Source organism: Notechis scutatus, chromosome 10 (genome assembly GCF_049901735.1).
Source record: "Notechis scutatus isolate UNSWTSFEM ecotype Mainland chromosome 10, rNotScu1.2, whole genome shotgun sequence".
Lineage (NCBI taxonomy): Eukaryota > Metazoa > Chordata > Lepidosauria > Squamata > Elapidae > Notechis > Notechis scutatus.
Window position 1 is genome coordinate 7072179 of NC_142018.1, and position 143580 is coordinate 7215758.

Here is a 143580-nt window from a genome sequence, read left to right on the forward strand (position 1 = left end):
CATGGTGTCCACTTGACCCTGTGAATAACACCGTCCGTGAGCTGCAGTTGACAACATGATGATGTGCTTTTACGCCTTTGAACTGTGTGATTTCTATCAGGATTTCATCCCATCTTTAACAGGTTTAATTTGAGGCTTCTATTTTTATCATATCCAAATCCTGGATGTGATTATATTTTAGCTGATTTTAGACAGTAAGCAGTTTTGCTTTTATTCTGTCAAGCAGTGGTTTCCGAACCTCAGCTGTCCCTAGCTGTGTATCAGCTGTAAATATTAGCTTTGAAATTGGAAGTAATCTCTAGTATGTAGTTCTCTGGGTGATGTTTAAATAATATTGCTTAGTTACCAGACCTTTAATTAGACAAGGTGAAAGTTGTCTGTTATCTCCTGACCAGCCACTGTGTCCCAAAATTGGTCCCTCCCAATAAACTGGCATAAGAGAGGAGAGTGATAAAATTGGCATCAGGGCACCAGGGCCTGGGTGGTAGTACTTACGACTGCACTGAAGAGCTGACTCTGCAGGACAGGAATTGTGTTTATAGAACAGTTTCTGCATAGAAAAATTGGAATCTTCCTGTCTTCCTGATGGTGGGTGCAGCATTACGATTTCTTGCTGCAAGATTGCAAGATCTTTTTTTAAAAAAAAAAACAGACCTGAGTAAGTGGTCTATGTTAATTTTATTGCAAGTGTTTTTGCACCTGCCGCAGTTGGAATTTTCTGTCTTCATGCCAGAAATTACCATTGTACAGGCAACTGTACCATTTTCAACTTCCAGTTGGCTAAAGGTTGTTTACAGTGATTTTAGTGTTGTTATAGTTAAATGGTCTTGACACGTTGGACAGTAAGTGTATATGTTGTGCATACTTAAAACAGTCCCCTCTCCCCGATTTTATATATTTATTTATAGATCAAGGTGAACTTCCCAGAATGTTATCAATCAACTGTATCCCAGCTAAATCCAGGAACACTCCAGTCTGAGACTTCAGCACATGAACTGTAACACACCTGATTTCATATGCCTTAGGTTATCATTAGGGCTGTACAGGCCTTCAGGAATAAATCCCAGTAGGTGCTTCGGTGCACAAATGCAACCCCTGGCTGCAACTCGGTAGAGCACTTGAGTTTGCAGGATTGTGTGGTGGCTCTTGCTCAGGCCTCAGGAAAAGACGCCGCTGCTTTAAAGAGGGACCAGGAAGTTCCATCTTTGTGTTCCTGTGTGCTCCACAGTAATGAAGTATATAAAAATAATAATAAATTTAAGGAGAAAAATCATGTTCAAAATTGGCATTTGCCTATCCAGTATTTGAACACGTACTTGTAAATATACTGGTGATTCTAAAGAACAGTAATGTAATGAATGTAATATTTCACCCATTAACATTTTTACTGCAAATGTTTCTACTTCTCAAATGTTTGCTATAAGAGAGGATGCTTCCCATTACAATGTTCTTTTTAGATCAGTGATGAATTTAAAGTTTCTATTTAAAGAAAAAAGAAAAACCAACCCAAATTAAGATGAACGTGCCTGTTTTCTGCCACCTATTATTATTTACTGGGAAATCAGCCCAGTTAAGTCCAGCAGGACTTGTTTGCAAGTAATCTCAATCTGAAATTGGGACGTCCTGGGTTTAGCTGTCAATACTGCTTTTATGATTTGCCAAAATTAAGATAGCAGAACAAAACGAACTGCAGATATTCAGAGATGATGTTTATCAAAAGAAAAGGAGGTCTGTGTATTGCACACACACACATTAATAAGGTTTTGTATGTCAACGTCATTTCTTGTTTCCCCCTTACAATACTAACAAAACATTTGGGTTTTGATTTTTTCCAAGAGAAGCAGGATGGATCTGAAGATGGCCAGATGCTTGTTTGGAACCTTTCCACAGCCGCAGCTCCATGTTAAGCTGTTAGGCAGAGCTGGGGACAGTTGGGCTGCTGCCTGGCTTTTAGGAAGTTGAGTGAGATTCTAGAAAATGCTGCTGAGCACCCTAGTGTGTACCATGCACAGTGGCAACACCTCTCATAGGATGGTGGGCATGTATATGGTCTTATAGTCAACCTTAAAATGGCATCCAGAAATGAAGTGGCCTTCCCTCCCGTCTCCCTGGGCCATCTTCTAAATACCTTTGCCCACTTCCCCAACAGTTGTTCTTTGATGCTAGAAATCAACTTGGTGTAGAGAAACATCCTTGCAGCTGGTTTCAATACTGACATTTGCCCAGTACTAACATTTTGGAGCAAAGCCCTGTCTGTGTCTCCTGATTGGCCTATGGCATGTTGGCATCCCAGTCAGACTGTCCTTCTCATCCCATTGCTGGCCCTAAATGGGAAAGCTGGATTTTGTCATACTTGAAAAAGTCTGTTCCGAATTGAAGGTTCCTCTTTCTAAATAATACATTTTACAAAGAACAATAAATATTTTTAGTCCTCTGTATATAGTAAGGATAAGTACCATTTTTTAAGGCAAGACTATTTGAGGGTGTGTGTGTTGAAATATTATCTTTAAAATTGAATACAGGGTGTACAGAATCTGATTTTGTTTTGCTTTTTTGGTTTGTTTTGCTCTTTTTTTCAGGTGTGGTTTGAGAATTTGTTGGGATATCAGCTTTTAAGTAGAACGCACTGTGGATCAGTGCTTTTATTTGTAATGAAAGGGAATCCTTTTTTCCTCAAGTAGTCTACATTTTGTGGATAATGCTGAAATGCTTTGTGTACTGCTTGCTTATTTCCATTCTAAAGATTATATTTTTGAGTTAGAGAAACTACATGTTTTCACTGCAGTTTCTAGAAAATGTTTAGAAATAGAAAGGTTGCATCTGATTCTGGTGTACTCTGACTTCTTGATGGTCAGGTACAGATTGAAAAATGTATTGTGTCATTCAATTTTCTCTAAGGGTGTCTGACACTCATTTTAAATTTGTAATAACTGGTGCAGCCTCTCTTCTCCCTTTGTCCCAGCCTTTCACAGATGTTTCTGTAGTATTCTCCAAAACTGATAAATCTTTGGATGTATTTGTGTATCCAATGGTTGTAGGGTTTAGAGCAGGGGTGGGCAACTATGGCCCCTTTATGACCTGTGGACTTCAACTCCCAGAATTCCTGATCCAGTGCAGCAATTTTGTCACTCTGATCCCCCCCCCCCCCCCCCCGCCACAAGTGTTTCTTCCAGTTTAGCTAAGCTTTAAAGCAGATTTTAGGCCACGTGTAGAATTGGACTCAGATTATAGTAATGACATTTGAATCCTGCAGAGAAAGATGGCAGTGTGATTCCCATTCAAACAGGTAAGAGTGCAATGAAAGTAGTTTAGTCTTGATCTAACTCACCAGGCTGAATTAGTGGAGCACATGCCCATCGGCAAGCTTGCAGTGAGGAGCTTTTGAATAGTCTTCCAAGATGATGCTACTTCCCAGCATCCTTTACTGCTACTCATACAGAGCTGGGGGCTGCTGTTGAGCACTATGTTCACATGGGAAGGCAGGGACAGGTTTGGGGTTTGGCGTGTGTCTGGCAGTGGACTAATGTTTGAGCCTCTCTATCTAGAATAAATGTTTCTCAACCACTAGTAACTTGTGTGGACTTCAGCTCCCAGAATTTTCCAGTCAGACAACTGCCTGGGGAGTTCTGGGGGTTGCAGTCTATAGACATCTTAAAGTTTGCCATGGTTGAGAAACACTGGTCCAGATGGTTAATTAGCAGAGTTGGAAGGGCAAAGGGAAATAATCAAGGACACATTTCCTACTTTCATTTTTAAACAGTTGTCAGGTAGAACAGGGTGTGGATCAAAATACTGATATGCAGTGAGGAGGGTAAGACATGCCCCACAGAAAACCTTCTCAAAAGGGGGGAAAAATCTGTGCCAAAAGATGAAGACCCCTTGAGTCATTCTTAGCTCCTGAAGATTAAGTGGACATTTTGTGATAGCTTTGTGGAAGTGTTTTGTGGCTGCCTAATTTGGATGTGTTGTATGTGTAACTTCCTATCTACAGCCTGGCTGATTTTAATTCTAATTTCTAGTTAGTACATCCAAATACTGATCCTAAGGTTTTTTGTTTTTTTAGTTCAGCTAAGATTGGCTAGGTACTGATTCTGTTGTGAAACCTCCAAGTTTGCCAAAAGCATCAGAGTTCCCTGTATAAATAGCAGTATTTAGGAAAGGGTTGCAGCTCTGCCCCTAAACACCCCCTCCCCCCCCCTTTTTAAGAAGCACATAAAATGCAACTCATATTTCTCATGGTGTCTATAGTTTGTAGGGCCTTTTTTGTTAAAGAGCCAGGAAAAGTGAGCTAAATCAATCTCACAACTACAGCTGGTGGAAAACCCCTTCTGTGCTTGTCTCGGTGCCAGACAAACTCCCTGCAAAAGTAGATTGGCACAGCCAAGGAGAGAACGTTGCCTGTCATTTCTGTCCGTGAACTTGGTGAGCCAATGACACACATCCAATATTGGTGGAAGCAGGGTAAATTGTGGCAAATTGTCCATCTTGTAATTCTAGCTAACCTGTGAGCCATTGTTTTACAAAGTATGTATCTGTACCACCAATACAATTACTTTGGTTGTGACAAACCTGGAAATACAGGTAAAGATACTTTGTAAGTAAAGCCTGCAATTTGAGGTCTCCTTGCTACCCTACAGCTCTTTCCTATAGGAAGCCAACGATATTCAGAAAAAATACCCAACTGTTGAGTATAAAGGCAGTAAGTGGAAAACCTTACATAAGATTTTTGTTTTGGTTCTCCAAAATGCATATTTTTTAGAATTCAAAGGCCAGCAGTAGTTGCAATATTACTTGGGTAACGGATGATAAAGTTATTGTATGTTGTCTGAGTATCTCTAGCCAAATAACAAAATATTCAACTAGAATATAATAGAAATGTACGGTTATTCACACCAATTTCTTTCATTCATTAACTGAAATTATGAACTTCATACAGTAGTTCTAGTGAAAGCAACTTGAACCATTTAGTTGTAAATTGCTATTTACCAGGATCGATACTTGTATGTAGATCTTATTTGAAGTAATTGTAAGCCTAAAATCCAAGTACAATTAAAATTCCAAGATGTTTTTTTGTGTCAGTAAGGCACTATTGAAGGAATGTAACCTTTATTTTGAAAATGCTTAATGAATTTCTGCAAAAGTGTTTGTATTTTTTCATATTTGAAATGTTATTCTAAGTTGACATTTTTGTTCAACATTTGAAATATAATTAAGTATATTGTGATTTTCTGTTTGTACTTCTCAAAGTATTTATTTTGTCCAGCTCATGTTAGATTGCAAAAGTGTTGGAGGACACATCTAGCCATCACAAACTTTCAGTTTAAGCACCACACCACCCCCAAATATTTTTCTGAAATATTTTGTTTGCCATGTTAACACTTCAAAGATTCTGGCGCTAACTGGCTTGACAGCATATAAAACAAAGAAGTGGTTGAGACTATTGTATAGACTCCATTTTGTTAAAGAAACAGGTTTTGGAAAATAAACTTTGGCACAAAGTATTTTGGCTCTGTTTTGTATTCAATTTGATAATTTTTAATTTTGCACAACTGAAACATTAGCTAGTCAGTTGCCGAGTCCCTACAGTGCTGTTGAAGAGGAAAGCTTTTTCAAAAAATAAAAAAATGCCTTTCCTTAGATGATTCAATCATGTTAATCTAATATATTGTAAATCTTTAGCGGAAGAGATTGTGCCTAATAATCCTTCAAAGGTGTCAGGAAAGAAGAACTAATGGGCTTGAACTAATTTTCAGAAAGTAATCTTTGAGCAATTCTAGCATCAGTCTTTGCTAAATTAGATGGCCTGCAGTTTGTCTCATATTTCATCTTATATGTGATGGGAGTTGTAGTCCAACCATTCTAGATGATGCCTCATTAAGATTACTTCAAAGGGCCTGGAAAGCAAAGCAGATTCTGCTTCCCATCACTGCTGCATTGGTATCCGCGTCCTTTAATTCTAAAATTGATCTGTTTATCAAGTCATTTTCAAGTCCTAGCAATTTTCTCCACAATGATCTGTCCCTAATCTGAATACAGAATAGAGTTGGAAGGGACCTTGGAGGTCTTCTAACCCACCCCTCTGCTCAAGCGGGAGAACCTATACCATTTTAGACAAATGATTGTCCAGTCCCTTCTTAAAAGCCTCCAATGTGGAAGAACCATATATGAAATATTTCACAAGAAGAGTTCTCCACTCCTCTACCCGTTGTATGCCACCAGACTTGAAATTCTAGAACTAGAAAACCTTTAATTACACCATCTTCGGTCTGATTTAAGCATGGTATATAAAATCATACATTGCAATGTCCTACCTGTCAATGAATACTTCAGCTTCAACCATAACAACACAAGAGCACACAATAGATACAAACTCAAAGTTAACCGCACCAAACTTGATTGCAGGAAATACGACTTCAGCAAGAGTGGTCAATGTCTGGAATACTCTACCCGACTCTGTAGTTTCTTCCCCAAACCCCAAAAACTTTAACCTTAGACTGTCTACTATTGACCTCACCCCTTTCCTAAGAGGTCTGTAGGGGGCGTGCATAAGCGCACCAACGTGCCTACCGTCCTTGTCCTATTGTTTCTCTTATTCTTTTATTTTTCTTATATGTACCCATTTCATGTATTCACAACTATGTATACACTTATACTTATTATCTTGTAAACAATTGGCAAATCAAATAAATAAATAAATTAAATAAATAAATTCTTGGAGGCAAGCCGTTCCACTGGCTGATCGTTCTCACTATCAGAAGTTTCCCCTTGGTTTTGGGTTGCTTCTCTCTGTTCAGTTTCCATGCATGACTTCTTGCTCTGCGTTCAGGTGCTTTAGAAAATAGGTCGACCCTTCCAAGTCAGTCAGTCCCTTCCCTCAATGCTGCAGCCGAGTCCCTCCACCTTGTTGCTGTCATCATCTTTTCTTCCTCCTTTCCCAGCATTAGAAGCCTTTTCCAAAGAGCCGGGTCTTCAAAATTAGAGAATGGGGAAACAGTCTCATAAATATACAAGGAGAATAGGGGAAGCAAGGGTTCCAAAAGAAGCAAACGAGGTCTTTTTTAAAAAAAATATCCCTTTGGCCTAGGGTGTGCGTGTGTGTGTTTAAAAAGGCACATTTAGTGATTTGGGAACCAACACTGGGTTGACATGGGATGGTGCAAACTGAGGTCATATGCCTTTGGGCAGCAGAACGAATTTTTTTCCTTGTAAGTTTTTTTGGGGGGAGGGTGCAAGGGTTAATATGTTTGGGATTCCCTGTGTTTTTCTGCCCCTCACCACAAAGTGTTTGCAATTTGTTTTTGCAAAATTTTGAGCCCTGTGCTTGTTTGGACTACGAAAGTCCCTGGATTGCAGCAGGCATAAATGAATGAAGGGCTGCCTACAAACTCGGGCTCTGCAGGGAAGTGGAGTTCATAGCTTCTTCGCACCTTTCTTAGTGCCATTGGCGTTTTTAAAACGTCCAAAAATTCTTATGGATAGATGCCCTTTCGTGTCCAGAGAAAAAAACGACTCACACCCCACACCGAGCAAACGCATATTTGAAGGGCAGTGCATAGGAGGATGCAATGAGGATGTCAGGTCACCCCGCATCGCCCCAACACAAGAAAGAATGTGGAAAACGCTAAAAGGTCCATTTTTGCAGTTACGTATCTGGAAGAGAGGAGGAGAGAGTATTCTTTTATTGGCCAAGCGAGACTGGACGTGCAAGGAATTCTGTCTCCGGTGCAGCAGCTCAGCGTTTGCATTTGAACTGAGATTGCAACGAAGGGATGGATGGATGCATTGCAACCTGCTCTTGTCCCTCCGATGCATTTCAGCCTTAGCCCAGCTCTGCAACGACTTTTCCCATTAACCGGTCCATTCCGGCTTGTTCCAAGGAGCCACCGCTCCAGCGAAGGAGCCTAATCCCAGTCGGGGATGCCCCCTCCGGCCAGCGACCACTCCCCGAGCAAATCCCCGGGCGCCGGGCAAGCGCGCGCCTCCTTCAGCCAATAGGAGCGTCAGGGGACCCGCCTCGATTGTGACACCTGGTAACGCCCCCCCCCCTCCCCTTGCACGCCTTTGCCTCCAACCGCGCATGCGGGCGCGGGCGTGACGGCGCGCGCCAGCCGCGGTCGCCTTCCCTCCCCAAGATGGCGGCGGCCACCGGCGGCGAGGCGGTTTGTGGCGACGGCCCGGCGAGCGGCACCGGCGACGTCGGCAAGAGGGGTCACCTGGGCATCCCCGAGGCCGTTTTCGTCGTAAGAAAGGGAGCGGGGGAAAGGTTTGGCGAAGCGGGCGGGGACGCGGGGAAAGGCAACGGGCGACGTTCCAACCGCCCGCTTTCTCCTGCGCATGCGCGCTCCGTTTCTGTCAGGGGCGGTTAGGGCCCGCGCGGCCGGGCGTTGGAGGTAGACTGCCTGTCTCCATGGAGGCTCCTCTCCGGCCGGGATCGGCGAGGCTACTCGGTGCTTGTCCTTGGATGGAAAGGCCCCGTTTCTTGGGAAAGAAGTGATTGGGGGTGGGGGGTGGGGGAGGCGTCGGCTGCCTAATTTACCGGTATACTGCTCTTGAAGGTAGAGGCTCATTCTGTTCAAAGACCTTCATGGACCAATCCGTCTCTCTCTTTCAGCCCAGCCCCACCTCACAGGGTTGTTGTTGTGGGGTAAATAAGAGGAGAAAGGCGTCTTAGATATGCGCGACACTTTATTGGCTTGTTCAATTTATTTGCCCCCCTATCTTGCTCTGGGTCTGCTCTAGGCAGCTTGAATTATTTGTAAAAAAAATAAATAAAAAATAAAGGCAGGATCTAAACGAAATAAATAAAGCAGTTTCGTATAAAGGAGCTAGTCCGGTTTTGCTTCGATAGATCCAGGATGTCCAGCTGCAGCAAATGTCTGACTGGTGTCGCTTTGGGGGAGCATCCCCAGCAGGTAAATGCTGGAAATGAATCTTCTAGGCCAGGGGTGTCCAACCTTGGCCACTTTAAGCCTGGAGGACTTCAACTCCCAGAATTCCCCAGCCAGCAAAGCTGGGGAATTCTGGGAGTTGAAGTCCTCCAGGCTTAAAGTGGCCAAGGTTGGACACCCCTGTTCTAGGCTGTGGGGAGCTTAGTTTTCCTGCGTGGCTTTGGTGCCCTGCAGTGTAAGGGTGGGACTGAAAGTGGTTTTAAAAGGAGATTGTGGAAGATGAGTGGGAAGATGAGCGGGTCAAGAGCTAGCTTGGCTCAGGAGTCAGAGAAAGCAGGCTGGAAACCGGGAGCCTATGAGTTCTAGTCTTGCCTTAGGCGTGAAAGCCAGCTGAGTGTCCTTGGGCCAATCACCAGGAGACAGTGAGTTCTAGTCCTGCCTTAAGCACAAAAGCTATAGCTGGTACCTCTTGGCCCAATCGGGAAACGGAGTTCTAGTCCTGTCTTAGGCATGAAAGCCAGCTGGGTGGCTTTGGGCCAATCACCAGGAGACGGTGAGTTCTAGTCCTGCCTTAGGCACAAAAGCTATAGCTGGTACCTCTTGGCCCAATCGGGAAACTCAGTTCTAGTCCTGTCTTAGGCATGAAAGCCAGCTGGGTGGCTTTGGGCCAATCACCAGGAGATGGTGAGTTCTAGCCTTGCCTGCTGGGTGATTCTGGGCCGCTCATTCTCCCTCGTCTCCAAGGAGTCAGCATTGGCCAAGCAGTTCCAAAAAACTTTTGTTCTGAAAAGAGCCCCCGCAGGGACTTGTCTAGGCAATTGCTCAGAGTCAAGACTTGACTTAAAGGCAAAGACAGAGCATTTTGGCATTGGGATTGAAGGCACCAGACTTGGGATTGAAGGCACCAGACTAGGAATCCAGTCTTGAGTTCCAGTCCTGCCTATGAAATGAAGATAATTGGAAGATCTGGGGACACTCCCTCTCTCATAGCCTTATGAAGAAAGCAGTGTGACAAGCAAGCACAAACCACTTTCAATAAAGAGCCATTTAGGGATTGTGGCTTCGGTACAAGGCTAGGCCCCAGACACAAAGCTATACAACCTTAGACACAACCTTAGACACAAAGCTATACAACCTTAGACACAACCTTAGACACAAAGCTAGCCAGTTAACTGTGGTCCCAGTCAGTCTCAACCCAGGAAGAAGGCAAGGCAAAACAGACTGCAGGAATCATCCAGAAAGCTACCAGAGGAAAGCTACTAAAGGCACAAAAAAACAAAACAAATCCCCCCCCCCCCCAAAAAAAGCAGGATTCTTGTCAATATTTGTCTTCAGATGCTGAAGGAGCCAGATTGGTTCCTGGTTTTAAGCTCCTGTATCACAAACCTGAATGGCAGGTTTAATACAGAAAATACTTTCTTGGTTGTAACATAACTCATTTTCCATCTTTCCTAGAATGTAGCATCTTTTCTATTGACTGCTGTTCTTTTTTTTAAAAAAAGTCTTTCATGAAATATGCTAAGCAGAGGGATAATAATCAATCCAAGGTTTCCCAACCAATTTGGTAAGCAGAGAGAGAGTTAACTCCATTATGATGTAATGCTTTGGTTTGGACCAGTCTGGGAAGACAGGAAACTTTCTGGAAGAAACATATTGTGTAATTGCCTAGGAAAGAGCATGAATCGGTCTATATTTTCTAGGAGTTCAATTCATTGCTTTGTTTTTCTTGTCCACCAGGGTTTGCTTCCCTCTCAGCTAACCAGAAAGACTAAGTTGAACCAGTAGGTGGAAATGATTTTGAAGAGCAGACCCAAGAGCATTTGGTGGTCCAATTTTCCAATTTTTGCCAATCCTTGCCAGGATGTCAAAAAGTGAAAGGGTTTGAATTATTGGCTCATCAGTTCTGATGTTGTGTTTTTGGAATTAACCATATATGTGTATTATTACTCTAAGGAAGATGTGGATTCCTTCATGAAACAACCAGGAAATGAAACTGCAGATGTAGTTCTCAAGAAGCTGGATGAACAGTATCAAAAATATAAATTTATGGAGCTTAATCTTGCCCAGAAGAAAAGAAGGTGGGTATGTTTACAATATCTTTTACAAGGGCTGTTCTAAAATTTGGATTCTTCTCTGCCAAGCATAATACGGTGTAAATTATTTCATTACACTTTTCAGACATTTCTTTCTTTCCAGTAATATTTGCATGCATGCATACATACATCTTTATAGCAACTGAAATATGTATGTTTTAATAGATAACTTATTCCCTCTACACTACAGGAAGTCTTCCAATCATCATATCCATCTAGGTTATGGTATTTATAACTAACTTCGTGCTTACTAATTTTCAGATATTCATAAGGACACATCTATATGTTGTGTGTCCTGAAACATATTTGAGGTTATCGGCAGAAATTGCATAAAATGCACTAAAATACAGTAAATTATTCTGCCACAAGTAGAGCTTTTGATGCTTATTCCCCATTCAGTAATAGGGAACACTAAAAGTTATTTTAAAAATAAAAAAAGCTGTATCAGCTCAGAGGCAAGTAAACTGACAGTAGGTCCTAGTTCTTACATTTATATCTGAAGAGAATTCTTTTTATGTGTTGTGTGAGGGGTTGTCGTGCATAGTCACAATGGTATGTGCAAGTAACTTATTTGTGACTCAGCTGTTTTCTTCCTAAGAGAAAGTTTAATATCCGCTGTCTCACTAGTTGGACTGTCCAGGAAATCAATTCTATAGAAGGCTTAAAACAAAACTACTTAAGATTGGCTATAATACCACAGTTTTGCAAGTTGGATTGTGCTGTACTTCTATCCCCCCCCTTTTTTTTATTCCAGTGAATCAGGAAAGTGTGCCTGAACCAGTTCTGAATGTTATCTCATCTTTCAGGATTTAAAAAATGCTTTGCCTCTTTTGCCTCGGTAACAGTTACTGTATATTTCTGTCAAGATTCCTGTAGATTTCTGTCAAGGTCATCTTCCTTGCCCTCACTTTCTACATTTTTAGTCTGAATCAGAATGTTGGATGTTTTTTCCCAAATAAAGAACGATAAAAATAATATTTAAAATGTTTTATTTTACAGATTAAAAAGCCAAATTCCTGAAATTAAACAGACATTAGAGATCTTAAAACACATGCAAAAGAAAAAGGTAAGTACAAGCAGTCCTTGATTTACAACCACAATTGGGCCCAGAATTTCGTAGGTAAGCAAGTCATGCCCTATTTTACGGCTAACCCTAACCACTTTTGAACATTTATCTGAGTGAATTCCTTTGGAAATATAGCATCATTATCCGTGTCCAATTGAAAAATAAAATAATTCATTCGCTCTAAGCAGTATTGTTCCTGGACAAATTCAGTGAAATATCCTATCTTGTGCATATCACTACGCCATTAGTTATAACAAACAGGTTAGCTTTCATCATGATATAAAACTAAAAGTACTCTACAGACCATTGCTTTGATTATGTTGATTTACCTTTTCCAAAGGAATCTACAGATCTGATGGAAACCAGATTCTTATTGGCAGATAATGTCTACTGTAAAGCATCAGTTCCTCCTACAGATAAAGTTTGTCTTTGGTTAGGGGTAAGTAATTAGTAGAAAGTGAAGCATCTCTTCCGATGCTGAATGTATTTTAGTTCTAAATATGGTTGTAACATATTGGGAATTTTCTAGTAAAAATTAAATGTAACTTATTTGCTTACATGGTAGGAATCTCTGTCTTTTAAGGCAGCACTAGTTTTGTTTTAAATAATTAGAAAACCTACGCCACTTTCAAAGGGAGCCCTGGGATGTTATTTTAGCAAATTTATTTCAGATGCTGACACCAAACTTTGCTTTGATGTTTGAGACTAAACTTTGAAACTCTTCCTTTTTTTATTATTTTCTGTTTATTATGTCCGATATGGCAAACTATAATGTGTAATTCTCTTCCATGGCTTCATAGTAAAACATAGTTTGGCAGTTTGGAAATAAACAGAAAGTTATACCCTGAAACAATGTATGAGTTGCTGTTCAGTAATGTGATTCTCATCTTCATGGCACAGTTCGAAGATTACCTGCATCCATCATTTTTGCAGTTTTCAAGATTCATTAATCTGTTAGGAGTCAGGTTTCTGGTTCCACAGGTGTTTGCTGATAACTGGTATTAAGTTCAGCAAAACCAATAGAGAGGAATGGGCAAACTCAGAGGTCACTGTCCTTAATCCCAATGACATGCCTCTACTTATGCCTAGAGCATAAGTATAAGGTCAGCATCTTCCAGATGGCAAAAGCTAAGCTTCAACTCTACCTTGACTTTAAGGAATCATAAAAATATGTTTTCATTTTAATGCTGCCCTTAGGCCAATGTTATGCTGGAATATGATATTGATGAAGCCCAGGCACTGCTAGAAAAAAATCTTAGCACAGCTACAAAAAACCTCGAGTCCCTAGAAGAAGATCTGGATTTCCTTAGAGATCAGTTTACAACTACAGAAGTCAGTATCCTTTTTGAGGTTCAAATATTAGGTTGGAATGGTCTTGTGCATACCTCTGCTTGTTCATTGCATTTGCACACAGTATCAGGTGTCAAGGAATTGCAGTTCCAAGACTTGTATTTCTGTTGTGTATTTCAGCCAAAGTGGACTCTCGGAGCCAGGTACCATCAAATCCACTTACAGACAGTGGATGCATAACCAATGAAGGATCTCTGGGGGGAAAAATGATCTGTATTATCTCGATCATTGATAACATAGCTCCTCTGTCTTGCATATCACTTTCATTTTTTTTTTTTTTGGATAATGTGCAGATTCAATCTGGAGTTTAAGCTCTTTCCTCTTACAAGCAGTGGTTTCCAACATTTTCAGCAGGGGTGGGGGGAGCCCTTTCAGGAGAAATTCCAAACAGTCTTTTATAGAATCTTTTCTGAAGCAGGTATAGAAAATACATTGCATTGCTGAGTAGGCTGATTATTCTCTCTGCCTATCTCTATGCTCATTCTTGAATTGTTGCTGTTTTCTCACTGGGCTGCTTGTTAAAAGAATAATTGATTTTCTCTTCTAATGAATTGGAGCCTGGAATAATCATCCCTGTATCATTATAAGCTTCTACTTAAGCAAGATATGGAAAGAATTTCACCCCATGTCTACATTTAGTAGACAGTGAAGCAGTTGATCTTATAAACAAATATCAGCAAATTTTTCAAAACTACACAAATAAACTATCTGGCTGTCAATATTCTATTTTCTCAGTTGAGAGCAATTTTATTCAAGTGAGCATTGCTGCTTCTCCAAACAGGGAGGAGATCCGGGAGGTCCTAAATGGGGAACTTTACAGGGGGTAGTGAAGAAGCCGCCTTGAAATTTGTTACCAGCATTCCTTGGTCTATCTCTGTTGGCTGTGGAGTTAGGGAAGTTTGAAATCCACCTGGAAGGCATTGGCTTTGGAAAATCAGCTTTCCTATTCCCTAAGCACCATTGAGGAGCCCTTTATATTCATAAACAAACCTGCCTTAGTGTCAGCGAAGCAGGAAAATGCAAGGGAATTGTCTCTGCTTTTGAACCGTACCTTCCTTAATCTCTGTCTTCAGATATGGCCAGAGTTTATAACTGGGATGTAAAGCGAAGAAACAAGGATGACCCTCCTAAGAACATGGCATAGTTCTGCTAGTTTTAAATACGGTTTTGTTTTTTTTTCTTATTTTTAAACTACCGTTCGGTTCAGCCTTTGATGGACTGTGTTTAATTTAATCTTTTCGGTTGTTGACATAATGGCGAGCATCTTTTTTTGTTTTTTTTTAAAAAAGGGCAAATCTTATTTGGTCCATGCATGCTTCATGCAATTGCCTTGTTGGAAAAGGAGCCACAACAGTATGTAGTGAAGAAGCCCCTCATCAATCTGGGATTTGAGTCAAGGGAATTAGAAAGGGTCATTTTGTAAGTCACAGATAGTCTTTGATGTTCAAGATTTATTAAGGAGGTCCACAGAATATATCATGGGGAAAAACGTACAGCTGATGTGACAAAGTGAATAATACAGCGTTGTGTTTTTGGCAAATGACCCTTTTAATCTCACCCTCCAGACGTTCTCTGTTTAATTCTGTTCCGGAGAATGGCTCATCTTGGTACTTCAAAAGATCACAATTAGCCTTTGAAGGATTAAATAATAAAACACTGAATCCTGTTTGTGGTCTTAGTTGGTTCTTATATACGTAAACATCAATTCCTTCCGATTTTTCAAACGGGCAGCCAAAATTTTTAATACTTTGCTGCATTTTATTGGCATGCTAGGCATTCCTCCCATTTGGTCCAGATGTCTCAACACCTGCAAGGATACTTGCTGCAACTTCTGGAAAATAAATGGTGTATTGCAGCTCAGCCGTGTTGTCAGGTTGAATGTTATTCCCATGTTACTTATTAAGGAAGCCTTGCAAAAATGTTGCCTTGACATCTTTTCTTTGAAGCACACCTGATGGCCAAATTAGCAGTGTAACTATCGTAACTGCTCAGGTTTCATTTTACCATTCAGTGCAAATGTTAACTGGCTTCTAGTTTCATTTAATAAACAATGTCTGTAAAGTTTTGTACTATTATTTCATTTATATTAAAATAGTGAAACTTAAAATGTGCTAACATTTCCAAAATGTTTCTTGTTAAAATAGTGCAGAAATAGGACAAAACAGTTGCATTAGGCATATACTTGAGAAAAAATAAAGACAGGTTAAGTAAATAACATACAGGTATATTCAAGAATGGCGCCTCAAGATGTTACATCCTCAAGGTTCCAAAGTAATTGTGTTTTACCAAAAAAGAAACCAAAAGAAGGATATTTTGTTTAGTTCAGTTTCAGTAGAAACAAAAGAAGCAATCCTCCTGATTATGAAAAACTCAGACATTAACATACTTATATTGCCAAAAATCTATTTTGTTGCATAAACATGCAACTTTCCAGTTGCTTTGTTAAATAAAAAAATACAAATATTTCTTTGCAGTACTCCCAAAGTGGATATATAATTTGATTAAAATTATCAACACTTCCTTAAAACCAGTGTTTATTATTACTATTAAAAATAACTGTATAATACTTCAAAAATATTTAAAATCAATATTGGCTTCTGCACCATGATGAAATCAGTACCTGTATACTATGAAGTCTTTTGGTCCTTTTTCCCAATAAGAATAGACTCAAGACTGAAATGACCTGGATATAGGCAGCTATTAAAGCAAAATTCTGGGAATTAAGTCTCAATCTATTATTCTACTAGAGCAGTTCTGCATATTTTTCCATCTTTCCTGTCCTGTCCCCCTCAGAAAGGGGCTGTTAATCTGCAATGCATGATACCAATAAGACAATAGCTCAAGGGGTTATCGTGGTAGTCATCCGATTGGAATATGATCCCATTTATGTTGCTTAGAATCTTTTCATCCCGGTTGTGCTTAATGACACGCTTTTAAAATATTTCAAACAAAGGGACAAGTAAAAACAAAAAACCACTGGATTTCATGGCAAACAGTGGGTGTGTTTTATTTTTAACCTAATCTGTGGGGGAAGGGGTTTTTCTCCCCACCACAGTTCATGTATACAGTTATTCAAGGTTTCATGAAAAATGGCGGAAAATAAAAAATCTTTACATGTATTGCATGTCACATGTTCACATTAACTGCTTTGCTAAGCGCGAGCATAATTTTCATTCACACACAGCTGAATACAACATATTGCATCACATTTCATTACAGTCATATAACAGAAAGCTAGCAAAAATGTACAATATAATTCTACATCTGGAGGGTCTGGATTTTTCTTTAAATCCAGCATGCAGACTAAGATTGTGAACTTGAAACTATCAGATAGAAAACGGAGCTTCCTACAGCCTTGTTTAGTCCTTTCTCTTGCACTAGTCAGAAATCTAGTCAAATCGGTTCAGAAAATCAGGTTTACAATGTCAAGTCCCTTTTTTTTTAAAGGACAGGAATACTTTTTTTTCCTGTCACACCCTTGGTACACAATAGTACAGAGGGGTTACAAATGTAAATTATTATAAAAAGACTAACGGGTTTTTATCAGAAGTATTAGACCTTCCATTTCATTTAAATATATTCTGTGTGTCTTTGTCATCCTAATTATACATAATACTACAAATCCTTTTTTTAAAATGGTAGTAAGAAAAATTAATCACATAAATAATCTTAGCACATGGCCCAAAAGGCCATTAGATCTTCCTACATGATCTTCTAGATCCCTCCTTTTTCCTGTTTGATCGTATGATTACTTGGAAAATTTACTGAAAGTGTATAAAAAATGCTTTTGCCCAGTAAATTTGACAGTTCTAGGGAAATTTCTAATCAAGGAAAAACAGTTCCGTCACCTGCCATATCCCTAGGAGAGATGCAGTGTTCCCGAGACAGTAAAAAAAAAAAAACCCCAAGGAGGATCATACTTGAGTCCATTTGGACACAACACTGAGATATATATATGTATAAAGTCAACTATGGATAATGTTAGGTTTGGAATCAAAAACTCCCTGGGGTTGGTGAGAGTTCACAATTTAACTATACATGTAGAAAGACCTCCGTTCACTCCATAACCCATCCAGTAAATGCTGATTGAGACGTTCTTGATGTTGGACTTCAGATTAGACCAACTTGGATTTGCACATGTTCAATTTTGTCTTAACATCAGGTAAGTGCCATTGGCTGGATTCCTATAAAATGCTGAGCCACCAAAAGTACTTAACCAAGTTTAAAGCGACCAAAGGTTAGGGTGCTGTAAGAATACCACCAAACTGGGCCTGAATGCATCCTGAAATCCAGAGGAAATGAGTTGCGTCACTGAAAAAATATATCACAGAATAACAGAGTTGGAAGGGACCTTGGAGGTCTTCTAGTCCAACCCCCTGCTCAAGCAGGAAACCCTATATAATTTTAGACAAATGGTTGTCCAATCTCCTCTTAAAAACTTCCAGTGTTGGAGTATCCACAAATTTTGGAGGCAAGCCTTTGCACTCATTAATTGATCTCACTACCAGGAAATTCCTCCTTAGTTCTAGACTGCTTCTCTTGATCGGTTTCTATTCTTGTCCTGCTTTTGAAGAATAGGTTGACACCCCCTGCCCTTTGTAGCAATCCCTAAAGTATTCAAAATTACACTGCTATGTCACCCCAGTTCTTTTTTTCATTAAACTAAACACACAATTCCTGCAATCATTCTTTGTATGGTTTAGCCTCCCAATTCCCTAACCATCTTTGTTGCTCTTCTCTGTCTTGATCTCCCATTAATGTACATGGTTCCATAATAGCCCAATTTTTAAACTGTAGGTGCGCATACGCACAATGTACATGTATATGAAATATTCTCTAGAGAATTGAACAGCACATGGAAGAGTATACTGTATAAAGTTCATATTTATAAAATCACTTCTGAATTAATTATTTTGCTTTAATGAATCAACTATTGCAAGTCCAGATGAAATCTACAAGCAACTGTAACCTAAGATACTTAAGCATATCTTTCAACACTTGGTAAACAGGCATTTAAAAAGTAGTTTAACTATTGCCTTAATTTGATCACAGAAATTATCTGAAGTCACAGATAATCTGAAGATTATCTAAATCATGCAGAAACAGGAAACTATAGAAGAATCTCAGAATGAAACAAAAGTTCAAACGAATGTACTGACACTCATCAAAAGTATTACATGGATTTATCATCACTTCCTCCCAACCTTTATTCTGCTTTCTGAAAAAGGCTATTTTTTTAAAGGTGCTCTAACATTTTGTCAGCTGGATAGATTGACTCTAAAAAAACAATTTGATTAATTGACATAAACTGATAACCCCTCCCTTCCTGGGGAAATAGACCTTTAAAAAAAAAGCATATTAAATGCAAGCACATACCAGATCATAAGCAGCAATCCTTTATGTGAGAAGCTGGAATTTTTCTACAATAGTAATGTCTGTTTGTCACACCCACACAGATAACTATCTAAAAAGAACCCAACCTCTTTGTTTCATAGAAATGTTCCCCCCTCCCCTGTATGCAGGTTTAAGTAATTGTTCAGCAGATATTCAGATGATTGACTAAAACGTCTTTAACTAGTTAATAGGCAGAAGAGTTTGCCTTTCTATCTTTATTCCTTATATAAAGCTACAATTTGAGCCAGAGCATGCAAAATATAACCAATCCTACAATCTATTTTACTCCTGGGTTCAACACTAGTAACATTCTTGAAATTAGTCTAAATCTGACTTACTGATAAAAAAAATTGTCTTGAGTATATATGGGCTTCCTCCCTTATTCTATTGTAGTACTATAAAAATGTTGCCCAATGGCCTTAACAAATGAGATGTATGTTTACTTGTGTCTTCTGCTGATTATTACATTATTACCATCACCTCCAAAAAAGAAAACACCCTGGGTGTATATAGGTCTTTAAAAACAGTATAGCCCTTTTCTGCCTCAAAGCAAATTATTTTGTTAAAAGAAAGCAAGACTCCAATTAATATTGTTTCTTTTAACATTGGCTTCTTCCTAAATGTTTTTCAGAAATGTTTACAATGCTCTCAAGGAATCCAACCCCCGCTTTCCTTCCATTCTGCAGATTCTCAGGTGGCCATAAAAAAAAAAAAAAAAACCCAGCTCCAGATGCAAAATGATCAACAAGAAAAAAAAAAAAGCTGGTGCTGAAAATGCAGAGATTCATCTTGGCTTTAAAAACAGTTTCCCATCATTCAGCATCTCCCAAACGACATATGTCACTTGCAAGTCGCCGATTTCTTCCCTCTGCTCACAATTCATCTCTTGGCAACCAAGCGGATCACTTTTTATTTTGAAAACATTGATTTTTCCTCTAAGAATTCCAGGTTGTGTGTCACGAGTGCCCTTGCTTAACTAATCTAGCTTGCTTTCTTAAAGCAATGCCTAAATGATTGATCATATGTTCAGAAGGGAAAGAAAGGCCTTTAAAACTACAACACTTGCAAGTTAACCGACCTGCAAAAACAATGATTGCTTTGCATCTCTTCTCTCTTGTCTATCTTACCTTGCATCCTCTTTCTTCTCAGCTGGGACTTGCAGGAAATGCCACGTGCAACAAGCAGGAAGCATGGTTTCAGTGCTACTTCAGTTTTAATCAAAGTTGGCTTTTTTCCAGAAGAAAAATAGAACCTCCTTGATTAAAATTCTTTCACATACACACATCAGCCCCACTCTTCCTATCCCTTATAAGGCTGTTAACTTTCTAGGTGGCCCAAGCAACCTCCAACATTTCATTAAGGGATGTAGTGGGTAACGAACTGGACTTACATCAGGGTGATTTAAGGAGGTGATCATGGGGTGATCAAGGTCTTGCTGTGGGGTTTTTCTGGAGAAAAATAAAGGGCGGGGGACCACAATGTGCCCTTAGGCTTTTGAAGGAATGTGGCTATGCATCTCATAAAGAACCAATCAATATTGACCCTACCAATTCAATTGGTGAGAACCTGAGCTATCAAATTCCCAGAAACTATTGAGACATCAAAATTAGAACTCCTAATAAAGTAATGGTCTCGCTGTTACTTTAGCGGCTTCTGCAATGTTTTAACTTTAATTTATATTGCAGCAAGCCTTTTTTTTTAAAAAAAATATTATTATTATTATTTCAGCCATGGTGATTATTAAAAGGTAACAAGCATACGATTTCTGGAGAAGATATAATTTCTCTTTCCCTTGTTCCTTTTCTAAATACGCTTCCTAATTGTAGGCGATTTGGACGATGGCTTCAAAAAGAAAGAAAGAAAAGAAAGAAAAAGAAAAGTAAAAAAGCAATGATAGATGAATCTATTTAAACCAGGGTACATAAAACCCCTTGATGGTGACTATCCCTACCCGGTTTTTCCAGACTCCCATGGCCTTATCTCTACCACATTAACATGCATCTGGATTGATTCGTACAGGGTGGGGTTATAGCCTTGTGGGCTTTTGTCCGCCAGCAGTCCAAGCACTTGGTGCTTTGCCTCCCGAATCACACCTTCTCTGCCTTCCCACCAAGTCTGTGGAGTAGAATGGAACCCGTTGGGGCGACTCGAGAGTCAGCCACCTTCCTCCTCACGGGAACTTCCCAGTTAGCACAGGCACCTCCGATCTGACTTCACCACTTCTTCCGAAGAATGCACGACGTTGGGCACAAAGCCGCTCTTGACCCCTTCCCAGCCCTCCTGGATGCTGATCTCCCCCCGTTTCACAAGTTCGTAGATGTCTCGAGTCAGGTCAGTGAAGGCCTTCTCCACGTTAATGGCATCCCGTGCTGAGGTCTCAATGTACTTCATGTCGTAGGCGAGAGCCAGTTTCTCGGCCTCGTGTCGGGTGACTTGCCTCTGCGTGTCCAGGTCGCATTTGTGGCCCACTAAAACAAAGACAATCTGATAAGGCTGGACGTGGGCCTTGGTCTCCTCCAGCCACTCGTGGACGTTCTGGAAGGACCTGCGGTTGGTAATGTCAAAGAGGAGCAGGCCACCGACGGAATTTCTATAGTATGCTCGCGTAATGGATCTGGAAGAGACCAAAGACCAAAAAGAGAGAAAGATCATCAGAAAGAAAATGCAACCACGAAATCATAGTTATTTTTCGGGCACCCATCAGATACAAATTGATCTAAAACAGGGGTCGCCAACCTTTTGGACCTCAGGGACCACCAAACTCATAATTTTAAATCCCGTGGGAAAATCCCCAAAAAAGTCTGCAGGAAAATTCCCCACCCTGTTTTCCTACCGATCAATCATTCTTTACTTGGGATTGTAGGATACAGTTTCCAGCTCCGTTCTCAGGGGGAGAGACTTTTGGCTTTGTGCAAGGAAAGCAGCAGAAGCAGCAGAAGTCTTTCTTTCTCTCCCCCAAACTCCGCCAGAAATGAGTCTTTGTGAGACTTGTCGTGCCGGTGCAGCCTCTTGGAGCAGGATGCCTTGCAGGGTCCCAAAGATTGATTTCTGCCAGTGTTTGGGGGAGAGAAAGAAAGACTTTTGCTGCTTTCCTTGCGTGCAGCCAAAAGCAGAAGAAGCGGAAAGAAGCAGCCCTTTCCACCACACAGGTTGTTGTGAATGTGAAACAAGGAAGCCTTTAATTCTTTCTTTCAAAGATTGTAAAAGTTAAATCCAAATTCCCTTCCTTTCTCAAGTTTGCAAATTCTCTTTGCTTTAGATACAACATCGCAACTATAACACATCCAACTGTTCTCATGAAAGATTCATGGAAGGCCTCCTATTGCTGTGCAGTAGTTCTACCACCATTCTTGGTCACTGAAAAGTTAGCTGATAAGAAAGGTATAAACTAGGTTAGACTTCCTAGGTAGGGTCCGTAAATGGCACCATGTCCCAAAGATGTTTTTTCAAAGGGCAACTGGATGTTGTCTTTCCTAAGAACTTTGTTCCTTAGGACTTTGTTTTTAGGACTTAGTCCTTTCCTAAGGATTTTGTTTTTCCTAACAAAGTCCAGGACTTTATTAGAAAAAAACAAAGGATACTTGCCTTTTGAAAAAGAACCTAGGCGATAACTATGACCTGGATGACTGAGAACGTCCATAGACAATGGCACCATGTGTTCAAAGATTGTGTTTTTGGAGACAAATATGTCTATGAACATGAATAGCTCTGTCCAGGTGATTGCTCTACAAAGGACCATTAATGGGACTCCAAATGTCATGCCTATTGATGTAGTCAACCCAGCCACCACCAAACATTCTGTTGCCCATGGAGGAATTGTCCAGTCATCTGGCTGGATGACTGAACAAGAATGTTCCCTGGTCTTCCTGCTGATGGCGAATCGTACAATTCATCTCTTCAGGTGTCCTACTCTAGATACACTATCAACCCTCTGGTCTTGCTTGAGTTAAAGGATTTTCTTTGGACCTTGCAGACATCTAACTTGTTCCTGGTTCATTCTGGCAGATATGTGAACATACAATCTCCCCTATTTGGTGGAATCTTGAACTGACCAGGGGCATGAAGCAGAGATCCAATCTTAGCACCACTTTGTCTTAATGGAATACACACACATCCTTTGTCACCTCTCCTCAACGGTCTTAGACAGATTTAAGACTGCCCTACTGTCTTCTAGCTTAGCCTGCTATTGGGAGTTGAAAGGGAGCAGTCATGAAAACCCTAAGAACCAATGACAAGTCCCAGGAGGAGAAAACAGTGAAGAACTGAATTGCGTCATGTAGCTTGTGTAAATATCCCTCACTTGTCTAGGATGTCAGCCGCTGGAGGGCAGGAAGTCTGAATTTCAGCCTCCTGGCTCATCCATTAAAGTGTTTGTTCTCCAGGGCCAGAATAATAACGCAATTAATATCCCCGTCTCAAGCATCTTCACCTTGTGCCCTCTTTTGGATAGCATTGGAACTCAAGAGAAGGCACAGGTCAGTTTTTCTGGTAAATGGGCCACCATGACATAGAATCCTAGGGCTATTCGTATCTTGCTGGCCTCTGAAAGAGACAGAAGTCTTCTGTTCCAGATCTTCAGAATTTAGGGCAAGGACTTTATATTTTTCACGACAATTGAGTTGACTTAACTACTCAGATTGCTTTTCCCCCAAGAAGGCCTTTATTAGATCAGGGGTGTCCAACCTTGGCAATTTTAAGACTTGTGGACTTCAACTCCCAGAGTTCCTCAGCCAGCAAAGCTGGCTGAGGAACTCTGGGAGTTGAAGTCCACAAGTCTTAAAGTTGCTAAGGTTGGAGACTCCTATATTAGATAGTTAGCTTTCAAATAACTGGTGATTCATCTCCCAATGCTTGAGTCATTGTCCCCTAATGCCACCATTCCAAAGGTTGTAGACCTAATTTCAGTGTAAGCAGTCAGTTGCTGTTGATCACCTGTTGATGCCTTCTCTTTAGTGTTTGGTTTCTGTTGGGACTTCTCGGAGAAGGTTACACTACCAAAGATGATACAGGAGTTGAGACTTCAACTCTGGGTTCTAGAACTGGCTTTCATGGATTTGCTTGAGCCACCCCAGTTCTGTTGGTTCTGTGAGCTTCTCCCTTAACTCTCTTGGCAGCACCAATTCGGAAATCAACGAAGCTACCAGCTTTTCAGTCTCAGATACAGCTGGGAAGATCCATTAAATGTTCTGGCTCAGGGAGAATCCAACTGATTTCCAGCATGATCTGGGCGTCTGAGTTGATTGCTTATCACTCCTTGTGCATCTTTCTGGAAAGTCATTCTGGAAACTGAAGGGGATATTTGCAGAGGCACTGATTGTGGGGTTGTTGAAGCCCAGATCCAGGATGAATACCTCTCTTAACTTATTAAGATCACCAGGAATATGTCAACATTATAGCATCTCTGGTGGGGAAAAATACAGGCTGGTAAAGCCATGGTTACCAGAGCTGGTAAAGCCATGGTTAGGCAGGTAGCCTTCCTCTCAACCTGAGTCCCAGAAAGAATGAACCATGTGCATCTCACATAACTAATTCTTCAGTTCTTGCAGGCTAAACAGATTCTTCATTATTTTTTGCACTATTAATTGAAAATATTGATTGAGGGACAGTGGCCCATCTCCTTGTTCTTCTCATTCTTTTTCTACTCCTGATACTGCCAGGGTGAATGTCCAATTCCTTCCTGGGTCTTTATTCATTGTCGTGTCGCTCCTGTTGTACTGGGCCTCATTCCCCCTTCCTCGGACATACCACTATATCCAGAGCTGCTTGGTTTTTCCACTGCCATTCTGTTGATAGAGGAAAGGAGAAACTAACTCATTTGGTTTTGACATGGTTTGATGGCTTCCATGCCGATGGCCTGCTCTGTTTAGCCTCTGTCATTATCCCAGTCACCAAAAGACCATCACTGCTGGGGCACTTAGTGTTCTGACCAAGGCTTCCTGAGACATTAACAAACACATATAAAATCCAAAACTCTTTTATTTTAGTTCAATGGCTGTGAATTATCATCATCCACAGCCCTGGAATGAGTCTTAACAGATTATAAATTAGTCCCAGGGACGTCTGCCAAAGTTCTTCGTAAGACATCTGATAAAACGCACCTTATCTTACATGAAGTGCTCTGACGACTGAAGTCCCAATTAGTCTTTCCAAAAACCAAGCGGAGAATAAATTCACCATGGAGCTCTCAGATTCCAAACCATCAAAGTGAACGACGTTGCTTCCCGCAAAGGTTTTCCTACCTTTGCACTTCCTTTATACCTTGGGGGAGGGGCAATCACCTCCCAGCATTACTTCCGAGTTGCCCCTTTTGTCTTAGCTGCTCTTGCCTTCTGGCAGCTCTGCACACATGCGCACTGGGAACAGGCTCCCCTTGTTCCTCTGCCTCACTGCTATCAGACTCTGGAGGCTCCGGAGTCAGCACTCCACTCCCAGATGGTCCTGGCCCCATCTCTGCATCGGACGCAGGACCCTCGTCTGAGTCCTCCCCAGACTTCCGGACTGGTCCCCGTTCTTCCCCACTGTCCGATTCTGCTGCCGTCTGCACAGGCTGCCGGCGAACCACAATACTTAGTACTGATCCAACTGCCAGAGAATCACTTCTATTTTTCCCCAGTATTTGTTTAGCTTTCCAAAGTTGGAGCCATTGGTGCTGCCCTGTGCCAAGTGGATTAGGATGCTTAGTTGCATTGGAAAGATGGTTGTCATCATTGCTCTGCTTCATCTCCTCTGGAAGATCTCTTGCTTTTTGGAAACTACTCCATCAGACTGGACAATTGCTGTGCTTCCAGTTCCTGGTCTTTGGCCGTCACCTGGTGGCTGCAGCCGGTCTCCAAACTTGCAGACATACCTTCAAATGGATGGGGCCATCAAACATTTGACGTTCACCTTCCCCCTTGCTCTTTCTCTCATTCTTGCTTGCTCTATATGGTGTAAGTTGGGAAGCTGGTATGGCAGGAATCTGGAATCTACCAGAAGAGATAGAACCACCAGGCCACTATAATTCATTGCCTTCCATGGTTCTCAAGAGAATGTCCAACTACCTATTGCAGTGGTTGCCAACCAGTGGGCCGGGGACCACTGGTGGTCCATGAGAAAATGTTGGTGGTCCGCAGAGAAATGTCACTCCCGAAACACCCTCCAAAGCAATTAATCCAGGCTGCGCTGGAACACAAGGCTGCGCCGCCCACATGGCCCACAGGAACACAAGGCTTGTGTCTCTTGCATTGCGAACAACACGAGGTAGTGAGGGGAGGAGGGAAAAGGCGAAAGGGGGGAATTTGCCCCACTCAACCCACGCAACTTGCCCAGCCACTGGGCTGCTTCTTTCCGCTTCTTTTGGCTGCACGCAAGGAAAGTATCAAAAGTCTGTCTTTCTCTCCCCCAAACTCCGCCAGAAATGAGTCTTTGGGACCCTGCTCCAAGAGGCTGAGCCAGCGTGACAAGTCTCACAAAGATTCATTTCTGGCGGAGTTTGGGGGAGAGAAAGAAAGACTTCTGCTGCTTCTGCTGCTTTCCTTGCATGAAGCCAAAAGTCTCTCCCCCTGAGAACGGAGCTGGAGATGGTATCCTGCGATCTCAAATAAAGAATGACTGATTGGTGGGAAAACAGGGTGGGGAATTTTCCTGCAGACTTTTTTTGGATTTTCCCAGGGTCTCTGGTCCGCGGGATTTAAAATTATGAATTTGGTGGCCTCTGAGGTCCAAAAGGTTGGCGACCCCTGGTCTATTGACTAAGAAAGGTGTAAGAAAAGAGCCTCATACTTGGAGCAGAGACCTATATAATGGTCTTGGCTTCTGTGAATTGAAGTGGACAAATCTTTTTTCTGGTTATAGCTTCTGTTTCTAGTTATCTGTCAGTGTTCTGCCAGACACGAAAATTTCTGAATAGCAGATCAAATGCCTAGATAGTCAGCTTTGAAATAACTGGTGATCCATCTCCCATGTCCCCTGATGCCACCATTCCAAAGGTTGTAGACCTAATTTCAGTGTAAGCAATTCAACTGCTGTTCTGGATCACCTGTTGATGCCTTTTCTATGAAGTTTGGTGTCTGTTGAGACTTCTGGGAGAAGGTCGCCTTACCAAAGATGATACAGGAGTTGATACCAGGGGTCTCCAACCTTGGCCACTTTTAAGACTTCTGGACTTCAACTCCCAGAGTTCCTCAGCTAGCAAAGCTGAAACTGAAGTCCACAAGTCTTAAAGTTGCCAAGTTTGGGGAATCCCTGGCCTTAGAGAGCCAGATTTGAAGTCATGTCTTGAGCGAAGGCTGACACTTTCCTCCACTTTTCCTTTCTGGTTTTTTTGGTTTTCAAGATGGAGCCCAAGAGAGGAGTCGCAGGTCCTCCCTAAAAGGTAGGGCTAAAAACAGAGGAGTTTTCTCCATGGGACACAAGCACACCTTGTCCTTAGAAGAGGTGGTATCAACCATTTTCCTTCTGGGATCTCTAGCTTTGCGACCAAGAATATTAAGCACTACCTATCTGGCACACAAGGCTTGTGGCATGGACCTCTTGATGGAGGAATCGTGGCACCGTCGTCCCTGGGAAGACTGAATTTGATTTTGTGCATTTACTTTCCACTTTTTTTTTTCTTTTGGAGAATTTGAGAGCAGGTCTCTTGTGGTAGCTCCATGGCTAAGATGCTGAGCTTGTCGATCAGAAAGGTCAGCAGTTCGAATCCCTAGCGCCGTGGAACAGAGCGAGCTCCCGTTACTTGTCCCAGCTTCTGCCAACCTAGCAGTTCGAAAGCATGTGAAAATGCAAGTAGAAAAATAGGGACCCCTTTGGTGGGAAGGGAACAGCGTTCCGTGCGCTTTTGGCGTTTACACTGAGACGTCTTCCAACAGCGCTGGCTCTTCGGCTTTGAAACGGAGATGAGCACCGCCCCCTAGAGCCAGAAACGACTAGACTATCACGGATGTACAAGGGGAAATCTTTCATTCACACAACATCCCTGGTAGGTAGGTTAGGCTGAGAGAAAACGACCGGTCCCCAGCCACCCAATGAGTTTCCAGGGCTGAGGCTGGATCTGAACCTGGGCCTGCCCAGGTCTAATGCAACCCTTTAAGCACGGCCTCCATGGTGGCTAGAACTTGGGTTCCCAAACTGTCAACAAGGCCCCCACATTGAAGAGGAGAAGGACAAGCTTGTCTTGAGACCCTGCTGCACCAAAACCTTAGGAAGGGGTGCACTTTGGAGGCGGCACCCCTTGTCGTCCCGTTCCCACCCACCCACCCCAAATTCTCTCCAGGTCTGGGGATCCTTCTGTGCAGGGCAAAGGAGATTTCTTTGTTGGAAAGCAAGTCAGGTCACTGCTTCTTGCCACAGATTTTGCCTTGGCGGGGTGGGGGGGGGGAGAGATTAAATCTGACCAGAGAGCCCCCAACTCCCCATTGACTCAAGGCAAGATGGCCCTCCTCCCCCAGGCCCAAGTAGGGTCTCTCCCTCCGAGCAAAGGTAGACCTCCTGCCTGCCCACCCCCCACCCCCAGGCGGGACCCAGCCCAGCCCAGCTCACCTGAACCTCTCCTGGCCGGCGGTGTCCCAGATTTGCAGCTTGATCCTTTTGCCCGGCTCGATCTCCACCAGGCGCGAGAAGAAATCCACGCCCACGGTGGGGTCGGAGACCTGGGCGAAGCGCCCTTCGGTAAAGCGGCGGATGAGGCAGGATTTGCCCACCGTCGAGTCCCCGATGACGATCAGGCGGAACTGGTAGAGCCAAATGGCCTCCATCGTTTGCTGGGGGCCGAGCCTGGAGAGACCCCCACGTACCACTAACCCCGACGCGGCGCCTTTCCCGAGCTCCGGGCGCCGCTGCCGCTCCTGCAAGGAGAGCCCAACGGAGCCGGAGGAGGAGAAGGAGGAGGAGGCGGGGGCGGCCGGACCCGGGCCCAACCCGGGAACCGCTGCAGCCGCTGCTGCGAGAGGAGCGGGGTCCCCGCAGCGGCCTGTGGGCGGCCTTCCTTCGCTTCGGGGGCGCCTGGTTCTCCTAGCCCGGGGGAAGGGTCCAAGCGGGCGAGCTTCGAAGGGAAGCCCGGCAAGAGGCTGGACGACCCGGCCCGACCTCCCTCTCTCTCTGCCCCCCGCCCCCGAGCGATGCGCTCACCCCGCCCGGCCTGCCTCAGGTGAAGGGAGCGCAGGTGTGTGTGTGTGTGTGTGTAGGGGGTCCCCCACCGTCCAAGCGCCGTCGCCCTGCCCGCAAAGCCCCAGGGACGCCCTCAGCAACGCCGCCCGGAGCCCCGCCGAGCCGCCGGGCCCGAGTCCCCGGCCGCTATACGAGTCGGCAGCCGGTCCGGGGAGCGGGACTCATGCTCCGGAGAAGGCGGGTCAGGCGGAGGCGCTTCCTTTTGGGGGAGGGTGGGAGGGTGGACGTCAAGGTCGTTCGGGGCGCTCCGGGGTCCGGGAAGGGCGAGGCGGCTTCTCCGGGCGCGGCTTCAAGCCGAGGGTCGAGGGCCACCTCTGCAGCCGGCGGCCTCCCGGAGATGCTCTAAAGATGGAGATGCAGCCGAGGGGAGGATGGCAGCGGCAGCGGCAGCGGCGGCGGCGGCAGCAGCGAACCGTCTGACTCATCACTGCTGGCAGCAGCTGCCGCCGTTACCGTATTGCCCCTAAGAGAGGCTCCTCCGCCTTCTGGCCACCATGGCTTATACCGTCTGGTTTAGAAAAGAGCCGGCAGCGGGAATTAGGTTCTCTCTGCCACTACTACCACCCCCACCCTGGGTCCCTTTGCCCCCCCATTGGCAATCATGGCCCCAAACCAGGGGGGGGTGTGTGTCTCCAACTGGAAGACTTGTGGACTTCAACTCCCAGAGTTCCTCGGACTTCAACTTCAGCTTTGCTGGCTAAGGAACTCTGGGAGTTGAAGTCCACAAGTCTTGAAGTTGCTTAGGTTGGAGACCCCGGGTCCAAACCGAGAGATATCCCCCCTCCAGAGGTGGATATTCAGCAGGTTCTGACCAGTTCTGGGGAACCAGGAGTGGAAATTTTGAGTAGTTCAGAGAACTGGCAAATGCCACCTCTGACTGGCCCCACCCGCATCTATTCTCCGCCTCCCATTGAGTCCCAGCTGATTAGCTGGGTCTTCTTTGGTTGCCCTGCACAGGAGAATGGAGCTGGAAAGCAGGTTAGTGGGGTGGGGAGGGACTGGGGATTTTGCAGTATCCTTTCCCCTGGAGGGGGTGGAAATGGAGGCTTTGCAGTATCCTTCCCCTGGCATGCCCACCAAGCTATGCCCACCAAGCCACGCCCACAGAACCAGCAGTAAAAACTTTTGAATCCCACCACTGTACCCCATGGCAAATGGCCCACAAATGAGTTTGACACCCAGGCCCCCTCCTGGCAACAATGGGGGGGGGAAATCTCCCTGCCCCCCACCTGCACTGTGCCTCCCAGCTGATTTTCAGCCCGTTTGAGGCCTTTTTCGGCCTCCCAGAGGCTTGAGGACAGCTTCTGCAGCCTTTGCAGGCTGAAAAATAGGCCCGTTCTATCACTTCCAGTATTACAGGAAGTGACAAAACTGGCCTATTTTCGGCCTGCAAAGGCTGCAGAAGCTGTCCTCAAGCCTCTGGGAGGCCGAAAATCAGTTATGAGGTGCACGCATGCTCAGTGAGGGAAGTTTGCCTGCGACTCGTGTGCCCACATAAATGGCGCTGCGTGTCCCCTGTGGCACACATGCCATAGGTTCGCCATCACGGATTTAGAGTCTTCTCAGTCTTAGGTAGCTATTTTGGCCCTCCCTCTCTGCACCTGCATCTTCAAGTCAGCATTGACTCCCGGTGAGAGCCTGGGCAACTGGTCCCTGCCGTTTTCTTGGCAAGATTCCAGAAGGGGCTTGTCAGAACTTTCTTCCCAGGGCTGAGGGACCCAGCTGTCTTTGTGCCTGAGACAAGACTAAAACTCAGGATCCCCTGGTTTCTTGCTGGCGCCTGTACCATCACATCAAACTGGCTCTGTACTTTGGTTCTAAGGTAGAGGGGAAACACTTAACTCTTCTCCCCACTGGTGTGGGACTAACTCTACTCCATGCCTGGGAGCTCAGGCTGATTGATGCAAAGTGGAATTCAGCGTGATGTCAGCTGTTCCTGTTTTTATATGGTGCCGCAGCACCGTAAGACAAAGCAGAATTAATGTGCTATTTACTTACTGGGCATAGATGCAGCTCCAAGCATAAATTGCCTCTTTAGTGATCTGCATTCAGCTTTGCAGGGATGGTCTGCTCATACTCTTGAGAGATCCAGTATATGGCAGTGATGGCTAACCTTTCCCACATTGGGTACCAAAAGTGCGCACGCTTGCCTGCACCCATGATGCAATGCGTGTGCGATGCCCTGCTCCCCCTGCGCATGTACATACGAATCCCTGGACATGCACATGCCTCTGTGCGTGCATGCCCCCCCCATGCCTCTGCGCATGCATACACAATTCCCCCGCATGCTGTATGCCCCCGTGCATGCGTGCACGTCCCCCATGTGCGAGTCTCCACCCACGCATGCACAGCAGATACCTGACAATCAGCTGGCTGGCGGGGGGGCACGCACATGCGCAGTGGGGCTCTTCTGGGCGACCTCTTGCATGCCGGCAGAAGTGGCTCTGCATGCCACTTCTGGCACACATGCCATAGGTTCGCCATCACGGGTATATGGGGTTTGTATCAAGCCAACAGGTCTTTCCAGCCATAACCCCCATCCTCTGCTACTTGCTTCCCTTGGAAACAGAAAGAGGGGGTGTCAAAACTGTGAACACATTTGGTCTAGTGGTTAAGGTACCAGGCTAGAAATTGGGAGTTCTAGTTCTGTCCTAGGCACGAAAGCCAGCTGGGTAACTTTGGGTTAAGTCACCAGGTGACTTTGAATTCTAGTCCTGCATTAGGCACTAAAGTCAGCTGAGTGATTGTGGGTCAATATACTGGGAGAGTGGGAGTTCTAGTCCTTCCTTAGCCTTCTTTCAGAGCCAGCTGGGTGACTTTGGGGCCAGTCACTCTCAACCCAACTCACCTCTCAGGGCTATTGTTGTGGGGAAAATATGTTGATAGGAAATGTGTGGGGGAAGGTGTGTTGACAGGTTTGCCACCTTGAATTATTTCTAAAAATAATAAAGGTGAGATATAAACAAACAACCAAATGACACTGTGTGGTACACATAAAAAGGAGGTGGGGCTTTGATGACAGTCACAGCCACTATCTTTCCTTTCGTTTCTGACTCTTCCCTCTCCCTCCAGAGAGAGCCCTTCTATTCAGAGACAGGCCCTTTAAACCTCGGTTGGTAGCTGGTTAGGTTGGTCACTGTTTGGGGTTTACAGGACATGGTATGTTTCATTTTGTCTCATCTCCCTTGGTTGAGGACCCCCCGTTTGCATTCCTTATTCCTTGCACAGCTTGCCATTTTAACTGGGCGTAAGTCTTACTAAACTGAACGGGCTTTGCACATAATTTCATTCTTAACTGTTCCACACAGTGGAGCTTTTATGCAAAGCTTTCTGAGGAACAATGGAGGGTGTGCACCACTACCTGGCAGATGATCAAAACTGCAACAATAAAGAAAAGGAAGGAATTGTTTTCACACTGCGTGGTCAGTGCGTTCGTTACAAGTCGCTCTGTGACATTGGAGGTTGAAAAATCCTAGGCTGAAGTCCACGCATCTTCAAGCTGCTAAGATTCGAGAAACACTTCTCCAGGGACTAGCCATGAAAGGAACAGTTAGCTTATCAGGCCCATTTACAACAAGGTGTTGCGGGTCAAGGAAAACCACGGTTAGCTTAGGAAGATTAGAAATAACAGAATAATAGAGTTGGAAGGGACCTTGGAGGTCTTCTAGTCCAACCCCCTGCTCAAGCAGGAGACCCTTTACCATTTCAGACAAATGCCTGTCCAGTCTCTTTCTAAAAACCTCCAGTGATGGAGCACTCACAACTTACAGAGGCAAGCTATTCCACTGGTTTATTGCTCTCACCGTTAGTTTAGATTTCTCCTTCGTTCTAGGTTGCTTCTCTCCTTGGCTAGTTTCAATCTGTTGCTTTTTATCCCCCTTTCAGGTTCTCTGGGGAATAGGTTGAGCCCCCTTTTTTGTGACAACCCCTAAAATATTGGAACACGGCTTCCACGTCACCTCATCCTTCTCACTAGACTAGAAATATCCAATCCTGCATCTGTTCTTCATATATTTTAGCCTCCAGCCACGTAATCATCTTTGTTGCTCTTCTCTACACTCTTTCCAGAGTCTCAACAACAACTTTATATTGTGGTGACCAGAACTGGATGCAGTATTCCGAGTGCGGTCTTAATAAGGCTTTGCAAATCCCAAAATTTCAAAGTTGCCCAATAAAATGCACCATGTTGGACAATGGGCTCTCAAGATGTATTTCCTATTGGCAATGTTGATGCAGAAATGGGGACAAAAACCCAATGTCCCTGGAAGGCATATATTGCATTATTTAAGGTTAATATTCTTTTTAACTTGTAACAATGTAATATATCCCTATTAAATATTGATGCTAGTCAGATTGCATATTAATGTTAAATTATAGCATCCCCCATTGATCTATTGCATTCCACAGAGCTTAATTTCAGTTAATTCAATTTAAATGAAGCAAAACATCGACTAAGAATTCACCGATGGGCTTTACGGTTATTCAGGAGGAAAACCCACAATCCAACTTTTAGGGATATAAGGATGTAAATTCTCAGAAAGATGGCCAACCTACTCAGTTGCAGCAAAAATCACCAAGACCCTTGTGTCAAAAGGTTGAATCATGACAACTGGACCAATCTTTAACAAACCTTTAATAAAGATTAAGAAAGATTGGTCCAGTTGCCCTGAATCAACCATTTAACACTTTTGGTCTGGATGATTGAATCTTTATTGACACACACCAAGACACTTTTGTCATCTTAAAGACTAGCGCATTTATTATGGCATGACATTGTATGGACTTTAGTCCATTTCATCAAGATACATAAAGTAATATCCCAAGAACAGGTTTTTTTTTTTTTAGATAACCACAGTTCACAAGGCTGGGTTGTAGGAGAGAGAGGAATAGTAAACAGCTTGAACTATTTTTTTAAGTGTGCTTAAAAATAATGGCCAGCAGAGGCTGACCAGGCATTCATTAAAAAGAATTTCCAGTTCACAACGAGCAGATTTATCACAGCCAATGCATTTTAAAAAACCCACAGCCTGATAAAATGCTACCTTTAGCTTTGAAATCATCCTGAAAAAGAATGTTCTGATTTAAATTGCAAGTGGAACGTTAAAATCCTTCTAAATAAAACTGAAGAGCCTACAAGTTCTGTTTTCCTCTCCGAGTTCCTCTATCACATACGTCTTGTTATCCCTTCACTCACTTACCAAAAACCAAATGTCCACCAATTGCCAGAAGCTCTGACAGATGACTGGCTTGTTCTCTTGGGTTCCAAAGAGTTAGACGTGAAATCATAGGAGGGAGACCCTGACTGAATTTCAGAACAAGTTTCATAACAGTAAAGAGCAGCGGAAAGAATTATCAAGAGACCTCACCATCATTGGAGCTGTCCAAGGTGAGGATGGACAGCCATCTGCCAAGAACACTTCAATCTTGGTTCCTCCAATGAACAGGCTTGACCTAGAAGACCTTGAAGGGCTTGTTAATGTCCATGATTCCATCCAGATGCTTAAGATCATCACCTAGACAAGGTCTCCTTCCTCAGGTTAGGATAAAGTCATTCATCTCCAACAATTTCATTTCATCCCAGTAGAGAGTTTTTAAGAGGTGCACAGTGAGTTTGTTGGTGGAGGCTTCTGCTACCCGCAAAGTTTAGTTCAGTTTCTCATATGCAGAAAAGCAAAAAGCGATTGCATTATAATTTAGCTCCCCCATTCTCTCATCTCCACCTCTTCAAGCCTTGCCTTTTGGCTCTGAAGTCAAAGAACATCTGCACCACTGAGGTATGGTGTAGCTCTCCCATGTCTTATGAGTAAAAACGAGGTGTGACATTAGCACCTTTCCTCTTGAAATCTTTCTTTGGCTCAGTGGCCTCCTTAATTTTTGGCTCCCTTGAAGTAGCTTTTGAACTCTTATGTACCTTACAACAAACCAAAGCTGGCCTCTGCGTGTTCTCCTTGCCACGTAGCTAAACCCCAAGTGTTCACTTCAACTTGCTTTTCCCAGCCAAGGAGCGCAAGAGGAGTGAGCCTTCGATCCATTCATTGGGCGTTGACATCATTTCCTGCCAGAACGCTACTTCCTCTTGTGTGGAATCCATCCAGTCGACAGCAATTCCATAGCTGAAGCCTGGCCCAAAGCAAGAAGCAATAAAACACTTTAGAAAGGATGGTCCAGCATGCAAGTTCAACTCCCAAACATTCCTCTTTGTGGGTCCAAACTAGGCAAGACCACATTTGTGTTCTGAGTCATGGGTGGATTTTGTGAAATAAACAAATTGCCATGGTAGTTGCAAAAGGGGCAGATGGTAGCTGGTTTGAATCCTTTACTCTTTTGCTAAACCAAATTAAGCTGCCTTAGTGTTCTATTTGCATTGGGAAAAACCCCAGCACTCTAGATGGGTCAAGTCACTGCTCAGCTGACGTACCAAATAAATGCCCCTTCCCCTCCACCCTTAAAAGAGACTTGCCTGCCCATCTCCAGCCCTGCCCTAAACCTACGTCATTTCAAAATTTGCCACCAAAGTGTAATTTGTAATTTGACATAAGGTGAAAATTAAACTGATATTGAACTCATGCAAACAAATTTAGCTGAAATGGGTTGGTTTGGTTTGGTTTGAGTTGGGTCTTCCACTAGTGGTGCCTCCAGCTTTTATCTCAGCTGAGTTTTGGGAACTGTGTCCTCCAGCATGATACAGAGTGTAGTGGTAGCATTAGCACTCGGACTTATATACCGCTTTACAGTGCTTTACAGCCCTTTCTAAGCAGTTTACAGAGTCAGCATCTTGCCCCCAATAATTTGGTCCTCATTTTATGGATGGAAGGCTGAGTCAACTTTGAACATGGTGAGATTTGAGCTATCAAATTTCAGGAAGTCGACAGTCAGCAGAAGTAGACTACAGTACTGCACTTTAACCACTGCGCCACCGTGGCTCATGTATAAGTGTGATGCAGTGGTTAATGCATTGGACAAGGAAAGGGAAAACCCAGGTTCTGGCCCATTCTCAGCTACAGGAGCTCACTGAATGACTCTGGACCACTTATTCCATTGTGAGGCTAAAATGAGATCCCTGTGCAACTGCTTTTAGGTTCTGGAGAACAAGTGGACTATAAAACCCAACAGTAATCAGATAGAACTAACCTCAGCCTTCCATCTGAACGGAATCCTGTGTTCCTTTGCTAAATGTCTGTGCTCTTAGTGCTTTCTATCACCTCTGATCATCTATCCCCATATAGCTTCTCACTGCAGAACTTTAGCCTGTTGCCATTGCAAAATTATATTTTTCAATGGCAAAATTATATTTCTGGAGAGATGATCTCCTTCTCTCCTGGATTAGTTTCCATCCATTGTTTCTTGTCTTGCCTTCTAGTGGCAGCCCCTCTGTCATGTCACTCCCATAGTCCTTCTTTTCACTACACTAAGCAAACCCAATTCCTGCAACCGTTCTTCATAGGTTTTAGCCTCCAGCCCCCTAATCATCTTGGTTGCTCTTTTCTGCATTCTTCTCCAGAGTATCTACAGCTTCTTTTTTCATAATATGGTGACCAAAACTGATGCAGTATTCTAAGTGTGGTTGTCAGTATTCCGGCAGTTACACCCCCCCCCCCATTTAAAACATGCGTCTCGAGCCAAACTTCCAAAACTGAAAAAGGGTTTATTGGGAGTTAAACTGTCTGGCACTGCCTGGGTGTAGCCGACTCTGAGACACATCATTCATTGTCACCTTTGACCCTGGTTTTCCCCACACCCCCTGGGTGTATCGTAATTCATATTCTCCAATGGGACACATCCATAGCCAAGAGTCATCAATCAGGCTCTCCAGTTAGAATTTTGCACGGCAGAAACTTCAGTCACCTAGTTACTATCTTTGAAAACATTTATGGAATGCAGTTTCGGTTTTGCAAGCGGCTGCAACTGCTCCCCCCTCCCTTTCGGTTGGCAACTCTAAAAAGGCCAGAGAAATATTTCATGAGTTGACAGTGGTCTTACTAAGATTTTACAAAGTGGTGCTAATGCTTCACGTGATCCTGATTCTAACCCTGTTAAGGCAACTATCACGGGAGAATGAAACAAAACAAAACAGACAGACACACCATTGACTTACCAGTGCCGAGTCCTAGTCGGATCCCTCCGAGAAAGTGATTGGTCAATTTTTCATGATCCCAGATTGTCAGTTCCACACAGGCATCCTTCAGATCCTCCGTGTGAAATCCATCATATACAATGGTGTGGTTGAAGACGGGGTTCGAGTCTCTCTTGATAATTCGGGTTTTCTGGTAACTTTTCTTGCTGGTGTCTGGGAGCACGTAGCTTTTTTAAAAAAAAAGAAGCTGGCATTTTAGCTTTGGTGGAACACCCACAGTTTTCTCTTCTTCCTGATATTTAACATTTTTTTTTGCTGTTTCCAAAGTGCTATAAGGCTCCTTTTGCAACAAGACTCCAGCAACATAATTATTAACCCCTTATATCAGTGATGGCGAACCTTTTTTGTTGTGGTTTGCCAAAAGCGCATGCACGTGCCGGCACCCACAATGCAATGTGTCCTGCCCTCTGTGCATGCACGTGCAACACCCCCACCCCGCCGCCTTATCTGCACTGCGCATGCATGCGCCTCCCAGCTGATTTTCGTCCAGTTTGAGGGCCGTTTTTGCCCTCCCGGAGGCTCGAGGAAAGCCTCTGCAGCCTTGGGAGGCTGAAAAACAGGTCTTCCAGAAATACCGGAAGTGCCTGTTTTCAGCCTCCAGAGGGCCTCTGGAGTCTGGGGAAGGCCATTTTTGCCCTCCCGGAGGCTTGAGAAAAACCTCTGAGGAAGTTCTGGTCCATTCCAGCACTTCTGGTATTTCTTTGCTGGCTGGGGAATTCTGGGAGTTGAAGTCTGCCAGGCGTAAAATTGCCAAGGTTGGAGGCCCCCGAGTCGGAGGAAAGATCAGAACCCCACAAAGGGCACACCTACCATTTCACAAAGGAATCTACTCCAGAAGGGCGTAACTGTGGCAGATCTTTGGTATCCTTCACCCAGATATGAACCTCTCCAGATGGGGGATTTTTGCGGCCTGCCATGATGTATCATGAACATGGAAAGCAAATAAGGAATACAAGGACATCCATAATTTAAAGGATATTACAATACAGGTAATTGAATCTAACTCATTTCCCCCCCAGTCCACTTCCCTCCCAGACTTTGAGGCATTTCAGTCCCTTGAATTTCCAGTCCGCATGGCTATTGTTTGGCTGGAGGGGTGCGGTGGCCTAGTGGTGGAGCTCTCACTTCATAATCAGGAGGTTGTGAGTTCGATCCTAGATAGAGGCAGATATTTCTCTCTCTGGCCACAATGGGAATGTGTCTACTGAACAAAACTCCACACTGGTGACAGGAAGGGTATCCGGCCAGTAAACACTCTGCTAGCTCCATTCCGTTCCCTAGACTCCACCCCACAAGGGATTATGGGGTTGTTAATAGAATAGATGATGGCTGTTGTTTGGGTATAATGGACCTCCCTATGTTCTCTATAAATTTTGACACTGAACATAACTGACAGTATCTACTCCAACTACTTGTTCTCAGATAGAATCCAGAAGCTCCAGCTTTTTTTACCCTTCTTATATTGCGTTCACCTAGTGAAATTATGAGAGCTTGTTGTACACACTCTCCCAATGCGACTGCAACACAGTGAGGGGCTTAGATCATCACCAAATGTCTATAGAGCATCCATTTATTAGAAGACAAAGTGGTAAGGACAATTTCTGGCTACTTTCGGTCCACCAAGGCAGTTGTGGATACCTCCAAATTGTACATACATTTTTAAAAATTTGTAAAGAATGTCTATGTGGTTTTGATAGGTCACAGAAAGCATTTCTGGAAATAAAAATGGAGTTTCCCACACAGCATATCAGCTTTCCATTTATTTATTTGCTTCTCTGAATAAAATAACGATAGAAGAAGGACCTCAGTTTGCTTAGCAGTACCACGAGCTCTATATTGTCTATTTCTGTTCTGATAATACCCACTGAATTTCTGAAAACAATTGAGGTGAGGGGTTTGGGTTCTTTTACCTAGACTTCCTGGTGGCACGTATTTGATGGAAAGATTGATCACCCCTCGATGGTCAACGCCATTGATGGCGGAGAGGCTCTGGAAAAGAAAAGGCAAATAGGCAAAAAATCAGGAATGACCACAGATGGATCAATCACCAAAGATATCAACTTCTAAAGCAGAATATCAGCTGAGCTGCGCTTACCCGTGGTTTGAGCATGTACCAATTTAACTTATTGTTGCTCCAGTCCCAGCTGGCCAAGTCAATTTCCATTTCGCCTAAGAAACTGTTCCTTCCCAAGGGATCGTTGTGCCACACAGACAGGTTCAACTTTTGAATCAGCAAAACCATTTTCTGTATTTTATACTGGGGAGAAGGCGAAAGGAAAATGGGTACACTTAAAAGCCACCTGTAGCTTCATTGTGGGAAACAGCTTAGAAATTAAGGCGTAAAACCCATGAATTGGGTATGGCTACCTTAACGAAAAGGACCGGAGTGACATCATAGCAGTATTCCAGCATTTGAGGGGGTGCCACAAAGAAGAGAGGGGTCAACTCCAAAGCACCAGAGGGCAGGAGAAGAAACAATGGATGGAAACTAATCAAGGAGAGAAGCAACTTGGAGTTGAGGAGTAACTTCCTTATAGCGAGAACAATTAAACAATGGAACAGCTTGTCTTCAGAAGTTGTGTATGCCCCAATAACTGGAGGTTTTTAAAGAGGAGATTAAACAGACATCTGTCCAAAGTGGGATAGGGTCTCCTCCTTGAGTGTGGGTGGGGGAGGGGAGTTGGACTAGAAGACCTCCAAGAGTCCTGTTATTTTTAATCTCCCTAAGCCAACACTGGTTTTCCTTACCCGCAACACCTCGTTGTAAACGGGGCTGATCGTTCTTTTCTTCACTGATGTCTTTCTCTTACCCATCCTTGCCTTATCTGGAAGCAGGTATGTTTTCACGTACCTGGAAAGAGATGTCCACTAAGTGAAAAATTCAACCGATCAGTTCTGGGATATCAACCAGAGATGATCTGGCTTCTGCATTCCGACGATTCGATGGGCTTGGGGACAACTCTGGACAAAAGCTACGATCGCTTATTTTTCTAACCCGAACGTTTCTGCTAAAGTCATTCAAAGTTTAAGAGGGCCAGGTATGTTGGTGAAAAAAAACCAAGTGCCTGTCTTTAAGTTGTTGAAGCTGTTGTGTCCTCTGGAAGATGATTCCTTGCCAGATCATCCTTGCATGAGTCTGCTTGCCAAATCCATTCATTTCACGCGGAGTCCCAATACAGTCTAGGACAGCGGTGGCTAACCTTTTGGGGCTCCTGTGCCAAAAATTGTGTGCGCGCTTGCATGCCAGCACCCAGAAGGCAATGCGCGTGCCCCCCCAACACCCCCTGCTCATGCGTGCGCAATCCCCTGCCCCCTTACCTGCACTGCACCTCCATGCTGATTTTCAGCCTGTTTGAGGCCTTTTTCAGCTTTGAAACGGCCCTATTTTTCAGGCTGCAGAGGCTTTCCTGAAGCCTGGGGGGCTGAAAAAGTCCTCAAACCAGGCGAAAATCAGCAGAAAGGTGCACGCATGTGCCGTGAGGTAAGTTTGCCTGCAGCTTGCGTGCCGGCACAAATGGCTCTGCGTGCCACCTGCGGCACGCATGCCATAAGTTCAGCATCACGGGTCTAGGATAACTAGCTGCGGTCAACGCACCGCCGCCACACATCACTGCAGGGCATTTCAATGTGGGACAGCTCGAGAGAGGGACACGGGACTTGCAGAGGGCCTTGTTCTGCTTTCGGTTCAAGGTGCAAGTGGCGAGTTGGCCAGGATGAGTTGGCAGGGATGAGATGACTGGGCCAAGTGGGTCAGAGCAAGTTGGCTACAATGAGTTGTCCTGTTCTGTCCAGCAGAACTGAGGTAGAAGTAAAATTATTGGAGGATTCTCTGGCATCAGGATATTTCAAATCAGATTCCAGACAAACAAACAATGCTTAACAAAAAAATCAGGACAGTAGATATTGCTAAGACTTTAAAAAAAACAACAACTTTACTTACGGATCTGTCCTTCCTTTCTTTTCATCCACAATTGCCAAGTCTTTGCACTGGGAAACAAAAATTTGGAATTCTTGGTTCTTCTCATCATAATCCAAGGCAAACTGGACCAACCCCTGAGCATCGACACTCCCAAAATCACCACTGTACACACTCAGGACACTGCCACTCACCTAGACAAAGGAGAAGACCATAAGGATATCTTTGAGTACAACCCAGAAAGTTCACCAGATGTTTAGCAAGCCTTCATCATTTAAGCATACTCTCTTGCTTCAATCAGAAGAGAAATGTTCTATCAAAGACTTAAATCTTGAATACATCTTGTTCAGAATTTGATCAAAAAAAAATCTAAACTTTCTCAAATTCAAATTCAACCCTAACCTCTGAAAACTATGAGTTGCTGCCATTTTTGAAGTGAAGAGGGAACTAATTGTGCAGAAAGATTCTTCGGATTGAATCAGCATCAGTTACATTCACAATAATTTGCCAGAGAAAGATACACACAGTGCATTCATTTTAATGAACTTGCTTTCTCTTACTTAGACAGAATTTAATGTAAACTGCACTTGGCTTGGATCAACCCAATCAGGTCAATTAAACCAAGAGCTCATGAACTATGGCACAGATTCTGCTCTAGAGATCCACAAGTAGAATCATGGAAAGTAAGGGTTGGAAGCAGTCTTGCAGATCATCTGGTCTAGCGCAATAATAACCAGAAGATATTCCATCTCTTTTGGTTAAAACTTCAGGCACAAAGAAGAAAGAATTACATACAATTCTAATCTGAAAAATCAGTAACCAGTAAAATCAGTAATTCGTAATGCAACTACTGTTGGTCCTCAACTTACAATCACAACTGAGCCCAAAATTTATGTTGTGAAGTGAGACATTTGTTAGGTGAGTTTTGACATTAAAGACTATGACATTTCACCAATGTCTCAGAGAGGATCTCAAGAAGCTTTCAAATAACCATGGTGGTGAGAGGAGGGTGGAAAAGAATTAGAATAATTCTAATGCAGAAGCAACATTTCAAAAACTTACCGAAGAAACAGACGCCATGTCGGAGGAATGACTGCCCACGCTTGATGTCTTCTTCTGCCAGTTGAACTGGAAGCTGATTTCTGAAGCTGTGTCTGATTCTGTCTGCAAAGCACATCAAAAGAGGCTTTAGGTCTGGCACCAGATAAAATTTACAGCCATATAAAGATGGACCCCTCAACAGAGCTACAAAGTGACATTACTTTTGGGCCACATCAGCACTTCAAAAAACCAAACCGTTCCTTTGGCAGAACTTCCTGATCAATGAATCAGCCCTTGTTTCTCCTCACACGGATTTCATTATCACATTATCCCACGGTCTGGATTATCTGAGCCAGTGGTGAAATGCTACCGGTTCGGCCTGGTTCAACCGATCTGGTAGCAAAAAATGTTCCGCTGAACTGGTAGTAAAAAAAAAACTCCGACGATCACCTGAGAGGGAAAAAAAAAGGAGAAAAGCGCAGGATTGGCCCTCCCACCCACGCACCTGCAATTTTCTCTTCTTTCTCCTCTCAGTGGATTGGCACGGCAGAGCCTCAGCTGGTGTGTGGAAAGGTGTACATGCCTGCACGAAGGGCACGATCACCGAACCAATAGGGAAACTGGCAGAATCCCTCCACTGATCTGAACCCTGGCTTCTGATGGGTGGGCCCCACATCTTGCTTTTAAGAAGCACCCAAAGATCTCACTTCAATCCAGAAAATCAACATGAGGCAACTGTTGAAACTGACTGGGAAAAAGGAGACTGCGGGTTCAAATCCACCTTCAGCCATGACTTCGATCTAATCCCCTCAATTTGCCTACCTCACAAACTGTCCCTCTGTGGATTAAATTGGAGATCCAGGAGGAAAGATATGTTATTGGTTATGAGGATGATGGTAAAAGACGTCTACTAGAACAACAATAAAAGTAATAAAATATCCTCAATCTGTCTCCGATCTATCCAGCTATACCATTGTTCCCCTACCTTATAAAATATTGAAGATTCCTTATCTTTTAAACTCAGCATTAATTTATCCATTTCAGCACAGTTCATAACCAGGTGTTCCTCTACAGGTGTATATGGCTGTTTCCAACACTGGGTAAAGGTAATCCCGGCAGCAGTCAGTATGTGTAAAAATAAGTATTTTGTACTCTTTATGTATTTTTTTTTTAAAGACAGATTAAGGATAAGTAATTATTAAATATAGAACATAGATAGAATAAGAATATAATTATGCACAAATAAATATTTGTAAATATCGCACAAATGATTGTTACACGATAAGCACCACAAACAGCTGTTATTGAATTATATATCGTTTATGTTTTTAATGTAATAAAATTCAATAAAGTTTAATTTAAAAAAGTAATAAAATATCAACCTACCTCAGAGAGGAGGAAAGGAGAAGATCTACTGAGTTCTTTAGCTCTTTCAGGCTCAAGATACTGATGACTCAGCACCTGAGGCTTGGTGTAAGCTAGGAACAAAAATAGATGTGCTTTTAAGGTTCTCCCTTGCTAAGTTGCAAGGTTAATAAGATACTGCTTGCATGAAGCACCTCTCCAGAAATGACAAAAATATCATAATTCCCAAAAGGCCAAAATCACTGGATGGGTGGGGGAGAGGAAGATATTGGCTGAGAATGCTGGGAGTTGTAGTCTTCCACCCCTCCCCAGGCAGGCACTTTTCAGGTTTTTAAAAATTCCATCCAAGGCACCGCAACAAATGGCTTTGAGCAGGCAGCAGCTGTTTAATTTTGTGCATTTCCCTCCCCCCCACCCACAACCATGAGAGACTTTAGGGCAGCATCTTAAAAGCATAAGGGGAAAAAAAACAAGGAAGGAATAAATAGCTATTGATTGCATCTTTCTCTTTAGATTTGTCTTCCTCTAGTGGTTTAAGTCCAAACTTTTCCCCCTCCCTTCTCGATTGGGGGCACTACTACTTACTTTCAGTGGTTGTGTAAAGGTTGACCATGCTTTTGGCAAGTTTGCAGCCGTTGGTGCGTCTTATTTTCTTGAAAACAGGGGCAGGAGGGATCCCTCCTTCTGGAACACATGGAAATCCATTGGCTGGTGTCAAACAATGGCAGACATCACAACTTCCAAAACTGAACTAATTGTGTTTAAAGCTGTTCACAGAAGGGTCCAAAAAGCAAGGTGACAACTACATCCAGGGAGTCCTTGCGTTATGACTGTCACGCAGCATGCCCATCAGTCTAAATTGCTGAGACCCTGACTGGGGTATGTGGGGGTGTGTGTTTGACCATCAGAATTAGGAATTTGGGTTGTACGTGCCCACCCAGGTGGAACCATGAGAACGCTGGTGGCTAAGCCACTTGTTGTAGCTCGAGGACTACTTCTACATGCAACGAAAGCTTCACTCCTTTGTTACACGTGTTCCAAGCATTAAAAAGGGGAGTGACTTTGATTGCATGAACACGGATGTCACCTTGATATTTCTAACTCCATCCTCCTTCTCTTCTCATTGTTGATTTGAGGGTTAGGATTAGAGATTTGGGTTGATGGACCCATAATATGTGTACCCAACTAGAATTATACTTTGGAGTTTCCGCCCCCCATCAGGCTTTGACCACTGACCCAACATCCAACTGTCATTTGTAAATGGGGAAGGGCTTTTGAGGATTGGTTGTTTTTTTTTTTTGATTGATGGAGGTGAAGACCTCGAAGAGGAACTAACCCTACCAAAACAAGAAAGTGAAGGCTTTAGATTGAACTTTCAGAAGAAAAAAGATTGTTCCTTCAATCTCTGAAATGAATAGAATAATAATGGAATGGAATGGAATAGAAATAGAATAGAATAGACCTTGGAGGTCTTCCTGTCCAATCCCCTGCTTAGGCAGGAAACCCTAGACCATTTTAGACCAAAGGTTATCCAATCTCTTCTTAAAAACTTCCAGTGTTGGAACTTTCACAGCTTCTGGAGGCAAGCAGTTCCACTGGTTAATTGTTCTCCCTTTCAGGAAATCTCTCCTTAATTCCAGGTTGCTTCTCCCCTTGATTAGTTTCCATCCATTGCTTCTTGTCCTGCCTTCTGGTGTTTAGGAGAATAGCTTGACTCCCTCTTCTTTGGGGCAGCCCCTCAGATATTGGAACACTGCTATCATGTCTCCCCTGGTCCTTCTTTTCACTAGACTAGACATATCCAATTCCAGCAACCGGTCTTTATATGTTTTAGCTTCCAGTCTCCAATTTGGGCTTGGAATGCTATTGTAAATAACATTAGGACAGCATTATTCACACACGTAAAAGTACAGGTAGCCCTCAATTTACAACCATTCATTTAATGACTGTTGTAGTTACAACAGCACTGTAAAAAGTGGACTTATGACTACTTTCTCACTTACGACCATTGTAGCATCCCAGGGGTCACGTGGTCAGAATTTGGATGCATGTATTTATGAAGGTTGCAGGATCCCAGGGTCATATGATCATCTTTTGCGACCTTCTGACAAGCAGAGTCAGCAGGGAAGCCAGATTCACTTAAAATTGTGCTACTCACTTAACAACTGTAGTGTTTTACTTAACAGCTGTGGCAAGAAAGGTGATAAAACGGGGGCAAAACTCACGTAACAGGTTAGCAAAGGAAATTTGGGGTTCAACTGTGGTAGAAGTGGAAGATTGCCTATATGAATTTTAAACTACAGAGAGCTGGAAGAAATTAAGTTTCTTGGTTATCTCAGCCCAGATCAGTCTACATGTCCTTTCTCTAATGCAATCACATAACAACAACCAAAAGCAAAACAGAAGAGTGGTTGTGTATTGATGTGTTTCCAGAGCCAAAGTCTGCTTGATATTGCTGGTGGATATCCCCTTGGAGAACAACAGCAATCCATGGAAATTATATACACAAACCCTAATTACTTTATGATGGCTACTAATGTAATTCCAACCATTAACAAGACTTGAAAGCTACTCCAGAGAGTTCTGTGTTCAGATAAATTTTTTTACTGCCAACTGTAACTGAGCACAAAGTGGTTTTTGAAATACTCTGAATTTCTGGGCAGAAACCTAGGGAGGTTGTTTTCTAAAAATTCACCACTCATTTCTCACTAATGGGACTCTTTCTTGGTGTTGATAGTTATGGAAAAAGGTCCACTACTGATGCATTGGGAATATGGTGAGAGGATTGTTAAGATGTTGATACAATTCTTGGCCATCCTATAATACTATCTAGGACATCCCCACACATCCTCTCCTCACCCCTCTGACATGTTATTGTTCCTTGAAAACATTTTTTAAAAGCAAGTTTTCCTTCCTCATATTCAATTAAGACCGGCAGGGAAAAAATGAGAAGCATTTCTCTGTTCTGCTGGAATGCAATCAAAGTTAATGATTTTATCCACTGTTGCTGCTATGAAAAAGTTGTACTGCTTTGGAGAGACAATTGGGTAAGCAGCTCGCATTTTCTTGAGTTGAATTCACCATCAAAGTTTCTGACAAAACGATGTGAGCTTTTGTCTGTTGCAACAAAATGATATTAGCATTTTCTGGATCGCTAGAGATGTGTAGTAGTTATTAATACCTAGATATTTTTGCTAATACCTACAAATGTTAAATATAATTCTACATTAAAAACAATATTAATCCACATTGCTTACTAAAATTAACAGGAGGAGGAGATGAATTAGGAGAAGAGATGCAGAAGAGGAGGAGGAGATGAAGGAGAAGGAAGAAGAGAGAGATAAGGAAGAGGAGGAGAAGATTAAGGAGAAGGAGGAAGAGGAGGAGAAGGAGAAAAGGAAGCAACAGCAGCAGCAGCAGAAAGGAACACTGAGTATTTTTAATAGTTCATTTTTGTGTGTCTTGTAAACCATCCTGAATTCTTATGTGTATGCAGGGTTATGCTTGGATGTTAATTGGTGTACCAGGCTGACATTCTCAAATGGAAAGGGAAAGGATAAACCAGGGTGAACAATAAATTTGATTTGCTTTATATTTCTTTGATATTCAATATAGTTGCTACCCCTTTTTTTTCCAGTCATATAGTTAACAATTTTCCTTTCTGCCATATAAAAAACATTGCAATTTGGTACTATTTTGGGGGAATTGTAAGGGGTCAACTCCAAATAATGAGGGAATGCATAAAGTTCTATATATCAAATGGTTTAAACAAGGACAAACATATTATCGAGTAGATAAATAATTGCATGACGTATGAATCACTCTCTCTCTGTGTGTGTGTGTGTGTGTGTGTGTGTGTGTGTGTGTTTATACTTCTACAGTATATCTTTATGTGTGTATATAAATCTACTAGCCAATGCAATTATTTTATTTAAGTAGGAAACGTCAGTACCTGAAGGCACATAATTATCCACTTCTCGAGTATCTTGATTTTCATCATCCACTTCATTTTCTGGAAGGTCCTCCATAAAACTACAGAATTCAGCTTCATGTAGGATCTCATTTGTTTCCAGATTGTCCAAATCAGGACATCTTCCTTCAACATCAACCCCTGGATCCATCTCTTCTGACAGGACAGATTCGATCAAGATCCGAACCCTTCCTGCCAAGGGGTCCATCTTGCGTTTGCTTTCTTCAATCATGACAAACTCATCAGCAGGAATCTCTGGCTCATAAATGACCCCTGCCTGTTCTTTGAGGGGCGTCTCTATTTTGACCGAAGGTATCCAAACAGGTAATTTCGATCTCTTGGTGGAACGCTGGACTTTCCTTTCTTCTTCCACTGAAGACTGCTTCCCATTACCCTCACTTAGATGGTTCCGACTTCCCATTGAGACTTTGCGTCTGCCGTAGGACAATCTGGGGATGTAGGAGCCTGATCCTTTCCTTGGTGGGCTGGTATAAGCAGGCTCATCTTCACTGGAAGACAAGGTCAATGATCTGTGGTGGACGATTCTGATTTTAGTGTTCCTGTTGGAACTAAGCTTGTCATAACTGGTCTGGCCTTGATTGGACTGGGCCAAGAGAGGCTGGTTGAGTCTGGATGGTTTCCCATTGACCTCTATGGGGTTGGCTTTTTCCACTGATGTTTCCACTGTATCGTTAGTCGAAAGAGGCTCACCTCCTTTCTCCCAAAAGTTTTTCAAGTTTTTGAAGTGTGCATGGTCAACACCAATTTCCTCATCCTTGGTATTGACTGATGAAATGATAATGCGATTGGCATCTGGTGTCTGTGGAGGACCATTTTCCTCTCCTACAGATGGAAATTTGAAACCCTTGAAGACTTGTGTCTTTTCTGAACCCAGCCCAGATTTCTTAGCTCCATCATTGTTGGTGAAGTTGGGAGAGGATAATGATTTGCTTGATTTCCTGTTAACTGGTATTCTGCTAGGTGGGTTGACTTCTCTTTGCAAAGCTGACTGAAATCCTCCAAGTTCTTTAACACCGTCAGGGATATCTTCCACAACTTTAGGAACATAATCTCCCACTGAGTAAGAGAACTCATCAAGAAGCTGGGTGGAGCTACCTGGTGAGAGTTCATACCCTACAGGAAAAAGACAAAAGAAAACAAATGACTTTCCAGAACTGAGTTCACAGACCCATTAGTCCAAATATGGGCCCTGCACGCATCACTATCCATCACTTCCCAGAACCGTAGGAATTTTAGAAGCTGAAGACCAACATATCTGGACACCATCATTATGGGGAAACTCCCAGTGATAAGTGTTCAGCAAACATGGTACCCATCCATCTAAAATGAATTATTGCTTATATCACCAAAGGACAATAGTAGTAAGGCTGGGACCACATGTGGTATTCTCAGATAGGTCTCAGGATATTCATTCTGGCAAGGGACATTGTATGTTGGGCTATTTTTAAATTTCCAAGAGCACCTCCACATAAATATGGTGCAGCTATTAATGTAAACAATGGAATAATCTGCCCAATATTGCTTGTAATCCAACTTTTATCTGCTACCACATCCAGGTTGTCACAACGAAGATAGATAGAATTCTTTATTGGCCAAGTGTGATTGGACACACAAGGAAATGCTCTCAGTGTACATAAAAGAAAAGATACATTCGTCAAGAGTCAAGAATCATAAGGTACAACACTTAATGATAGTCATAGGGTACAATAAGCAATCAAATCATACTAGGAAACAGTCAATATAAATCGTAAGGATTCTATTATATTCTATTCCATTGTCACAACGGAATGGAGAGATCTCAAAGATCTGACTGGATAACTGTAGTCTACAGTTAGATAGCAAATCAGAGTTTCCTGGTTGAAGTGGTAAAGGAAACCATGGTTTAACAAAGCCAAAAAAAAAAAAAAAGCATTCTGTTCAAACAAAAGAGAAGGGAAACTTGAAAATACAAGATTTGTTAGTGGGCTAATCTCTGATCTAGGTTATGGTTTCACTTATCGGCTAAATTCTTGTTCAGTTAGAAACTTGCTGAAAAATGTTTAATCTGGAGTAGGGTGGAAATAAGACAGAAGGAAACAATGTAGGTTAAGTTTCATCATTGTTCTTAAAATATTCAGCTGATCAGAAACACGAAGTTTATCCTGTTCATTCTTCACTAGCAGCAGCGGGCAACAAATCCGTTGACTGCATATTGTCTCTTAGATCCAATTTGGGTGTCAGCCTCCTTCATCTGAGATCAATACTGCTGAAATTGGGTGGCAAATTGCTAAACATTAGTAGTGAAACTTTATTTTTGGCTGAAAAATGGAAGAAATAAATTGATGTATGGTTTTAGGATATGTTTAGAGTAACAAGGAAACCCTAAACACACACTTGCAACCAACAAAAACAGCGTCCTTGTTTACTTGGGGGAAATAATACTTGTTTTTAAAACGGGATTTGTAGGCCATACTTAGTTTTCTTACCAACTTCTGAGTTTTCCCTTGTAGCCACAAATGGACTGACCACAACCCCACTGTCTGCTGGAGATACATCTTCTACACTGGATTTCTGAAGGAAATGAAAAAAGAAAGAAAGATTAGATTTTGTGATCAAAACGGAAAAAAACTGTTGGTTTCTTAGAATTTTATGGGGTCACCAAGGACTAAACTACTAAACCTTAATCGTAGGGATGACAAAATGGAGAATGGAGAGCTCCTTTTAGATGTCCCCTCTACTAGGGAATTGAATGCATGAAAGGAACACATCAGTGGTGGGATTCAATTTTTTTTTTACTACCGGTTCTGTTGGCATGGCTTGGTGGACATGGCAGCAGAAGGTTACTGCAAAATCCCCATTCCCTCCCTACCCCACTAGCCTGCTTTCCAGCTCCGTTCTCCTGTGCAGGGCAACCAAAGAAGACCCAGCCAATCAGCTGGGACTCAGTGGGAGGCAGAGAATAGATGGGGTTGCGGGGCCAGTCAGAGGTGGGATTTGCTGGTTCTCCGAACTACTCAAAATTTCCGCTACCGGTTCTCCAGAACTCATGAGAACCTGCTGAATGCCACCTCTGGTTGGATTAAAAGACAAGGTCCCTTCCAACTCTGTTATTCTGTATTCAGATGTCTGTGCCTTTGTTTCAGCTTCCACTGAGTAAGGTGGGGTTCTCTGTTATCCAGTTGCCTCTCTATGGGTTTGAGATTCAGGTGGAGGACATGTCTAAAAAGACCTCCGTTGGTTGAGATCAAGTTCCTCTACTACCTTTTCTAGAGACAAGGGTCGGGCCGACAGTTTCACTCTTGGCCTTGGCTTGAATAGTTGCCCTTCTTCCGAATTCAAGCCAGGTTCACACAACCTGCAGAGACAGAATGGCACTTTATCAGAAGACCCAAAATATGGGAGACAAGAGAAAGAATGTTGCTCCTGGACACAGGTTGCTACACCTCATGATTTCCTCCCACTGCTCTTTCAGATAAGCAAGAACCCTGTAATTTCTAAACTGGAAAAGGCCATGTTACATCATTGCAACCCCACATTTTTCTCCCACATCTGCTTGTCCATACATATATTCAGGCAGGGATCAACAGTGATGGCTGTTTGCTTTAACTTAAGCCTGCTCTGCAGACTTGCTTTAGTGGCGTATAGACCATGATGTGTAGCTGGCTGAGGACTTAACCAATACTGGTTTATTAAAGCAGTTCTACTGAAGCAAAGCGGGGTTGGAATTGTAAATCCAGCTGCAAGATGCAAACATCTTGAGAAAGTTTCCTGTAATAAATGGGAAATCTAATTTAATATTGGAGATATTGGAGAATCCAAGTGATCCAGACGCCAGCCCTATTTAAACCAGACTCTGATCCAAAAGTAAATCTATATTTTTAATGTACTGAATTGCAAAATGCTCAAGTTTTTTTTTCCATCTAGTTTCTTGGCAAATGAACTGCTTTGAAGCAGAAAGCCGTTCTGTTCCTGGATAAATAATCTAGCAAACTGCATTAAAGTGCTCCAGCATTTCAACTGGAAAGATTCATGATTAACCTTTCTTTTAACTTCTGGCTTTGCAAGCTTTCTTTTGCAGTCAATAAAACCACTACCAGAATTGACAGCTGTGGTTTACCTGCCAGTTTAAAGAACAAATACTGCCTGTTCTTGCAATGAGGCTTTAACAGGGCAGGTTTTACTACTTGCCCAGTCTCTAGATTTCAAACATGGTTGTGCAACAGACTTCAACAATCTCACTGGGAAAAGTCCGGAAGAGAGGCACAATTAAAAATAAAATACAAAAGGAACCCGTTTCCACTGGTGGTTAAATGCAAAATGCCTCCTTTTTTGGTAGCCCAACACCAGCAGTGCCAAAACAGGCTCTCCCACCTTCCACTTTGGAAGTAGCCAATGAAACAAAAGCCTTTTTGCTGAATCACATTTGGAAACAAACAAACAAACACGGCTTGATATGTTGCCAAACCTTAACCGGATAAAGATATCTTGGCAATTCCTGCCAAAGGTTTTAAAATAACTCTGCTTTAGTATAAATAGACAAACAACTGCATTCCTGCAGCACACAGAGCTGGGATGGTGAAGGACTGGATTTTCTGGATTTGCTCAATACAGGGAACCTAACGTTAACCAGACCAAGGTTAAAATCGATCACCGTGCAATACAGTCTCTACGTTTGAGCTGCTTAGAGCCCCTGAATCACATAAGCAGGGCATCTTCCTCCTTCACTCCCCATGCTGAGTCTTGCATTCTTCACTGCAAAAGCTTTGCTGGCACTCCTGAAAGCTCCCTATGATCTTGCCTTCATCTCCTAGTCTTCTCTTTCCCCCAACTATTGTCCTGACTTAGTCTAAAGGTCCCCTTATGCCGAACACAATTCTGCAGTTTCCCCACTGCTGCCCCATATCCCAAGAACGCTCCCAAGTTAGATGGAGGGATGAATGGATGGATGAATAGATGAAGGACATCAATATAGCCACCCATCTTAACCAGGATCACTCTTGGGGTTGGGAAATCCAGAAAGGATGCTGTTTGAATAATGAAATGTCCTCAAGGAAACAACCAAATTCAAAGAGCACTTAAGGACCTCTCGTTTCAACCCCAGCTATAAATATTCTCCTTTAAAGGGTGCGTATAACAGAAAATTACAGAAACAGAAAAAAAAAAAAAACATTGTAAAAGCAATAATGGATGAAAAACCTAGTCAAGACAACCCTAAATGTTTTCTAACACCTTGAAACCAAGACGTCTCCAACAGCAGAAAGCAAATAGACTCACATCTCAGTCCCAAAGCTTGGGGGGGGAAGAAGTCCTTCTAGAACACCAGCAGCGTTGAGAGCTGTCCAGGTCTCAGCAGGAAAGGTTTGTTCCATAAGGCAGGTGCCACAACAAGGACAGTAGAACCTCTGGTCACGGCCATCATTTGTTCCATAACTTTTGGCGATTTCTTCGTCGTCTTATGTTTCGACTTCAGGAATTTCTGGGTCAGGGGTTGCGTTTGATCGCCACCCAAGTATGTGTTCGTGACCAGATTAAAAAAAAAATGTGATTTTTTTTTCGGTCGGAACCCGATTTGGCCGTCGTGATCAGAAGCATTTGTGACCAGAGATTCTACTGTACGATTAAGCTGTCCCACTTCTTCTTTCTCCTTCCTAAGCCCACTGACCCACTCGATCTACAAGTACTTTTCCCTGGATCAGTAGTGGGATTCAATTTTTTTTTTACTACCGGTTCTGTGGGTGTGGCTTGGTGGGCGTGGCTTGATGGGAGTGGCAGGGGGAGGATATACTGCAAAATCCCCATTCCCTCCCCACCCCACTAACCTGCTTTCCAGCTCCGTTCTCCTGTGCAGGGCAACCAAAGAAGACCCAGCCAATCAGCTGGGACTCGGCAGGCAGAGAATAGATGGGGGCGGGGCCAGTCAGAGGTGGGATTTGCCGGTTCTCCGAAGTAGTCAAAATTTCCACTCCAGAACTGGTCAGAACCTGCTCAATACCACCTCTGCCCTGGATTCATCTAGTTTTTGCCCTCAAATTCCATCTAAAGCTTTTATATTTTGCCTATACTCATCCTAAAAATAAAGTCTTTGCTTGGAGAAAAAGCAGGATATAAATGTCATCTATTAATAATAATAAGTTCACAACTAAGCAAAAAGCACACTGTTGGGCTTGTGCTTTCTACATGTGTTTAAGAATTACCTTCCTTCTTCTGAGAGAAGTGAAGACAAAACAGCTACATCTGTTGGCAACACCACCTGTCCACGTTCTGCAATTTGGGCGACGAGTTCATTATCTGTACCTGTTAAGAGAAGCCAATTGTCAGCCTTCAAGATTTTCTTCCTTTGCTTTGCATCTTTCGGCTGTCATAAGTAACGGGGGGAGGAGAGGGGACATGGTTATGGGAAGTGAGCTGGAGGTGTTACAAAACAGAACTGTATAAGTTGGTGGGGGGAAGGTACTTGCTTAGGCTTCTATCCTATGCTATGCTATGCGCAGCCGCAACTCTTTATCAAAATATGCCAAGGTCAACGGACAGAGGCCTCATCACCACCTGGAGATGCCCACATGATGCTATACACAACTTTTAATTGGATGAGCCAATTGAACTATTGGGGGGTGGGAACGTTGCCATCGCTTTGTACATGTGATTTACGCGCCCATTTTCTCAGATTCAGAATTCTTTTGTTGCTACCACTTGACTTCCAGTAAAGGATATCTTTTCTCTAATTAATGGAGTCTGAGTATTTCTTTCTTGGATTTTGAATGGAGCACCATCTGACACCAATCATACTTCATCTGTTTTTTTTTTTAAACCATTACATTTGGAGATCCTTTTGCCCTCCCTATAATAGGACAAGGTGCAATTATTACTGGCAATCAACCAGTCATGCCAAGGTAAATTCAGCAGGGTTGAGAGGTTTTCGCATTGACAGTGATTGGGATAGTCTCCTCCTTCTCCTTCTTCCAGGAAATGAGTCTGATCATGCCAGAAAGCAGCATTGAGCTGAACTCATGGGTGAGAGAGATGGGTGTGCAAATGTCAACAGGCGTGTGTCACCAGGATGCAAGTACACAACGCTAGAATACCGTTTCCAGTTTATTTTAGCTTTTTATTTTGCCTTTTCATTCCAAATCAAAATCAAATTGAACCTTTATTGTCAATGCACAACATGTGTACAGTGAAATTGAATAAAAGCTTCAGATAACATACTGTGGTCCCTTTTTGCCTTTCAAGGTCAATCCTGAGGAAGAGGAGGGGATGGGGAGAATGACCAGACTTAGGTCTCTCTGTTCCTACTCGACCATCTTCAGCACTACACCATGCTGGACCTTGAGACAAGAGGGAGGGATTGCCCCAAAGCTCCCCAGGCAGCTCCTGTAGCAGAGGAATATTGGAAAGTCCCTCTCCCCTCATCATTCATATACTGTATCATCTTTTTGACATACTACCACCACCACCACCTCTTCTTCTTCTTCTTCTTCTTCTTCTTCTTCTTCTTCTTCTTCTTCTTCTTCTTCTTCTTCTTCTTCTTCTTCTTCTTCTTCTTCTTCTTCTTCTTCTTCTTCTTCTTCTTCTTCTTCTTCTTCTTCCTCCTCCTCCTCCTCCTCCTCCTCCTCCTCCTCCTCCTCCTCCTCCTCCTCTCTTCTTCTTCTTCTTCCTCCTCCTCCTCCTCTTCTTCTTCCTCCTCTTCTTTTTCCTCCTCCTCCTCTTCTTCTCTTCTTCCTCCTCCTCCTCTTCTTCCTTCTCCTCTTCTTCCTCCTCCTCCTCTTCTCCTTCTCCTCCTCATTGTGATATCATCATCATCATCATCACCATCATAACTTAATCACCATGTTTTTATTATCATATCATCATCATATTATCACCATCACACCATCATCATATCACCATCTCTTCATTGTTGTAACATCATCACCATCATTGCTGGAAAAATTCCCATTCAAGTTATTTCAACAAGCCACCAGGCCTTGACCTAAAGACTGGATTATGTTCTAGTGAAATTAATTGCAATCTTGCAAATTAATTGCAATTGTGGCAATACCACAATTAATTGCAATCTTCCAAAATGGGACTGCCAGCGTGGCAGGTCATTTGGTACATATCACCAGCTTTGGGAGCGGCGCCTCACTAAAAGTTTTCCAAGAACTGAGCAAAGTACTCTTTTAGAATGAATCACGCTGTTGGTTTATTGTCCATATTGCCTAATAGCAAATGCAAATTATATTTGTATCCATCCATCTACCTATGCATAAAGTGATGCAAAGAAGAATTTGAAGCCAGGCTAAGTTGTTAGTAGACAGGCCATGTACCACAAAACACTAGAACAGTAAAACATACTTGCTTTGGCGCACCTGTTTTGCCTGAAAAGCTGACCTGACAAAAAAAAGAAATTTAAACTTGAACAATGATTCCTTAAATCAGGGTTAGGGTTAGGGTTTCCTAAATGGGTTTCCTAAAACATAACAAGTATATAAAAGCAGTCTTTGACAAAAAAGATTGAATAAACACGGATGTTTAAAATGTTTACTTTTGTAGAAGTGCCTGGGTTTATATACACAGATGTATGCATAGTCCTAATGTGTTTTTTCCTTAAAATGGTTTTGTCAATTTTGCACGATTTTCTGTTCTATTATGACTTTTTTTATTTTAAAAAAAATCCCCAGAATTCATGTTGCAGATGTTCAACAAACAGAAAAAACATGGGGGTTAAAATCTATAACTCTGTGTTTGGTAGCTCTGCACTGAGTGAGCAAAACTTTAAGTAGAACTATCACCATGAGCCTTGGTAGCGCAGTGGTTAGAGTGCAAGACTACTTCTGCTGACTATCGGCTGCCTGCAATTTGGCAGTTCGAATCCCACCAGGCTCAAGGTTGACTCAACCTTCCATCTTTCCGAGGTGGGTAAATGAGGACCCAGATTGTTGAGGGCAATTATGCTGACTCTGTAAAAAACGCTTAGAGGCTGTAAAGCACTGTAAAGCGGTATATAAGTCTGCTATTGTTATTCCCATACTTTGAAATTCTCCCCAGTTCCCACAAATCCTGGTTATGTTTGGCTATTTAAAGCTAGCCAGAGTTCAGACTTGACAGGGCCATAGCAACATGTGAGAACTTTAGCGCATGCAGTGCAAGAGAGAGCAAAAGGGCAGGGCAATGGGCAAAAGGCTGATAACAAACTCTATCAAAACTCAACATCTCAACATCTATTTACGGCGAGCCCTACCTGGAGATCCAGTTTTTTCTTTTAGGAGGCCAACTAACCAACCCTAGATCAAAGCTAAACAAGGCAGAACTGAGTCTGTCAAGAGGAGAGCAGGATACGAAGCCAGCAACTTCCTGTTTGAAACCCAAGTCATTTGAACTCAGCAAACAGAGGAGGTGACTGAGTAAGGAGATGCCCTGTGCTTGTTTGCCCTGGCAGAAAAGAACACAATCATTTTTTTAAATTGCTTTGCTAGTCGAAAGGAAAATAATGCAGGCCAGGTAAATTGTGCAGACAGCGTGCAAAGAGCGAAACCCCACTAACCTTAGAAACCTTGGAGTTAATCTGTATCTGTAGAGTTAGGACTGAACTGCCGAGGGAAGGTTCATTTCGATTATCACATGGGTAGGTGACAAGATAGGGTGCAATAGAACATGGAACAATGTGGTTGGAAAGACCTTGGGTGTCAGCCTTCAAGATCTTCTACTATTGCTTTGCATCTTTCGGCTGCCATAAGTAATGGGGGGAGGAGGGGGGACAAGTTGGGAAGCGAGCTGGAGGTGGTACAAACTGGCATTGTATAAACTGGAGGGGGGGAGAGCACATTCTTGCTTAGGTTTCTATTTCTTGCTTAGCTTTCTCTTCTCTGCGCAGCTGCAAACCTTTATCAAAGTATGCCAAGGTCAACGGACAGAAGCCTCATCACCACCTGAAGATGTCCACATGATGACATTCACAACTTTTAATTGGAAGAATCATTTGAACTAATGGGGGTAGGGACATTTCCATCACTTTGTATATGTGATTTACGCGCCTATTCCCCTCAGATTCAGAATTCTCTAGTTGCTACCACTTCATTTCCAGTAAAAGATATCTTTTCTCTAATTAAAAGAGTCTAAGTATTTCTTTCTTGGATTTTGAATGGAGCACCAGCTGACATTGGGGATCTTCTAGTCCAAACCCTTGCTTGAGCAGAAGACACTATACCATCTCAGTCAGTTTTCCAACCTTTTCTTGAAAAGCTCCAGTGATGGAGCACCCACAACTTTTGAAGGCAAGCTGTCCCACTGATAGTTCTCAGCATTAGGAAATTTCTCCTTAGTTCATCTTAAAAGTTGCCGATGTCGAGAAACACTGATCTCTGATCAAGATCTTCCCAATTCTCAGCCAATCTGGCAAGATCACCTTAGATCTTAACTAGGAAGAGACCCATGCAGGCATCCTGCCTTTGTAAATTTAAGACAAAAGAACAAGAGTAAGAGTAACTTGTCTAAACTCATTCATGCCATTCATATTCATAACATTCCATTTTACTGCAACTTTTCTCCTAAGGGGTACAGTATTTCAAAACAAAAATTCCTCCATCTCATCTAATCATCTTAACATTCAAGCTGTTCATTTTAGGGTTTATCTATCTGGAGAACTATTCTTGAGCCTTAACAAAATTTAAAAGGTAGTTTTCAATAAAAGCCTAAGAAAACAATGACTCGTAAGGAAAAACTTTGGTGTTCATATGAATAACATTCTGAACTCAACAGTTGTCCAACCTGTTTCTCTGGCTGAGTTCTTTGTTTGGTTAAAGGTCCACCTTTTTAAATGTTATAATCTCTTCACCAACTCACTATCTGGTTGAAAACAGAAGCCTGATAAACACGGAGAACTTCAGAGTTATACAAGCACAAAGAAATTCAGGTTGATATGGTGTTTTATTTTCTATTCAAATGCCATGTCAAAATTAGGACATCAATCTCAAATGCAAAAGTTGGATGTGTCAATTGGGTTCTAACCTAGATATCACCAATAAAACAGATCAAACCAACAACCAGTAAAAGGGTTATATTTTTTTAATACATGAAATGAACTTAGGCAAACGTATACATTTCTTAATAAAGCTCAACTGTGCACCAAATCTATATATGGCTGTAAACTGAAGATCAGCTACCCAGGACAGAGTTAGACTTGGTTTAGCGGTTAGCTCTATTTGCTGCTTTAATTTCATATTAACTGATTCTTCTTTATCTATTAAACCACCATGTTGCCAACTTAATTTTATATTTCACTTAAAACTTTTTATCAAGTCTTTACTTCGGAGAATTCTAGAACAGAGAACATGTTGTTAAACCCAATGGCTTTGCGCTACTTTCAGAGGTGAGCCAGACCTCACCCATCCCCAAATTTAAAAGTGACACCAAGATTGATATTAGTAAAATTATCAGAGTCGAGCAGCATCAAAACTGAATACAGGTAATCCTCGACTTACAATCACAATGGAGTCCAACATTTTTGTTACTAGGTGGTGAAACAGTTGTTAAGCAAATTTTGCCCCTAGCTTTTCAGAACATAGTTATGGCTTAGGCTTAGTCGCTGTGTGAATTTAGCCAGCTGTGTTTCAGTCCTTTGTTAGGGTTGTTGGAAATATATTCTAGACAAAGGGAGAAAAATTATGAGTGCCTTGGGGGAATAAGGTCAAAGAAACTGAAAAATAGAAAGCATATAGATTTAGCCATCCTGCATTTTATGAGAGAACATGCAGATGTAAGAGAAAACAGAACAAAAAGTCAGGAGATCCCACCAGAAGAGAAGAAATTTCTTCTCACTTCAGATCCCCTCAATGAGGGTCACTTTCCATCTTCAAAACACGTCTGTCTCCTTTTCCTAAAAACAGGCCGCTCAACGGAGCATTTGGGGCAAGATTTAATCAGGTTTCTTAACCTGATTACAGCAAACAATTCCTCTAGTAGCCCAGAGCCAAATGCTTGCTGGCAAGAGATTTAACTAAGGACTTTGTAAAACTGTCCAGCTGGATTTATTCTACCATGCTAAATGTAAATGTTTTTATTGGAAAGAGGGCAAACTTTCGCTGGCATTATTTCCTCTTACAAGGCACACGATCTGTAGAGTTTCAGCAGAAAGCATGTATCTTAGGAAAAGAAGGGGGAGAAAAAAGAACCTTCCCTGGATTGTTTGCTTTTGGTACAGCTGCAGGGAGCAATGCGAATTCAAAACGGTGTGTGGTGTTTCTGCACCGCATCTCAAAAACAATATGGAAGTCATGCCCTATTACTCTGAGTCATACCTAATGGATTCTCCTTCTTTCATTGGCACCTCCTTGCTTTGTGCTGTTTTCCTCTGAAACTAAACCTCCCCAAGCACTGTCAGAGATTATGAACCCATCTTGCCATTAACATCTTAGATCAGTGGTTCTCAACCTTCCACCCCCTGCCATGGACTCCCTTTAAATACCTTTTGTGGCCACGGACCATAGCCATGGACCTCCAAGACTTAACTCAGGATTTAAATCATAACATGTCTTCAAGCAGTTTTGGTCACCACACTATAAAAAAGATGTTGAGGCTCTAGAAAGAGTGCAGAGAAGAACAATCAGGATGATTAGGGGACTGGAAGGCTCAAACATATGATGAACGGTTACAGGGACTGGGCATGGCTAGTTTAGTGAAGAGAAGGACCAAGGGAGACAGGAGAGCAATCTTCCAATATTTGAGGGGCTGCCATAGAGAGGAAAGGGTCAAGCTATTCTCCAAAGCACTTGAAGGCTAGAGAAGGAATAATGGATAGAAACTGAACAAGGAAAGATTCAACCTGGAAATAAGGAGGAATTTCCTGACAGTGAAAACAATCAACCGATGGAAAAGAAGTTGCCTTTGAAAGTTATGAGAGCATCATCCCTGGAAGCTTTCAAGAAGAGACTGGACTGCCAGGGGTTGGACGAGATGACCTACAAGGTCCTTGCAGTGGTGGGATTCAAATAATTTAACAACCAGTTCTCTGCCATAATGATTTCTTCCAGCAACCGGTTCACCAAACTGCTCAGAAAGTTAACAACCGGTTCTCCCGAAGTGGTGCTAACTGGCTGAATCCCACCGCTGGGTCCTTTCCAACTCTGTTAATCCGTATCTGTATCTGGGCCTCTTGTGACGACATCATGGGCCCACAGGGTCCGCAGACCACAAGTTAGAACCGATGTCTTAGATCTTATGAGCTCTTAATAAAAATAAACCCCCTCCCCCATTTCAGGATGGGCTCAATTTTTAGTGACTTCATCAAGAGGGTCACAAGTTCTGTAGGCTGCAATCCAGCAGTGGTTTGTCATGTCTGAGCTTCCACTCTAGCCAAGAGTGCTAGTAAGCAGGCTACAGAACAACAAGGGAGCCATTGTTTGCAGATAGTGGAGCCCTACATTTCGGTTGCTAAGCAAGAGAGTTGTTAAGAGAGTTGGGCCCCATTTTTCAACCTTTCTTGCCACAGTTGTCAAGTGAACCACTGCAGTTGTTAAGTGTGATGACCCAAAGGGTCGTGGCACAAAAGCAACAAAGTCACAAAAGTAGGTAAAGTCCCTTTAATTCCTCCAACTTGGCCCCCAATGTCCAGTTATCCTCGGCTGGAGAAAAAAACTCTCCCAAGAACAGTTTTTCAAGGAAATAAATTGCATCCAAACTCAAAGTACATCTAAATTATAAACAAAAACCAACACAAACCACACTGCAGCAATTAACGAGACAGGGCAAGATAAGGAATTGCAGACTTCAAAAGATAATGAAACACACACAGTTGGGAGGATGCCAGAACCTAGATAAGACTTGACAAACAAAGATAAATTCACGCTTTGCTTCCAGCAAGGAGTTGTGTGCAAACACTCACTTTATCCTGTTTCCCCAGCTGCAGTGAATGAAGGGAATCAGGGCCTTTTTCTCCCCCGTAACCCACATTGCTCCCTTCTCCGTTCCTCCCTGTGTGCCCTAGGACACAGAGAGGGTGGGCCTGGTTCTTCCTCTGAATGCCGAGCTGGACTGTGCCCTTCCCCAGTTTCTTCCACAGCCACTGGAGCCACACACCCACTCCCTGTCAGCTGTTTCACCTCTCCCTCAGAATCAGATTCCAATCGGGGCATGACACTAAGTTAGTAACATGGTTGTTAAGCGAATCAGGTTTCCCCATTGATGTGGCTTGTCAGAAAGTCAAAATACATTATCACATGACCCCGGGAACTGCAACCATCATAAATATAACTCAGTTGCCAAGTGTCTGAATTGTGATCACGTGACCCCGGGGTTGCTGCAACGATCATAAGTGTGAAAAACCATCATAAGTCACCTTTTCCAGTGCCATTGTAACTGCAAACAGCCCCTAAAGGAATGGTCATATGTTGAGGACTATCTTTTCTCTAATATGGTGGGAATCCTGGCTAGCATCTCCCCCTTGAGCTGAATCAGAAATGCTATTCTGAGCTCAGTTTCTGAGAATAGGAAAAAGCAGATGGGAACCTCAGATCAATGTGATTTGAATGTTGGTGTTGTGGTCCACCAGAGGCGAGCAGAGCTGGTGGCAACTCAGGACAGTGAGGAGGTTGGGGAGGAGCATAGGCCAGTCCTGGAGTCTGGCGAAGGCTCTGATGAGGGCTCTGCGTCGGAGGCAGAGATGGGGCCAGGGCTGTCCGACAGTTATCAGCTGCCTTCGGAGTCGGAGATCAGTGGGGAAGAAGAACAGCTGGAGCCTGTTCCCAGTGTGCTCATGCACAGAGCTGCCCGAAGAAGGGAACAGCTAAGGAACAAAGGCCGACTCGGGAGTTAAAGGCTCAAGTGGGCGGTGAATGGCCCCTCTCATAGGGGATAAAGAGGAGCTAAAGGGGAGTGGTGTTTGCAGGAGACGATTAGTTCAATTCATTAGAGTGAAGAACTGTTCCTGATTTCTTGCCAAGTAATTGCTGCTACAGTGTGGCATTTGGAAGATATCGGCCTGGCAATTCTCCAAGCCTGATAAAGGTCTGTAGTTGTGAAAGCTCATGAAAGACTGTTTGCTGAGACTTTGCTGGAGAGGAATTCACTTTAACCTAAATGAAAGGGGTTTTTATTGGGACGAGGAGGCTGCTTCATGATCTTGGGAAGGTCTAGGTCAGAACAGTTAGTCTAGCTATCGAAATGCTTCTGCGCTCACCGTCAGAGTTGCTGTTTTTTTTCCTAATGGAAGCTCGCAGTAGATCGGGGACTTCCAAATCTTCTCGGAAACGCTGGGCCTTCACTTCATGGAACCATTCGCCCGTCACAAACTTCTTTTTCTTCTCATCCTTCAGCGAACCTTGCAATCGCCTAAGCAGACGGAAAGAGCAAAGGACAGGAAAAGGAAAAATCATGGGGACCCCCCGCTTGGCATTGGACGAACGTGTTCCTTTCATGGATCTCTGAAGTCTCTTTCATTGAAAAATGTGCCAAAGAAACAAATCGTGAAAACTCCACCATATAAAAACCTGTCAACCCAACAGCATGGCTGGCTGGGGAATCCTGGGAGTTGGACTCCATCCAGGGGTAGGATGCAACTATTTTTACTACTGGTTCTGTGGGAGTGGCTAGGTGGGCATGGCCATACGGTTGGGTGGGCATGGCTTCTTCTTCTTTTTGTAGCATCCCACCGCTCTGCTTTTCTTTGCCTCCTGGGCCTCCAGGAAGCCTCCCGGGGGGCATTTTTGCTCCCAGGAGGCTTCACTGAGGCCCAGGAAGGCAAAAAATGGAGCATGGGGGGAGCTTGCAGCACCCCCTGTGCCACTTTTTGCCTCCTGGGCGAAGCAGTAAGACAGTGAGGGGGGGTTGCGGCACAGCTGATCATCGGAACAGCTGATCGTTGGGAGGGGGAAAAAAAGAAATATCTTGAGGAGTGACTGGGTGTGGGAGAATGCAGTCAGCCACGTGGGGCATGCCTGCAATGTTGCACATGCACGACAAGGACTGACCGGGCGGGGAGGGGCGGAGCCAGCCAGGGGCATGATTTGCTGGTTGTCCAAACTGTGCAGAATTGTAACAACCGGTTCCACAGAACCGGTCTGAAACTGGTAGAATCCCACCCCTGACTCCACCTGTCAGCCTTCAAGATCTTTTCTACTGCTTTGCATCTTTCGGCTGCCATAAGTAACGGGGGGAGGGGTTATGTCTGGGAAGAGAGCTGGAGGTGTTACATTCTTGTGTTGTATAAATGAGGAGTGGGGGGGGGAGTATAAATTCCTGCTCTTAAGGTTCTATTCCTTGCTTAGCCTTTCTTTTCTCTGCGCAACTGCAAATCTTTATCAAAATATGTCAAAGTCAACGGACAGAGGCCTCATTACCACCTGAAGATGCCCACATGACCATATCCAGAACTTTTAATTAGAAGAATCTTTTGAACTTTGGGGGTTGGGAACAATTCCATCCCTTTGTATATGTGATCTGCGCGCCTAATTTCTTAGATTCAGAATTTTACCTGAAGCTACCACTTCGATTTTCAGTAAAAGATTTCTTTCCTCTAATCTATGGAGTCTAAGTATTTCTTTCTTGGATTTTGAATGGGGCACAGACTGACACCATCCATCTCAAAGTTGACAAAGTTGAACAAAGACTAGCTTAGGGGGAAGGACGAATTTTCTGGTTCCTCAAAAGCAGAAATCCCCTCTTCTGCTACCACCTGGGAAACATAACCTTGTATCTCTCTGTACACATGAATAGTTTGATCACTGCCAGGAAGTTCCTCCTACCTGATCCGGTCGCTGTCCTTTTTCTTGAGCTCCGCATCCCTCTGCAGCACCCTCATCAGCTTGCCATACTCTTCCTCGGTCAGAAAACTGAGGTCCAACATCTTCTCCTTGATGTCCCACAATCCAGCCCAAAGGCCAGCACTTCAGACGTACAACTAGAGCAGTGAGCTGGTCATCGACTCTGAAGCTGTCTGAAATGCCAAGAATTCAGGCCAGGCTGAATTCAGCTCAAGGACCATTGGGAGGGTCCGGTTGGTGCCGTAAAGCTTGAGTCTGCCCAGCCCCAACTGGACACTCTTCTAGCTGGTTGGTGGAACGATGAAAATGCTTCTCCACGAAAGCCTTCCTACTCTTCTTCGTCTGGGGGGGAAGAGGGAAGGGGGAAAGTGCAAGCCATTCGCATGAGTGGTCCAAATGGCTCACTCAATGGTGAGTTTTAAAGGATGGCAACAGCCCACTGGAGAACAAAGTCACTGGCCATTCCGGTGTCAGTTGCCTTCAGTCAAAGAAGTCCGCTAGTCCCGTTTTCTCACACCTGCAGAAGACGGGAGGGAGGGAAGAAGGAAGGAGGGAAGAAGAAAGGAGGGAGGGGGAAGGAAGGAAGAAGGAAGGAAGGAAAGAAGGAAGGAAGGAAAAATTAAAAGAAGGGGAGGAGGGAAGAAGAATAGAGAAATGGAAGGAAGGAAGGAAAAATTAAAAGAAGGGAGGAGGGAACAAGAATAGAGAAAAGGAAGGAAGGAAAAATTAAAAGAAGGGGAGGAGGGAACAAGAATAGAGAAAAGGAAGGAAGGAAAAATTAAAAGAAGGGAGGAGGGAAGAAGAATAGAGAAATGGAAGGAAGGAAGGAAAAATTAAAAGAAGCGGAGGAGGGAACAAGAATAGAGAAAAAGAAGGAAGGAAGGAAAAATTAAAAGAAGGGGAGGAGGGAACAAGAATAGAGAAAAGGAAAAATTAAAAGAAGCGGAGGAGGGAACAAGAATAGAGAAAAAGAAGGAAGGAAGGAAAAATTAAAAGAAGGGAGGAGGGAAGAAGAATAGAGAAAAGGAAGGAAAGGAGGAGGGAGGGAGGGAGGAAAATTAAAAGAAGGGGAGGAGGGAAGAAGAATAGGAAAAGGAAGGAAGGGAGGAAGGGAGGGAGGGAGGGAGGGAGGGAGGAAAAATTAAAAGAAGGGGAGGACGGAAGAAGAATAGAGAAAAGGAAGGAAGGAAGGAAAATAAAGGGAGAGAGAGGGAGAGTGGGAGGAAAATGAATGTACTTGAGATGATCTTCTATACAAAGACAACATATGGCAATCCCCTGTGTAAACTGGGAATATTTACCTGTGCCTGAACACGTGAATTCAAGCAAGCAATATTCTGTGTGCTGATTGTGTGCTCATAAATGAAAGATCTCTTCATGGAAGAGCAGAGATATCACTCCCTGGGGAGTGGAGACCTGTCATTAAATTCCCCAGATGTGGGACTTCCTGCAAAGAAAGAGGCTTCTGCACGCTAGGAAACAGGAGGCAAACCTACGGCCTCTGGTCTCCTTGTTTGACCTTTGTGAAAATCTCACTGAAGTTTTCTTCTCTGGGTTAAAGAAGAGAAGGAGGCTGTAGCTGTTCATTCCCCCACCCAACTGAAGGAGAATGGTTGAAGGAAAAAAAAGGGGGGTGCAGAAGATCTTTTTAGCACATGATTTACATTGTCTTGATATAATGAAGCTCTGATATAAAAATGGGAACATGTTATTGTGGTTAGAGTGCAGTACTGCAGGCTACTTCTGCTGACTGTCGGCTGCCTGCAATTTGGCAGTTCAAATCTCACCAGGCTCAAGGTTGGCTCAGCCTTCCATCCTTCTGAGGTGGGTCAAATGAGGACCCAGATTGTTGGGGGCAAGAGGCTGACTCTGTAAACCGCTTAGAGAGGGATTGTAAAGCACTGTGAAGTGATATAGAAGTCCAAGTGCTAATGCTGTTGCCCTTCCTTCCTTCCTTCCTTCCTTCCTTCTCCCTCTTTCCTTCTCTCTCCTCTCTTTCCTTCCTTCTTCTCTTCTCTTCTTCCTTCCTTCCTTCCCTTCTCTCTCTCCCTTCTTTTCCTTCTTCTTCTCTCCCTCCCTCTCTCCTTTTCCTTCCTTCCTTCCTTCCTTCCTTCCTCCTCTCTCCTTCCCTTCCTTCTTTCCTTCTTCCCTCTCCTCTTCCTCCCTCTTTCCTTCCTTCCTTCCTTCCTTCCTTCCTTCCTTCCTTCTCTCTCTCTCCTTCTCCCTTCTTCCTTCTTCTCTCCCTCCCTCTTTTCCTTCCTTCCTTCCTTCCTTCCTTCCTTCCTTCCTTCCTTCCTTCCTTCCTTCCTTCCTTCCTTCCTTCCTTCCTTCCCAGGGGTTAGAATGCAGTATTGCAGGCTAACTCTGCCCACTGCCAGGAGTTCGGTTCTGACTAGTTCAAGGTTGGCCCAGCGCTCCATCTTTCCAAAGTGGGTAAAATGAGAACCCAAATTGTTGGGGGCAAGAGGCTGATTCTGTAAACTGCTTAGAGAGGGCTGTAAAACACTATGAAGCAGGATAGAAGTCTAAGTGCTATTGCTATAAAAACAGGAAATGTCATTTTAATGTATGTCGATTAGTGTGCATTTAAAGCAGGGGTGGGCAAACTACGGCCCGCGGGCCACATCCGGCCCGTTGGTCTGTCCAATCCGCCCGCCCTGAAAAAAATAGCTGGGCGTGGCGTATTGCCCTGTGCCGCGTGGCCCTCAAAGCTGCAAAACAGTGCGGAGCGATCTAGGGTAGGAAAGAAAAGAAATTTGCAAAGGCCTCGGCTGGGAGTTCGAAATCACCTTCGAGTGCGACCTCTCCGAAGGTGAATCCACGCCAGATCCCCCTTTTTTTCCGGGGCTTCCAGGCTTAAACTTTGCAAAGGCAAAGCTCGCAGGCTGGAGCGTCTTCCCGCCGAGGAGCGGGAAGGGTTCCACCGGCGGGCGGGCGAGCTGCTTGGAGCCACCTAAAGCTAGGCCACTGCTGGTGGAGCCTTGCCCTGCCTTGGTGCCCGTTTCCCAGCTTGGCGGTCCTGCTCGGGCGGCACTTTAAAAGCCTGCTCTCAGCACCGTGCAATTTCCCAGCAACTTCGGCTTCGCTTTAACTCTGCGGGCGCTCGCACCTGGCCCCGAGCCACGGGCGGGAGGGGAAGCCCGGCGGGCAGGCGGTCTGCTTGGAGGAGGCGACCCGGCGGCGCTCGGCTTCCCCTCCACCGTGTGGCTCGGGGCCAGGTGCAAGCGCCCGCGAAAGTTAAAACGACTGGAGCTGCGCGGAGCCGACCGGCGGTAGCAACTCCTGACTCAGGGGGCCTCCGAGGGAGGGAAGGAGGAGAAGAGGGTGGGGAAGGGGGGGGAAAGGGTGGGGGCGATTCCCAAAAATCTTGTGCTGACCCGGCCCGTCTGTCAAATTTTAAAAGTCAATGCGTTTGAGCCAAAAAGTTTGCCCACCCTGATTTAAAGTGACAATGAAGTTCTAGAGTCTAACTCGTCCTTACGTCAGAGGTCTCCAAACTTGGCAACTTTAAGACTTTGTGGACTTCAGCTCCCAGAATTCTCCAGGAGAATTCTGGGAGCTGAAGTCCACAAATCTTAAAGTTGCCAAGTTTGGGGACCCCTGCCTTACGCTAACAATTATTGCGGCATCCCCATGGTTATGTGATCAAAATTTGGACGCTTGGCAAGCCTCATATATTACAGTGTCCTGGAGTCAGATAAATGCCATCTGCAACCTTCTCAACTGCCTTTCAGCAAGCAAAGTCAATGGTGGGAAGCCAAATTCACTCAATGACCATCTGATTCACCTAACAACTGCAGTGATTTACTTAACTATGGCAAAGAGGTCATAAAATTGGTTGTGATTAATTTAACAGCTGCTTTGCTTATCTACCAAATTTGATTGAGGATCATCTGTAACTGGGCTCCGTAGCTTAGGTTTAGGGTGATCCATGAAGGAATTTCATTTTTATCAAAGTTTTCTGAATCTTGATCCTTCTTTTTAAAACCTACCAAGGCAGCTAGAAGTTGGTTATTTTATTTAGACTCCAACCTTCTTCGGAGATCTAAATAGGTGCTTTGTAGAGTTCTTTTGATTTCATCCTGGGGTGATAGATTATATGGAGAGGCCATGACTGCAGAATTCACATTAATTCCAAGAAATTTTTACTAACTTGCAGTACTTACAGTCCAAATTAAATCCCATTGATAAAGCCTCAAATGATTGTACAATCTACAATTCAGGATTGTAGAATCAGCTTGTAAACAGGAGCAACTTCCTGATCACCAGACCCACTGAACAAAGTAAGGCCCCTTAAAGGATTTTACGTTAGGAAGTCAAGGTAAGTAAATCAGCGAAGCTACCTTCTGAGAACCGAACGCCGCTCAGCCTTGGAATAAACCTGTAACTGATTCAGGTCTCTATAACTGGAACATTACGCTTCATATTATGTTTATCCTGTCTTGCAATCCTGTTAACACTGATCTGCAACAATGGATTATAAATATAACAGTTACTGAGGAAGCCCACATCTTAAAACCTTAATGCTTTCACATTCCATTGAATTCTACAGCATTCCTGGCTCTAATAAAGACTGGAATTTCCAGACTGGACGCTCCCTCTCTCCCTCTCCACCCCCCTCTCCATGTGTGCACACACAAAGGGAGATATAAAGATACAGACAAGGATATATATAATGGTCAATGTGTCTATACTTAGAAACATCAGAATCATGCCAGCAATGGTATTCCACGGAAGCAAAAGTTAGGCTTTGAAGGTATGGGACAGGAAGAGTATTGGCAGCTTTGTCCTAAAGGTGCTTTTTCAATAGGCAATTGGACTTTGTTTTTCCTGGAAGATGTTTCACAAGAAGCTTCTTCAACCATGGGACAACCATGACCTGAGTGACTGAGAATCTCCATAGACCTATTTGCAGCTTTGAACTTTGGGGTTGGAGAAGACTCCTGAGGAGATCCCGAACAGCCAAGCAAAGAAACCAGTGGGTCATCAAACAGATCAACCCAGAGATCTCACTCAAGAGTTCTCACTCAAGACACCAATGGCCAGGCTGAAATTATCCTACTTCGGACACAGTAGACCTCTGGAGAAGGACCCAATACAGGACATGATGGAAGGAAAGATATGAGGATGACCAACAACAAGATGGACAGATTCAATTACAATGATGGAAGAGCTGAAGGACCGGTTTAGGAACAGATCATTATGGAGAGAATACACCTATGTGGTCGCTAGGAGTTGACAATGTCTTGATGGTGCAAAATCTATCCATCCATCCATCAATCAAGGAAATAGATATAGATATGAAACCTAACTTGGTGTAGTGGTTAAAATCACCAGGCTAGAAACTGGGAAACCATGAAACTTGTGTCTGGGTGACGTTGGAACAGTTCCAGGAAGAAGGCAATGATAAATAAGTTCAGGAAATCTTGCTAAAACCTGCATAGACTAGTCCCAACAGTCATCAGGATTTGAATCCCTTCCCTCTCTCCATAAATAGTCTGGACCTAATATCTGGGTACAGGGGATCCATCAAAAGTTTGGACTTGTAAGAATACGCTTCTTAAGATAGATAGATACTGTAGATAGATAGATGGATGGATGGATGGATGGACGGATGGATCCATCCATCCATCCATCTATCCATCCATCAATCCATCCATCCATCAATCCATCAATCCATCCATCCATCCATCCATCCATCAATCAATCAATCATCTATCCATCCATCCATCCATCCATCCATCTATCCTGTCATGCCCTTGGTAGAGTCGGACTCTGAGGGACAGGAGGAACAGTCGACAGGGAGTGGAGGTGTGACTCTGGAGGTTGTGGAGGAGGCTGGGGAAGGGCAGAGGCCGGCTGGACAGTCAGAGGAAGAACCAGGCCCATCCCCTCCTCATCCTAGGGCATGCAGGGAGGAACGGAGAAGGAAACAATTTGGCTTATGAGAGAGGAAGTGGCCATGATCCCCCTCATTATTTGCAGCTGGGGAGACTAGTATATAAGAGAGATGGTTACAACACAGTGTTGCCAGAAGCAAAGCATGTTTTATTTTGGGCTGAAGTTATCTTGGTTGGCGTCCTTCCAACAGACTGTGCCTTGTTATCTCATTGAATTTAGTAATTACTTATCCTGGTCCGTTGTGGAAATTTCATCATTGTAGTTTGTTTGGTTTTTTATTTCACCTCTATCTGCTCATTAAGTTTGGACTGTATTGCTTTCTTTGGAGGACTATTTTTGAGTAAGTTTTATCTCCAACTGAGAATTATTGAACAGTGGGGCCAAGTTGGAGGCATTAAAGGACATTTATTTACATTTTGGATTTTGTTACGTTTGTGTTAACACTCCGGGTCATCACACATCCATCCACCTATTCCGCACATTGCCTGGCTTAACCATGAAGCAGAAGAACAAAGCAACAGCTTTAAAAAACTATCTGTATATCTTGCACACCATGCATGTGTTACCCCTTTGGGCAATTTGTGGGCTGCTGTTTAAACTATGGGTGTAACAGGCATATACCAGTTTGGTGTAGCGGTTAATGCATCAGACCAGAAACTGGGAGATTGTGAGTTCTAGTCCTGTCTTGGGCACAAAGCCAGTTGGGTGACCTTGGACCAGTTCTCTCTGTCCTAGGAAGGGGTCAATGGCAAACCACTTCTGAAAAGCCTCGCCAAGCGATCTGTGCAGGGACTTGACCAGACCAGCCTCCGAGAATCAGACACGATCAAAAGGAAGAAAAATAACTTCTTAGAAGGAAAATGTCCCATTAAGATCCCCCCCTCCTTTGCCAGATTAGATGCAGGCTCTGCCCTGGGAACCTGCCATGATTTGTCAGGAACAAGAAAGCCAAAAATGTTTGGGCTTCCATGTTTTTGGAAACATTTAAGTCCAGCTGTTAAAAGTCGAAATGGTTTTCATCCTTTTTCAGCACCCATCCGTGCCAAGCCCCTGCCTTTGTTGAACTTGACATGAAGCTGGCCGCCAAGCACACACAGCTTTGTGCTTAAAGTTAATAAATAACCACAGGGCACAGAGAAGACATTTTAAATTTTGCGTGCCACATTTGTATACATTCTGATCTTTCCTGTTGTTGGAAGAATTTTCCTTCTGGGTTCAGTTCCAAGCGGGGAAAAAGACACTGGAAACATGAAGGCTGTTTGGAAAGATGGTTTAATGGTGGACAGGACCCCATGGCTTGGAGCTCCAAAGTGAAAAGGACGATCACATGCTTCAAGAGGTTGGGTGAAGGGAAAAAAAGGGCCAAGATGCTGAGAGACCTTTAATTATATACCCTCTGTTGGGCCACACCTTAGTATTTCCTGTTCCTCTGTAAGAAATGGATTCCATTGGCTGTCAGACTCCCAGGGTGCGGGAGCTGGACCATATGGCTTCACCTGAGTGCTGGCTGATGCAATCTTCCCAGGCCAGGTGGTGAGATGGGTAGAGGTCTTTATTATGTAGAATACTCTGGCCCAGGCCTTAATGGCCCGCTCATTAACAAATGTAGGGGGTGAGCTTCTGCTTCTGAGGTGAGCTTCTGCTTTTGAGTTTCTACTTCTCTTTTTAGGGGAAATATTCTGCCTTTTTAATATTTCCTAGGATATTTCATTTTTCTAGGAGAGGGGTGGGTGCTAACTTCCTACTTTGTTAAGATATTCTTTATTTTCACCTTCAAGTTTTTGGGAGAATGGACAGTCTGATTTCCTGCAAATAGATGCAGTGCTAATGGGAAAAAATACATTTCTCTGCCAAGATTGAAGAATCTTTGGACTGAGACAATACCCGTAGTCCTTGAGTTCCTTTAGTGACCGTTAGAAGTTACAAAATCACTTGAAAGCCAACTTGTAACCATTTTTCACACATGGCCATTGCAAGCATCCCCATGGCCATGTGATTCAGATGCTTGACAACTGATTCATATTTATGACTGTTGCATATCCTGGGGGGAGGGTCATATCACCACCTTTTGCAACCATCTGACCAAGCAAAGTCAAAGGCGAAGCCAGAGTCACTACTAACCTAACAAGTGCAGCGATTCACTTAACAACGGTGACAAGAAAGGGCGTAAAATGGGGCAAGAAATCTCACTTAACAACCGTTTTGTGAATATCTGGGGCTGAATTGTGGTCTTACGTCAAGGATTACCTGCAGAAGCTACCATTGGAGAACTGAGCAAATTCTGACCTTGGAACATCCTGTTGGAAGTTAAAACCACCCTTCTCCTAGAAAAATGAAATATCCCAGGAAATACTAAAAAAGGCAGAATATTTCCCCTAAAAAGAGTAGAAACTCAAGAGCAGAAACACCCGAGAAGCAGGAGCTCATCCCCACCTTTGTTAAGGTCTGGGCCAGAATATTTTACATAACAAAGATCTCCAGGTAGAACCATAATAGGAATTGCCCCAAAGCCCTTTCAGTGCATCATCATCCAGCAAGGTTCAACCAAGCCTGAAACTCAGGACAGCCTACAGAGTTGTCCCTGCATGGCCCCATGGGAGTCTGACAACCAATCAGAATACGAGCTCCAATTCAAATCCCAACAAAGGTTATAAAACCCAGGCAATCTCAGCCCTTCTTGATCTTTTCTTTCACCTAGGAGCATGTGATCATCCTTCCTTCTTTGGAGCTCCAAGCCGTGGGGTCTTGTCCACCATTAAACCATCTTTCCAAACAGTCTCCATGTTTCCAGTGTCTTTTTTCCCACCTGGAACTGAACCCGGAAGGATAATTCTTCCAACAGTGGAATCTTGTTCCTCTTTCCCTTTTTTACCCCAAATCTCCAGCTCTTTCCAAGAATATTCTCAGGATCCCCAAAAGTGTTGGGATCTTGCTATTTTTCTCCCTCCTGAAGGATTGGACCGGTGTTTCTGAAGCTTGGGAACTTTAAGACAATGGTCTCCAAACTTGGCCACTTTAAGACTTGTGGACTTCAATTCCCAGAATTCTGGGAGTTGAAGTCCACAAGTCTTAAAGTGGCCAAGTTTGGGCACCTCTGCTATGTACTTTTGTACATCCGTCACAAAAAGCTTCCTTTATTGGGAGGGGAGAAAGAAGGAAAAAAAAAAACATTGGAAGCAATTTCGTCTTTGCTTGACTTTGTCAGATTAGCTGAAAATCTTGCAGGAAAAGTTTTTAACATGTTATTACAGGAAGATTTTTTTTTTTCCTTTCTTTTCTTGAAGGGGGTTCTCCAATTGGCCAGGCCCTTAGCAGCATCTGCCTGCCAGATGCCTCAAAAGGATCTCTGATTCTGCAAGAATGCCAGGAGGAGCAATAGGGGGTGCTAAGGTCCAGCAAAAATCTAAAATAAAATAGAATATCCTTCACAAAATAAATCAAGGCCTCCTCTTTGTTTCTTGTTTCACCTTCTCTGCACTGATCGAGCAAATCAACTGCCTGAGAACATCCCAGCTGGCTGCATGTTTTATATCAGCCTTTGGAGGAAGAAGAAGGAGGAGGAGGAGGAGGAGGAGGAGGAGAAGGAGAAGGAGAAGGAGAAGGAGAAGAAGAAGAAGAAGAAGAAGAAGAAGAAGAAGAAGAAGAAGAAGAAGAAGAAGAAGAAGAAGAAGAAGAAGAAGAAGAAGAAGAAGAAGAAGAAGAAGAAGAAGAAGAAGAAGAAGAAGAAGAAAAGGGATATTTAAAATCTATTATTCTCTTGAAAGGAGCCATAAAGAGTTCAAAGAAAATATTTGCTTGCCAGGCAGTGCAAGCAAGCATGAAAGGAAGAAAGCATATTCCCGAATAGAGGCTCCTAGGAAACAAATGGAAAGAAATGAACTCAAACTGCCCAAGGAGCTGCTGATATAGTTTTACAGAGGAATTATTGAGTCTGTCACCTGCACCTCTATAACTGTCTGGTTTTCCTACAGCAAGTTAAAAATTATAGACCTATATCTTTACTGAACTCAGACTGTAAAATTTTTGCTTCAATTTTGGCAGAAAGACTAAAAAGATACTTAAATAATTTTATTCATACTGATCAAAATGGATTTCTGCCAAAGAGACAAATCAAAGACAATGTGAGAATCATTTTGGATACTCTGGAATATTTTGAAGCACACCCTGAGAAGCAAATGGCCTTGATGTTTCTAGATCAGGGGTGGGCAAACTACGGCCCGGGGGCCACATCCGGCCCGTTGGTCTGTCCAATGCGGCCTGCCCCTGAAAAAAAATCACTGCCATTGGTCTGTCCAATCCGGCCTGCCCCTGAAAAAAAATCACTGCCATTGGTCTGTCCAATCCGGCCCTCCCCTGAAAAAAAATCGCTGGGTGTGGCGTATTGCCCTGTGCCGCGTGGCCCCCAAAGCTGCAAAACAGTGCGGAGCAATCTAGGGGTAGGAAAGAAAAGAAATTTGCAAAGGCCTCGGCTGGGAGTTCGAAATCACCTTCGAGTGCGACGTCTCTCGAAGGTGAGTCCCCGCCGATCCCCCTTTTTTTTCCGGGGCTTCCAGGCTTAAACTTTGCAAAGGCAAAGCTTGCAGGCTGGAGCGTCTTCCCGCCGAGGAGCGGGAAAGGTTCCACCCAGCGGGCGGGGCAGGCTGCTTGGAGCCACCTAAAGCTAGGCTGCTGCTGGTGGAGCCTTGCCCTGCCTTGGTGCCCCGTTTCCCGGCTCGGCGGTCCTGCTCGGGCGGCACTTTAAAAGCCTGCTCCCAGCACCCGAGCAACTTCCCAGCAACTTTCGGCTTCGTTTTAACTCGCGGGCGCCAGGCATGATATTCCGCTCTGAAAAAAAAATCGGGGCCGGCCAAAAGAGACCCCCCGCTGCGCGCCCGGGGAATGCCCGCTGCTTTCCCTCGCCGGGGCCGGGCGGCGGCGTGTTGCACGGAGGCTGGTCTGTGGCTGGCCCAGCTCCCTTTTCCTGCCGCTCAGCGGCCTCCGCTCGCACCGCCCGGGCTGGGGCTGTCAGGAGTTGCTACCGCCGGCGCAGCTCCACGCGGCTCCAATCCTGCGTTGCCTCGGGAAGGAAAGGCAAAACCAGGAGCCGCTGCTGCCGTTGCAAAGCACCACCGCGGCTCTTCCTTTTTGCCTTTCCTTCCCGAGGCAACGCGGGACTGGAGCCGCGCGGAGCCGCGCCAGCGGTAGCAACTCCTGACTCAGGGGCCTCCGAGGGGAGGGGAAGGAGGAAAGGGGGGGAAGGGTGGGGGGGCGATTCCCAAAAAATCTTGTGCTGACCCGGCCCGTCTGTCAAATTTTAAAAGTCAATGCGGCCCCCGAGCCAAAATGTTTGCCCACCCCTGTTCTAGATGCTCAAAAAGCCTTTGACAATGTTGGTTTACTGCAATTGATACAAATGGGCTTCGGTAAGAAATTTATCCAAGCCATTGAAACAATATACCATGAACAAACTGCAAAGGTGATGGTGAATGGAGAATTAACAGAATCCATAGATATAAGAAAAGGGACAAGGCAAGGCTGTCCATTGTTGCCTCTGCTGTTTGTGCTAACATTGGAAGTCTTGAATAGGAATATCAGAGAAGAAAAAGAAATAAAAGGAATGAAAATTAAAAAGGAGGAGTATAAATTGTCAGCTTTTGCAGATGACCTGGTATTTATATTAGAAGACCCATTGGAAACAGCACCCAAATTAATAGAAAAAATAGAAGAATATGGAAAAGTATCAGGTTTGAGAATAAACAAAGACAAAACAAAGATATTAACAAAGAATACGTTAGCAAGACGAAAGAAAGAGTTGGAAGAAATTTTAAAAATACAGGTCACGAACAAGGTTAAATATTTAGGGATTCATATTACACCAAGATGTAGTATGATGAAGGAAGATAACTATGTTAAACTCAAACAGCAGATTGTGACAGATTTGATGAAATGGGAAAAATTGCAATGATCATTGACTGGGAGAATATCCACAATTAAGATGAATATATTGCAATTTTATATGATATGGGATTTGTTTTACCAATGGTTGGATAAAAAGGCATGGTGATATAATAGACTAGATAATTTTGTGATAGAAATTTAATAGACTGATATAAAACATAATATAGATATATATAACCACTGGTTGAAAGTATAACACAAATTTTAAGATAAAACTTGGAACATCTCATATAAAATGATGAAATAAATACCGTGTTTCTCACATAATAAGGCCAGGCCTTATTTTTTTTTGAGCCCCGAAAAAACGGGTAGGCCCTCTTTTCGGGGGTAACTTAATTTCCCCCCTTTCATCCTCATCTAGAGCGCCCCGCGGGCAGCCTTGCCACCAGCCGCTCCTAACGGGCGATCATGGCGAAGCGCAGAGAGCTCCCTACTCCCACCAAACACCTTTGCTGCAGACCCAAGACCTTTGGCACCTGCCGCTGTTGCTTTCCCTTCTGCCCATTCCGCTGCCGTTTGGAGTGCCATTGGAGCTGCCGCCGCCGTTTGGAGTGCCGTTGGAGCTGCCTCTGCCGTTTGGAGCCACCGCCGTTTGGAGTACCGCTGCCACGTTTGGAGCTGCCGCTTCCGCGTTTGGAGCACTGCCGCTGTTTGGAGCACCACCGCCATTCCAAACACGGCAGCAGCTCCAAACACGGAAGCGGCAGCTCCAAACGTGACGGTGGCACTCCAAACGGCGGCGAAGACTCCGCTTCTGTGTTTGGAGCTGCCTCTGCCGTTTGGAGCCACTGCCGCCGTTTGGAGTGCCGCCGTCACGTTTGGAGCTGCCGCTTCCGTGTTTGGAGCTGCCGCTGTGTTTGGAGTGGTGGCGGTGCTCCAAATGGCGGTGGTGCTCCAAACAGCGGCAGTGCTCCAAACGCAGAAGCGGCAGCTCCAAACGTGGCGGCGGCACTCCAAACAGCGGCGGCGGCTCCAAACGGCAGAGGCAGCTCCAAACGGCGGCGGCAACTCCAACGGCACTCCAAACGGCGGCGGCACCTCCAACGGCACTCCAAACGGCGGCAGCAGCTCCAATGGCACTCCAAACGGCGGTGGCAACTCCAACGGCACTCCAAATGGCAAGTCCCCCCACCCTTCCCCCTATTTTGCATGTTTTAAACTAGGCCTAAATTTGGGGGGAGGGGCTTAATTTGATTTTATGCCTAGAAAACATGCTGGGTCTTCCTATTGGTGGAGGCCGTATTGTTGGAGAAACACGGTAGTTTAGTCATGGATGATTAACAACTGATAAATATATAAGCATAGTTCGATAATGTGAAGACTAATATAAATTGTGAGTAAATGACTACAAAAGGATAGCACAAAAGATATGTAACCAACTGACACACTGTATGTATATAAAATGGAAGATGGTTTTATGTTTTTATGTTTTGTATGTGTTTGTTTGTTTTTAAAAATAATTTTTTTTCTTATATAACTGTCTGGTTTGGTTCTGCAACCCAACAGGACAGACACAGACTTCAGAGGATAATTAGGACTGCAGAAAAAACAATGGCTACCAACCTGCCTTCCATGGAGGACCTGCATACTGCAGGAGTCAAAAGAGGGCTGTGAAAATATTTACAGACCCCTCACATCCCGGACATAAACCGTTTCAACTCCTTCCCTCAAAATGACGCTATAGAGCACTGCACACCAGAACAAATAGACACAAGGAGAGTTTTTCCCCGAATGCCATCACTCTGCTAAACAAATAATTCCCTCAACACTGTTCAACTATTTCTAAAGTCTGCACTACTAGTATTATTAACCTTCTCATCACTCCTTATCACCCATCCCCTCCCACTTGTGACTGTATGACTGTAACTTTGTCGCTTGTATCCTTACAATTTATATTGACTGCTTCCTAGTATGATTTGATTGCTTATTGTACCCTGTGACTATTATTAAGTGTTGTACCTGATGATTCTTGACTCTTGATGAATGTATTTTTTCTTTTATGTATACTGAGAGTATTTGCACCAAGACAACTTCCTTGTGTGTCCAATCACACTTAGCCAATAAAGAATTCTATTCTATTCTATTCTATTCTATTCTATTCTATTCTATTCTATTCTATTCTATTCATTCTATCCATTCTAAAAAAGTTGGAAAAGGAGAAAGGGAGAAAAGAGAGCTAACTTTTCAAGATCTGAAAGAAAGTGTTGTACCTTATGATTCTGGAATCTTGACAAATGTATCTTTTCTTTTATGTATACTGAGAGTATTTACATCAAGACAAATTCCTTGTGTGTCCAATCACACTTGACCAATAAAGAATTCTATTCCATTCTAATTGCAGATTTTTTAAAAAAAAAAAACCCAAAAAACATACACCATCAGAATGAGACCAAGTGAGGACACCTCTGGAAGGTAGGACTGCTGAGCTGGCATAAATTAACAAAGAAGCCTGTGTGGTTATTGCCACAGACAGCTTTTCCACCCTACCTGCAATTTTTCAACCACTTCCTGCACCCCCCCCCCCCAAGGCCAAGACTTGGCCAATATCCAGAAACAACTTCATTCTTCTGAATGCTTTGATTGTCTGACTTCACAAGTCTCCACTGAAAAGCTTGCAAGAAACTTCCTTCTCTTGTGGCCTCCAAATCATTATGATTTATTAGATAATAAAATAATCATAGATTATTATTATTATTATTATCATCATCATTCTGCATTCCAGGTTTCCAGAGTCGTATCTCCAATCAGCTTGCAACAGGAATCTTGCGCTCCGATTTGACTCTCTGCTGGGTTTGGACGTGGTGGTTAACCATGGTTGTGGAATAAACCACCATTGTTTGGAGTCATACAAGAGGCTGAGCCAGAGACATAGAAGGCATATCGGGACATGAATAAGCGCACGATCGTGCCTACTGTCCCTGTCCTATTGTCCCCAATTATTAGTTCCTATTTCTTGTATTTAAACTTATGTTTATTCTTGTTTCTGTTATATTGTAAGCTTTTGACAAATTAATAAATAAAAATAAATAAATAAATAAATAAATTCACTGATATGTAAATATAGTTGGTGCACTGACATCCACAGAGGAAAACAGAAAAGGCAATGGAACCGGTGTCACAGTACAGTCCTGAATTAATGGCACAGAAAATTGGTGAAGAAAGTGAAAAATAAGCACATCCTTGATTTGAGCGTGATTTTAGATGCCCCTGTAGTCTTCTTCTATCATTATTCCTCCCCCTCTTCTTCCTCCTCCTCCTCTATCTATTTTGCAACCCTAGGGCAGTGATGGGATTCAAATTTTTTTATTACCGGTTCTGTGGGCGTGGCTTGGTGGGCATGGCTTGGTGGGTGTGGCAGGGGAAGGATACTGCAAAATCCCCATTCCCTCCCCACCCCCGCTAGCCTGCTTTCCAGTTCCATTCTCCTGTGCAGGGCAACCAAAGAAGATGTCAGCCAATCAGCTGGGACTCGGGAGGCAGAGAAGAGGTGGGGTTGGCGGGGTCAGTCAGAGGTGGGATTGGCTGGTTCTCCGAACTGCTCAAAAATTTCTGCTAGCGGTTCTCCAGAACTGGTCAGAACCTGCTGAATGCCACCGCTGCTGTGGGGTCCCTTTGTTGTCTCTTATCGAAGCATCAACCAAATCTCTGACTTGGCTTAGCTCCCTTTATGCGCAGGAAAGATTAGCTGGTTGCTGCCACTCAAGATACAAGGAATGACACCACCATTCCTTCTCCAAGCACCGGAGATCTAATTTATTTAGGAAAAGGAACTGCTTGCTTAACTTTCTGTAATAAATGTTGGATTCTATGACAAGGCTGCAACTCAGAACAGCAGTTTAAATATTTGGATACTGCTTGAGTTCTGTAGCTGGAGTCTGTTTGTCTAGCACAGGAACACAGGATGTAGCCTCCTCGTGTAATTTCTCTTCTGTTTGATCACAAACAAAGCAGTTTGGATTAATGGAAGACCACACAGACCTGCAGCCTGTTCGACCTGGCAGATACGTGACAAAAGATGTAAAATGGCTTGCTCTCAGATGAGTATTTAAAGCCCGCGTTGGCTGGAAAAGATAAATGGTCCCTTTCAGTGACCTGACAGTGGTAGGGATCAACAACTGAAGTGGAGAAAGAATCCGGGTCAAAACTTGTGAATTTCAGAACAAAGGCAGAGAAATAGATTGAGGCAGCAGCTTACCAGATCTTCAAGCCTGGGTTCAAATGCCCACTCAGTTAGTGGACTTCATGTTTCTCAAACTTGATAACTTGAAGACTTTGGAGTTCAACTCCCAGAATTCCCTGGCCTCTGTAGAATTTGATATAGCGGTTACAGCTCCAGGTCAGAAACCAGGAAACCGTGTATTCTGGTCCCACCTTAAGTCATGAAAGCAAGCAGGGTGACCTTTGGCCATCATTATCACCCCCATCCACCTCATAGGGCTGTTGTAGGGAAAAATAGAAGGAATGTTGGTTGGATATATTCACTGTCTTGAATTACTTGTAAAAAGTAATAAAAAAAACTTTATTAATAAAAAATAAAAATGAATAAACAAATAAATAAAGTCACCAAATATGGGAAACGCTGGATTAAATGAATCTTTGGTGCTTGGCAGAAACATTGGCAAATTGCAGAATTTCTAAACCTATTTTTGTCAGCCCTAAAGCCTAACCAGGATTGAAAAGACAATGGTGGTACAGTGGTTAGAATGCAGTACTGCAGGCTAACTCTGCCCACTGCTGGCAGTTCGGTTCTCACCAGGCTCAAAGTTGGCTCAGCCTTCCATCTTTCCAAGGTAGGTGAAATGAGGACCCAGAATGCTAGGCTGACTCTATAAACCACTTAGAGAGGGCTGTAAAGCACTGTGAAGTGGTATATAAGTCTACGGGCTATTGATACTGTTATGCTATCACGCTGCCAAATTTTGGAAGCAAGTCACCCGTTTTTGGCCGTAAAAAAATTTCATCGTGGAAGAAAAGTTTAATTATGCAGAACTAAGTCCACAGGTTATAAAGTTGCCATAGTTGCCCACTCCTGATTTAGATCAGGGGTCGCCAACCTTTTGGACCCCAAACTCATAATTTTAAATCTCGCTGACCACTAATATGAATTTTGACTGATGGTGGCTTGCTGACATTTTTCCCAGGGTCTCTGCAGAAAGCAGCAGAGACCCTGGGAAAATCCCCCAAAAAGTCTGCAGGAAAATTCCCCACCCTGTTTTCCTATCAATCGATCATTCTTTATTTGGGATCACAGATACCGTCTCCAGCTCCGTTCTCAGTGGGGGGAGGGGGAGAGAGAGAGAGAGAGACTTTTGGCTTCATGCAAGGAAAGCAGCAGAAGTCTTTCTTTCTCTCCCCCAAACTCCACCAAAAATGAATCTTTGTGAGACTTGTCGCGCCGACGCAGCCTCTTGGAGCAGGAGGCCTTGCAGGGTCCCAAGGACTCATTTCTGGTGGAGTTTGGGAGAGGGGAAAGAAAGACTTTTACTGCTTTCCTTGTGTGCAGCCAAAAGCAAAAGAAGAAAGAAGCAGAAAGAAGCAGCCTGGTGGCCAGGCAAGGCACGTGGGGCCAGTGGAGCAAGTTCCCCCCCTTCTGCCCTTTCCCCCTTCCCCTCACTACCTCGTGTTGTTCGCAATGCAAGTGACACAAGCTTTGTGTTCCCGTGGTCCATGTGGGTGGTGCAACCTTGTGTTCCCGTACAGCCTGGATTAATTGCTTTGGGGGGGGGGGACACATTTCTCTGCGGACCACCAAAATTTTCTCACAAACCACCTGTGGTCCCCAGCCCACTGGTTGCCAACCACTGATCTAAATTACCTCTCTGACCAGGACCTGAAGAAGCTGAAGGTTGAATTTTTGCACTCGATATATTCTATTTTTCCCCCGAGCCACAACCTCTCTGCCAAACAGGCTGAAAGTAGATCAACTTCTGCCTGATCTCTGGCTCTTATCTCTAGGGTCCAACTGATCATGCCTCCCAATTTTCCCGAGCAGATTTCCACTTTAGTTGCTCAAAGGTAACCCACTTTCAGTGATGCTTATCTGGCACCTTTGAGTGGAGGGAATCAATCTGTTTAACTGATTTTGGTTAATTCCCTGAACTCAGCCTGTGCTTGATAAAGACTGGCTGCTCTAACTTGGCATCACTTCCAAATCCTTCTTAGCCAACACTTACACTGAAGATAATGTGGCAGCGTGGGGCAAAAAGCTTACTATTCTTAGCAAAAGCTGACCCGATCAGAAATTTACTCTAGATAATCAGCCATTAATTCTGTTGAGCTGTAATCTTGGGGGCTGCAGATAACAAGGTTGCTTTAAGAAGCAATCAAAGCTAAGAGCCTTACAAAGGCTACATTGTGCTTGCTTGGTCTATAAACCGAAGGGGAGAGGGCAATGCTCAACGCACCTGGAGAAATACCTCCAGGCAAGAAAGAACTTCATGACCTCGTGCTATAATGCAAAAGGAACTACTTATTTTATTCATCTTTATTGATTTATCCAATTTCTACACCTTCCAGCTCACCAAAGTGACTCTGGGTGGTTTGCAAAAGTTGACTTCAACCCGTAGTTCAACTTATTCCAGAAAAAAAAAAAAATTCTGCAAAACAGCCCAGGACAACACAGTTCTACAGTTTACTCAAGTTTGGATTGCAATTTGTGGGTCTTCACTTTCAGAAGTCCTGTTGCTTCTGGACACTGGAGAAAATTGCAAATTTTCTCACTAGCTGGTGGTGCAAGAGGAAGAAAAGAAGAAGGATCCAGAAAAAGGAAATGAGCGAATGATACGTTATGATATGATATAGATCATATAGAAGTCCTCCAATACTTGAGGGGTTTCCACAGAGAAAAGGGGGGTCAATGTGTTCGCCAAAGCACCAGAGGGCAGGATAAGAAGTAATGCAGGAGTCCCCAACCTCTTTGGAAATAGGGACTGAGTTTGTGGAAGACTATTTTTCCATGGGCTGAAGGGAGGGATAGTTTCGGTTTTACTCACTCACCCACCCACCACTCAACTCCAGCTGTGTGGCCCAGTTCCTAACAGGCCATGGACTGTTACTGGTCCATAGCTGGGAGTTGGCGACCCCTGAAATAACGGACGGAAGTTCCAACCTTTCTGGATATGGAAAGATATATTTCCTATCAGTGAGAACAATTAAATCAGTAGAATGGCTTGCCTCCAGAAATTGCGGGTGCTCCATCACTTGAGGTTTTCATGAAGAGACTTTTGTCCAGGATGGTCTCCTGTTTGGGGGTTGGACTAGAAGACCTCTAAGGTCCCTTCCAACTCTAGCATTCTATGTTCTAAATATAAAAGGCTAGAAAGAGAATGTTGAACCCCAATGATTTTTTTCTTTGGTTTCCTCATGCCTCCCCAAATAACATGCCATACAACTCCCCATAGATTGCTCCTGCAGAGGATGTAGATGGAGGGGGGAGTTGCCCAGTTTTGCATTATACCAATAGCACTTAGACTTATATACTGCTTCGTAGTGCTTTACAGCCCTCTCTAAGTGGTTTACAGAGTCAGGATATCTCCCCCAACAGTGTGGGTCCTCATTTTACTGAAGGATGGAAGATTGAGTCAACCTTAAGCTGGTCACGATTGAACTCCTGGCTGTGGGCAGAGTTAGCCTGCAATACTGCATTCTAAGCACCACATCATCATGGCTCCTAATGCAATATCCAATTAGTTGCAGCACAGCATTTAGACTTATATGCCGCTTCATAGTGCTTTACAGCCCTCTCTAAGTGGTTTACAGTCAGTTTCTTGCCCCCAACAATCTGAGTCCTCGTTTTACCCACCTGGGAAGGATGGAAGGCTGAGTCAACCTTGAGGGGTCAGGATCGAACTGCTGGCAGTGGGCAGAATTAGCCTGCAATACTGCATTCTAACCACTGTGCCACACCACAAGTCTTCTTTTAAGACACGAACTGGATTGAAGAAAGACAGGGGGCGTGATGAACCTCTCCAACCTCTCCAAAAACGAGGAAGGACTCCCAAATGCCCACTCCTGCTGTGAAAAACGCAAAAGCTCTCAGCTGAGGGGCTATGAGGCGGCCTGACTCAGAGGCAAAGAAACTTCCTGAGCTGTGGGGGTCCTTGGAGCTTTCTGAGCTTGGCTGTTTTCTTGCAGACATTTCATCACCCTACTAGCTCACCCAATCAGTGCAACTGCACAGATCATAACCTTTCTACAACTTTGCTTTTTGATGAAGTTGACCCTTTAGCCAGTATCATGAAGCCAAAATATTTAGCAGTGCAGTGCAGCAAAGGGGGGATGTCTCCTCTCTTTCTGCCAAATCATGAGTAAACAAGTAATGTCATGCCCCTGTTGGAATCTGATTCGGAGGGAGAGGCCGAGCAGCTGACAGGGAGTGAGAGTATGGCTCCATTGGCTGTGGAAGAAACTGGGGAAGGGCACAGTCCAGCTGGGCAGAGCAGGGGAGAGGTAGATGAAGGGAGAGGGAAGACCCAGGCCCACCCCTCTTCATTCTAGGGCATGCAGGTAGGAATGGAGACGGGAGCAACGGGAGTTGCATGGCTTATGAGGGAGGAGAGGGCCCTGATTCCCTTCATTAGTTGCAGCTGGGAACAGTGTTTAAAAAGGGAAGTTGCGCACAGCAAGTTGTTGGGAGCAAATTGTGAATTTATTTGGTATTGTCGTGGCTTATCTGTGTTCCTGGCATCTTCCCAACTGTGTGTGTTTTGCTGTGCTCTCAAGTCTGCAATTCCTTTTCCTGCTCTGTCAAGTTAATTACTGCAGCATGGTTTGTTTGGACTTTTAGTTACAGTTTGTATGTACCTTGTTTCTGACAAATTTTCTACAGTTAAAGGCTGTTCCTGGGAGAGTTTTTCTCCAGCCTGGACATTGGAGGCAAAGTTGGAGATAATAAAGGGACTCTTCTTGTTTATTTGACTGTGTTGCCTTTGTGCCATGCCCCAAGTCATCACAAGTAGTCTACTCAAAACCATGGTCTACACAGCAATGTTTCTTCAACTTGGCAACTTTAAGCTGGCTGGGGAATTCTGGGAGTTGAAGTCCCACATGTCTTAAAGTTGCAGAAACACTGACCTACAGGGTTTGCTTTCTGGAAAATTAAAGAGATGATTAAAAGTACACATTGAAAACTTTCTTGGGATTTTGCAGCAGGATAGAAAACAAAGTACTTCCCTCCCCTGCTTTGATATGTTCGGGTTCCTTTGCAAGCTCAGATGCATTTCTAGCAATTGTTTTTATAATATACAATGTTGACATGCTGTTCATGGCAAAAGTCAAACTTCAAAGCTTGCATTTCAGCCAGCCAACTATCCTCTGTGACAGCTCAATGTGTGTTTTATGTCTACAAGTAGCAGAAACCAAGGTATTACTGGGTTTAGGGAGCTCCCTTCCAAGCAGAAAAATTATGGGCTGGATTCAGCCACAGCCCACCAATTTAATTATGAGATTTAATTAAAAAAAGGGAATGCTTTCTGCTTCTATGCATGCATTTTCTTGGGAAATCAGGCTGCTTTGTTAGGATTCATAGACAAGTAGCCTTGAGTTCCTTGTGGAAAAGGAAAGAGAATTATAACGCAAGTATCGGGAAAGTATTTTTTTAATTTTTTTTATGAACCTTTGAGTTTAGTTTACTTTATTGTCATTGCACCTCGTACAACAAAGTCAAACACCATCTTCAGGGTACATCATGACCATGAAAATAAACACAAACACAAACACACATCCTTCACACTCCACACATTGAATTGAAAACCCCACAACATCACAGCAACACTGCACTATACAGTAGAATTCAGTAGAGTTACTGCCCTGGATAGAAGCTGTTTTTCAGCCTATTTGTCCTTGTTTTTATTATTCTGTACCATCTGCTAGATGGTAATAGTTAAAAAAAAAAAAGTGTCCAGGATGAGATGGATCTTTTGAACTTTCTTAAGGCAGAGGGAGCTATAAAGCTCTTCCAAAGAGGGGAGAGGGCAACCAATGATCTTCTGGGCAATGACATTAACTCTCTGGAATGCTTTCCTATCTGCCACTGTGCAACTGGCAAACCATACAGAGATGCAGTAAGTTGAGCCACTCTCTATGGTGCAGTGGTTTTCTTAGTTTTCTCTCCTTCAATTAATTCAAATTAAACAGGTAGTCCTCAACTTAGAGCAGTTCATTTAGTGACTGTTCAAAGTTACAACGGCACTGAAAAAAGAGACTTTTGACCATTTTTCACACTTAGGACCATTGTGGCATCCCCCATGGTCGTGTTATTTATTGTCGAACGCTTCGCCACTGGCTCATATTTATGACGATTGCAGAGGGTTATGGGATCACCTTCTGACAAGCAACTTCAGTGGGGAAGCCAGGTTCACTAAACAATGGTGTTACTTACTTAACAAATGCAATGGTTCAGTTAACAAATGCGGTATGAAAAGTCATGAAATGCCACTTCACAAAGGTCTCACTTAGCAGCATAAATTTTGGGCTCAGTTGTGACCCTAAGCCAGGTCTACCTATATCCTTCTTTTAGTTCAGGTGGTTAAGGTGGCGTTATAATACTTCTGTTCTTAGTCTTACTCTGCAAGAGGAGGTTGGCTGAGAGGGAGCATCTGGCTTCAAGGCCACGAGGAAGCTTCTATAAACCTGGCTCTTCTTGGTCATAATCCCATACCTTAACCACCTTGTGCTACCTGAGCTTTTTATTGACCCCTGGCTTATTTTTCAGACACAGGAGTGTCAAGCTCGATTTCATTGAGGGCTGCATCAGGGTTGTGTTTTATCTCGGGGGGGCTGGAGTGGGCGTGGCCAGGGGCGTGGCCAGTTCAATGTCATTTGTGTTGGGGTGCCTGTGGTGGCAAAGCACTCTGCCAGCAAAAACAGGCTTCCAAGCTCCTTTTCCGGCTGTGATGGCCTCCTGTAACCGTCTCTGCCGGCGAAAACGGAGCTTGGGACGGCCACGCACAGCCCTCCCGGGCTCCATTTTCTCTGGCACGGGCACCACAGGACGGTCCCTCACTGTTTTCAGGGTGAGCCCCGGACCTTGAGTTTGACACCCCTGCTCTTGGACTTGTGGGCCAATCCATCTGGACGTCTGTAAAGCCAACAATCAGGAATGCAGTTGATTTTTGCAAAGCAGCCTCTCATTTAAATAGCCAGTGAAAGCCAGTTTGGTCAAGTGGTTTAAGGCACCAGGCTAGAAAATGGGAGACTATGGGTTCAAGTCCTGCCTTAGCCATGGAAAGCCAACTGGGTAGCTTTGTGCCAATCACCAGGAGACAATGAGTTCTAGTCCCTCCTCAGGCATGAAAGTCAGCTGGGTGACTTTGGGCCAGTCATTCCTTCTGGGCCCAACCCACCTTGTAGGGTGGTTGCTGTGCGGAAAACAGGAGGAAGAAGGTGTGTGGGATATGTTGCCATCTTGAGTTATTAGTAAAAATAATAAAGGTGTGACATAAATAAATAAATAGTGTAAAGCAGGAAACTCATCAAGGAAGAAGACAAAGGTGGATTTCTTTGGATATATATATATATATATATATATATATATATATATATATATATATATATATATAAATATATAATATATAATATATAATATAATATAATATAATATAATATAATATAATATATAATATAATATATATATATATATATATATATATATATAAGAGAGAGAGAGAGAGAGAGAGAGAGAGAGCACGCAACCAAATCTAATGTGTTGAGGCTTATTCAACCAGCTATATAACTTGTTTCAAGTGCTACACCAAAAGTCAGGCCCATTGACAATTTGTCCGACATAATTACACTCAGTGTTTGAATGAGTTGCTGTTTTCTTCTAAATACTTACTTCATTTGACGCATGATCGTTGAACATGCCTAAGCAAAGGAACATTTTCTCTGAAAATAGTAGGGCTCAATAAAATGTATTGTGACATACTATGGCAGGGCCTTCAAACTTGACAGCTTTAAGACTTGTGGACTTCAACTCCCAGAATTCCCCCTCTAGTCATGTTAGCTCAGGAATTCTGGGAGTTGAAGTCCACAAGTCTTAAACTTGGCCAGTTTGAAGATCCTTCGACTATGGGATCTGACTATGGGATCTATCTTACAGTATATCCTTATGGGTATACGTATGTGTGTACAATATATAAAACAAGAACACAGCTCAATACAGACCATAGGCTTCAACAGTTGTCACACATAAACATGATATTGTGGTTTCAAACCATATGTAAAACCAACAAGCTTCAGTAAGGTCGCAGCATCAGACCCAGAGAGGTTAAGGGTGAAAGCAGCATGCAGCATATCTCACTGTTGGCAGCTTTGAGATGTGTGGACTTCAGTTCCCAGTATCCTGGGAGTTGGAAGTGCACACATCTTAAAACTGCCAAAGTTGAGACATCATGGGTTAACTTTTATTGTTAAGTATTGTACCTTTATGATTCTTGATGACTGTATCTTTTCTTTAATGTATACAGAGAGCATTTACACCAAGACAAATTCCTTGTGTGTCTAATCACACTTGGCCAATAAAGAATTCTATTCTGTTCTATCTATCCATTCTATTTGTGGGTGGGGGCTGCAGGGGCCCAAGAATCAATGTATCCTCAGTCATGAACATTCAGCAGACAACTTCAGGTCTGTAATTCTCTCTCACCAGAATTTGACTCCTTATAATAAAAATGAAGGGAGACCTTTGTAAAAGCTGCCCTGGGCTTTTGCAGAAAAGTCAGGAAATACCTAACAAATATGCACTCATTCTTTATCTGTTAATCCCAAATCACTTTATTTTATTTTTTTTCCAAAAGAAACTGATGGGGCAACATCTCTCGGTGTACTCCAGGATTTATTTTATTCAGGAATACCTTTGATGGAAGTGAGAAAATGCCACGTCAGGGGCTGGGTTGCTATTTTTCCTTTTCTTTTGCAAGAAAGCTCAGTCAAACCACCTATTAATCCTGATGTCCTTCTACATTCCCTGGGTGACTGTTGCACATAACTGGGTAAAATGTGTTCAAAATCCCTGGGGAAGACATCAAAGGAATGTCACAGGTCACAGTCCCAAGCAAGTCACCGCAAATGATCATGTTTCTCTGATGGGTTAATTACAGGGAATTGCGACTTTAGGGTCAGAAAGTAGCCTGATTCCCATACAATGTTAAACCACGGTATAATTTGCTTTGGTGGTTTTGGTTTGGCAGGGTGTGTGTGACTCCCAAGCAATAAGGGCTCATTCAACAAAGCAGACTTTAAAAAACAAACAAATGAACAAAAAACAAAGGGAAACTTGCTTTACAGAAATGGACACTTCTTTTCTACAAATCAAATGAAGACTGTATGTATGTATGTGAGATACTGAAGGATGAACCAGTAAAAACATTTTTATGGCTTTCCTTTTAGATATTGGAAAGAAAGCAAGAAAGCAAGAAAGCAAGAAAGCAAGAAAGAAAGAAAGAAAAGAAAAGAAAAGAAAGAAAGAAAAGAAAAGAAAAGAAAAATCATACACCGACATATGTCCACAGTCAACACTTCTAAATGTTTCTCAAGTCAAGATTTGAGGTCATAAAATGCTTGCTTAAATATAGTGAAAGAAAAGCTTTTGGACCGTTTTGTGTCAGATGGAAAAGAATATCCTTCCAAGGTTTGCAAAACTCATCTTTTTTTTTTTTTTTGGTGACCACACAATCGAATCCTACTGCTTTTCCCGTTCTTCTCCTGCAAGTCCCCAAGTACTTTCAAAAGAAGAGAGGTGAACTTTCCGTCGCTCACGGCCTGAATCAACAAGTTGCGTTCTGAAAATCTGGTTGAGCTTCAACTGGGTAGCCAAACTCGGATCTTCCTTAGGGCTCGAGGTAACCCGGGCAAAGCCGGAACAGCCGGACACCTTCCGGAGGTCCGAAATGTAGGCAGGTGCTCCACCCGAGTCGCCCCCCCCAACCCCCACCCCCGATTCAGAAGCCGGGATTCTCCGTTCGCACAACTCTTCCTCCCGCAAGTCACGGAGAAAGCACCCGGGGAAAGCTTGCCGTGCCCCGCATCCTCAAGCCAGGACCCGGGCTGAGTTGGCTTAAACTCGCGGGGCGGTCGTGCGAACGCAGCCCCGGGAGGCAGCCGAGGCAGGGCAGGCTGCGGAGCCAGCAGAAAGGGGCGAGAGGAAACGCAGCTGAGCCTAAAGTCGCGGGTCGAGTCCCCCCCCCCCACCGCCCCAGGCTACACGTGCCCCGTCCAGCCCCTTCTGCAAAAACCCCGCCGTGCCCTTGCCCCGTGGCTTACCTGTCCGGAGGGCCGGCGGGGGCCAGCGGGGTCCGCAGCAAGAGTCTCTCGTCCCCTTCCAGTCCTTTGGAAGAAGGAGGGCAGCCACCAGCTGCTGCCACCAGCGGTTCCTGGAGACGCGCCCTGTGCCAGCCAGCCAGCCAGCCAGCCCGGGCATTCGCCCACAGCTGACCCGGCGCTCCCTGGCAGAGAGGCGAAAACCCGGCCTGGATTCCCCCGAGCGAGGCGCTGCTCCGCCCCGAGGAGAGGAAAAACCCGGACTGGATGAGCCAAGGGGCACGGCCGCTCGGGGGCGTCAGCAACAACCCCCCTCCGCCCCAATTGGCCGGAGCTGGTAGGAAGCGAAGTGCCAATAACATCCAAATCTTTAGAGTTTCATTAGAGCCAACAGTCAAACAGGAGTTCAGATGGAACGGAATGCAATGGAATGGAATAGAATAGCATATTGAATGAATATTGGAATGAAGAATAGAATAGAATAGAATAGAATAGAATAGAATAGAATAGAATAGAATAGAATAGAATAGAATAGAATAGGACAGGATATTGGAATGAGAGAATAGAAATAGAATAGAATAGAAAACATGGAGTGGAGTGCAATGGAATAGAATAGAATAGAATAGAATAATAGAGTTGGAGTAGAGTAGAATAGAGTAGAGTAGAGTAGAATAGAATAGCATATTGAATGAATATTGGAATGAAGAATAGAATAGGATAGAATAGGATAGGATAGAATAGGATAGGATAGGATAGATACAAGGAACAAGTTCTCCTAATATTGTAACTCTTGAAGACTTGAATAACTCTTGAATAAACTATTGTTGGTAGGACTGATTCTAATACTAGGTGATTCTAATACTAGGTAAAGGGAATGTTGCAGGTCCCACCCTTGGGGGAGATACACCTGGGCCTTCTCCATGGTGGCTCCAACTCTCTGGAACATCATTCCCCCAGAGATTAGAATGGCCCCCTCACTAATACTTATATGTACCCATCTCATGTATTCACAACTATGTATACACTTATACTTATTATCTTGTAAACAATTGACAAATCAAATAAATAAATAAATAAATACTCTTCCGAAAGGCACTGAAGATCTGGTTTGGCCAGCGGGCCTGGGGAACCCAGAGAGAGATGGAGCCCATCCAATGGCTAGCGTGATCTGCTGTTGTCGGGGAGACGGGTGGGAGTTGGGTTCCCTCCCCCCCAAATTTTGTTCTATCATACTTTACTAATTTATTTGATTATTTTTGTTAGTTTTTATTGTTTTTTTTTTTTTTTTAAATAGGGTTTTACATCGTGTAAGCCGCTTCGAGTCGCCATGGGCCAATAGGCAGCAATATAAATTAAATAAATGATTCCCATTAAATTGATATTTCGGGTGATAAGCGGGTTTTTGGCCGAGTGCTGGCACCCGGCTGCCAGCAGTGCTGATTTTTTTTTATTCCAAACCAGGAACTTCCAACAGCTCTGGACTCCAACCCCCATCCTCCTCAACCAGGTAGACTCAAGAGTTTCCGAGTTTCATCCCTATGGAATAAGGATGCATCCACCATCTGTAGCCTGTAGCTACAAACTCTCTAGAGAAGGTAGCCAAACTTGCTAGGGAAGTTAGGGTGTTGGCCAATATTTAAATGAATTTAGTTGAGGGAGGATTTGGAACTCATGTCAGCTGACATAAACATTTATGGCATGTGATTTTACACCCTTTTTTTAAAAAAAACAACAACAACTAAGCAACGGATTTATTCTGCAACTCTCTAATTTTCAATAATTTGCTCTGCCTTTCTCAGAGATTCCAGAGGGTTTTTTAAAATACCAAACTAATGTATTATTGCATGGACTTTGGGGGGAATCACTACATCTGAAGTATAAAATCTGATGTTGCAAAACAGGTTTCCGATGGCTAGCAAAATGCTTTTATGCAAGAAGTTCTTTTCAGGACGTGCCTAATACCCCTTTCTCCTATTTTCCCCATAACAACAACCCTGCGAAGTGGGTTGGGCTGAGAGAGAGAGAGATTGCCCCAAAATTATGGACTAAGGCAGGACTAGAACTCACTGTCTTCTGGTTTCCAGCCTGGCGCCTTAACTACTAGGAAGTACCACCCACTGAAATACACATTAAAGGGCTTGGCATTTTCTAGAGTGGTTTGTAAAAAACGGAAGAGGGGAAATCCAGAACTCAAGTTATTTAGGATCCAGAGAAACGGGAGGGATTGCTAGGAAAGGGAGGAGTTGGGAAAATGGCTGGAAGAAGAACCGAGTGGTGTATCCTTAAGAGGGAGTGGGAAGAATGCCCTTCCCAGTCTACAGAATTTTGTTATAAATCCCATTCGTCTAGACTGAATTCTTTTTGGTATGTCAAATATGTGCACCACTGTATATCCAGCCATGCTTGTGCGATTTGGAGAACAAATGCATTTCAGAAGGAGCTGGTGAATAACTTGTTTTGAATAAGATATTTCCTTAGGACAGGGCCCCCCCAAACTTGGCAACTTGAAGACTTGAGGACTTCAACTCTCAGAAGAGCTGGCTGGAGAATTCTGGGAGTTGAAATCCACAAGTCTTCAAGTTGCCAAGTTTAGGGGACCCCTGGCTTAGGAAATAAATGTAAACCAACCTCACAGCATCGCCTGAATTAGCAAAGAGGCCACATTCCAAAGTCCGCATCTTTAGTCGGGCTCATGGATTACGAGCCTTCCGGAGGTACTCCACTTTTCAGCACAAAATGACTTTTGCCAAATACACCAGAAAGGGAAAGACAGCGTGAATTAAATTACATTTTGCTTCAACTTTAAGTAGCTGAGCAGGTCTCGGTAGATTAATTCAACTCTTCACTTCATCCACGGTTTATAAGCCCATTAGAGCTGCTCAACACAAGCCCATTAGAGTTGCTCAACAGATGATTATTTTAGATCTTACTGCAGGGGTCTTCAAACTTGACAGCTTTAAGATTTGTGGACTTCAACTCCCAGAAGTCCTCCTCCAGTCATGTTAGCTCAGGAATCCTGGGAGTTGAAGTCCACCAGTCTTAAACTTGCCAAGTTTGAAGACCCCTGATCGATCGATCTGTCTGTCTGTCTGTCTGTCTGTCTGTCTATCTATCTATCTATCTATCTATCTATCTATCTATCTATCTATCTATCTATCTATCTATCTATCTATTCTATCTCTCTTTCTATCTATTCTACCTTTCTCTATCTATTCTATCTTTCTATCTATCTATTCTATCTTTCTCTCTCTCCCTCTATCTATTCTATCTTTCTCTCTCTCCCTCTATCTATCTATTCTATCTATCTCTCTTTCTCTCTATCTATTCTACCTCTCTTTATCTATTCCAGGGGTCTTCAAACTTGACAGCTTTAAGACTTGTGGACTTCAACTCCCAGAATTCCTCTTCCAGTCATGTTAGCTCAGAAATTCTGAGAGTTGAAATCCACAAGTCTTAAACTTGCCAAGTTTGCAGACCCTTGTCTTAACGTGTTCCTTTCGTTTTGGATTAAGGCAGCGTTTGGCAAAGTCGGCAACTTTATTAGGCATGGGGACTACAATTCCCAGAATTCCCCAGAGGGCTTAAAGCAGGGGATCCCCAAACTTGACAAATTTAAGACTGGTGGATTTCAACTCCCAGAATTCCTCAGTCAGCAAAGGAGTTGGAAGTCCTTTAAAGTTGCCAAGTTTGGAGACCCCTGGCTTAAAGGCAAGAGATAACTGGGTGCATCTTGAATCCCTTTCCCTCTTACTCTTCAGTTTTGGAATAAAAACGGGGCGGCCCCTCTGGAACAACTTGCTTCTCTAGCCCTCCGCGTGGTCTCCTGTCCAACCTTCCTTAGCTTTAGCAGCTCCCGGGCCAGCTGAAACAAGGAAGGGCGCTCCTCCAGGGAAACCTTTTCATTTTACGAGTCAACCATTTTAACGTGAGAACCAGCTGCCTTCAGCGGGCAGCAAAGGGACCCTCACCGGCTCTTCTTCGCGCTCTCGTGGGAGCCCCGCCCGGGAGGCGTGGCCAAGGCTGCCTGGCCCCGCCCCCCTCGGTTTCCGAAACGCGCCTGCGCCGCGGAGCTCTCGCGGGCCTCTCGCGATGCTTGGCGCGAGCGGGAGTCCCGTTAGCTTCAGCGTCGCGTCTCCCCGCTAACCGGCCCAAAATGGATGCCGGCGGAGCTGCTGAGCCCGCTTCCACGCCGGCCTCGGCCACCCCGGGCCTGTCGGGCGGCGAGGAGGAGCCCTCAACCTCGGCCGCTTTCTCGCAGGAGCCCGTCGAGGACGAGGTGGGTCGTCGTCGTCGGTGGTGGTGGTGGTGGGAGAAGCGGCGGGGGGGAGCGGGCCTCCGCGCCTCGTCGCCCATGGCAACCGGGTACCTCACCGTCGGCGTTGGATTCAGTCTTGCCCTTGGGGTCCCCTTTCCCTTCCCTTCCCTGGGCCTTTTGGGTCAGCTGACCGGCGAGTGCCGGCTTTTCAGGGAGAGAAGCGTGTTGGCAGGTTCGGGCTTGGATGGGAGACCACGAGGAGATCCCGCGTCCGGAGGCCGGACTGGGGAGAGGAAAAGTGGACCCTGGAAACATTTGGTGGATTGATTGGTTGATTATTGATTGACTTACTGAATTTATATTGCCGCCTATTGGCCCATGGCGACTTGAGCTGGCTTACAGAATGTAAAACCATATTTAAAATAAAAACAATCGAAAAAAGCAATACAAGCTAACAAAAAGAATCAGATAAATTAATAAATAAATCAGATAAGTGCAATAGAACAACATCTGGAATAAATAAATAAATATCCCCCCTCCTCAGGTCATTTCCCACACCTTGAGATTATAGGGATATAATTTTTGCACGCCGGTCTGTCCTCAGCACTGTTGTTCTCTGAGTCTGCCTGCTGCTAGTCATTACAGGTAGTCCTCGACTTACAACAGTTCATTTAGTGACGGTTCAAAGTTGCAACAGCCCTGAGAAAAGTGACTTATGGGCGATTTTTTCCCCCCCACACGTAACGACGGCTGCAGCATCCCCCACGGTCCTGTGATCAAAATTGAGATGGGTGGCAATCGACTCGCATTTATAGCGGTTGCGGTGCATATCATGGGATCCCCTTTTGCGACCTTCCGACGAGCAAAGTCAGTGGGGAGGCTGAGTCCACTTAACAACCGTATTGCTAATTTAACAAGCGCATTGATTCACTTGTCAGCTGTGCCAAGGAAGGTTGTAAAATGAGGCACAACTCGCTTAGCAACAGAAATGTTGGGCTTAATTATGGTCGTACGTTTGAGGACTACCTGTATTTTCTTCATAATGATCTAGCCCTAGGATTTGTATTTACAGGGCTTCCAATGAATTGAATCCACCCCGCTTGCTATTGGTCCCCCTCTTCTCTCTCCTCTCCTTCTCCCACCATTAGAGCCTTTGCATAATATGTCTGAAATCCATGGAGAAGGCAGGAGCAAATCGTTGAGACTCTGGAAAAAGTGCAGAGAAGAGCAACCAGGATGATTAGGGGACTGGAGACTAAAACATGTGAAGAAGAGTTACAGGAACTGGGCATGTCTAGTCTAGTGAAGAGAAGGACCAGGGAGACATGATAGCAGTCTTCCAATATTTGAGGGGCTGCCACAGAGAGGAGGAAGGGGTCAAGCTATTTTCCAAAGCACTTGAAGGCCAGACAAGGAATAATGGATGGAAACTGAACAAGAAGAGATTCAACCTGGAAATAAGGAGAAATTTTCTGACAGTGAGGACAATCAAAAGGGGACCACATGACCCTGGGACACTGCAACCGTCATAAATGTGAGTCAGTTGGCAAGCATCCGAACATAAATCATGTGACCAGGGGATGCTGCAAAGGTTGTAAGTGAAAAATGTCATGTCACTTTTTTTCCAGTTCTATTGTAACTTTGAATGGTCACTAAATGAACTGTTGTATATTGAGGACTACCTGTACTTAGTATATTGCTATGTGGATAATTGATAACTTGGATGGGATGGCAGAAAGGAGGATGACCATTGCCAGGTCGTGAACAAGGCCTTGTCTATGTGGCCCCCAGAAAAGAGGCTCAAATCAAGGGAATCTTTGCCTTTAGCTCTTTCCCTCCCATCAGCCCCCGCTTGCGGTTCATCTCTGTCCTCTGATTGTCATGGACCAGCCTTTCCATTATTTCCACTCAATGATTAGCCTGATGAGTTTGGAGTGAGTTGGACTTCAATCCCCATCATCCTTGCAAGCATGGCTTTGGGATGTGTATCTGGGGCTGAGAGGCATTATATAGTCTAGAGACTCTAGAGCAGAAATTTCCAAATCACCTTCTGCTCATGCTTTCCTTGTTCTTTCCTGTTGCCTCTCTATCCTGGTCCCAGAATCCGTTGGAGTTGGGCAGCCAATAAATTTAAATAAGTAAATAATCAAATAGGGACACGGGATGATAACTGGTGCATTTTGGGGGCATCAACAAGATAGTATTTGCAGTATAAATAGCTTTTGCTTTTCTGTAGTTCCCCTGGTATCTGCCATGGCCACCCAGGATGTTTTTTTCTCCCCCCCCCCTTTGAAATGTCCTATCATGTCCTTGGTTTCCAAGGCAACGAGGTTCAGTCTTTGAAGCATCGCTCCTCTGAAAAATAATTGTCTTCTTTTAAGAGGATGGGTGGTGAAAGAAGGGAAGGCAGTATGTCTCATAAGTAGCATTCAGAGAACTGGAGCTTTCTCTGAACCACCAGTTGCTGGGAGAACAGTAAGCGGGAACAGTTGCTGAGGTAGCATCCTGGCTACTACATCTTTTGGGCCACTGTTGAAAATGGGATACTTCAGGCACATTCTGCAAGGTTCTCCTTGGTTTTTATGATGAAGGGTGGTTATTTATGAGCCATTTGAGGACCCATAGTGTTCCCTGTCTTTTAAATGTTTTCATTTGAAATAGAAAAAAAAAGGAATTTTGCATCATCATCTGGGATTCAGTTCATCCAGTGAGTTGCAGATCCAATGAAGGATCAATTCTCAATTTCTTTGCTCTTCGTGTAAAATGCTTATCTCTACTGGGCTGATTCCCTAGGGCTCACACCGACAAATTCAGCTATAGGGTATAGTCTGTACATCACTAGCTACTATAGGTGCCCAATGTTGAACAAAGTTTTTATATGATCCAGCATGGCTTTCCTGATGGGAAAGAGAGGAAGAGGGAGGGAGGGAGAGAGAGAGCTAGTCAGTCAGTTTCATTCATCAGCTTTTGACACAAGCTTGAAAACCAATTGCTAAGCTACATTGGTTTTTAGAGGAGTTTTGCAATAAATGCCTGCCTGTCTGTAATTCAAATGCAGCCTGTGTATTTGTGCTTCAGTGTACCAAGTGGGCTAATTCAGTAAAGTCTGTATCAGTTAAGCATGGGTTCAGATATTGTTTTAATAAATCCAGTGTGTAATCTGGCAGCAAACTTATTCCATTTGTAGGAATTTCCAGCTTTTGTTGTTGTTTATTATACTGAACTGGAATAGGCTGACCAAAAGTATGTACAGTTATCTATTTTTCCCTGTATTCCTTTGGCCTTAATCTGCCTATTTGGATATACATTAATTAATCTGCTCATAGATTTACTAATGTCATAAGCAAACCAGTCACTTTTTTATACATAAATATTTTAGGGAAGTGACCATGTTTTTTCATTTGTAACAAAATCAGTTATTTGTGAACCAAAGGTCAAACACTTTACAGTCCATCTAATGCCTATTTACTCAGCATTGGGTGATTATACAGCTTTATTGTAATATATTTGTATACTCTAAGCATGAAGTATTCTCAGGTGACATATTATTTTTCTGACTTGTTTAAAATGAGGCTTACAATCCTTGAAATGTCAAAACAGCTCAAAAATATTGTGAACTGAAATCTATTAACAAATTATTTATATTTTACTAATAAACTAGGTAAATACTGGCCATTTATGATGGCTTTGTTTAATACACAGTAATGTTCAAATTGGTAATACAGTACTTTTATGGTAGACACACCAGACAAAGTTTATTCCCATGGTTCTCAACCTGTGGTCCGCAGACCCTTGGGGTGGGGCTTGATGTCATGGGGTCGGGGAAGGCTTGAACAACTGTTACGATTTAAATCTTAAGTCTTGGAGATCCGTGGTACAGTCTGTGGCCACAAAAGGCATTTAAGGGGTGTGGTGAAGAAAAGGCCAAGAACCACGGCACTGGTCCATTTTAATGTTTTAACCTGTGTTATGCTGGGAAAAGAACCTGTCTTTTTTCTTTATTAAATATGTTGTGATTGAAGAATTTTCACTTTATTTACAGAAAAATGATCCTCCATTTCAACTCAAACTTCCTCCAAAGGCAACTAAGTCCGAAAAAGAAATTGATCCGGAATATGAAGAGAAGATGGTAAATTTGTTACTTGGACTTTTTGCCTGTGGTGTCTTTTGTTAAATTTAATTTTGCTGATAAGAAGTCCCTGTATTATACATTTACCTTTTAAAATGATCTAACCAATTGTTCCATTCAATGATAATTGAACTGAAAAAAATGTTCATACCTCTTCCTGTGATATTATTCCCTTAACAGGTGACTTCCTCCTTCCCTCCCTCCAGAAGGTTGGGCGGCTGAATCGCACCCTTTGTTCCTCAGATGTTGCCTAGTCCTACTCTTGATGTACCTGCTTGCTATGTACACTCAAGACTCTTTAGCTTCAGGCTTCTAACCATGCTTGTCAGGGAGAGCTCCCACTGTAGTCATTTATACAAGCTGAGGAGGACAAAGGGCATTAAGCTGCCTTGGTGGAAATCAAGTTGTTGTCTTTCATAGGTTAAGGGTCTTGCTTTAAAAAAAAAAAAAGATTACATTTGTTTTCTGGCCTGAAAAAGTTAACTGTAGGTTGATTTACAACTTGATGTCTCTTCTGGCCTCCAGCAGCCAGTTACTGTTAGTCTTGCAACACATAATTACAGGCTTGATCTTAAACTTTCTGTGCCAAAGGCTAATGTTTTAGAGTCCAGGCAGCATTTCCTGACCAAGTTTATGTCATTTGGTTCTGGAATGGTTTTTCTCTACAGCTTAAGAATAAAGTCTTTTTCTCGAGGAATAGCTTGGGAAAAACAGTTTTAGTGTTTTGTGTCTCGAGGTAGCAGTAAGTATTATGGCCCCTTTATCTTGGTGCAGTGCATAGAATAAAAGCAATAATAATGTAGTGCAGCCAGCTATAAAATCTCAACATAAAACATGGAGCCTCTAGGCTAAAAGGCACATAAGATATAATAACAGCATCGCTTTAATAAGTTTTAAAAAAAACCAGGTTCGCAAGGGCACATCCCCCATTGATACGTTAGTGATTTATAAATAAATTTGGCATGGCATGTTAGAAAAGCTTCACCTCTGAAATGTTTCTTCTAAATATCTATTATGTAGATATTTCTTTCCTGTTATCTTCCTTGAAATAGCACTGAGTTCATAAATTTATATGAACCATATTTTTGAATAAGGTACAATATTCAAAGGTAATAAAACAGTCACACAATACAGTAACAGCATGATGATTCCTACTACAGTGTGTGAATCCATCTAGTTCCTGGCTTGTTTTGTGCTATTTTTTTCTGCTAGTTGAGAGATAAGAGCACAGTAACCAGATATCAGAATTCTGCATTCAGACTTAAGATCGTAATCTGAACTTTTATTTCCTTTACTGTATTACCAGGGTGTATTAATTCCTATTTATTATTGCTCTATTATTTTATTCTTGGTATATGTATGTTGCCTTGGTATATGTATGTGGCTTTGGGGCTGAAATAATAGAAAATCCCATAAATAAATACTTCTGCATAATGCATAGCCATAATGGGGTTTGTTTTTTTCTACCTTGATGATAAATCTACTCTTTATTTAGGAAACCTGTAAGACCCGTCTTGTATACCATAGCTCTGGCTCATAGAAAAAAAGTAAAGAAGTCCCTGTGGATTTTATGCCACTACTCATTGCTGACTATAGGGCACTGTCTGAAGACATTTCCCTGGTCATGTTGCTAAATTGGTACTTATTTATCTACTTGCGTTCGCATGCTTTCGAACTGCTAGGTTGGAAGGAGCTGGAGGGGAAGACAAGAGCTCTTCCCGTTGCATGGCACCTGGGTCATAGTAACTATAAAAATACATAAGAAACTATAAAAACCCCAAGATCCAAAAACCCAGCACCTGGTGCCCGAAAGCAGTACTCCTCACTAATAACAACAATCACCATGATTCATCCTCATCTGACTCCCGTGCTTGGAGAACACAGCTGCCATATTTTGTGCAGGGCAAAATTCTTAAACTTCTATCCGAAATGCATGGGGTGGATAAAACAGCCGAACTTGCCAGTCTGATGGCTTTATGTTGAAACAGCTTTAAGCTACATTTCTGGGTGTTACTTCTTGAACCTCAGTGGTTTCATATTTGAAATCTATTTGAGATTAATGGCTGATCCTAATTGCTGGAGTGTTACTTGATAAAGAACAGAAGAAAATCAACAAGATTTTCAAATAAAAATGGAAGTGAAGGCAAATATACATGTCATCCCAGGGTAATGTTGCAGGATCCAATCTGGGTTGGTCACTGGGACCAGAGGTTTAGTTTCCTGAGCTCTTGGACTCATCCTCAGGAAACATAGAAGCACACATTCTTCTAGAGCAGAGGTCTCCAAACTTGGCAACTTTAAGACTTGTGGCTTTCAACTCCCAGAATTGGCTGGCTGAGGAATCCTGGGAGTTAAAGTCCACAAATCTTAAATTTGCCAAGTTTGGAGACCCTGATGGGGTCCAGCACAAGTCTTAAAGCTTGGAAGACTAAAACTCTGATCCTAGTGTCAGACCCAGATTGGATCCTGCAAAAATGGAGGTCCTTAAATCGGAGATAGGCAGCCCCCATGGAAATCGTTCACGTAGAATGAATTGCAAATTGGAACAATTACATTTTCATTGCATAGATATGTTGCAGGGAAAAGCTTTGTTTATTTTTTATATGTTGCCCATCTGCCTGTCCAGTGAACCTGGACCCTGCTAAGTTGCAATTAAAACTGAAGGCTATAAATATTATGGAAAATAGCTATTACAAAAAAAAAAATGACTTCAGCTACTAATTCAATCTCTTTTCATAAAAACCTTACTAAGAGCCAGATTTCAAGTGGGGCATGTAACAAGTACAGTAAGCTTGCATTTCTCCCCCCCCCAGTCATAGCAATCAAATCAATTTTTAAAACAATTAAAATATTATTATGAACAATGTATAAATTATTCTTCATTAGCAAAAGTTAGGTGGGATTTAGATGGAATTTCTGGTTCCCTGAAAAGGCTATATGTAATATGGGGAGTAAACTCATTGAATTCAATATTTGCTGCCCTTACAGATTATTTTATGTTTGGAAGTTACACAACCTAGCTTTGAAAATCATTCTTAAATGCTTGATTTTCCCATAGTTTTTGAAAAAGAGCAAAGTACATAGTGAATAATTAGATTTTTTGAACATTTTCAACATAACAGTCTGACTATAAAGTTTAAAAGAATAAACAAATTATATATGGTGTTTCTTCCTCTGGGATTCATGAAAAAATTATGGATTATGTTGCCCTCATGTGGTAAAATTACACATTGTCTACAGTATTTATTTAATTTCATAGTTCTATATTGTCCAACCACAAAAGCAGTGTTTCTGAAATATTGGTTTAGATCCAGACTAATGTTTCAAATTAAAATAATAAATTATCATGATTAAATGATACTTACATAAATTCTGTTGTTTAGAATTTGGATCAAGAGTAATATACATTTTACTGAAAATGGATGTTAAGTTGTTGAATTTTCTCCAGGTAAGAGTAAATATGTATATGTATGATTATTAATTTAGTCTGGATCCAGGCTTAATATTTTGCAATAAATATCTGAGCTGTGTTTTAAACTTGGAAATCTCATATTCATTAGAATGTGGATGATGCAGAATACAATATGTGCAATACTCAGCCTATATTGAATAATATGTAGATGTCTTTATTCTGTGCTGCTTTAAGTCCTTTTACAAAGTTATGTTCTGATTTATTGTTCTGGAACTTCACCATGTTTCAAATGTTCTGTTAGACAATATTCCACAATTCTTGCATAAAATGTTCTGGTGAGGCAAGGAGGAGACGTTAGTAATCAGTGTGATTTTCCTTAAATCAGAATATCCTTGTAATCTGATCATAATTAGGATATTTGCAGAGCTCCAGAGCTGCCCTCTTTCCACAGCCCTTGGAATTGCTGAACAGGTTCCTTGGTTAGATTGTCCGGAATCAATATTACCGTAGTTATTCCATTTAGTGTGATGCCCAAGTTGTCCTAATCAGAGAATGTTATTCAGACAAAATTTAATCTGTGCCTGTTTTAGCAATCTTTGTCATGAAGGAAAGGTGCATTAGAGCCTCAGTACCTTCCAGGGATCTTGGATTAAAATCTTATCATCTTCACCATATATGGCTAGTAGCTATTATTCCTTTGTAGAGATTGAAATTAAATATATCCACGTTGATTCCAGGTTGGAAAGAGAGTTATAAATAAAAATGCTTATAGCCTATTTGTGAGCTGGGTGGAGATTCCAATCTTGTTTATCTTTTTGAGATCATTGTCTATATTTTAGACTCTTCCTTCCTGAGAAATAACAATTGGGTCAGAAGGAGCAATCAAGACATTTATTAACTGATACTGTGTATTTTTTTCCCTAATCTCTATATTGAACTGGACTCCTAAGTCTAAGGTTCTTACCAAACTCATTCTTAATTGTTCATATATTTGCAGTGAAGACATTTGGAAGAGATTGTAATTTTAATTGGGAAGAGTCAAACACCCTTCCATCCCCCCCCCCCACCTGTTCAGGGTTGCATTCTTAAATCACACCTTGTCTTATTTTGCTTTTCTTGTGTGGGCTATAGAAAACCGACCGAGCCAAACGATTTGAATTCCTGCTAAAGCAGACCGAACTCTTTGCCCACTTTATTCAACCTGCAGCCCAGAAATCACCAACCTCTCCCCTCAAAGTGAAACTGGGACGACCACGGCTAAAGAAGGACGAAAAGCAGAGCTTGCTTTCGGCAGGAGAGTATGCATTGTTTCTAAGTTATTTTTGAAGTTACATTGAAATTATATTTGCAACGTATTGCATGTACAGAGGGCACGTCAAATTTTTCAACTCTCAATCTTCAAACATTAGTAGGGGTGCTCAAAAGCTGTGACATGCCTTGGGGATTGTAAAGATATTTTGGTTACTTTAATTTAGATGTGCTTGTTGGTTTCATATAGGTAGTCCTCGACTTACAAACACAATTGAGCCCAACATCTCTTTTGCTAAGTGAGACAGTTGTTAAATAAATTTTGCCCCATTTTATGACTTTTCTTGCCATAGTTGTTAAGTGAATCTGCTTCCCCATTGACTTTGCTGGTCAGAAGGTCGCAAAAGATGGAAAATCATAATGAATATGAGCAGTTGCCAAGTGTCCAAATCACGTGACCATGGAGATGCTGGAATGGTCATAAGTGTGAAAGTGTCATGTCACATTTTTCAGTTGCAACTGTAATTTCAAATGATCCCTAAGCAAACTGCTGTAAGTTGAGGACTACCTGTATGAATGAGAGGAACTGATCTCAGTCTCAAGAGAAGTTTGCATCCAACTCAGCCCTTTTATTTCATGTGAAGTCAGTGACAAAATAGTTGGAAGGGTAATAACAATTAGGGGTGGCATGACAAAAATAATTAGAATGGAATAGGAAGATGGAACGGAATGGGACAGGACGGAATGGGACGGGACGGAATAGGAATGGGAGTAGGAATAGGAAAGAACAGAACAGAACAGAACACTTTATTTGGCCAAGTTTCCTTGAAGCAGAAGCACATATGTTGGGTTTTCTTTTGTAGCTATCGCCACAGGAGGACCGAACAAGAGGAGGACGAGGAGCTGCTTTCAGAAAGCCGGAAAACCTCAAACGTGTGCATCCGATTTGAGGAATCGCCTTCTTGTGAGTGTCCCTATTGGTCATTGTCTCTGCTTGCATAGATACGTCCACTCAATTACAGAATAACAAAGGGGCGCTTTATGTTTCTGCAGATGTTAAAGGAGGAACATTGCGGGACTATCAAGTTAGGGGACTGAACTGGATGATCTCCTTGTATGAAAATGGCGTAAACGGCATCTTGGCAGATGAAATGGTAAAGAAACTCATGTTTGTGGATGTAGTTTGAGATAATATAAGGGGAAAAGGAACCAAGAGCTATACGTTTACTGTTAGTTTTCTTGTCAAGACTCCAAGCTCTTAAAAAGATTTAATAAAACAGCAATTTTGGCTATCGAGCACTTTTTCATACCCCGGTGTGAGAGGAGACACATTTCTTTATGATGGTAAAAAAAATCAGGAGTTGTCTAGGACCATCTTTTACGACTAACACACTTTATTCAAAGGTATTTGTCAGCCGCAACTCACTTTATCAGATGCATAGAGTGACTAGACCCTAAATTTAAATCCTACATCGACCTACCCGATCTACATATCTGATAACAAAATGTGTGTAGCCAAAAACATTACCACAAACTCCTCCTAATTTCATACCCCATTGTAATAGATCTGGCACTTATTACCTCATGGGTTGTTGACGATCTGAGTCCAGTTTTTCACATTCTCTTTATGATTTGCAACAACCTATATATAGCAGGACAGGCAAGATGGAAAGCTTTTGTGGTTCTAGCGGGAGGAGGGTCTTTTTATGTCTTTTGTGCCCTTTTCTATCATATTTTGAAGTCCCATTCCCTTGTTCTTTCTCTCTCTCTTTTTTTTTTAAAAAAGCCAGATAGTGGGAGTTTTGGGTGATCATGACTATAGCATTATATTTTAATGCAGCGTATCATTTTTTGCATGCAAAAATTTAACCAAGCAGCACATATCCCAAGGAGTCATGAATATAAAGTGAAGGAAGGAATACATAATGCATAACAATAATACGAACCACAACTAAAATATTCAGTTGCAGCGTGGCTCAGAGTGAATTGTAATTAAACATTTCATTCTGCGTAATATTTCTTATGAATTACAGAGGATCGTTCTCAAGAAGTTATTTTATTGTCTGGAAACAAATGCTAATTAGAATAGTAATTTGTATATCGCAATATATTGAAATTATGGCGGATTCTGACTCCATAGATCATATCATGATCATAGGCTTCCTTTATGCATGATTATGGATGGAGATTATTTCAGAGCTGTTAAAAAGAGATGTGTAACATTTAAATACTGTTTTTTAAAACTGTTGTAGGGTCTAGGAAAGACATTACAGACAATTGCATTGCTGGGCTATCTGAAGCATTATCGAAACATTCCCGGTCCACACATGGTTCTGGTACCCAAATCAACTTTGCATAATTGGATGAATGAATTTAAACGTTGGGTTCCAACATTACGAGCAGTTTGCCTTATCGGAGACAAGGATGCCAGAGTAAGTGTCACTCTTAGTCAGTCAGCTGGTAATTTGCTTTGTAAGTCAGAATGTAATGTTCCCAGAATTCTTTATTTGCAACTTCTGCAATTTCAAGACAATGTTTCTCAATCTTGGTAACTAGAAGATATGTGGACTTTGATTCCCAGAATTCTCTAACCATGGTCTACACAGCAATGTTTCTCCAACTTGGCAACTTTAAGCTGGCTGGGGAATTCTGGGAGCTAAAGTCCATATGTCTTAAAAGTTGCCAAGGTGGAGAAATACCCTTTCAGAATATAAAATGATTCATTAATTATTGTACAAGTATTTCAGATTAAACTTTAAAACAGGCTATTTATGAATAGCATTAAAGCAGAGGTGAAAAGTGAAGTCCCAATATTGGGTCTCTCTGAAATCTTTGGTGCACCTGGGAGTTGCAGACATTAAAACCAGCATATAATTTTTAATATGTATGGCTTAATAGTAATACTTGCTATACTCAGCTTTATTTAGGTGTAAATTACATATTTTGTATTGGATTCATCCACTGTTCCAAGTACAGGCATGCTATTCAAAGGTTAAGTCTACTGTTTGCTAGGAAGATATTGTATCTCCTGTTTTAAGAGGAAAAAACTTCGTTTTAACCTCACTGCTAGTAACCTTTGAAGAACAGATATCCCCTTTTCCCTGTGCAGGCAAGAATGCTCTTTTCATATTATTTAATAACTCTTTTACTAATGTAAATGATCTAAGTGTGTTAATAATTCTAAAAGTTCATATTTCTATTTCTTCTTGCTGCCCGTTTTCTCTGAAATTGCATTGCTAGATGGCCATTGTTGCAACACTGTAAGCTGGCTCTATTGGAGAGTTTATTTTGTGTGTATTTTTCATACAGGCTGCTTTCATCCGTGATGTTATGATGCCCGGAGAGTGGGATGTGTGTGTGACCTCCTATGAAATGGTCATTAAAGAAAAGTCGGTTTTCAAAAAATTTAACTGGAGGTATCTGGTGATAGATGAAGCTCACCGGATAAAAAATGAAAAATCCAAGGTAAGTTTTAATTTTATTGGTAAGCACTGAAGAACAATACCTGGAGGGAAGGTAACTTTTTTGAAGAAAAGGAAAAAATTTTGGTATATAAAACTTTCAGCTTGCTTGGACTGGTTGAGGAATCCAATCAATGAAGTGGTATCTAAGGAGGAATAGAACCAGATGAACGGAACTGAACTGTTACAATTTCAGGACCCTGGAGAGTTCATAGAAAAAACTTCACAAGTTGGGTTACCTCTTGGTAAAGAGTTTTTGCCCCAGCACTAGTCTGCGTTCAGTTGTAGCCTTCAGAGGTTTTGAACAACTGGGTGGCCCTTTTGATCTACCCCTTGCTTCCTGTTGACTGTGAACCTAAGGATGCCATGAACCTTCCTGAGACTGCAGCCCTTCTTCATAAAGTAGCAAACACCCTGGAAAAGTCCTCCTTGACAATGGAAAACTTATCTATTCAGTTTGCATAGGCTCAAGATGTCTTCTTCTGAGTTAGAATGATCTGGAGTTCAGCCTAGTTGGATGAACACTTCTGAAAGTCTTTCTGGCCTTTTGATGTGGGGTATGTGACATTGTTTTATAAAGTTCTTTTTCGTACACAAAATACATTTTAGAGTAGGATTTCACCCAGTGTATTTAATTTGTCTGAAAGAGCATTTTAAGAAGTCATAATAGACCAGAGCTTTGTTTTCCAAATCTCAAGAATTAGTATTTATAAAAACGTATCTTTGGAATATATTGGCAAAAAACTCTCTTCATATTTTTTTTGTTAGCTATCAGAGATTGTCCGTGAATTCAAGACAACGAATCGCTTGCTCTTAACAGGAACCCCTTTACAGAATAATCTTCATGAACTGTGGGCATTGCTCAATTTCCTTTTACCAGATGTCTTTAATTCTGCAGAGGTGAGACTGGGTTTGACATTGAAATCTTTCAATTGCAGATTTTATAGCAAACTAGTTTTAAATTTTATATCCCCACAATTGCTTTTACATTTTATTACAATGGCTTGCTTGCATATGGCTTGCATTTACATGTAGAAAAATATATATATTGTACCCTAACCTTACAATTGTTTAGGTTCCTCCCTTTTTCCAACTGCTGTTGGTGATGTGCATTTGTGGCACAACCATGATTTCAGAGCAAAGGGTATGTTTTATATAGTATAGCATGGAAGAATTCAACATGGATATATTGATTCCCAAGCCAAATGGGTGTTTCTTTCTTTGCGTTCTATAATTTCTACTTGAGCTAACCTAAGCACTGAGAAAATACGAAATTGCAAACATAATAGTAAAATGCATTTTTACATCTGCAGGACTTTGACTCGTGGTTTGATACTAAAAATTGTCTTGGTGATCAAAAACTCGTGGAAAGACTTCATGCTGTAAGTATGGTGGTATTTCTTGATAGAAGTTTATTGTCCTAGCTTCCATGTATCACAGACTCTGCAGTGCATGGTTGAGACAGTGTGTGACTTTCAGTGCAACCATTATGGTGTTCGAATATCGGCTTTAAAACTCCTTTTCCAAGGCTCATCTCACTTCTCTTTTGGTGAAGATTTTTTTTTTTATACAGGACTCCAGTTGATAAATATGCATACATTTCTAATTCATTGCTTTTTTTTATGTGTGATGTGCCACTCTCCTTGTTTTGTATACTTTTGGGAGGATTTTTTAAATTGGTAAATATTTATTACAAAGGGCATGGGCCACCTGGCTTATAGTTTATAACTTATAGTTTTTCAGTAATACACATTTTAAAACAACATTCAAATCTGTCTATGTGAGAAGTGTAAAATAAGAGTTATCTAGAGTGGTTCTTTTCAATCTTTTCACAGTTTTAGGATAGGGCAATATTCGAGTACTACCAGTTGCACAGCAAGGTGTCAAAAACTCAGTGACCAAAAAATGGGAAAAAAGTAAAACTATGCAGTTTACATTATCAGCCTATTGCCCCCAACAATCCGGCTCCTCATTTTACTGACCTCTGAAGGATGAAAGGCAGTATTTCAGAATTATGTGATCCCTTTTGCAACCTTCTGACAAGCAAAGTCAATGGGGAAACCAGATTCACTTTACAACCCTGTTACTAATTTAACAACTGCAGTGATTTGTTTAACAAATGAAAAAAGTCATAAAATGGGATAAAACTCATTTAACAAATTTCTCACATCGCAACATAAATTTTGAGCTCAATTCTGGTCGTAGGTTGAGGACTATCTATACATCCACTTACCACACTTCGAATGGGAAACTTGTGCCTGTTTCTGTGGCCTTGATCTTTGCACTGTTCTATCCCCGTCTCTCCCTCTGCTTGCCTCAAACAGGCCTCTCCTCTCCTCCATCTCTCTTTCTCCATCCCCTTCTCTTTCCCCGTCATCTTTTTTTCTCTCCCTTTCCCGCCCTAACCTCCTCCTCTTATGTCCTCTCCCTCTCCTCCTTTTCTCTTCCGATGCAGCTCCAGCTCACTCCTCTCCCCAAGGCTGCTGGTTGCTGCTCGCGGAAGCCTACCGATTAGCTGGAGCTGCGTGTGCCGATCCTGGGCGCTCAGCGGAGCCCTGGCAACACCACAGCTCCAGCTGATTCTCCCACAGACCGGTGTGGCGCTGCCGCCGCTTCGGCTCACATCTCCCACTACACTTTTTAAACACTTTTTTACAGTGCTTTTCAACCCGTAGTACACGAACCATCGGCCAGGTAGGCATAGCATGGGTTAAAAAGCACTGTATAGAATTTAGAGTGTATAGAAATTTATTGGTTCGTGTCTTCCCAGCATGGCTTTTGAAGGAATGTGTTTTCTTTTTTAAAAGCAAAGCATTCCATTTCCGCAATTAAAAATGAAAGGAGTTTACACAATTCCCATAATATCAGTAAAGCTGGGGATTATGGGCAATGTAGTCTGGTATTTAAGGTAGGCAGCAGAAGCTTCGTAGTAGTCCTTGACTTGCAGACAGTTGCTTTAACAACTGTTCAGAGTTAACAACAGACTTTACTTACAAATCTGTCTTCGAAGTTATGACTGCTACCCTGCACCCCCGTGGTCACATGATTGCATTTTGGCAACTGGCTCATTTACAGCTGCTTGCAACACCCCACAGTTATTCGACCACAATTTGTGATATTTTTTCCCAGTTTCCAGAAAATACGCCCATTCCATAGAATGGATTCACTGTAATGATTATTGGATTTGCTTAATGACCGTAGTGTTTTCCTTTACAACCAGTGTAAAAACAGTCATAAATTTGAGTCACATAGCACCTATCACCATAGCAAGTTACAACCACAATTCCAGTTCCAGTTATCATACTTTGAGGACTATCTGTACAGGGAGAAATGTGTGAAAAATCTGGAATATCACTAAAATGTTTCCTATGTTTTTCTTGTTTTTTCCCCAGGTTTTGAAGCCATTTCTGCTACGGCGCATAAAAGCTGAAGTGGAAAAAAGCTTGCCTCCTAAAAAAGAAGTAAAAATTTATCTGGGCCTCAGCAAAATGCAGAGGGAATGGTAAATTTTAAAAATCTTACACTACGAGATTGATACACTGATTATGTGATGCACGCAAGGTAGTCCTTATTAAAACAATTGGCAGTTGAATATATCAATGTCCCGGAAACTCTTTTAAGTTGTCCTTAATATTTGTTTTATATTTTTCTACGTGTAGGATTAGATTGGATAAATTTTAAGTAAGCTATTTTAGCTTAAGCTATATTGCTTTTCTCTACTTCGCACTTTAGTTTGGGACAATAATACAGTATTACTCTACAAGATTCTCTCCTACACAAAAACATTTGCTAAATAAATGCTGAAATTCAAGTTATTATCACTAGATTAGTATTCCCCAAGTGTTGGCTCTTTTCTCCCCTGGAATTCTGAGACTTGTAATGCCAATAGGTTAGGAATGGAGGAGAATATATTTTTTTTAAAAAAAGAAGTTTTACTGTTGTTGGTTGGTGTTCAGAGAAACATAAGGTAAGAATTTGACTTGAGAAAGGGGAGAATGAAAGTTTTAATCTTAATACACCTAATTGCCCTGCCTTTAATGGGCGTATTTCTTAAGGCCGATAAATCTGTATAACACATTCAGAATCAAGAAGTTGCCATTCCCTTCTGTTCATGAGCAGTAGACAGATGGTCTGGTCAAATGGGAAGCAGCTAGTTTAGAGGCTCCCTCCACAACTGCAAAACTGGGGCAACTTCCCTTTCTCCTGTTTTTAAACTATGGGACGAAAATGTGTGTGGCCATTTTGGGATTAATAACATGGGAAATTGAGAGGGCCTCACCCACCCCTTTTATTCCAGGGTTCTCCTCTTGGTAGCCAACAGTTCCTAGAGCATTAGTGACCATTTTTATGTTGGTAGCACAAAGAAAAAGGGGGCGCGATGGCTTAGCGGTTAAAGACACTGAGCTTGTCAGCTGGAAAACTGACAGCCCAGGTTCGAGACCCAGGCACTGCTCGACAGGGCGAGCTTCTGTTCCTGCCCCAGTTCCTGCCCACCTAGCAGTTTGAAAACATGTAAACGCAAGTAGATTAATAGGTACCACCTCAATGGGAACATAACAGGATTCTGTGCACCTTTGGCATATAGCCATGCTGGCCACATGACCACAGAGAATGTTTTTGGACACCCCTGGCTCCCTCGGCCAAGAAACTGAGATGAGCATTGCACCCTAGAGTTGGACGTGACTGGACAGAGAAACCTTTACCTTTAGCAGAAAGAAATGAATTTAAATCTTCTATTCACTCTCTTGCTTGTAAAGTTAGTTTAGCCTCAATCAATCGTGAGATTGGGGCTATAACTAGCCTTAGCCCCCATCAGTTACTGAGTTATAGTGTTTGTGTGATACCCTAATATCCCCTTGAGCTCAGTATATATGTATGTATGTATGTATGTATGTATGTATGTATGTATGTATGCAGTATATATGTATGTATGTATGTATGTAGATTTTCATGGGTACATGTATGCAGGTCTTGGTGTGTTTGGGTCTTTTCCTGTGTAAGATTGAGAGTATCTTGGCGACGTTTCGACGAGGTCCCACTTGCCATCTTCAGGCTGGTGCTTTCGGCTTCGTGCTTGTGCGAGCAAAGCGTGATTGGAGTGGCCATCTCTCTATAAATACAGCCAACGACCCAGGAGATTACAGCACAAGACCCAGGATGTCACAACAACAATAGAACTCAGAAGGTCATCACACAACCCATTACCCAGGTCGTTACAACACAGGAGGCTGATAGACACACAGCCAATACCTCAGCCACACATGTTCTTACAAAAAAGCCAACCAATCTGCAAACATCAACTCCATCAACCAATCAAGAAATGACAACACAGCCAACCTCCCCACCAGTATTTATAGAGAGACGGCAGCTCCAATCACGCTTTGCTCGCACAAGCACGAAGCCGAAAGCACCAGCCTGAAGATGGCGAGTGGGACCTTGTTGAAACATCGCCAAGATACTCTCAATCTTACACTGGAAAAGACTCGAACACACCAAGACCTGTGTGTGTGTGTGTGTGTGTGTGTATGTATATGTATATGTATCTTTTCTTTTCCAATATCCGTAGCTGTTACCCTGCAGCAAATATCAAATTTGATGAGTTTGCAGAAACAGTATAGAGTTCTCAGGCTTGAAAAACTCTGTTAGAGTGTGAAAATAAAGCAAAGGAGATTAATGCTGTACAGCAGGGGTCTCAAAAACAATTTACCTGGGGGCCGCTGGAGGCAGAGGCTGGGTGAGGCTGGGCTGCATAATATTATACTTCATATTATACTTTATATTTATATTATACACTAATATTATACTTTCATATCACGGTGGGGGCCACAGGATATCGTCCTGCGGGCCGCAATTGGCCCACGGGCCGTGTGAATGAGACCTCTGCTGTACAGTGAGTCACATACAAATGGCCAAACAGGGATTTAGATGACCAAGACTCGTTTGTCCTTTATATATTCAAACAATGTGTTGTTCCTTTATTATTAAATTATCCAATTAACCTTACAGGTATACCAAGATCCTGATGAAAGATATCGATATCTTAAATTCAGCTGGCAAAATGGACAAGATGCGGTTGTTGAACATTCTGATGCAGCTGAGGAAATGTTGTAATCACCCGTACCTGTTTGATGGTGCTGAACCAGGCCCTCCTTATACCACTGATACTCATTTAGTGACCAATAGTGGCAAAATGGTTGCCCTGGACAAATTACTATCGAAACTCAAAGAACAGGGTAAGGCAGATTATCTCCTTCCCCTTCCTCCCAGTTTTGGCCCAGTGGGACCCCTTGTGGGACTTCGGTGTTGTAGGGTTCTGTGTTTTTTCCCCCCAGGGACTTCTATTCTGCACAATCTCTGTATTATCTTATTTTTAATTGTTTTATATTACACATTGCCAGCATACAGTGTTTTGGTCCATTGGTTAAGGCACCAGACTAGAAAGAAAGAGGCCCTGAATTAAAGTCCCACCATGAAAGCCATGAAAGCCAGCTGGGTCACTTAGGTCCAGGCACTTTCTCTCTTAGCCCAACCCAACTCACAGGGTTGTTGTGGAAAAAAGAAAAGGAGAAAGGTGTGTTGAATATATTTGCTGCCTTATTTGTAAAAATAATAAAGGCGGGGTAGAAATGAATGAATGAATGGATAAATGAGTGGAATAAAAAAAAATTGCCCAGTTGCGATGCAGCTGAGTGACTGCAAATTTAATAAATGATCAGTTTCAGATTCATCATGCAGTTGATGAAGATCCACCAAAGTTACCCATGATTCCTTGGTCCTATTGATATCAGTAAATGTTCATTCCCAGACATAATAACTATTTAATGTAGATGCTTTTCATTATCCTTAACCCAAAATGTAGTTAAAGGTGCTTCAACCACTCCTTTGTCCCTCAGGTTCCAGAGTTCTTGTTTTTAGCCAAATGACTCGCTTACTGGATATTTTGGAAGACTACTGCATGTGGCGAGGTTATGAATATTGTCGCCTGGATGGGCAAACACCGCATGAGGAGAGAGAGGTGGGAATAATTTGTCTAGTCCCTTGAACATTCATTTTCTTCTGTCCTCGACCCAAACGAATGTTTCTTCACTGTTTTCCTGAGTACCAATTTGCTGGGTCAGCAGTCTATCTTCCATCTGGCCTTATAAACAGAGATTAATTTTTCATTATTGCCTTCTGTGTCATTCAACTTTCTAATTTGGACTTTCTAGTTTCAGCTACAGGTAGTCCTTGACTTGCAACCATCATTGGAACTGGAACTTCCATCACTAAGCGATGGCAGTCATTAAGGGTGTTCCGTCTGGTTTTATGATCTTTTTTGCCATGGTTATTAACCGAATCACACACAGTTGTTAAGTGACTCCACTTTCTCCTAATGACTTTACTTGTTGGAAACCCGCTGGGAAGGAAAATGGGGATCACGCAACCTTGGCACGCTGCAATGACAGTTGCTGAGGGCTTGAATTGCAATGTTGTGCAGGGGCAGATTGTAAGTCATTTTTTCAGCAACATCGTAACTTTGAATGGTTGCTTAAATGAATGGTCCCAAGTCGAAGACTATCTGTATCCCTTCAAGGGAAAATAAGTGAAAGGCCCATTTACAAAGAATGGGGGTGAGAATCCCCTGTGCTGCTTGAAGATCTCTTATAATTCACAGGCTGGGAATCCAGTTGCATGTGGACCTGCTTGGAGAGGTGAAAGAAAGAGTTTTGATTCCCTGTGCTTCTATCATGGCCATAGTTCTCCCTGTCTTAACTATTTTAGAAACCACGCAAAACAACAAGAACAAAAAAAAAAAAAAAAACAGGTTCTTGATCCCTTGCAGGAAATTTTTAATAGTCTCCTTTTTAAAAAAAATATCTTTTTTTTTTTTTTTTTTTAGGAAGCAATAGATACCTTTAATGCTCCAAACAGTAGGAAGTTCGTTTTTATGTTGAGTACAAGAGCTGGAGGCCTGGGGATTAATTTAGCAACAGCTGATGTTGTGATCCTCTATGATTCAGACTGGAACCCACAAGTTGATCTACAAGCGATGGTAAGTGGAGACCTTCAAGGTTTATTTCTGGGGCAGCTGCATTCTTTCATATAAGATAACTTTAAAAAAAACATATCATGTAAACACTACATTTGGAGGGTTGATTAAAATAGACTAAATAATGATACATTCACCTTTGCCTTTAAATTGGTGTTCGGCATCTTTTCACTTACACCTTTATTAATTTACCCTGATTAGGATCGTGCTCATCGGATTGGTCAAAAAAAGGCCGTGCGGGTATTTCGGCTCATCACTGACAACACTGTTGAAGAGAGAATAGTAGAAAGAGCCGAGATAAAACTGAGGCTGGATTCAATTGTTATTCAGCAAGGTACGGTTTGATATGTTTATAGTATTTGATATGTTTATAGTATTAAGGCAGGTACTGACCTGCATCATTTGGTAGTGAAGCTAGAAAAATCTCATTTCCTTTGAGATGTTTCCCTCCTTCAAATTTAAAACAGAATAGGAACTGGAGTTAAATATGTGAGTGTTTCAGTATCTGTCTTTGTTTTCTAGTTTTGATGTGACTTCAGTACCAAATAAATGCTTTGCTTGATATGTGCTTAGCAAGCATATTGTGCTGCTGATCAGTTAAAATTTAATGGTCCTGTAAAAGTTGGATAATATCCTGGTGCTAACCTCAAATTGCACATATCAAAGTCAATCCTTTCTGTAAATCTTTGCTTTAAATTTGGCACTAAGATGAAACCTTTAACTTTGCTGTTGTACTTCCACTTTTTTAATTGTAATTTTATTAAATGGTCTGCTTAGATAGGGATATGACTTTATAATTCTAGTGTAGAACTCACAATGGGTTTGGAATTAACATTCTTTGTGTTCTGTGTATTAGGAAGGCTTATCGATCAGCAGTCTAACAAACTAGCAAAAGATGAAATGTTGCAAATGATCCGTCACGGAGCAACACATGTCTTTGCTTCCAAAGACAGTGAACTGACTGATGAAGACATTACTACTATTTTAGAAAGAGGTGAAAAAAAGGTGAGATAATGTGGAACGTAAATCACCTATACTGTGCCTTGTTCATTTTTTCTGCTATCTGTAATAAATATCAGCTCTGAACTAACCGGGGAAAAATATGTTATAGCTTAGCTAACTTTTCATACAGACTGATTAAAATCAGCCATAGTATTTATATACATGAAAAAGACATTTTCTAAAAATGTGCTCTCTCTTTTTGGTACTTGTGACTTTAGACAGCTGAAATGAATGAACGTTTGCAAAAAATGGGTGAAAGCTCTCTTCGGAACTTCACAATGGACACTGAAATGAGTTTGTACAATTTTGAAGGGGAAGATTATAGAGGGAAACAAAAGGTATATTTTTAATATACATGGGGTGTTGCAATTGCATGAATTCCATTACAGAGAATGCTTTTTGATTTCAGTAATATCATAAACATCTTAAAATAAGCACTGGATGTTGCTGGGGTGAAATTCTAGGCTCTCATTGGTTTTACACACACACACACACACACACACACACACACACACACACACACACACACCACAAATTTAGGTTGGAGTGTACTTGTGACTGGAAAGTCTATTATCTTCTGAATGTTGCCTGAGATGCAAAGATGCAAGCCAATGCAATCCTTGGTTGCATTTACAGAGGGATAGAATCAAGATCACATGAAGTGTTAGTGCTGCTTTATAATACCTTAATAAGTTTTGGTCACAATATTATAAAAAAGATGTTGAGACTCTGGAAAATGCAGAGAAGAGCAACAAAGGAGATTAGGGGGCTGGAGGCTTAAACATATGAAGAACGGTTGCAGGAATTGGGTATGTCTAGTCCAGTAAAAAGAAGGACTAGGGGTGACATGATGGGGGGGGGCATTGTTCCAATAGTTTAGAAGTGCCACAAAGAAGAGGGGGTCAACTTATTTTCCAAAGCATCAGAAGGCAAGACAAGAAACAATGGATGGAATCTAATCAAGTTCTCCTAGAACTAAGGAGAATTTTGCTAACAGTGAGAACAATCAACCAGTGGAATATCTTGCCTTCAGAAGTTATAGCTGCTCCATCACTAGAGGTTTAAAAAAAATTGGGACAGCTACTTGTCTGGAATGGGTATAGGGTCTCCTGGTTGAGTAGGTAGCTCAGAGAAACTTGAATATGTATGGACTTCAATGCCCAGAGTCCCCCAGCCAGCATTAAATCAAACCATTATTATTTTTTCTTTAATCACCAAATGTCTCTCCCCATTAGTTTTGCTCTTAATGCATACAATAAGCGTAGTCCAACCAGTGTAGAATGTAGGATGCATGAAAGTGGTCCAAAAAATAATTATACTTAGGTCCAGGTGATGGATGCCTGGGAAAATGTATCCTAGTCAAGTTCATAATGGAATTCTCAAAAGAGTCCCATGAATGCAATTAATTTTTGTTTCTCTGAAGGAAACTGTCACCCAGGCTCATGCACGTGAAACAATGTATGTGCTCCTTTATTTCTTAACTTTCTCAAATTCAATACTGGTATGGTTTAACACATGGCAAGGAAGTTCATCACTTCTCTTTACTATTCATGTTTCAATATTCTTTTTCTGTTCAGAAAAAGATGAAAAAAATACAGAAAGCATTAATCCAGCGCACCACAATTTGTTCAGATTTTTGTAAAGGAAGCACCTGTGTCAGCAAGAACCTGACAATCTTCCCTGCCCTTTTAATGAGTTTATTTGTTTTTTGTAGCTGAGCATGATGGAATGGATCGAGCCTCCAAAACGAGAACGCAAAGCCAACTACGCGGTGGATGCCTATTTTAGGGAAGCTCTCCGTGTCAGTGAGCCTAAAATCCCAAAGGTCAGCAGTGTAACCTTCTCCGTTACACAAAGAGCAAATATATTCATTTTCATGAGCGTGCAGATAAAAATTAGAACATAGCATTGATATTGTATGTGTTTAATTTCAAAGGCTCCGCGACCGCCCAAGCAGCCAAATATTCAAGATTTCCAATTCTTTCCACCGCGGTTATTTGAACTTCTTGAAAAAGAAATCCTCTATTATCGGAAGACAATAGGCTATAAGGTAAGAAACTACAACCTTAATATTAAATAAATAATATTCTAATATAAATACCCCCCTCCCCCTAATTTACAAAGCCATCCTTTTTAAAATCAACTTTGTGTAGCCCTGGCCCATTCCAAACAGGATATAGGTTATTACACAAAACACATTTTCACTGCCTAAGCGCTGTATTCCTGCTGTGTCTTCTCCACACATTACACACATGTGTCCTCTCTCTCATATATTCATGATACCCAGAAGCTTTTAGAAGCTTTAAAAAGAGCTCTGGACACGTATTGGCTACTTATATATTGCTATTACTGGTACACTTGTGTCGAACAAGTGCCTGCGAGCCATCGAGGAGGAAGGGGAAAGAGATGAATTATGATAGGTTATGTTCATCTTGCCTGAAGAACTTTCTGAGGACTGTAAACACAAGTAAAAAAGAATGTTTCTCTACTATTGCCCTGATACCAGAGAAATATTTCCACTCCTATCAAATCCCCAGTAGATGAAAAATGCATCCATCTTGCCTTTTGGCATTTCAGAGAAAGGCCATAAAGGGAGCTGGACAGACCTCTATCCAGGACCCTTAATAGCATTTGCTCGCTTACTATTCATTCATTTCATTGCTGGTTTTAGGTCCCCAGGAATCCTGACCTTCCGAATGCAGCTCAGGTGCAGAAGGAGGAACAGCGGAAGATTGATGAATCGGCTCCTCTTTCTGCCGAAGAGGCCGAAGAGAAAGAACGGCTGCTCACCCAGGTATATGGCTTCTGGGCTTCACGTTTATTTCTTATTTAAAAAAAGAAGAAGAAGAAGAAGAAGCTGTGATTATCAACCTGTCTGGCTTGCTGTGCAAGACGTTACCATAATTACTCCCTGGAAAACTGCAAATGCTGCCTCATCATATGGATTAATTTGTAATTGCGTTGACTCGAAGGCAGAGTTGGCAGGTCTACGTGCAGCTACCCCCCCCCACTCCATCCCCAAAGGGAGGGAAGAGGGAGTAATTGAGATATTTAATGCATATATTTTACACTGAAACGCACACATTCTCCCTTAAATAAGATAATGTTGTTGACCATAACATTTCAGCCATCCCCTACAGCTGTTGGAGGCAGGAAAAAAATAAAATAAACGTGTAAGCCCAAGCTGGGGAAAAAACCCCACTATCAACAAAAGAGGATATTTGTAGCTCAGGGCTGAAATGAGGGGTCCTTGGTGCTCTCTGAGCTTGGTTGTTTTCTTGCAGACGTTTCATTACCCAAACTAGGTAACTTAATCAGTACAGGCAGTCCTTGATTTATAATGCAATGGAGTCCAGCATTTCTGTTGCTAAGCAAGACTTAGTTAAGTGAATTTCGGCCCATTTTATAACTTTTCTTCCCACAGTTGTTAATTAAATCAACTGCAGTTCTTAAATTAGTAACATGGCTGTTAAGTGAATCTTGCTTCCCCGTTGACTTTGCTTGGCAGAAGGTCGCAAAAGGGGAGCACGTGACCCCAGGACACTGCAGCCGTCATAAATGTGAGTCGGTTGCCCAGTGCCTGAATTTTGATCATGTGACCATGGGCACGCTGCAACGGTCGTAAGTGTGAAAAATGGTCTTAAGCCACTTTTTTCAGTGCTGTTGTAACTTCGAACGGTTACTAAATGAACTATTGTAAGTAGAGGACTACTTCTGCTAGCACTGATAACGTTACCTAGTTTGGGTAATGAAAGGTCTGCAAGAAAATTGCCAAGCTCAGAGAGCACCGGGACCCTCCTGAAAAAAGAGCTGTCCATTTTAAGTTGGTTATGCTCTGAACTTGTGTTTGCAAATGTTGAAAGAGAAGGAATTATAGTCCTCTGTTTTTAAAATGCAATTAACAAAGTTCTCAGCAGCTAAGTAAAGGTAGAAAGTGGGAATTCGACAAAGAGAACAGTTGAAACTGACACAGTTCAGACTGAATCTAAAGGTTTGGCTTTTACCTAAATAAACCTGTCGTGCAACTGATTACTATTGACTGACCAATCCTGAGTTGAGGACTACCAATAGTGGATGGTTCCAGGCACTTTATGTTTAACATTTCATCAGTAACTTTCTGGCACAGTCTACCAATTTGGATTTTGTTATGTTTTTAATGAGTGTTGTTGAATCAGTCTAATTACTGGGCTATTCAAACATAATTTTTAACACGCTTTGCATGTTATGAGATAGGAAGCATAGATCTTTGTTGCATTTTTCTCCAACAAAATATAACATTCTTAATATATCCTTCTACTGTATATTAGCACTTAGGCTTATATATTAAGGACACATATACTTGAATCCTCCACTTGAAATGTTGACTTAACAACTGTCTTTTGATCATTTAAATTGCCAGTGTCAGATGAAGTGAATCTTACAATGAAAATACAGATGGTTCCTAATCTCTTTACAGACAGAGTAAACATTTTTTTACAACACTGTTTAATGTTTGAAAATAGGTACATAAAACATCTGAATCTTTTCGCCCTTGTCTGTTTACCTTTCTTTTTACATTTTTCTATCCACATATTTTTGATTATGTCAAATCAATACGACCGTCTTGTTCTTTGTTTGAAAATATTTTTATTTTTACACTGGTAACGCCAAAATGGTAGAACATCAGTAAAAGCAAAGAAATACAGCTTCATGTTAAAGGGTCCATTTCAGCAATTATCTAAAAATATACAGCTGTTTCAGCAGATGGTAGCAGCTGTTTGATATTGTCTGGGTTCTGAAGTTAAATAAAATTGAGTCTGATTAGTACATGGTAGAGATTCCTACAGGAAATTCCAGGTTTGGAAAAATTTGAAGAAAATTATGCCACAAAAAGACCATGGAAAGCCACTTCTGTATTCTATACTGCTGAAACAAGACCAAGAATGATGTATCCCTAGTCTCCCAAAACTGGCCTCAGCTTGAAAGAAACTCTGCATATGCAAAATGTTTTTTGAATTTGAAGCGACCCCTCCCCAAATACAGGTAGTCCTTGACTTACGACCACAATTGAGCCCAAAATTTCTGTTGTTAAGTGAGACATTTGTTAAGTGAGTTTTGCCCTATTTTACTACTTTTCTTGCTACCGTTGTTAAGTGAATCACTGCAGTTGTTAAGATAGTAACCTGGCTGTTAAGTGAATCTGTCTTCCCGATTGAATTTGCTTGTCAGAAGGTTGCAAAAGGTGATCACATGACACCGAGACATTGCAGTGGTCATAAATATGAACCAGTGGCCAAGTGGCTGAATTTTGATCATGCTACTACAGTGGTCATAAGCGTGAAAAACAGCCACAAGTCACTTTTTTTCAGTGCCGTTGTAACTTTGAATGGTCACTAAATGGTCACTACAGTATGTTGAGGACTACCTGTATCGTTACTCTCTGCATTTGGCAAATATTTTAAGTCCTCCCAAAATTGAAGCTTGAAACATTTCTGAATTCTTAGAACAGACTGTTTCTGGCTGAAATGTTTGTTGTGTACCCTGGCTGGTTTTCAATAGATCTGATCTCAGAAATAAGTGTCATATACAGAATTTACAGTAGTTCTGCAATTGGTCAAACACTTGATTATCAATGGCACACTATATAAAATATTTGACATTTGTCTCTCCAGTAATTAACTTTGGTTGCTGCCAACCTTTAGAGGTCCCTGATTATAATGGCTTAAAAGTTTAATGTTGTTTAAGGAACTGTTTTTAGTGCCAATTTTTTGTTTATATTCCTTCCATAGTCAGTAGGAGATTTTTTTTTTCATGCCCCCCCACTCCATATTTTATCAAAAGTATGCATGGGGATTGTCTTCCCTTCCAGGTGTTAATTTCATTCACCATTTGCTTTGTAAGTGTTTGAAACAGAATGTTCCTGTATTTAGTTCCAGAAGATTGCCTGTGACATTTGGACAAGTGCCCTCGTATTCTTGAAGGGTTTTTCTTTTTGTTAGTTACTTGTAATTGTTCAAGTGTGATACAAGTGAAAGCCCACTAAGATTCGGACTGAACTTTGTTTCTTTGGAGACTTGCCATTTACAAGCATGAATAGAACAACTTCTGCATGAGGAGATGTGTTTAAAAATAACTCAGTTTTTTATGACTTGAGTAATAAACCCCGGATAATAGATGTTTATGGAAATACTGCAAGATCATTAACCCCTGTAATTGTTATGTGACATTGTACCAAGACATTAATGAGCAAATCCAACTGTATCCTCCTAAGATGCCAGATCTGACAAAAACAACTTCTTCTTTTAACAGGGTTTTACAAACTGGAACAAAAGAGACTTCAATCAGTTTATTAAAGCTAATGAAAAATATGGCCGTGACGATATAGACGATATTGCCCGTGAGGTGGAAGGAAAGTCACCTGAGGAAGTTATCGAGTATTCAGGTGCGTTAATCGTTCCTTGATTAATTAAGAATGATTGCGAACAGTTCATTTTTTTTCTATTGGGTTACCTTTGTAAGTCTACCAAGGATAGAGAAGTCTGAAACAATGTGGAAAGAAGGAAATGTGTCCTGGATGGAAAGATTTAAGATCTCCCGAGGGATTATGCTGAGGTTGATGCCCCATAACTCTGTAGCTGTTCCTGTTCCTGCACTGATTGAGTTTTACATTATAGAACATAGAATAATAGAGTTGAAAGGGACCTCAGAGGTCTTCTAGTCCACCCCCCTGCTTGAACAGGAGACCCTATACCATTTCAGACAAATGGTTATGACATGTTTCACTTGACAGTGCTGTAGCTGGCACGGCGGAGGGAGAGTGGCTGGATTTATTATTCCTTTCTCCTGACAGCATTATAAGGCTGATCACTATTTGGTTGAGTTACGGGTTCACAAGAATCCCAGGTGCATTTCCAACGTAAACACAATTCTGCTTTGCAGACTCGGCCATATTTTTCAAGGGCTGCAGCATTCTTTACAATATTTCCCATCAGGGGTGGGTTTCTACCGGTTCTGTCCACCTCTGTAGAACCGGTAGCTCTGAAGAGCAGCAGACATAGAACCGGTTCTATGTCTGTTGATGTTTTTGCCCACCCACCCACATGCCCACCCGGGCTCTTACCTGATCTTTATTTCCTGATTTTTCAACTTCAGCTGCCGAACGAGGCACAGCTGCAGTTAGAAAAGCAGGAAAAGAGGGTTGTTTCAAAGGCTGCTTCTCTGGCAGGCAGCTGCTGATGACGATTTACAGGCACGCGGCTCCCAGCCTGCAGGGAAGCTCGTAAATCCCGAACAGCTTGTTAACCCTGTCGTATCCCACCCCTGTTTCCCATCCTTAAGAGTCAAGGGTTCTCACTTAACAGCCTCTTCTCCCTTCTACACTCCACTCCCGATGCTATCATTTGAGGTCATCCTGTGCCCTCTATTTTCACACATATAAGGGCCTTCATATGTAGAGTTGGGTGCTGAAGCCACATTGTTTCCAGAGCAGTATCAGGCACAGCTGGTACATATATTTGAGAAAATAAAGAATAGTTGCTTCTTAAATGGAGAGTAATTGGCCCAAACCACCCTTCCAGTTCCAAAGCTACAAATTCTAGTTTCAAGACTTACATGTGTATATGCCCAGATTGGAATTAGGGAGAAAAGAGGTTGTTTCATTACTAATACCTGTGGCACTTGGAATGGTGCATTGTTTCAATAATTATAATGTGAGAATGATGGAGATTAAAAGAAGAAAATGGAAGAAGTTGCTATGCTCTAGCAAGCTCTGAACTCCTATAATACTTTAAGATATCATTTAATCTTGTAGTTTTCAGTTATGAATTAAAAACAAAACACCCAAGCCTGTGTTATGCTTAGTTAGATGCTCTCATAAAGAAAGAAAGCATTTCTGGTTGTTACGTCATGTACAATGTTGACATAATAGGTTTTTGTGATGATATTGGCAAGACTGAACAAAAGTTTAGCCTTTACCACAGTCCCTGGATTCCCTAAGAGTTTAATACAAAAATGGATAAAATTCTGTCTTTTGTACAAGTTGCTTTGATGGCATCTTTTGAAATGTTCCATTTGCAATTGTTCGACACCAACACCGAAAACTCAGAAGAAGTTATAGCCCTCTTTGAGGCATTTAGAGGAACTAGCAGGTTCACCCTAAAAAACTGAATACTGGAAAAATTGGGACACAATATTTTACACAATACTTTGGAATTCACTATCATAAAATATAGTGCTGGCTGTCAGCTTGGCCAGCTTAAAAAAAAAAGGGAGGGTCACTGATTCAGGGGGATTCAGGGGATCACTGGCTCTTTGCCTTGATGGCACTGGATCTGCCCCTGAAGACTCTCCTGGGAAACTAATGGGTTCCTTGCACAGTTGGTTGGCCACTGGGAAAATAGACAACTCGACCAGATGGGGCATGGTTTATGTTTTTACAGCATAGAGTCAACTTGAAATGTGGGAAACTGCATCTTGTAGCAGAGAAGATAAGATGGAAAGGCCTGTTGGCTTTAGTCTGTACCTCTTTTTTCTGTTTCTCTTCCACCCTCCCTTGAATAACACCTAATCAGATTTAAACTTAATTGCTTATTTTAAAGTTACATTTTCCCTCCAGCTTATAATGCCCTCTTTGAAGAAATGTCTGAAAAAATTTGTAGGAAATTTGGATTGCTTCACCTACTTATAAAATTCAGTCAGATACGTATTTTCTTTCTTGTTTTGAATTTCTGAAAGATCTGAGAGCATTGGCATAAAAAAGGTTAATGGCGTGAAATATATTTCAGAATATTTAAAACATTTTTCTACACTGTAATTTCATTTAGCTCAGCTTAAGGAACTCGATGCTTTAATTGCTTTGAAGTAATATTCCTTTTATTATGGAACATGTAAGATTATTATTATTATTGTAATTTCAGCTGTATTTTGGGAACGTTGCAATGAACTCCAGGACATTGAGAGGATCATGGCTCAGATTGAAAGAGGAGAAGCCAGAATACAGAGGAGGATTAGCATCAAAAAAGCACTGGATGTCAAAGTAAACCTGTCCATTAATATTCTCCTAATTAATCTTGTCCTTCAAAAACCAGCAGGTGGTGATTTTCCCCAGCTGACAAAATTATTCTCTGTCCTTTCCTAATTTTTCATTTCAAAACTTCCTTAACCAATTTAGAAGTAGGCAAATTTAACCTTTGTGTATGTATTTATAAAGCTGTAAGAATTAAAATGCCCCAATATATATTAATTTACATCAAGTTTGTGTTAGACACTTAGCAACCACATAGATACTTTTTCTCTCTAACAATCTGTCCTTAATCTGGTATTTCAAATTTTCCAACAGTGCAGCCACTGTAACTGAATCCATCCACGTTATTATTGTGTAAATGTACGCAACCCAACTCCCAATGATTCTTTCCTTTCTTTGCAATAATGGTGAATATCTGTATCTTGGGTATAGGATGACGGTGAAGGTTCATTCTCCGAGCTTGTGGGTTGGTTTCCGAATGTTTCATTACCAGGCTAGGTAACACCTTCAGCAGGATTTAGGGAATATCAGTGTTCTTCTGTTTATAACGGCTTCGGGTGTGCGTGTGTCAAGTAGGAGTCCTGTGATGGGGTCATCAGGTGAGGGTCATTGGGAGGTGAACTGGTGGTGGTGGGGCTTGCATAGATTGGTTGAGGGTCAGTGCCGTCTCTGGTTAGCTGTGTGGTTGATTTAGATTCTGAAGGGTTCGTAGGCTGGTTGTAGGAGCCTACGAACCCCTCAGAATCCAAATGAACCACAAAGCTAACTAGAGACAGGACTGACCCTCAACCAATCCACGCAAGCCCCACAAGCAGTTCACCTCCCAATGACCCTCCCCTGATGTAACCTCCCCATCACAGGACTCCCACTTGACACACACACACACACGAAGCATCTCCTAAATTCTGCTGAAGATGTTACCTACCCTCATAATAAAAAGTTCGGAAAACAACTCACAAGCTTGGAGAATGAATATTCACCCTTTCTTTTCTTCGTTAAAAGCCCCTCTTCTTTTTTCTTCTACTTTCTCAGCATTAGAGCCATTTCCAGATGGCTAAGTCTTCACATCATGTCTCCAAAACAGGATAATTTGTCCCAGTATAAGCACAATGCTATTCTGGTGTTACATCACCAGTATTAAGACCTTAATACTTAGAACTACCAAATACATTTTGAGCGGAAATGATTTTTTTTGTTTTGACCTTGGTGTAATTACAGTGAATTTCCTGCCGTTGAAATAAGAGCGCATAGCTATTGAATGAGATGCTGACAGAAATGCCTAGCAGAAGAAATCTGATACATGCATATATGTTTATATGTTTATATGTTTATATGTTTTATATATATATATATATATATATATATATATATATATATATATATATATATATATATATATATATATATATATTATATTATATTATATTATATTATATTATATTATATTATATTATATTATATATTATATTATATTATATTATATTATATTATATTATATTATATTATATTATATTTATTATATTTATTATATTATATTATATTATATTATATTATATTATATTATATTTATTATATTATATTATATTATATTATATTATATTATATTATATTATATTATATTATATTATATTATATTATTATATTATATTATATTATATTATATTATATTATATTATATTATATTATATTATATTATATTATATTATATTATATTATATTATATTATATTATATTTATTATATTATATTATATTATATTATATTATATTATATTATATTATATTATATTATATTATATTATATTATATTATATTATATTTATTATATCTTTTTATAATTTTTAGATTGCAAGGTATAAAGCCCCTTTCCATCAGCTGCGAATTCAGTACGGAACCAACAAAGGCAAAAATTACACAGAAGAGGAAGATCGGTTCTTGATATGCATGTTGCATAAAATGGGATTTGATAAAGAGAACGTTTACGAAGAGCTAAGACAGTGTGTGCGCAACGCACCCCAGTTCAGATTTGATTGGTTTATTAAGTCCAGAACTGCCATGGTAAGAAAGGGTCTGCTGATGCAGTCTTGGTTTATGTGTGCATGTCTTTTCTTTGGCTTTTTAACTCCTTTTGGTTTTACAGATCTAATTGCGTTATGCTATTTTTATTTTGAAATAGTTAACTACAACTTATTTTGAACAATGGGAAAAAATATTAAAAATCTGCTTCTCTTGAGCTGTTTTGCTCTGGTGCCACAATTGTCATATCTGTATGGCTATGCATTCCCCATCTAAGAATATGTGATGTCCAGATTTCAGAAGAGTAAGAATAGAGATGGAAGGGACCTTGGAGGTCTTCTAGTCCAACCTCCTGCTAAAGCAGGAAACCCAATACCACTTCAAACAAATGGCTATCCAGTCACTTCCTAAAAACCTTCAATGATGAAGCACCCACAACTTCTGAAGGCAAGGCATTCCACTGGTTGATTGTTCTCACTGTTAAGAAACTTCTCCTTAATCCTAGGTTGCTTCTTGATTAGTTTCCATCCATTGTTTTTTTTTCCTGCCTTCAGGGCTTTGGAAAATAGGTTGACCCCCTCTTCCTTGTGGCAGCCCCTCAAATACTGGAATACTGCTATCATGTCACCCCTAGTCCCTCCTTTCTCTAGACTAGCCAAACCCAAACACTGCAACCGTTCTTCATATGTTTTAGTCCCCAGACCTTTAATTATCTTAGTTGTTCTTCTCTGCACTTTTTCCAAATCTCAACATCTTTTTTGTAATCTGTGCAGAAACTACATCAGGAACTGACATAAATTAACACTGGCATCCTAAGGATGCTTTTTCAAAGTACTTTGTCTCTTTGTTAGAGACAAAGAGAGTCCAGTTGCCTTTTGAAAAAGCACCTTTGGGACAATCGTGACCTGGATGACTGAGAATCTCCATAGACATAATACTGGAACTAGTAAAGAACTAGAATTGGCGTCTGTTTTATGACACTGAAACTTAAAAGAAATTCGCCTGTTGTAATGCCAAGATACCTGTGATTTGTTTAGATGAATAGTCTGGGGTTACTGTCTAGATAATGTCCACACTGGAATATTTGTAAAACTCCATTGGAGATATCGGGATCATTTTAGACAATCTACCTGTGCTTTACATTGATTGTCTTCTTAAATTCTACCTGAAGTGAAGAGAAATTTTCCTTGCAAAAACAAATGTACAATTGTTTGACTTTGGGCAGATAAAATGAAATGACATATTAAATTTTAATTGCAGAGGATATCATTGCTAAATTGTCTCTGCAGTGTATCACTTCTGAACCTCAGCATGAATTTCTAGAACTATTTTCTTTAGCATAAAATGAACCAGACACAACAAATGTGAGTTCCTTTGGGGAATATTCAGATTTAATGGCAAATCCCAATGCTTCCATAAGCGACCAATACTAAGCAAATATATGCTACTCTCTAGCTTATGTAAAAGAATATCTCATTTTCTATAATTAGCTGCTTCAGCTTTCCACATCTTGGTGTTTTCTGCATACAGTTACAATTCCCCCACCCCCCTTTTTTGTCATAAACACACAAACACACGTTATTGGGTAAGGCAGATGTTGAAGAACAAAAAGTGTTAACTAACATGCCCAAGAAGTTGGAACAACATAGTTAAAAAAGCCTATAAAATTAGCAAGGATAAATGGTTAGAGAGAGGACTTGAAGAAAGTGGGTAAAGGGGTTTATTTCCACTTTCTTAACATGAGGACCTGGCTTCATCTAGTAAAATGCACTGGTGGAGAATTCAGGACAGGTAGAGTAAGCTCTTGGTATACCATTAAGTTATTCCTTGGTATACCAGGAATTTGTTGACACAAGGTATAATGATAAGACACTAGTTTAGATCAGCCTTCTCCATATGTCCCCTCCAGATGTGTGGGTGCTGCAATTCCTTGACTTCCCAACCATATTGGATCCATGACATCTGGAGGATGCATGTTGTAGAACAGGGGTGTCAAACTCAAGGCCCATGTGCCGAGATGCTTAGATCTGGCCCGTGGGGGCCACCTTGGAAACAATAAAGGACCAGCCCTCTGTGCCTCTGCCAGCAAAACCCCTGTGCCTCTGCACATGCCCCCCCCCGCTCCATTTTCGCTGGCAGAAGGCTAGCAAAACAAACTAAAAACAAAACTAGAGGATAAATGTTTCCCCTTTTGCAATTGAGCATGCAAGAAGGGACAGGAAAGGAGAAAGGGAAAGAGGAAAGATAAAGAAAAAGAAGGAAAGATGGGAAGACAGCAAAGAAGGAAGGAAAGGAAGGAAGAGGGAAGGAAGGAAGGATATTATAATGAGAGTGAGGAAGGGTCTGAGGGAAGTCCTGCCTTAACACTTGGCCACCACAGGTGATGTCAAACTGGCCATGCTCACCCTGGCCATGCCTACCCCTCTGCCCCGCTGAGGTCAAACCCAACCTTGATGTGGCCCTCAATGAAATAGAGTTTGACACCCCTGTTGTAGAAGATTGCATCAGCCATTTTCATAGAGGAGCAGTGGTGTTACTTCCAGGCTCAATATATCTCTGAATGCCAATTGCTCAAAAGTGACAATGGAGTGGAAAATGTTCTACTTACAGGCTTCCTAGGAGAAACTGAGGGCTAATGTGGTGAGCATCTAAAACAGGTGAATCCTTAATGTGAGCCAGCGAGTCTCTTTTTATACCCAGCCATCAATTCTATTCACTTACTGGGTCCATTCTTGAACCTTCTCAAAACATTTTTAGTCTGTGCTTCTATCAGGTGTGTGCCTGAAAATCCAACATTTTGGACAAAAGTGAAACTTTTTCTGTAGAATTCTTAGTTACATGAAATCATTTGTTACCTCAAAAGGATAAGAGTAAGCATTTTGCATCTGCATCCGTGCTTAAACATGCAAAAGGGGGGGGAAAAAGCAAATACAATACGTTTCTGCATTTTGCTTGGGAGATCTTCATTATGTTTCGATGGCCACAAGATGTCTCTCTGGTTCTAGCTAAATTAGCTGATTTGCCTCCCTGCGGCTCATCAGTTCTGCTTTCATTTGAAAAATTATTTTTCAGAAAACCCATATGATTCTACAGCAAGTCTTATTTTCTTGCAAGCATACAGCTCACACAGTATGAATCCGTAAGTGGCACGATCATTTCTATAAGACTCCCGTTTCTTCTTCTTCTTCCCCAAACTTCACCTTTAGATGCTCTGCTTTGGTACCAGCCTTTCTTCTTAGTGACCGTGATAAAGATGGGATCGTTAAACACCACTGATTTGCAGATCTGTTCTTTTCAGGGCACGATGCTTACCTGTTCCCAATGTACGTTTTATTAGTCTAGGTTCGTTGGCGTATGTATTCTGTACTGAGCTAGTCAATATACTGTATCATTTTTCATCATTAACATATATGCTTCATGGTCTATATCAGTGAAAAACAACATTTCTTCCTTTTAGGACACAGACAAGTTTTCCTGCCCCTCATAGAGGAGATTTCATATTTTGACAATTTCTTTATGATCAAAAAATAGTCACAGACGTCATTCTAGAGGTCTTGTAATGGAGAGAGATGCTGATAATATGTGTAACACCAGCACTTCGTTCCTGTACTTCCTTCTGTTCCAAATGATGGCTGTGTTGCAGTAACTACTCTTATTTAGAAAACGATCTGGAAACCTAGAACAGTGGTCTCCAACCTTGGCAACTTTAAGACTTGTGGACTTCAACTCCCAGAATTCCTCAGTCAGCTTTGCTTTGCTGGCTGAGGAATTCTGGGAGTTGAAGTCCACAAGTCTTAAAGTTTGTCAAGGTTGGAGACCCCTGCCCTAGAAAACTTCACACTCTAAGGTTACTACTTATAGAAATGGAATATTGGCAAGAAAAAGATCTAAGGCATCTAGTAATGCTACATGATTTGAATGTCAAAATGTATGGCAAACATTTTACAGGAAGTTTCATGGAATAATTAAAAGCTCCTAGCGCTGATTATAAAGGGCCCTTGTGAACAAGCACAGTTCTCTGTTCTTATAGGGGATGCGAGTATGATCTTTAGAATTTGGGGCAGCATGGATAAGGAAGCAAAACACTTAATATGCCTTGTACGTGTGAAGAGCTAGCATAGTCACAAATAATATCTAAATTCAGGTCTAAAGTCGATACTACAGCAAAATACTGCTAATGTTTCTCTGCTAATTTGCAGAGTTGGTATTGTGCTCAGTGCCTCCCCTAAATACATTTTCCAAAGCAGGGGATGTAGCTTGGCAGAAGTACCAGCCAATATTTATTGATCTAATATTCCTATTACAATGTTGGTCTGAATGGCACTGATAACTTCCAGTAAATCCTTATGTCTCCATTGCCCTTATGCATCCCTGGCCAAGCAATGCTCACGTTAGTGTAGAAATATGAGAAGGAAGGGGCTCTTGGAAAACCTTCAAATTTTGAAAGAATTCAGAGTAAAGATGTTTCATACTCATATAGGCTTGGAATACTTCCAAAATACTCAAGGTATTTTTTATTTTCATGATTCAGTTTTGAGGTTGGTTTGCAACATAAGGAAGTCATAATCTCACCGGTCTTCTGCTATTGCCATATTTGAACAAGGAAACAATTCCCAGCGTAGTGTGTTAAATGAGTGGGAAGATAAACAGCTGGTATTGTGCATTCCTCCATAACTAGGGAACATTTTTAAATAATCTAAAAAATACTTTGAAATGTTTTTGGGTTGCGCATAAAAAACTGGAAGAAGCTCAGATAACAGAAATTCTTTGGGAATCTGGGGACTGTTTTCATTCCAGACAGTTTTGAGAGGGGTCAAATTGTTTTTCTTTCCTGTGGCCTTTTTTTTTTTTTTTTTTTTTTGTCAAAATGGCACCCCATGAGAAGAAGGGTAGCTGTATTTTAACACACTTGGTCTTGTTTCATCCTGATCTTAATTTTGGGACAATTCGTCTTATAGTGAATACAAGCCCCAAATTTAACAACTCTTAGTAGAGGCTTATTCACAGAGAACTTAAATGCTAGGCAGTGTAGTTTTGGTAGGATACCTGGAGATGGCAGGACTTTTACCCGTTTCCTTCCATTATGTAGCTTGTGGGTCTTATGGAGGAGTAATTTCATTTTTTGAATGGCTTTTGTTGCCCTCAAATGAGAGCATCACTTCAGTGAAATATTATTTGCTATCATAATTAAGCATATTGAGACCATATTCCAAGCCAAAAAAGATTTATAATAAGATTGATGTGTTTGGTGTTAAAATCACGAGCGGTGTTTATAGCGCTCACGTATCCAAATTTTAGACGTATTTTAAATAACACAATCTGTTTCTCTATATAAAATGGTTGATTAGCAGAGAGTACAGGAAATTTTATTGTATGGTTGTGAGGCTTAGGAAGGGATGTTTCAGTGGAGAAAACACTGCTGCAGTTAATTGAACCAACTCATCTTCTCCCTTCCTGGTTGTGAAGTGTATGGAATGGTCAACTAAAAATACTTTTCAAAATATTTTTTGACAACATTTCCATCTGTCAATTATAAATGGATCCTGCTTGGATCCTCACATACACTACAATGGTACAGTTCTTGAAAAGAAATTCATGCATATGAAGGCCCACACAAGCTAAAGAACTGGCAGCTGGGGCTTCATATTTTTCTATGTATAATAAATAATTTATTTCACTTGTGGCTCATAACAATCAAGTTACAGTAAAATCAATAAAATAGAAGGATAAAAAATGGCAAAGGGGATGAAGTGAGGGGTCAGACAGACCGAAACTTTATTTATTTTGATTATTGGCCAATAAAAGTTGAATAAAACAAGCAGCACAAAACTATCCTCTAACAAGAACTATTGGCAACCATTTGTGGGCGAAGCTTACACATAATAAATGAATTTATCGTGATTGTTTTAACAGTCATGCAGATAAAAATTATCAGAGTGCCACATAAATTTAAATACAAGAGCAATAATCAACTGTTGGCAAATATTCCTGCAGAACTGGCAATACAGAAGAACATGAGCTGTGGTCACAGGAGAAGTGAGAGGCTCTTATCAAGGTCTTTATCAAGGAATTTCTATGTCCAGTGCATGGTTTTAAGAATTATGCCTATGCTACCCAATTTAGAGAACTCTTTCAGAATCAAGAGCCATGGTGGCGTAGTGGTTAGAATGCAGTACTGCAGGCTACTTCTACTGACTGTCAGCTGCCAGCAGTTCAGCAGCTCGATCCTGACCGGCTCAAGGTGGACTCAGCCTTCCATCCTTCTGAGGTTGGTCAAATGAGGTCCCAGATTGTTGGGGGCAAAATGCTGACTGTAAACAGCTTAGAAGGGGCTGTAGAGCACTGTGAAGCAGTATATAAGTCTAAGTGCTCTTGCTATCATAGAATCAGAGGGCTGGAAGGGACCTTGGAGGTCATCTACTCCAACCCCCTCCCCAAAGAAGAAGTCTTATGCTATCCTGGACAAATGGTTGTCCCATCTTTTCTTGAAAACGTCCGGTGATGGAGCACCTACAACTCCGGGAGTCAAGCTGTTCCCTTGGTTAATTTTTCTCACTATCAAGAAATTCCTCCTTTTTCCAGGTTGGATCTCCCTCTGATGAGCTTCAACCTGTCCTGCCTTCAGGTGCTATGGAGAATAAAATAAACCGATAAAAGAAGGGCTCTTGATTCTTTGCTATTTATGGTTTTAGGGAATGTACAGTTCTATGAAACATCGAACTGAAAAGCAAAATAGGGCAATGTAAGAAAAGCAAAGAATTTTTCTTGAGAAGGATTCTCTTACGCACCTTTGTATATGACAAAGCAAATCTCGCCAAACCTACTTTAGATTAAAGTTGTGTTTATCTTAAAGTGGCCAGTTGTTTCCAGAAAACCAGTCTACCTGTATAAAGGATTGCAGAGTGCTTAGGATTCTGTTTGCAGCTGTCTCTTTTCCTGGGGTCTTAATGGCTGCCTTTTGGAACTGCTGCATGATCCCAGGGAATGGTGTGGCTCTACATACAGAGATGCAGTTTGGTATCATGTTCACACTCTTGTGTACTCCAGAGGGCTTTTCTGGAATTGGATTCAAAGTGCAGTTCAGCTCTACACTTAAAGTAGTCATTCCACAATCTCATAGGGCATAATGAGGGCTTTGGCCCACCTCCTCTCCAATCCTTTGGATAAAAACTACTTTAGAGTGTGTCCTGCTGCTAAAGTCAACAAACATAAAAGCTACGTTGCCAGCATGAAGCACATTTTAATAAGATTTCTTGGCTTTGTTTCAGCCTTTCAGTGTGCATGAATTATCCGCGCCTTCTAGCCTGGTCACCTTGCCTTTTAAAATGTTTCTACTCAACTTCCTTTGGTTAAAGTGCTGCAGAATTTGATATTTCCTTTTGAATCTTACACAGGAACTCCAGAGACGGTGTAATACACTCATATCACTCATTGAAAAGGAAAATATGGAAATTGAGGAAAAAGAGAAAGCTGAAAAGAAGAAGCGGGGAACCAAGACACCAGTGGTAATTAATATCTTCTCGTCGCATTTATTTATTTTTTACATTTAAAACGTGTTCCATTTCCTTCGGTGAAGAAGCTTTGAAACAGAAATGAAAATAAATGTTCAAATTCAGTCAAAAAACATAAACCAGTATAACTCAATAACAATTCAAAAATCATTGGCGAATAAGGGAAAAATCTTGCAGCTGGAGGGAAAAAAAAGTATACTTCTAGAATGAAAGAAAGGAGAAAAATAAACGAAACAGCTGCCAAGATCTCTTTTTTTAAAAGTAGAGAATTGTTGGCTTTCCAAATATTAGATTATAAGTTATGTCTTTTCCAGTAGTGGGTGTTCAGGGACTCCTGAGAGATTGTGCAAGGCCATTGCATTTTGACTCTTCTACTAGTGGGGAGATTCACATTAAAGATACTAGTATCTAAAACTCAAATTTCTGTGGTTAGGAAAAAAAATGAGTAAGAATTCATAAAGGAGGAATCTCTAAGGGATAAGGATCATAGGCTCTGAGGGGTTTTATGAGTTAATTTCTTGGATAGTTTGCATAGAATGTACTGGTTAAAATGTGATGCGTTGCAGTTGTGAATGAATTCAAAATCTTTAAATACACAGTGGCAACAGAATTCATGAATTGGAGTCTTTATAAAGTTAAGACTGACTCCTAGAACTGCAGGGGTGAGAGAAAGTTGGGGAACCTTTCGAGACTATCCATAATCTTACTGTAATGTGTTTAGAGCTTCATTGAGTAGATAAAATGATTCTGGTTAAACAGTAGCCCAAATGCATTGTTTACCATTTTCTATTGGAAAAAGGCATATTGATTAGTTACAATTAGTTACAGAAAGGAAAAGACCTTGGAGATCTTCTAATAGTCCGACTCCCTGCTCAGGCAGGAGATCCTATACTATTTCTGAGAAGTGGCTGTCCAGTCTTTTCTTAAAATACCTCCAGTGAAGAAGTACCTACAACTTCTGAAGGCCAGCTGTTCCACTGGTCAATTGTTCTCACTATTAGGAAGTTTCTCCTTAATTTTAGGTTACTTCTCTCCTTGATTCGTTTCCACCGAGTATAAGAAGGGTGGGGGGAGGTTCAACACAACCAGACTTCTAAGATAGCAGTATAGCAATAGCATTTAGACTTGCATACCACTTCACAGTGCTTTACAGCCCTCTCTACAGAATCAGCCTATTGCCCCCAACAATCTGGGGTCCTCATTTTACACACCTCGGAAGGCTGGAAGGATGGGTCAATCTTGAGCTGGTCAGGATCGAACTGCTGGCAATTGGCAGAATTAGTCTGCAATACTGCATTCTAACCATTGCACTACTATGATTCTTATATAGCAACAGCACTTAGACTTATATACCACTTCACAGTGTTTTACAGCCCTCTCTGAGTGGTTTATAGAGTCAGCCTATTGCCCCCAACAATCTGGGTCCTCATTTTACCCACCTCGGAAGGATGGGAAGGTAAATCAATCTTGAGCCAATGAGAATCAAACTGCTGGCAATCGGCAGTTAGCAGACTCAACCTTGAGCCAGTCAGGATCGAACCTGCCAGGCACTTGGCAGAATTAGTCTGCAATTCTGCATTCTAACCACTGCACCACCTAAGATGCTGTTCTTTGAGCCAATCTCAAAAAAAAACATTTTAGCCTTCCTGTGGAGTTGATTTCCTGGTTAGTATACCTACTGGGCCTGATATCATGATCCACATTCTCTGCCTCTGTTATGAAAGGCAGCCACCAGTCGTGGCAACCAACGTTATAGGTTCATAGCCCTTCAAAGTCAGGCAGGGTTATTGTTTAATTGATTGGAACATCTGACTCAGCTTCCCTCTTTAAAAGAGCTGATTTTTTGGGGGGGATAGGTTCTCAGTTTTCTCAGCAAAGTCACTGAATTTGATTAATGAGTTTAATAAAAACACGACATACCAGTTTGTTTCAGGTGTGTGTCCGTTTAACTCAAATCGCTATGTATTAGTAGAACTCATTTGAAGTTCTGACCACATCGGAGGTCACGGACAGTTTTGCAAGATTCCACCTAGTTTTAAAAGGTTTGCAAATTTTCTCTCAGCACTGTGTGTCTTTTCAAAGGCCCTGTTTGTATATGGATGGATGAAAGGTAGTTCTTTGTTACCTTCAGCTGGCAACATAATGGCCTATTCAATTTCATTACGTTTCTAAAATACCATGTGATTAATGAAAATGACATTTTCTTTTCCCCCCCCTTTAGTCTCAAAAAAGAAAAGCCGAAGCTGCTACAGAAAACTCTGGAAAAAAAGATGCCAAGAAAGCAAAGACGTAAAACAGAGAAACAGTCTCCAACTGGAAAAAAAAATATATTTTCCTCTCTAACCCATGTTTTTGATGCTGTCTGTGTATTCCTAGTACTGTCCCCCTCAATTCCTCGTGGTTTTAATTTTTTTGCAAATCTGTATTTTTTACAATGCCTTCCTTTACCTATTGAGTAGTTTAATATTTTATGCATTCCAATATTTTTGTGCACTTGTACTTTGTGATATTTCTCATGCCTTCAGCAAAATTTACTCGGTTCTTGTTCCTCTAAAGATTGTGCTGAGTTTTTTTAGCTTTCATGTTTTATATGCTGCTGCTTTCACACAAACGAACTTCCCCATTGATTCTGTAGTTGTATTATTGTTTGCTACTTTATATAATTGTGGAGAACTAAATGGAATTAAAATAGCCTGAGGTGAAAGACACATTTAATGTTGTCTGCTCATTTTCAATTCTTTTTCAGCTACAGCTTTTGATATTTTAAAAGAGCAGTTAAAGAATTGTCTGCAAGGATATCAAAAACTTTTAATTTTAATTTTTAATTTTAATTTTAAAAAGTTTAAATTTTTGAAAAGGCAACTGAACTGATTTTATTGAGGAGGAAGAAGACGACAATGACGTTTTGCTTCCTATCCTGGCAGGTTCATCAGTTGTATTGGATGGTGTGGGAGATGGAAGGACAGTTATTGACAGTTGAGATTAATTGGGGCAGGAGGGAATGATAAGTTCTGACAGGATGGTGGTTGGGGGAATGGAAAGTTGTTTTCTTTGAAGACAACACTCTCTGAGAGCCATTATGATTACTTGGCGTCAGCAGAATCAGAGGCATGGAATCTTCTTGGAACAACCAACAGAAACATCTTTTTCTTCTTCAAATTTTTTTTTAGTCCAGTTGCCTTTTTAAAAATAAACACCACTTTAGATACAACTGTGACCTGGATGACTTGAGAATTTTCATTGACATTGGCAGGTATGTTCTTGCATCATTCTTCCATTTTTGGAAGGGAAGGAGATTTATTTGCAGACTATCAGTCTTGTCCTTTTCTTGCTATGATGTTATTTTCCATCCTGCTATTTTCTTGATGTCTTACATTGAAAGGCAAAGTATATGCTCTGTTAGGTATTCACATAAGAAATATTCTTCGCCTATACTCAGATTTCTCCACTTGCATGTTATTTGAAGTCTTGGATGCCCATATATGGTAGCTGTAGCGGAGAATAAGCATAGCTCAAGTTGAAATGTTGTGATCTTGGTGTTTGTTGTGGGCGTGGAGCTTCTCAGTGTAAAGGTTTTCAAGCTGCATAGTACATGTCAATTATCATGACTGTAAGTCATGTAGGATGCCTACATTTATCTATGCTGTTCAGAGATAAAGCATCAGTTATGTAGAACATTCTAATTTGGTTGTAAAATTGAGAAGTTAGAGAATGAAGAGAGTTCTGGTTATACACTATATGAAGAGTTCTAGTCCTGCCTTAGGCACGAAAGCCAACTAGGTGACTTTGGGCCAGTCATCAGAAGATTCTGAATCTCACCTTGTCCACGAAGGCCAGTTGGGTGATCTTGGACCAGTCATTCTCTCTTAGCCTAACTCATTTCACATAGTGGTTATTGTAGGGAATATCAACATTGAACTGAACCTGGCAGAAGCCATTTTCTTGTTCATCGTTGCCACACAGTACATGATGGAAGGAGGAGGTTGGAATGCAACACAGAGCTTTCTTGTGGTAACCAAGGTCATCTCCCTAGGTTATTTATTTTATTTAGCATATGGCACTGTCAGCCAGGGATCACCGAGGTGGCTACCTGTGTGATGACCCGGGGCGTGGCACAAAAGCAATACAGTCAAATAATAAGTAGGAGTCCCTTTATTAGCTCCAACTTTGCCCCTTCTGGGCTGGAGAAAATACTCCCAGGAACAGCCTTTGGCTGCAGAGATTCAAGTCCAAAAGGTTGTCAACAAAAACTTTAACTATAAGTCCAATCAAGGCATGATGAGGTCATTAATCCTGCAGGGCAAGAGAAGGAATTCCAGATATAAAGGAACAGCAGTAAATCAACCCAGTTGGGAGGATGCCAGGAACGCAGATAATTAAAGTCAACACAAGATAAACTCACATTTGTTCCCAGCAGATGCCACACTCAGCTTGCATCTCTTTTAAACTCTTCCCAGATGAAGGGAATCAGGGCCTTTTCCTCCCCAGAAAGCCATGCAACCCACGTTGCTCGCTTCTCCGTTCCTCCCTGCGTGCCCTAGGATGAAGAGGGAGTGAGCCTGGATCTTCCTCTGAACTCCCTCTCCCTTGTTCTACCTCTTCCCTGCTCTGCCCAGCCAGACTTTGCCCTTCCCCAGTTTTCTCCACAGCCAACGGAGCCACACTCCCACTCCCTGTCAGCTGTTATCTTTACCCGCGGGATGCCTGAATGCTGGTAGGCAATCGAGGGAGGCTCCTTTCTTGTCCCTCCGTGGTTTATTCACTCACAGGAATTGAGCCGCCAAGCTGCCATCCTCAGTGGTGTGCAGGCCCAGCATCTACCACCACGGCCCATCTCCCTAGGTGACGGAGATGGGGAGGAGTGCCTGAGAAGCCCTCTAGTTAACCTAATTGGACAGTGTGACCAGTGACACTTGGGGAACGGGTTAATAAACTGTTTAATAAACCGTGGGAACTATTTGGAGTTGGTTTTACACTAAGTGTGCTGATATGATGTACCCAATTGAGGAAGATAGCAGCCTTTACTTGGGTTCATTGGTTGAGACCTTGACAGGGAAAACGGGGAAGGCGTGTTGGATATATTTACTACCTTGAGTTACTTGTAAAAAATTATAAATATGGGATACATCTTTAGACATCATGCCAGGTTATGTTATTCTTTATATGATAGATTCGCCTTCCAAAGGAAGCAAAATATTCTTTGTTAATTCAGAGAAGCTCCTACCAATTCCTCCACAAAAATACACAAAAACAACAGCTACTTTGGATGTCTAACAACCGAATGTTACCAGGCATTCATGTCTGCTCTGAAAGTTGCTTTTTCCAGTCAAAATCTTCTGCACATTTCTGGGATATGATTTCCCAGAAGTGCATAATTCAGATCTGTGTGCATGGAAGTGTGGAAGATTTTTTATTTATTTATCAAATTTACTGGTTGTCCATCTCAGTAACTCTGGGCAATAAACAATTAAAAACTAGAACCATTAGATATAATAGTGTCTTTAACCCATTGATGGCGAACATATGATACATATATCAAAGATGACACACCACAACATTTTGGATGACGCGCCAGCATTCACCAAGACTCAGCAACAACTATCCTTGGAAGCATGTCCAGTCCTTGTGTGAGCTTTGGAGGCCGTGCAAGAATCGGTTGTGTTTTTGTGCAACTGCCAGACCCTCCGCAAATGAGTGTGTTTTACTTATATTTCATTGTAAATGTTTGACATTTCTTGGCATACTACATAGCACCACACATGATTGGACTTACTATTTTTCTTAATAAATCAGTATGTAGAGAACTGTTTCTTCTGTCTCTGTCTCTCCCTCTCCCTCTCTCTCTCCCTTTCCCCCCCCTCCTCTCTCTGACATGCCAGACATTAGGCATTTTCCAAATTTCTGACATGCTGAGCCCAAAAAGTTGGGCCTCGCTTCTTTCATCTCTGCCAAATTGAAACAAAGGTGCTTTTTCAATAGGCAACTGTACCTTCATGGTTTCAGAGCTGAAGAAGCTTCTTGGATGAGAAGCAAAACGTTTTCAAGGGGAAAAAAACCCAAGTCCAGTTGCCTTTTGAAAAAGCAACCTTCGGACAACCATGACCTGGATGATTGAGAATCCCTGGACACATACCAAGCCGCAGGCTGTTGCAGAGAGCAAAGTTTGAAGGGTTTAAATGAAGACAGAAGAGCCATTCAAAAGTGCCTCAGTTTGCAAGCCCGGCCTTTTGATTTAACATTTCGATAATCGCAACACAAAAGCCAGCCCAGCGTTCATCGTACTTGGAACTTCACAATGTTTAAACAGAAGCTGCCTTGTGGTGGTGCAAGATAAAACGAGAGGAAGGCGCCCAAGGTAATTCTTTGTGTCACTTTGAAGCCCCGGATTCCTTTATCTTTCTGATTATTGGTGAAATACGGAGGCCAGCTGAGGTGGGCTCTCAGACTGTGGTTTGCCATTATTCCTTGCTTTGGTTTAAATGCCACGTACAAGTTTGCAAAAAAGGCCCTTGTCTTTTGTTCCTCTGAAAGGTGAACTTAACAGGACCAACAAATTAATAAGGAGCCATCCAACCTGGAGGGAAGTGATACAGCTATCATGCAGATGCAAGATTTTGACTTCCTGTGAGATTTTTATTGCTCTGTTAGATCAAGGCTCTAACGACGGGATGTAGCTCTTTGTCCAAGTGCAAAGAAAAGGATTAAATAAAAGCACTAAACTACGCTGGTATTTGGGAGGACCAGGGACACTTTCAGAGTTTTAATACTAAATTGATAACAAGATCACAATAGAGGTAGGACCGATCTGAGTCACAACAACAACATCAACCGAGGATTGAATTGAATTTTGATCTCTCTAGGGTTCCACCGGTGTTTAATTGTCAAAGTTCAATATAGATAGTCCTCTACTTACAACCACAATTGAGCCCAAAAATTTCTGGTGCTAAGCGAGACAGATGGTGAGTTTTGCCCCATTTTACAATTTTTCTTGCCAAAGTTGTTAATCACTGCAGTTGTTAAGTTAGTAACATGGTTGTTAAGTGAATCTGGCTTCCCCATTGGCCTGTCAGAAGATTGCAAAATCACATGGACCTGGGACACTGCAACCGTCATAAATATGAACCAGTTGCCAAGCATCTGAATTTTAATGATGTGACCATCAGGATGCTGCAACAGTCAGAATAGAATAGAGTAGAGTAGAGTAGAGTAGAGTAGAGTAGAGTAGAGTAGAGTAGAGTAGAGTAGAGTAGAGTAGAATAGAATTAGAATAGAATTAGAATAGAATTAGAATAGAATTCTTTATTTGCCAAGTGTGATTGGACACACAAGGAATTTGTCTTGGTGCATGTGCTCTCAATGTGCATCAAAAAAAAGATACATTCGACTCTTGAATCATAAGGTACAACACTAGTCTTAGGGTACAATAAGCAATCAAATCATACTAGGAAACAGTCAGTATAGATCGTAAGGATACAAGCAACAAAGTTACAGTCACAAGTGGGAGGGGATGGGTGATAAGGAGTGATGAGAAGATTAATAGTAATAGTAGTGCAGACTTTGTAAATAGTTGAAGAGTGTTGAGGGAATTATTTGTTTAGCAAAGTGATGGCGTTTGGGGAAAACCTGTACTTGTGTCTAGTTGTTCTGATGTGCAGTGCCCTATAGCGTCGTTTTGAGGAAAGGAGTTGAAACAGTTTATGTCCTGGGTGTGAGGGGTCTGTAAATATATTCACAGCCCTCTTTTTGACTCGTGCAGTAGACAGGTCCTCCATGGAAGGCAGGTTGATAGTAATTGTTTTTTCTACAGTCCTAATTTATCTCTGAAGTCTGTGCCTGTCTTGTTGGGTTGCAGAACCAAACCAGACAGTTATAGAGGTGCAGATGACAGACTCAATAATTCCTCTGTAGAACCGGATCAGCAGCTCCTTGGGCAGTTTGAGCTTTCTGAGTTGGCGCAGAAAGAACATTCTGTGTTGTGCTTTTTCGATGACGTTTTTGATGTTAGGTGTCCATTTTAGGTCTTGTAATATGACAGAACCTAGAAATTTGAAGGTCTCTACTGTTGATGTGTGGAAAACATTCATAAGTCACATTTTCAGTGCTGTTGTAAATTTGAATGGTCACTAAATGAATTGTTGTAAATCGAGGACTAGACTAGTTGTAGCATATCACAACTGGAGACATATTCATGAAAACATTGTGCTGCCACTAAAGTGTGGAAAGCTGGCATTGGTCAGATCTGAGCTTCTGGGATGCAAGGGTTTAGCTCAATGCAGAATTCTTTTTTAGATTTCATAGAAAATATAACTTTCTTTTATATGAGTCGGAAGGATGGGGAGAATATTCAGGACAAAGAAAGGGAAATTAACTACAGCTGCACTCAAATCCTATTTATTCCAAAAATCCTTGCACGAATAGCAGTATTTCCACTTTCAATGGACATTGAAAATGATCATTGTTGTGGAAGAGATTGTATTAAAACATTTACATAAAATAATGACAGCGGGCTTTTGAAATCTGGCATTTGAACTGTACTTTTTAAAGAAAAGAAAAAATGCTAGAGAAGATATTGTTTAATGCCAAGGTTTTCAAATTTTTATGGCAAATTTTGAAGAGGCTTGAGTTTTGCATGCAAAATATATTTGCTCTTGGATTTTTAATATTCCAGACAATTTCCAGGACTTAAATAAATTATCAGTGCTTACGTTTTAGATAGTTTTAACATTTGGCCTTCATGTTTGCTGAACAATGCCTTGAATGCAAGTGAGAGTCCTTCAGAAGTTTTAATCTAGTCAAATTTTAATTAGCTGTCAATCAAATGAAAGGACTAGCCCCGATAGTAAAGTCAGCAACTTAATAAATTACAATATTGGTAAGCTGTAAGCTTTTCTTGGGGTATATTTTTATTATCTTTGTGTCAATAGATTTTTTTTCTTCATTTGCACATTTGCAAGCATTTGACACTGCTTTTTGAGTTGCACAGCATCTGTCAGTTAAAATTGTTTTCATCATCTGCCCCCTTATTTAAAAGCTGTTTCTTGACTTAAAGAAGCAAAGAAGAAGAATTGTTGGTCACTCAGCTTGTGAATTATTTATTCAGAAATAGGAGCAACAACAAAAAGTTGTACCCTTGCTTTTATCCAAAGAGCAAGAATGGATAAGGTTGAAAATTGATTTTTGATCCCTTAAATCAGGGGTGGGTCCAACCTTTGCAATTTTAAAACTTGTGAATTCAGCTCCCAAAGTTTCCCAGCCAGAAAGTTAATCTTTCTGGCTTGTAGCCTAAAAATTGCCAATATTTATATCTATGGAGATTCTCAGCCATCCGAGT

At 42.0% G+C, this 143580-nt stretch overlaps 4 protein-coding genes across 9 annotated transcripts; 2 read left to right on the forward strand and 2 right to left on the reverse strand.

Moving 5' to 3' along the window:
- The first annotated feature begins 8063 nt into the window (after positions 1-8063).
- VBP1 (VHL binding protein 1) lies at positions 8064-15458 on the forward strand. Of its 3 annotated transcripts, none has more exons than XM_026674645.2 (6): positions 8064-8240; positions 10842-10966; positions 11981-12047; positions 12388-12486; positions 13245-13383; positions 14471-15458. In XM_026674645.2, exons 1-6 carry the CDS (start codon positions 8133-8135, stop codon positions 14539-14541), a joined length of 609 nt encoding a protein of 202 aa, XP_026530430.1. In that variant the 5' UTR covers positions 8064-8132; the 3' UTR covers positions 14542-15458. The 3 variants fall into 3 exon arrangements, with proteins under 3 accessions (XP_026530430.1, XP_026530431.1, XP_087828172.1); XM_026674646.2 differs by having other exon boundaries at positions 10846-10966; XM_087972046.1 differs by lacking the exon at positions 8064-8240 and adding an exon at positions 10349-10452 and having other exon boundaries at positions 10846-10966.
- Positions 15459-20838: 5380 nt separating this feature from the next.
- RAB39B (RAB39B, member RAS oncogene family) lies at positions 20839-28541 on the reverse strand. Its single transcript, XM_026674644.2, has 2 exons — positions 28308-28541; positions 20839-21405 (listed from the first exon to the last, which is right to left on the reverse strand). The coding sequence occupies exons 1-2, from the start codon at positions 28520-28522 to the stop codon at positions 20979-20981; spliced, it is 642 nt and encodes a 213-aa protein (XP_026530429.1). The 5' UTR covers positions 28523-28541; the 3' UTR covers positions 20839-20978.
- Positions 28542-33665: 5124 nt separating this feature from the next.
- LOC113416622 (synaptotagmin-like protein 2) lies at positions 33666-80235 on the reverse strand. 4 transcript variants are annotated; one of them, XM_087972047.1, is made up of 17 exons: positions 80127-80235; positions 64076-64610; positions 62512-62663; positions 53555-53654; positions 50622-50715; positions 49847-49931; positions 47343-48494; positions 43976-44074; positions 43412-43503; positions 42047-42148; positions 41009-41178; positions 39817-39919; positions 39164-39325; positions 38979-39057; positions 37879-37978; positions 37030-37235; positions 33666-35054 (listed from the first exon to the last, which is right to left on the reverse strand). In XM_087972047.1, exons 2-17 carry the CDS (start codon positions 64174-64176, stop codon positions 34909-34911), a joined length of 2943 nt encoding a protein of 980 aa, XP_087828173.1. In that variant the 5' UTR covers positions 64177-64610; positions 80127-80235; the 3' UTR covers positions 33666-34908. The 4 variants fall into 4 exon arrangements, with proteins under 4 accessions (XP_087828173.1, XP_087828175.1, XP_087828176.1 ...); XM_087972049.1 differs by lacking the exon at positions 80127-80235 and adding an exon at positions 68437-68557; XM_087972050.1 differs by lacking the exon at positions 80127-80235 and adding an exon at positions 65395-65540 and having other exon boundaries at positions 43976-44071.
- A 13999-nt stretch (positions 80236-94234) lies between these two features.
- On the forward strand, positions 94235-136957 carry SMARCA1 (SNF2 related chromatin remodeling ATPase 1). Its single transcript, XM_026674647.2, has 24 exons — positions 94235-94463; positions 98485-98571; positions 103115-103281; positions 104095-104195; positions 104285-104385; positions 105484-105663; positions 106541-106696; positions 107461-107592; positions 108006-108074; positions 110085-110194; positions 112699-112925; positions 113586-113707; positions 114572-114724; positions 114923-115055; positions 115578-115726; positions 115942-116061; positions 117438-117548; positions 117660-117773; positions 118395-118517; positions 122012-122144; positions 124618-124736; positions 126568-126780; positions 134133-134243; positions 136471-136957. The coding sequence occupies exons 1-24, from the start codon at positions 94341-94343 to the stop codon at positions 136540-136542; spliced, it is 3126 nt and encodes a 1041-aa protein (XP_026530432.1). The 5' UTR covers positions 94235-94340; the 3' UTR covers positions 136543-136957.
- Positions 136958-143580: the final 6623 nt, after the last annotated feature.

Excerpts from the sequence above, each read along its gene's own strand:
- SMARCA1 (XM_026674647.2), top strand. The coding sequence starts at position 94,341 with ATGGATGCCGGCGGAGCTGCTGAGCCCGCTTCCACGCCGGCCTCGGCC. Across the intron at positions 107,593-108,005 it reads ATGTCTTTAATTCTGCAGAG|GACTTTGACTCGTGGTTTGA; the intron begins GTGAGACTGGGT and ends TTACATCTGCAG. Across the intron at positions 122,145-124,617 it reads GGAAGTTATCGAGTATTCAG|CTGTATTTTGGGAACGTTGC; the intron begins GTGCGTTAATCG and ends TTGTAATTTCAG.
- RAB39B (XM_026674644.2), bottom strand. The coding sequence starts at position 28,522 with ATGGAGGCCATTTGGCTCTACCAGTTCCGCCTGATCGTCATCGGGGAC. Across the intron at positions 21,406-28,307 it reads GCCGGCCAGGAGAGGTTCAG|ATCCATTACGCGAGCATACT; the intron begins GTGAGCTGGGCT and ends GGTCTCTTCCAG.
- VBP1 (XM_026674645.2), top strand. The coding sequence starts at position 8,133 with ATGGCGGCGGCCACCGGCGGCGAGGCGGTTTGTGGCGACGGCCCGGCG. Across the intron at positions 8,241-10,841 it reads TCCCCGAGGCCGTTTTCGTC|GAAGATGTGGATTCCTTCAT; the intron begins GTAAGAAAGGGA and ends TATTACTCTAAG. Across the intron at positions 10,967-11,980 it reads CTTGCCCAGAAGAAAAGAAG|ATTAAAAAGCCAAATTCCTG; the intron begins GTGGGTATGTTT and ends TTTATTTTACAG.
- LOC113416622 (XM_087972047.1), bottom strand. The coding sequence starts at position 64,176 with ATGTTGGACCTCAGTTTTCTGACCGAGGAAGAGTATGGCAAGCTGATG. Across the intron at positions 62,664-64,075 it reads AAGGACAGCGACCGGATCAG|GCGATTGCAAGGTTCGCTGA; the intron begins GTAGGAGGAACT and ends CCGTCTGCTTAG. Across the intron at positions 39,920-41,008 it reads AAGAAAGGAAGGACAGATCC|GTACGTGAAAACATACCTGC; the intron begins GTAAGTAAAGTT and ends ATCTCTTTCCAG.